Source organism: Ursus arctos, unplaced genomic scaffold (genome assembly GCF_023065955.2).
Source record: "Ursus arctos isolate Adak ecotype North America unplaced genomic scaffold, UrsArc2.0 scaffold_28, whole genome shotgun sequence".
In the NCBI taxonomy this organism is placed as follows: Eukaryota; Metazoa; Chordata; class Mammalia; order Carnivora; family Ursidae; genus Ursus; species Ursus arctos.
Window position 1 is genome coordinate 35,019,059 of NW_026622963.1, and position 128,728 is coordinate 35,147,786.

General features: G+C 49.7%; 3 protein-coding genes across 9 annotated transcripts in view; 1 reads left to right on the forward strand and 2 right to left on the reverse strand.

Moving 5' to 3' along the window:
• The window catches only part of FSD2 (fibronectin type III and SPRY domain containing 2), a 46,917-nt gene extending 37,591 nt beyond the window's left edge, over nt 1–9,326 (reverse strand). Inside the window, exons 1-3 of one of the 7 annotated variants that reach the window (XM_044388436.3) lie at nt 8,708–9,311; nt 7,988–8,184; nt 5,947–6,146 (exon numbers count right to left, since the gene is read on the reverse strand). In XM_044388436.3, coding sequence (XP_044244371.2) covers nt 5,947–6,049 — 103 coding nt within the window. In that variant the 5' untranslated portion in view covers nt 6,050–6,146; nt 7,988–8,184; nt 8,708–9,311. The other 6 variants (XM_044388435.3, XM_026510548.4, XM_044388438.3 and 3 more) reach the window with 6 other exon arrangements.
• On the forward strand, nt 8,794–26,681 carry WHAMM (WASP homolog associated with actin, golgi membranes and microtubules). Its single transcript, XM_026510547.4, has 10 exons — nt 8,794–9,493; nt 10,650–10,823; nt 13,017–13,167; nt 14,550–14,719; nt 15,567–15,732; nt 18,510–18,697; nt 19,729–19,815; nt 20,065–20,160; nt 24,060–24,492; nt 25,863–26,681. The coding sequence occupies exons 1-10, from the start codon at nt 8,894–8,896 to the stop codon at nt 26,159–26,161; spliced, it is 2,364 nt and encodes a 787-aa protein (XP_026366332.2). The 5' UTR covers nt 8,794–8,893; the 3' UTR covers nt 26,162–26,681.
• A 4,341-nt stretch (nt 26,682–31,022) lies between these two features.
• HOMER2 (homer scaffold protein 2) lies at nt 31,023–121,171 on the reverse strand. The gene is made up of 9 exons (XM_026510551.4): nt 120,998–121,171; nt 76,531–76,687; nt 62,509–62,640; nt 51,023–51,115; nt 46,603–46,709; nt 44,276–44,432; nt 42,250–42,360; nt 41,581–41,661; nt 31,023–40,491 (listed from the first exon to the last, which is right to left on the reverse strand). The coding sequence occupies exons 1-9, from the start codon at nt 121,000–121,002 to the stop codon at nt 40,303–40,305; spliced, it is 1,032 nt and encodes a 343-aa protein (XP_026366336.1). The 5' UTR covers nt 121,003–121,171; the 3' UTR covers nt 31,023–40,302.
• Nucleotides 121,172–128,728: the final 7,557 nt, after the last annotated feature.

The following is a 128,728-nucleotide window of genomic DNA, read 5'->3' on the forward strand; positions in this document are numbered from 1 at the left end:
ACGGAAGACAGTGAGCTTCAGTACTCTGTGCTGAGGCCGAGTACCATGACCACGCAGGACTGATGCACGAGGTACTAGCTCTGCCGTGTCCTGGACCACCAATGGGTCCACGGAGACCTGGTGTACCCCCTGGGTGGGGGAGGGGATGGATGAAGGCCGCTCCCAGAGGCAGCATCACAAAGCAAGAGGCTTTGGGGCCAGTGCTTTGCCTCCTTAGTGTTTGCAATTTATGAGGATCCCAGAGCCTGGGTGTTCTTTGGGGCTGCTCATAAGAACCCTGCCCACAATTAGACTCTGGCTGGGGCAGTCCTGGCATCTCCGCACAACAGAGCTTGCTTTAGGGATGGGGAAGTGTGGCTTCAGGTGAAGTAGGACACAGCTCCCTATGATGGGTCTGCATCCCCTCACAACTAGCATTGAGATGGACCAAGACACCTTCCCTCCATACCCCCACATACATGCCAGACCCAAAGGCCATTCCCGAGCACCACGTGCATCACCCCGAGTTTCCCTCACGTCTCTCCTCCGTGGTTCCCAAGGCCAAAGAGGCCATCAGCTATGGAGACGACACTTTGCCTTCTCCCCTGCTCTGATCCATCCTACGACCCCACATACCTTACTTGTCAACAAACCAGTCAGAGCCTTCCATCCTAAGGGGCTCTGAATGCTGCCTTTGCTCTCCTGCCTGTCTGGCCACCTAGCTAATCAGAATTACCCTGTGCTGGGAAAGGACAGTCTCTTCAGTAAATAGCACTGGGGAAACTGGGTAATCACATGCAAAAAAATAAAATCGGACCCCTATTTTATACCACTTACCAAAATTAACTCAAGATATAGATTAAAGGCTTATATGTAAGGCGTGAAACCATAAAACTCCTAGAAGAAAACAAGGGAAAAAGGTCCTCGACATCGGTCTTGGCAACAATTTTTTGGATGTGACACCAAAAGCACAAGCAAGAAGAGCAAAAATAAACAAGTGGGACGACATCGAACTAAAAATAACTTCCACTGCAATAGAAACAATCAACAAAATGAAAAGGCAACCTATGGAATAGGAGAAAATACCTGCAAACCACGTATATGACAGTTGCTATCCAAAATATGTAAGGAACTCATTCAGCTCAATAGCAAAAACGCCCTAATAACCTGATTAAAAAATGGACAGAGTACATAACTCAACATTTTTATGAAGAAGACATCCAGATGGCCAACAGACACATGAAAAGATGGCTAACATCACTCATCATCAGGGAAATGCAAATCAAAACCACAGTGACGGGGCGCCTGGGTCGCTCAGTTGGTCAAGAGACCAACTCTTGATCTCAGCTTAGGTTTCCATCTCAGGGTCCTCAGGGTTGTGAGTTCAAGCCCCATGTTGGGCTCCATGCTGGGCATGGAACCTACCTAAAAACAAACAAATGAACAAACAAACCAAAACAACCCCCCCCCCAAACTCACAATGAGATAGCATCTCACAACTGTTAAAATGGCAGTCCCAGAAAGACAAGAGATAACAAGTGTTGGCGAGGATGTGGGAAAAGGGAACTCTCGTTCACTGTTGGTGGGAATATAAATTGGTACTGCCATTATGGGAAATAGCACGGAAGTTCTTTAAAAAATTGAGACCAGAACTACCATATGCTCCAGCAATCCCACTTCTGGGTATACATCCAAAGGAAATGAAATCAGGATCTTAAAGAGAGATCTCTACTCCTATGTTCATTGCAGCATTATTCACAGTAGCCAAGACACAGAAACAACCGAAGTGTCCATCAACAAATGAATGGATAAAGAAGATAAACAATGGAATATTGCTCAGCCACAAAAAAGAAGGAAATCCTACCATTTCCAACAACCTGGATGGACTTTGAGGGCATTACGCTAAGTGAGATGAATCAGCAGAGAAAGACAGACTGTATGATCTCACTATGGACGTGGACTCCAAACAAGGTGAACTCAGATGCTGGAACGTGGTTGCAGGGGCTGGCGAGTGGGGGGCACGGGGAGATGCTGGTCAAAGAGAACAGACGTCCAGTTATGAGTCAGCGTGGTGACTGTGGTCAACAAGACCGCACTGTGTACTTCATGTTCTCACCGCACACCAAAAAGTAATTATGTGAGGTGAGGGACCCTCTGGTGAACACCCTCGTTGGGGTCACCATCTTACGGTGTAGACGTGTATCACCCCATCGCAGGGTAGATCCTACACCCGCCCAGTGTCGGATGTCAAGTGTATCTCAATAAAGCTGCGCAAACATAGGAAATGTCTGTCGCTCCAGGACACGGAGGTCTGGGGGTGTCGGATACGCAGCCTCACCAGGCAGAAACTGGACGAGTGAACGTCCAGCCCAGCTCCCGGCAGGGGAAGCGCTTCAAGGCGGGGACAGCTTTGCCAGAGGCAGCGTGGCGCAAAGAAGAGCACGGCTTCTGGGGCCAATGACGTGACCACTCTATGACCTTGACCACTCTATGACCTTGACCACGTGTCGTAGCAGCTCTGAGCCAGCTTTTTCCCATGTGAGCGGAGGGTATTTGTTGCGAGGATTAGCTAAGCTAACACGGCTACAGCGCTCGGGGCCACACCTGCGTGTCACCTTGCAGGCAGACATTTCTTAAAACCATCTTGTTTCTACAGTCTGCTGGCCGTGAGCCCCAGGAGCCCCTTGGAGTGTCCCTGATTCCGGTTCTATCAATTCAATCTCCAGATAACATCCCCCAGCCCAGCGTTCGCCCTTCTCTAAGGCCGCTGCCCTCTGGATTCAGAGAGCTCTACGCTTGCGTTCTGTTCCGGCTACTTCTTAGCGGTGTGGCCTTGGCAACATCACCTCTCTGGGCCTTACTTTCAGGAGCCCATGAGACGGGCTTTTTGCTAGTTCCCGCCTCATGAAGTTAGCATCTAGATGAAATAACATGACGTATGTAAAAATTTTTAGATGCAATAATACAATGTTGTGTAAAATGCTCAGCGCAGCACGTGGCTCGAAGTCGGTCCTCAGTCCATGTTGGCTGCTGTCATGAATGTGGGGTGGCTGCTAGTATCGTTATCTGGGCCTCGGCGTCTCCCACCGGGCCACTCATGAAGGGTGAGAACCAGGGTCAGAAAGTGAAGACGCACAGTGGCCATTGTGGGGTGGAGCCACCCATGGCTGCTGTGGGATCATTCTGTCCCTTGAAAGCAACTGAAGATGGGAGAAGGCCCCAGAGCAGAAGAGCCTCACATCCAGGCACAGACATTAGCTGTGAGGTCGCCAGTCCTCATGGCGAGCGCTCCCAGGGGGCCCAGGCAGAGGTGTGGAACTCTAGGGATGGAAGGGCCCTGGGACAGCATCTAATTTAACGTCCTGATTTTAGGATGGTGAAACTGAGTTTCTGTGCAGAGAAAGGACCTGCCACGCCCAATCTCATGTAACAAGGGGTGATCTGGGGCTACTCTGTGTGCGGCCCTGTGCTGCATGCTGGACACGCAGCCCCGCAGGTAAACACTTGCTGGATCCAGACCCAGTGTTCCACTAAACCGTATCACCTACAGACCCCGGAGCAGCCTGCTAAAAATAACACACTTCTGTGCTACCAAAAGGGAGAAAACCAGAATTGGGTATTACCAATAAATCATGCTGACAAGTTCTTTCAACCGGAAGCTGGAGAGTGAAACACCAAATTGAACTGTTACACAATCAAGGAGACTGGAAAACATTAAGAACAAATCTAACGAGCACAAATTCTTCCAGGCCTGCGTTTCCCCTTTGGACAGATAAACTGGTCTGGGAGGTCGGCCCCGAAGTAGGAGGTTTGCAACACACCCCACAGCTGCCACGCACTTTCCCCCTCAACGCCCGGACTCGACCAGTGTCTTAGCAAAGTATTCAGAATTGGGGGAGAAAGGAACATTAACAATAAACTGTCATTTTGTAAGTGATGCAACTGAACCTAAGAGAAATAAACAGGTTACAGCCTATAAAGAACACAGTAGCTAGATCGCTTCTACTCCAGGCCACAGGGCTGCAGTAAAAAAAAACAAAAAAACTTTTGCTTAAGTCTTACATGGGAGGTGTGTCCCAGTGCATTAATTAGAAAAGTCCCCCACAAAAATGATTTTTAGCCTTCTATGGGGCACAAGCACCTCTGGGAATCTACTGAAAGCTGTGAATTCTCTCCCTAAAAGTGAGCCCATAATGGCACAAACATAATTTTGCCTATAATTTCAGAAGCTCACCCATGTAGCCCTTGGCAATTCCTGAGCGGCAGCTAAAGACACTTGCTTTAAAGCACTGGCTATACAGTGACGCAAAATAGCTCAAATCAGCTTTTACAAACAGTCCAAACCTGAAAGCTTTCTGCGGGAGGAGGGGTTTGTATAACAGGTGAAAAATGATTGTAATCCAGTTTTTCCATATTTCAATCAAAACATGAAATCATGATTTGTCGGGAGGCACATGCAGATTAAAATAAAATGTATTTATCAGCCCAGCACCATAGCCAGAGGATAACACTATGTAGGGTTCCAAACTGTTCTAGCAATTGGGCCCCTGCACTAAAAATACTCTAAGGGCACATTGCGAGAATCACCAGCCTCCATCTGCACAGAGGCTTTCACACCCTGTACCAACACCACATTCCACCAAGGCGAGTCGGCGCTACAGGACGGCACAGAAAACATTCCCACTGTTGACTGCCATTTACACGTCTGCAGTTTAAGACCATACCTCTTTCCCTAAAGGAACGGTTTTGCATTAACACCGTGGCAGTAAGTAACTGAGTTTCTAGTAATACCCTTTGCATTAGAAGAATAGGATTATCCAAAAACTTGCCTGCTGATTTAAGGGTCCACAGGTTCTTCTTCTACTCCGAGGCCTCTGGAGAATGCTAGAGAACTGAGGATTTCCCTCCAGGTTACCTGTGCGAGCCCCGAAAGCTGCCCCTGCCTGACTTACAGCAGGGGCTCTGCCACTGGGGCGCGGAAGGTGACGGTAACATGAGCCGGCGCCCGCTGCAAATAGCAACAGGCCTGCCACATGTGAAAGTCCAAATATAGACCTGCCTAGGCTGTCTTGCACTTCTTACCGCTCAAGTGTCACCAGGAGGGGTCACATGCTGTCCCCCGAGTTTCTTCATTTACTGGGAGGATTTGAGGCCGGTAGCTCCACCGAGCTGCTCGGAAGGCCGGTTGTGTGCAGAGGGCAGGAGGGCAGCTGCAGGCCATGCAGAGAGAGAGGGCACGGAGAGTCCTCAAGCCAGGCAGTTTCCACCTGCGCTGACGGTCTTTTCCCAAAGTGTTTTGAACCAGCACAGCTCTGACGGTAATCAAATGCAACTTCATTTTTTTTCCTTCCACCACTCCTTTCATATGTACTCACAGTGGGAATCATTCCCCTCTCTGGATAAAAAACACAACCCAGCAGACCCATGACTTTCTGCTCCCTCTTAGGTGACCTTCAGTCCTAAGGTCATTTGAAGACGGTCTCCATTCAGTAACTGAAGGTACCCTCCAGAATATTAATGCAAAAGTCAAAGTTAGCTTAGCCAGTATCAAAATCTTCTCCCCTCCCCAGCCTGGGCCTCTTTAGCTAGAAGTCTGCCCTGGCAAAGGAGGAATGAGGTTGGCCTCTTCTCCCCACACCTCCTCCCTGAGCTGCTGGTGGAACGCCAGGGCAGGAGGCGCCAAGGTGATAAGACAGCTCGTAATGGAGTGGATGCCACAGTGGGTGCTAGCTTCAGGCTCTCTGGGCTGGCAGGTGCTTAGAGCCCTCTATTGTGCACCCTTCCTCTTTCTCTTCCTCCCTCTCTCATGGGAGTTTTTGTACAACTCTGGAGTTTCCCATTATGGAGACCTTTCCCCTGAGTTCCCACAACCAGGCTGAGAACCGCTCTGTTCCAGGGGGTCACTTGCATTCCCCTCATCGGCCCTGGTGGGCCACCTCCAAGATCTCTCAAATGAGGTCTCCTTACCCACACAGTTGGCTCTCGTAGGCAGGATCTGATGATTCCTTGCTGACTGTCTTCCTGCTGGCTCACATCTGGGTCTTAGGAGGCAGGCCCATCCTTGGTCCATGCAAACTCTGGGAGGTGGTCAGACCCAATGCAGCCACATCTCCTGGCTCTGCCATCGAAACAGCCAATCCGTTCACCTCAGGCCACCACTGGCCCACCTGCAGGAGATACAGCAAGCTCTCTGAAGGGTCTCTTTGAAGATCCCTCACTGGGGTTGGGGATAGAGGACAGGACTTCCAACTTCCCTCCCTGCAGCCCACCAACAGCGTTCTCCAGAGAAACTGCTCCACCAGTTTCCCTCCTGAGAGCATGAACCGGGTTCTGGGCCATTCCTTGAAAAGTCTGCTTATGGTGATTTGATCTCAGAATTTTACTCCTATTGCTTTTTAAATCTTAATCAAAATGTCATTTGAAAAATATCATTACTGCCAGGTATTTACAAAATAAAAATATTAGAAGCACAATAAAATATCAAAAGAAAAAAATTGAAAGAAAAAATTTATGCAAAGATGTATCTACAAGAATCTTGTTTACCACGGCATTACGTATGTTCACAGAAAATTGAGATTAATCTATGTCTGTCAATATAGAATTTGTTAAATCACAATACAGTCAGTTCAATATTGGCAAGTATTAAAAATAATCATGTAGATGCCTATTTTTCATGTGGAAAATACCCACAATATATCTGTAAGTAGAAGTGTAAAATATCAATACAGCATAATCATATATATTGGATGATATATAAATATACAATATAGATATATAAACATACTGCATATAACATAACATATAATGTAAGTATATAATATGTAGTATAACATATAATATAAATATATAAAAATATACAACATTATATATAATAGTACATATAAACTGAGAGCAGGGTTTAACTCTTTCAAGTTATTTTACTTTTTTCTTTATATCTTTGATGGTACCTATTTTAATAACAATTATATTTACACCTTTTATTAATTTTTAAAAATATTTTTCATTGAAAAATAATATATGGTATTTGGTTTAGAAAAAGGCAAGTATTACAAAAGAACCATAAAGTGAATATAAAGCAGGCATGTATGCTGGTAGCAGCAATTACTATGTTTGGTGGGTACTTGCCCTTATTTTTTTCTAAGAATGTACAAGCATCCATCCCTCACAAAAATAGAAATTACTTTTATAATTAGAAAGCCTGCTAGTGTCATTTTTTAAAAAAAGTTTTTAGTTATTTATTTGTCAGAGAGAGAGAGCACAAGCAGGGGAGGCGCTGAGGGAGAAGCAAACTCCCCACTGAGCAGGGACACCCCCCCCCCCCCGGCCAATGACCCTGGGATCATGACCTGAGCTGAAGGCAGACCCTTAACTGACTGAGCCACCTAGGCGCCCCTGCTAGTGTCATTTTGATAAAGCAAATAAATTAGGAAGACTACCAAAAATGATAAAATAGTATAAAACAAATAAAGTAAAAAGACATACTGTAAAGAATACACAAAAAAGATAGTAAAACAGACTTAAAGAATTACAACTAAATCATATTAGCTACGATAATATATTAAAAAATTGTTTCAGAAAAAATAAATCCCTTCAACTAACAGGTTCTCACCAAGAGGACTGCCAAGAGCAGCTGTTCTGAGTCGAAGGCCCCATAGCCCCACACAGGCATTAAAGGGGATGGGGGGAGCTGGAGAGCTCAGACAAGCAACTTTAGACCTTAAAGCTACATTCCATGGAGGTTTCTAGATACCCTGGGATCATCTTCAGGGGGACAGATGCCCTAACCATTGCTCCAGGCTGGCCCTGGTTTTTTGTTGTTTTCCCTGGGGCATAACAGCAACCCCAGCTGCAAACCTTTAAAAGCTCTTTCACTGGTTCCTGAATCTAATCCCAGGAGCCTAGTCTCGGAGAAGGGCTCTTTCTCTCGGCTTCTGGGGTATCTCCCCCCTCCTCCTTTTCCCGAACCCCCTTCCCCACCCCTCCCAGTGCGCTCAGGAAGGAAGCTGACCTGCACTTGTTTCTCGGTGCACGCTGTGCTTTTCCCGGACACAGACTAGGGCTGTCTTATTCCCTTCAAGTCACATCCCATGCCCAAGTTCAAATTAGATTTCCCCATCTCCTTCAACAGGTCTTGGGGATCCAGGTGGTCTTCTTAGCCTGCGTGTGTGTTAGGACAAGGTTCTTTGCAGGTCTCCGTCTCCTTGGCTGTAACATGAAGAGTAGGAACACACTGAATGTAAACATTCGGTCTAGGAGCTGGGATGCTTTGCAGACAGCGACACAGGTTTTGTGTCCGCCCCTCTTGCACCGCCCCGCCCCCAAACCTGCACACAGCAGACACTCCATGAAAGCTTGTGGGATCAGTAACAATAAATGTGTGACTTTTACCCACATATTTAACCCGCTTAGAGGCACTCAGCCAATAACTCCTACGTTTGATTTATCGTTTGGTCTCCAGAAACTTTGCACCGTCCCCGGGCGCAGGAACCCTCCGGTATTCACTGGCGCCCTGCTGAGCAAGGACCGAATCAGCCGGTCCCCGTCCTCGAGAGGTTCGCAGTTTAGCGCAGGAGGCTAAGACGATAACTCTTTCATGTAACGAACACTTTTCCTACGTCAGTAGGTACAAAGGTGGAAATGGTGAGGCAAGGGTGCAAGTTCTCGGGCTCCGGGACACGGTTGCGACAGGGACCACTTCCCAGGGCCCAGACGCCGACAGCCTTCTGACCTTCTCATTGGCTGCCGAGAACCCCCCACGCGCGGACAGCCAATCAGAGGCGCCGCGGGGGTGAGCCCGACGGGCGCTGACGCGAGCGCAGTCTGGCGAGAATGCCGCGATCCGAGGCCGGCCACTGCGGGTGCGGGGAGGCCGGGCGCGCGCGAGCCGGGTCCGCGGGCCGCTGAGCCGCCGGCCATGGAGGACGAGCAGCCCGACAGCTTGGAGGGCTGGGTGCCGGTCCGCGAGGACCTCTTCGCCGAGCCCAAGCAACACCAGTTGCGCTTCCTTGTGGCCTGGAACGACACGGAGGGCAAGTTCGCGGTGACCTGTCACGACCGCACGGCGCAGCGGCGGCGGCGCGAGGGGAGCCGGCCCGAGCCAGAGTCCGAGTCCGAGCCGGCCGCGTCACCCCCGAGCTGGGCGGGCCTGCTCTCGGCCGCCGGGCTCCGCGGCGCTCACCGGCAGCTGGCGGCGCTGTGGCCGCCGCTGGAACGCTGCTTCCCGCCGCTGCCGCCGGAGCTGGACGCGAGCGCCGGCGGGGCCTGGGGCCTGGGGCTCGGGCTGTGGGCGCTGGTGTGGCCGGCGCGCGCGGGCCCCGGGGACGCGGCGCTGCAGGAGCTGTGCTGGCGCCTGGAGCGCTACCTGGGCGAGGCAGCGAGCGGCTGCGGCGGCGCGGCGGTGCGCGACGCGCTCTTCCCGGCCGACGGCGGCGCGCCCGACTGCGAGAGCTTGCGCGACTTCCGGGAGCGGGCCCTGCGCGCGCAGTGGACCGCGGCGGACGCGCGGCTGCACCAGGTACGCGCCGGCCCTCTCCCGCCCGGTCTGCCCGGGCCGCCGCAGGGGTGCGGGCGCTGTGGGTGAGTGTGCGTGTGTAGCGTCCGCTAGAGCCGGGCTGCCGGCGGGCCAGGTGACGGTGGGCGTGGACAGGGCGCGCGCAGGTGCACAGGTGTGCAGGTGCCTGTCACCTGGAGGGGAGCGGGGGGGGGGGGGGGGTCGGTGGGAGGGCGTGCCCAGGCGGGTCAGCGTGCATTCGCCGTCTGGAGCCAGCCTCCGACCACTTTCTCTGAAGACGCTGGCAGAGCCGGCTGTCCTAACAGGATTTGCTAGAGAATAACGAAAGCAGAACCGGAAACAGCCGTAGTACATGTGGGAAACAACAACACGGACTGGATGTAAACACTTCCCGCTTCTGCGAATGGGGGGACAGGAACAATGGAGACCTCTGCTTTAGAAGATAAAGGGGCCTCTAGGAGAAAGGTTTGGAAAGTTACGCAGAGTCGGTCAGATGGAAAGCCGACGAGGAGTGAGCTTTATTTATCGATTTGGAATAGCGACAGGAGTGTAATTTTAAGCTCAAAAGAGGTCATTTGAGAAGCCGAACAATTTATTCTTTGAGTGATAAATTTATAGAATTTAAGGAGAGGGGGAACGCAAGTTCACAGAAGGGGTTGGGAGAAAAAATACGGCATGTGTATCCACAATTTACTACGGGTGGCCAAGATTTAGTGCTCTAACTCCCTGGACATGTCCTCTTGCTTGCTCGTTCTCATTATAGGCCGTTCTTAATCTGGATGGTTTTTCTGTGCCTTCTTTTGAGGAAGGGGGGTGTGGGAGAAGAATTCAGCCACGTTTCAAAATCTTAATTACATCTCCTTAAGCTGCATAAAAAATGAGCTTTTTAAATTAAAATGGCTTTATAAAAGGAGTTTGTTAGGCCTGTCACACCATTGAATGATTACAGCAATAACAGTCTACCATGGATATACCATGATTTAATTTGACCATTCTTGTTTTATTGGGCCTTTTGGTTGGAGGACAATAGCATTTTCATATTTAATCAGTATTTTTAATTTTAAAGTTTAGGGCATTAAAGTGTCTTTACTTTGGTTTGTTTGGTATGAGCTGATAAACACTGGCCTTACTTGAGCTCTGTTTACATTCTGTCGTCTAGGTTCTTCAGGGGCATGATAAAGCCCACACGATGGTAGCACTAATGAACGCTTATCGAGAGGAAGACGAAGCATACCAGGAATTAGTTACTGGGGCAACTATGTTCTTCCAGTATTTACTGAAGCCATTTAGGGATATGAGAGAAGTTGCAACTTTATGTAAGCTTGGTATTTTGGTATGTTTTCTTTACATTTTTTATTTTATCAAATTTACTATTTGTCACATATTTCTTTAGTCCCATTTAAGATTCGGTCTGTGTTTGCACCTTGGGTTCACCCTTATGTTAGATGGTAGTGTATATATGGGTGTGTGTGTGTGTGTGTGTGTGTGTGTGTGTATAAATTTATTTTTAAAAACTCATTTTAAAATGAAGGCACTTTACATCGGTCATCTGAATACCTTAAGATTTCTGCAGATTTTTAAGGGTTAAACATGTTCTTTGCTGATGACTTGGTTTTGATGTAATGCTTATTTACTTTAGCCTACTTTCAGCCTCTAAGGACACATGCAGATTTCCAAGAAACAGGATGAAAATATAAATAGCAGGCCTTGGATCATAAGTCAGTAATTGGCGCTTCAGCGACTGTTGCCATCGTTCTTATTTCCTTGAGCTCTGGAACAACCCAGTGACCCTAGTTAGAACAGGCATTCTTGTCAGTGTTGCAAAGGAACCTAGAGCCAGAGGGGTTAAATAGCTTTCCCTGGGTCTCAACTAGCTCGAGTCAGAAGACATCAGAGAGATCTCTTGATCTCTGCCCCCCGCTCCGGGCCAGCCTTCCACACACGTACTCACAGCCCCTGCTAAGCTGTCATACTGTAGAAATGGCATTCCGTTTAGATAAAACTCATGCCACTCGAATTTCCAGAGAAAGTTGTTCTGCTCATTATTCTGAAAGTTTATTATTTGGATAGTCTTTTCTTCCTGTATATATTTTTTTCTTTAACAGCTTCACGGAGATATAATTCACAGACTATACCATTCACCTGTTTAAGGTACCATTCAGTGGTTTTTAGTATATTCATTTGAGCAACTATCACCACTGTCTAGCTCCAGAACATTTTCATCACCCCCAAAAGAAACCCATGCCCATTAGCAGTCACTCTCTGTTCCCCCCCCACCTCTGACCCTAGGCAACCACCAGTCTACTTTCTGCTTCTAGGCATTTCATCTTGTATGGGACCATACAAGATGTGGTCCTTTGTGTCTGGCTCTTTTCTTGTTGCGTAATGTTTCCAAGGTCCATCCATGTTGATGTACCAGAAGTTCCTTTCCTCCTATGGCCCTATAGTATTCACTACGTGGATATAGCACATTTTACTTCTCCACTTAGCAGCTGATGGACATTTGGGTTGTTTGATGGACTTTTAGTTTGTTTCCACTTTTTGATATTAGGAACAGTGCTGCTGTCAACATCTGTGTACAAGTGTCTATGTGGACATATGTTTTCATTTCTCTTGGATATATACCTAGCAGTGGAACTGCTGGGTCATATGGTAACTATATTTAGCCTTTCCAAAGAACTGTCAGACTGTTTTCCAGTGCAAACATACCATTTTGCATTCCTACCCGCAGTAAATGAGGGTTCCAGTTTGTCTATATTATTGTCAACACTTGTTATTGTCTTTTTGGTTTTAGCCATCCTAGTGGATGTAAAGTCATTTCCTATGGTTTTGATTTACATTTCCCTGATGGCTAACCTGTATTTCTTATATTAATGGCTTTGTAGAATTGGATGCCGAATGACTACTAGTATATGTTGTAATTATGAATAGATTTTACTATCTTTTAGGTTATTGTATTATTTTTGCCCTTCAGAGAAGAGTTATTGTATTGAAAAAGCTTCCTGCCATATCCCTAAAAGAAACCGTAGCAACAGCTAACACTTGAATGTTGTGTACCAGGCCCTGTGCTGAATGTTTAACAACAGAGGTGTCATTTAAACAATTGCGGGGTTAAAAATTTTTTTAAAAATTTTTTATGTAATCTCTATACCCAATGTGGGGCTTGAACTCACAACCCAAGATCAAGAGTCGCACGCTCCACTGACTGAGGCAGCCTGAAGCCCCTACACAATTGTACATTAATAGAGAAACATAACTTGAGAGCATTCCTGTCTAGAAAATGTTATTCTAGTAATGCAGGGTGAAAGTAAGTTTTTATTTTTCTTCATGCCCCAGAGTATCTCTTTGTCTTCCAGGTGGTGCCTAGCTTAGAGCTTCATTCATACTCAGTAAGGAATTGCTGAATGAATGAAATGTAATTAACTAAGTAGTAGTAATAAAAGTAGTTGAAATAATCCGTGTACCCAGTTTCCTGTGGCTCTTGCATTACTATTTTCTCTTACTAATACAATTTTCCCTTTTGTAGAAATCCTTGGATGAGGATGATTTGGGTCCTAAGAGGATAGTTGCCTTGCAGAAGGAAGCCAAACAATGGACCAGACAGGCTGAAGAAGCTGTAGTCTCTATTCAGGACATTACAGTGAATTATTTTAAAGAAACAGTAAAAGCATTAGCAGGTAACAATTTAAAATTCTGTATTAAGATGTGTGTCATTTTCATTAATCAACAACTATTTGAGTGCCTCTTGAACACAAGGCACTGTGTCTCCTGGGAGCTGGGGATTCAGTATAAGAATAAGCATAACCGACACAGTGCAGTCCGGTGAGGGGAGAGATCTCATGTATTGCTTCAAACACATGCAAGATGGCAGTAGTAGCTGGCCACATGGAGAAGAGAAGCATGGGGCTCTGAGAGCCGCCGAGAGGCGTGAGGCTCCTTCACTAGGTCAGTGAAGGCCTCTGGGAAGTGGCGTCTGCCCCGATCTCGATCTCTGAAGGGTCAGAGGGAGTTGAGAGAGCATCAAAGTGAGGGAACAGGGTTCCAGGCAGAGGAAATGCCTCTCACCAAGCTCTCTGGCTGGAGGGAGCTTGGCCAGTGTGAGGAACTTAAGGAAAGCCTGGGGGCTGGAGCAGAGACGAAAGGGGTGTGAGAGAATGCCGCAGACAGGCCGGGGTGGGTGGGGCGGGCGAAGGACTTCTGTCTGATGGAGTAAGTAAGTCACCGTAGATGATGGCCCCAAACAGGAAACCCAACACCGACAAGTTTAAGTTCCGTTCATAAAGTGAAACGTCACGTGGCTCTGAAGTGTGATTCTCTGTATCTGTTTTTATAAATGGTGAGAGTTCCATGGTACATTAAGTGAAATAAACAAGCTACAGAGAAGAATGATGATCTTGTAGTGGTTTTTTTTTTCCTAAAGATTTTATTCACCTATTTGAGAGAGAGCAGAAGCAGGGAGAGGGGCAGTGGGAAGGAGAGAAGCAGACTCCCCGCTGAGCAGGGAGCCTGACATAGGGCTCGATCCCAGGACCCTGGGATCATGACCTGAGCCCAAGGCAGACGCTCAACAGACTGAGCCACCCAGGCGTCCCTGTGGGGTTTTTAATTTATTTTTTGTTTTTGGTGCAAACTGTCTAGTTTGACATAGAAACAGTCTGGATGTATATGTGCCAAAATGTAAGAAATGTTGCCTCAGGTGAGATTCATGATTTATTATTTTTATTTTTTAAATGAAGTATCTAAAATTTTTTTTAAGATTTTATTTTTAAGTAATCTCTACACGCAACGTGGGGCTCGAACTCACAACCCCTAGATCAAGAGTCCCATGCTCCACCGACTGAGCCAGCCAGGTGCCCCAAAGTATCTAAAATTTTTATACTGATGTCCATGTATTATTTTGCAACAATAAAAAAATCATTAAAATAAAACAATTTTTCTTTTAGAAAGGATGTTTTGCAAGTAACGTAAAAGGCAGTAAACAAAGAATTAGCTCGGGATATATTTTTCCTTTTTCATTGAGTTGTAATTATGTTTTATTTTATTAATTACAATCCAACAGGAATGCAGAAACAAATGGAACAGGACAAGAAGAGATTTGGCCAGGCTGCCTGGGCCACAGCAGCTCCCAGATTAGAAAAACTCAAGTTGATGTTAGCCCGAGAGTCTCTGCAGCTCATGAGAGCCAGAGAGTTGTGTTTAAATCACAAAAGAGCTGAAATTCAGAGAAAGGTAAGACAAAGATAAGTGAAACTTGGTTAAAAAAAAAAAACAACCCACATTTTTAGGGCACCTAGGTGGCTCAGTCCGTTGAACATCCAACTCTTGATTTCGGCTCAGGTCATGATCTCAGGGTTGCGAGATCGAGCCTACGTCAGGCTCCACACTGGTTGTGGAGCCTGCTTAAGAGTCCCTCTCCCTCTGTCCCCGTCACCCCCCTGCCTCACACACATGCATGCATGGAAGGAAGGAAGGAAGGAAAGAAAGGAGGAAGGAAAGAAAGCCAGCCAGCCTACACTTCTAGGTGGCACCTTTCTTTCCAAGCACTGTTAACAGACCTTCCTTGCTTCACTCGTTCCGACAGCCTCGACTAGTGAGAATTTAGACTGTGGAAGGTTGGCCACACAGCTTCCCTTTGGTCAAGATGCTTTTGAAATATTCTAGTGTAAGATGCTTCTGGTAATAACGCTGAGCTCAGTACTGAAGTGGGTAATACACTTAAATCAATCAAGCAGTGTTTCAGCACAACCCGAGAGTAATACAAATGTCCTTCATCCTAGGATCACAGCCACTTAAATTTCTCCCTGTAATGTTAAGAGTTTGAAGCAGGAAACACTGCAAATGCCTCACTGCCATTGATCTTTCTCTAAACTTAAATGTTTTTGTATGTTTCAAAGATTATTTGTTAACAAACATTGAATAAGGCATTTTTGTTTTGTTACTTGAAATGGAAAAATGTTTCTCTTCTGTTTTCTGTTTGGTCCTAAGCAGAGAATAGAAAATTGTTCAAATGCATCTAACATTAGCTTTCAATGTACTGATTATTTTTACTTGCTCTTACTTTTTTCATGAAAACAAGATGGAAGATCTTCCAGAACAAGAAAAAAATATAGATGTTGTAGATGAATTAGAAATACAATATTATGAAGTCCAATTAGAGCTGTATGAGGTTAAATTCGAGATACTAAAATATGAAGAAATACTGCTTATAACACAGTTGGACTCAATCAAAAGGCTTATCAAAGGTAAGATTTATATTTAAATGTAAACATTAAAATGTTTAAATCACACCTCCAAGGAGATAGAGGCCGTGTTATTACTTCCTATAAATTGACTAAAACATCTACTGAAATTTCCTAAAATTTTCTTTTAGCATTTTTGTTATTGCTGTGGTATATTCGCAGTTAAACAGGCAGCAAAACAAAGAAAGGAAAACCGTTATCTCCCAGGTCCATCACCTACAGATAGGGAGTGAGGATAGCGCGCTGGGGAGCCTTGTCTGTATTCTGATGTACACAAGTAAATACCGATTTTTAAACGAAAACTGTATATCCTGTTTAGTAAACTCTTCTCATTTAGTGCATGATAACCGCCTTTCCATTTCAGTAAGAAAAACATCAGACATTTTAATGGCTGCACAGTATTTGATTATATGGACTTAAAGTGATTTCCAGTCTTTCACTATTGCAAATGGCAGTGTGGCGAAGAACCTTCCTTTACCTGTCCTTGTGTGTAGGAGAGATTCATTTTTTTTTAATTAATTTATTTGAGAGAGAGACACAAGCAGGGGGAGCAACAGGCAGAGGGAGAGGGAGAGGCAGACTCCCCGCTGAGCAGGGAGCCCGTTGTGGGACTCGATCCCAGGACCCTGGGATCATGACCTGAGCGGAAGGCAGATGCTTAACCGACTGAGCCACTCAGGTGCCCCAGATTGTTTCCTTGGAATAAGTTTCCAGAGGCGGGATCGTTGGGTCAAGGACAGTGCAGACTTTGCATGCTGACACACACCTGCTAGCACTACAATCATCACCCGATGCACATATTTCCTCGCCTCTGTTATCTTCTGATTCCCAAATTCCGTGCTGCATAACGGCCTTCTAGATTGAGGTGGTGCAAAAAGACACGGCCAACGATGAAAATAGCTGTTGCCCCGCACTGACACCATTCTTTTACGTTCTTGCCTACTTGATTGAAGACAACGGCATCCTGTACTTTTCATGTTATTTAATTACAAGCTTGGCGGGCACGATTCTGCGTGTCGACTGGCCGTCTGTATTTCTTTTATTAACTGTCTATCCTTGGTCTTTGCCCATTTTTCTTTGGAACGTTCCCTTTCCATACTAAGGCTGTTACTCTATTATCTGTCCTGTGTTGCAAAGAATTTCTCCCCGCCATTCGCTTTTTCTTGCCTTGCAGAAATACTTCATGTTTAGGAAGTCCCGTCTGCTTTCAGTGACGTGTTCCTGCGTTTGTGGTGACACCTGGCAAAAGTGCTCCTCCTCCCCAAACTGTATCAATATTTTACCGATGTTTTCTTTTAGTATGTTTGTGACTTAAAAAAACAACATTCAGCTCTTTAATCCAGGTTAATTTTGATGTGAGGTAGGAATCTAACCTCCCCCCCAAATTGTGAGGTAGTTCCAGTCACTGATTTTGAAAACGTTTTCCCCAAGTGCTTTGACTGGCTTCCTGTCTCATGTCCAGAATTATCACATTTATTTTCGTCTAATTATGCATCATTCTTTCTCTAGTTTGTGAGTGGCTCCTGGGGCTGGTCCCACACGTTCCCGTTACTGTGCTTGGATGTACATCTTAGTGTCTGGTACGGCAAGCACCTCCCTCAGTGCTCTGCTTTTCCACAGGTTTTCTGACTCTTCTCACTCCTTTAATCTTCCAGAAGAACTTTAGAATCATTTTCCCAAGTTCTAAACCAAAAACAAAACCAAAAACAAAATCTTCCTGGAATTTTTCTTGGGATTGTGCTTAAAATTAGAGATTAATTAGGGGAGAATTATCATCTTCGCAATTTTGAATCTTCCCATCCAAGAACATGGTATGTCTCTCCTTTAACTTAAGGCTCCCCCCCCCCCAAGTTCCCCAAGCATAATGATTTTCTACATACTGAATCTAAATATCTAATTTAATCCTCGGTATTCAAAAAACTTTACGGTAATTTCAGGTTATAAGCATGTTACATATTTAGGGGAAAATCCTATTTAAAAAGTTAATCTGGAAAGAGGCATGCCAAATTGTTCATGTTTTCCTCCAGGAATGGGATTTCAAAGGTTTGGGAAAGGAAGGAGAAAATTTCACTTTCTATTTTACTTAGTTCTGTAGGGCTGGGATTTGTTACAAGTAGCATGTATTTTTTAACAATACATATGTAATCAAGATTAAATATCTTTAGAGCACCTTAATGCCACACCACGGGTAGAATGTAGTTGCCTTTCTGGAGGGCCACTGAACGCTATCAAGAGCCCTGACTATTCATCGTCTAAAGAAGTAATAAACATGTACAGAGAGATTTTATGTTCAGATGTTCGTCACCATGAAACTGGTAATAATGGGACCCTGGAATATTCTAACAATACAGACTGCTCAAATTAGAGAATACTGTGTTGCCATTAAAATTCTGCTTCCATCACATGAAAAATGTCCTCTTGGCACTGTGTTGTTGATATGTGTGGCTGTGTGTACGTGTGTGTAGCTGTGTGTACGTGTGTGTAGCTGTGTGTGTACATGTGTGTAGCTGTGTGTGTATATGTGTGTAGCTGTGTGGCTGTGTAGCTGTGTGTGTATGTGTGTAGCTGTGTACATGTGTGTAACTGTATGTGTATATGTGTGTAGCCGTGTGTGTGTGTGTGTGTGTGTGCGTAGCTGTGTACGTGTACACACGTTGATAGCAGCTCTTCCTGGGTGGTAGGGTTACAAGACATCTTTACTTTCTTACACTTAAAGTATTTTTGTGTTTTTTTTTTTCTATCCAACCATGTTTTAAAAAACGTCCTCAATATGTTTCTAGATAAAGAGGAGGAAGTTGTCTATTACGACCCGTGTGAAAGTCCAGAGGAGCTGGGAGCCCTGGATGGTGTGACGGGGCTGCCGGGGGACCGGAGCGTGGAGGTGAGAAGGCTGAGCCGGCAGTGCCAGCGCCTGGAGTCCCAGCGGGGCAGGATCTGCGCCCGGAGAGCCTGTCTCAGGAACAGACAGGTAGGTGTGCCGGGCAGGCTGCTGTCTTTTCCTTCTCCTTCCAGGGACTCCTCCTATGGAAAATTAGAGGTTTTGAAAGGAAGGCTTTCTACCAATACAGTGATTAATTTTTTGTCTGTTTACATAGCTATCAGTGGCTACAAATAAAATATATTTACATTTTTTAAAAAAGGATTCTGTTTCTTTTGGGATCTAACCATTTACCATAATCTCTAGATTTTGATTGATCCATTCAACAACTGTTTGTCAAATGCCTGTTACATACACAGGTATTCTAAAAATCATGGTAGGTAGAAACTTATCAGGTATAGTACATTCTAAAATTTATTTTATCATAAATTATTGATTATAGAATATTAGAAATAACAGGGCGTGGGCTGGCTCAGTCAGAGGAGCTTGCAACTCTTGATCTTGGGGTTGTGAGTTTGAGGCCCACGCTGGGTGTAGAAATGACTTTAAAAAATTTTTTTTTAATCTTAGAATATTCAGTTCATTTCAATCCTTATGTTTGGTGAGTGATTTTTTTCTTAATTTTTAAAAACTCCATGATTACATGAAAGGTAATATACTAAGAATGGTTATGCACAGTTAAAATACAGTTTTTAATACAATTTTCCAGGTATTTGTGGGTTGGATATGATCATATAGGTATGTTTGGAAATGTAATTACTATTGTAATATTGTGGGGAGATGTGTTTAAAACAAGTACATGGAAACAGATCCTTAGGACACATGCCATTTCAGCGTGGGGACTGCCTGTGTTCCCTCATTTCCACCTGGGGGTTTCCTTTTCCATCTTTCACGGCACGGAATCAGCCGTGGTCCTTACCACTGGGTCGATCCCCGTAAGTAGCCCGTCAGCACAGGCCCTATGCCCGAGGGGAGGCAGGACCACGGAGCCACGCCAGGAACTCCTGAGAATGAATGCCTCACACAACAGCACAAACACAGCACCGCCTTCTGCTGAGCTTCTCCGCTAGAGCCCGCGGTGACACTGACAACTGTGCAGGTGACTTGTGTTGTCCTCCCAGGATCAATGCAGACAGAATCATCGGCTCCGACTGCAGCTGGCTGAAGAAAGTGTGAAACGTTTTCATCAGCATCACAGTATCCAGGTGGTAAGTGGTTGAAGAGAAAATGCCTTCGGTTTGCATCATGTGACACACTGCCTTAAATCCTTGGAGAGTGGAGCTCCTGCCCAGACAGGCGGCTGGCGTGATCCTGGGGAGCCTGCAGTCCCGCCCTGCGGCTTGGGGAGGGGGCGCGGGAGGCGGGCTGGGGGAGGTGCCAGCATCGGGTCACCGACCCGTTCTTCCTCAAGACTTCTACTTTGAGAAATGTACAAACATACGTTTCTTTAAATATAGAAAAGAGACAAGATGAAAGAAGAAGAGCAAAAGAAAAAAGAATGGATAGACCAGGAGCGCAAAAAAACACTCCAGCGGTTGAGAGCATTTAAAGAGGTAAGTTCTAGAAATAGTCACCTCACCTGCATTCTCTGGAGACATAAATGAAGATCACCCGTGCTGGGAGCCAAGTGTCAAGTATCATGAACAGATCATTGGGAACACAAAATCTTCCCCAAACGCCATTATTTTTAGTGTAGAAATAAAAAACAAAAATATTAGAATATTTTTTAAAAGATTTTATTTATTTGAGAGAGAGAGTGAGCGCACACGAACGACTGGGGAGAGGGGCAGAGGGAGAGCGAGAAGCAGGCTCCCCGTTGAGCAGGGAGCCCAATGTGGGGCTTGAGCCCAGGACCCCGAGATTGTGACCTGAGCCGAAGGCAGACGCTTCAACCAACTGACCAACTGAGCCCCCCAGGAGCCCCGAAAATATGAGAATATTAAGTGGTTTTTGATATTGCTCTACACCAGGGCTCCTGCTCTCCCCCCCGACCCAGTGGTGCTGACTCTGTCCGCCGTGGTGCTGCCCAGCCAGTTAGATGGGCCTCAACTTTAGCTCGCTTTTTCCTCACCTGTAATAAAGAATTCCAGTCAAGGGAGCACAGTGACATAGTATATAGTTAAGGGCTCTGTGGAAAGTGAATAGGTTTATAAAGAAAGTAAATAGCTACTTATTTAGAAACAGTGTTAAACTAGTGGAATATAAAACATAAACCCATTTTCATCACACACCTACAGCACGCCTTCACAAAGACCCAAGTCTGTAGCTGCCCCCAAAAGGAGAGACCGCCCACGCCCAGACAAAATTCTCGAATAAAGTATTGAAGGTGTGCTGTGATGCCAACGAGAAAAGGGGCCACTGGAGACCACACCAGGACACAATGACTTCAGCTTGCTTTCTGATGTGCTTACTACTCTGATCATTAATGAGCACCTACTGTATACTAGCCTGGTGCTAGACACGTACATTCATTCTCATTTACTTCTTAACCCTGTGGCCCCAAGCGGTTACACAGCTTAGCTCAGGCTTATGTGCAGTCACTTGTCTCTAACTCCGGAGCCACAACAGGCCTTCTCCTGCCTGGGCAGCGTATCAGGATCAGCTGGGGAGCTTCTAAAAGTCACGAATCCCAGACCCTATGTCCGGAAGTGGGAAGACTTGTTGGAGGGATGTCGTGGGAAAACCAGATGAAGGCAGGCAAATGTGTGCAGGATGACCGGTCGGTCAGCTGTCGCCGGAGGGCACGGTGAATGGAGCAGTCAGGGTGGAGGAAGGGTCTGGGGGTGCAAGTCCGACTCTTTAGCCTCGAACCAGCTGATCAGGAATCAGTTTTTCAAATGTGGAGATGGGAGGCACAGACTGATGGAGGGTGACAGAACCAGGCCACCTACGCTCTCAACAGACTGGAACAGGGAGTTAAAAAATGTAGCCCACTGACTTCCCATTGGTTTAGAGTGCAGGTTTTTTGGTTGTTGGAGGTGTATCCTTCTCTAGAGGTTGGCAGGAAGGAACGTGGAGTGCTTGGGGTCTCAATGCAGGGGGAAGAACCTTGAGAATTTAGTTTCTTTCAGCCTCCCACCAGTCACTTGTGATGAAGCTCCAGAAAAGCCCGTGCATTTTTGAGATGCATGAACAGAAGCAGCCTCTGGTGACCAAGGGGATCCTGTGTTTGCCAAGAAGTGCCACCCTCCAAGGGGGCAAAGCCAGTTTGAGCACAGTTGGCAGGAAGGAAGTAGGAGCAGCAGAAGACAGGAAGTGAATCCCGTGCTGAGCCCAGACAGGTTGTTTTTAAACATCTGAGGGGCTGCTAGGAGGTTGAGGGTTTAATTTGTCTTGGGTGAGCCCTGGGGAGACACACTTCCCAGCAACGTAAGGCAGAACTCAACAGGCCAGAGTCACAGGGACATGCAGCCACAGGGATGCCGAGGGGGTCTCAGGGGGTTTGGCCTCCCTGCCATCAGGACGGTTGGACGACCCCTGGAGGCTGGTCCGGAGTTTCCGGGACTCCAGTTCTGTCTATGTGACTACGTCACATAGTCACTATGTGACTGGCAGCCGCATTGGTGAGGTCTGGGGCTTGCTGCTGTCGCTTTCCTGTTTGCTGTGGAAAGACTTAGAAAAACGTGGCAGGGAGACCGTGCAGGTGTGGTTCCAGACCACCCTAGTAAAGCAAGGCAAGTGAATTTTTTGGTGTCCCAGTGCATGTAAAAGCAATGTTTATACTATACTGTATGTAGTCTGTTAAGTGTGCAATAGCACGATGTCTACCGAAAACGTACATACCTTCATTTAAAAACACTTCATTGCTCAAAATGTGATCATCTGAGCTTTCAGCTAGTTGTAGTCTTTCTGCTGGTGGAGGGTCTTGCCTGCATGTCGCTGGCTGCTGGCGGGTCAGGGCGGCAGGTGCCGAAGGCGGGCTGGCTGTGGCAGTCTCCTAGAATAAGACAATGATGAAGTTGACTCTCTTACACGGGCACAGTTTGGGCACCCCAAAACGGTTGTTTTTAAAGATTTTATTTGAGAGAGAGTGTGTGAAAGAGCACGAGCAGGGGGAGCGGCAGGCAGAGGGAGAAGCAGGCTCCCCCGCTGAGCAGGAAGCCTGACTCAGGGCTTAATCCCAGGACCCCGGGATCATGACCTGAGCCCAAAGCAGATGTTTAACATCTGAGCCACCCAGACACCCCGCCCAAAACAACTATAACAGTAACATCACAGATCACCGATCACAGATCACCGTAACACACGTAATGATGAAAACATCTGAAATATTGCAAGATTTGCCAAAATGTGACACAGAGACACGAAATGAGCAAATCCTGTTGGAAAAATGGCCCCAACAGACTTGTCTGACACAGGGTTGCCACAACCTTCAATTTATAAAAAATGTCGTATTTGCAAAGCGAAATAAAGCAAAGTGCAATAAGATGAGGTATGCCTGTGCTCTTTATCATGGATTGTACTTTTGGTATATTACTAAGTTTACATCAGCATTATTACGTTACATACATCCTCTGCCAGTTTGGTTTTTTTCACTTAAATTACATTTTTGAGATGTGTTCATGTTCATATATATAGATCTAGTTCATTCTAATGGTTTCATAGTATTTACATTTTCTGTGTTTCATTGGCTGGTCAGAGCCTTCATCAGGGACCACCCTCCCACCACTCAAGATTCGTTTTCTTTATATGAGGTTGTGTTTTTCATTTATCTAAGTAATACCCGAGAGACCAGAATGTTTTAAATTTACATTTTTAGAAGGATCTGGGTGGCTCAGTCTATTAAGTGTCTGCCTTTGGCTCAGGTCATGATCTCAGGGTTTTGGGATTGAGCCCCGCATTGGGCTCCCTGCTCAATGGGGAAACTTCTTCTCCCTCTGCCCCTCCCCTGCTGTGCTCTCTCTAAATCTCTCAAATAAAAATAAAATAAATTTACATTTTTAAATTATAAAATTTACTCTAAACTTAAAAATTAGAGGAGAGACATGTTACACCTGTCACTCTGAGGTCCACTCTGGGGGAATTTTTCATACTGCTGTGTTTTACATGGTTATAAATTTAACACTGTTTCACCTATTTTTTTAGAATGTTTCACTGACTTTGTGTCCTGTTTGGTTTTTTGTCGCTGCCTAATATTTTAAATAGATTCACCATCATTTTCTCAGCTAACTTCCTATTATTTCAAGTCTTACTTTTTATACTAAAACTATTACGTTTTCATCTATGTGTATACTGTCATATATTTACTTTATTACAGAGAAAGTATTATATATCAAAGGAATACTTATTCCTTAGTTACAGATTTAGTAGCAAGGGCGGCTGTCCAGAGTGAGAAGGACAAATGAGAACCCCCCCAGGCAGAGGCCCGTCAGCGTTTACGTACTGCCCGCCCGTTTCAGCATCCTGACCGTGTGCGTGGCGGCAAGTTTCTCAGGCACCATTTCCTTTTCAGAGATGTCCCGGTGGGTCTGCACTAAAGACCCCTCGCTCAGCACCTGCAGCTCCTCGCCTGCCAGATGCGTCTTCTCCACAGACCTCCCCAACGGCCGCCGAGAGCCATCCGTCCTCCGCGCCCTTCTCTGAAGTCAGTAACACGCAGACCCCTGAGGAGCCGCAGGGCTCTGGAAATGCTGTCCAGAGCTCCGTTCTGGTTGGTGACCAAACACACTGCAGATCCAGCGCGGAACTGTCACCGCCGCCACCCCCGCCGCCGCCGCCACTGCCCCTCCCTGCTCGGCCCTTTGCTTATTCTCAGTCCACGAATGGCCAGAACTCACACTCTCAGACTTCGGTAACCGCCGATGGGCCACTCCCGCTGGTGTGCGAATCGCCCGAGTCATCGGCTGGAAGAGCGTGTTATGCCTCAGCCGGTTTCGGAGGCCCAGGTAATGGCTGGGGTCCTGTCCCCGCTCAGTTCTTGCGCGGCTGGCTGGAGCAATCGCCCTCAAACCAGATCTTTTGCAGAATTCTCTACGGTCCTAAAATTCTCCAGCATTTGCTGCCTTAAGTTATCGCTCTCACTGCAAAGTTAGCACAGCCCGAATCTGAGTTGGCTAAACGCTAACTCATCTTGAAGAAACGATCTCTACACGGTTAACGGTCCCATGACCTGGGGTCGCTGTTAAAGGATCCCGTTTCACGTTCTTAAGACTTGAGTGTGCGTTTGATTTCTGCCACTGGAATTTTTCTCAGTGTTGCTTTGAATTAAGCTGCTGGCGCCTCTTGAGTCATTTACAGAATTTAATTATTGCAACTTAAGCTGAATATTGGTGGGAATTATTGTAGAGGAACATTTGAATTCAGAAGGTTCTTACAGACTGGTGGACTGAGAAACCGTATTTTGGGAGATCTTTCTAAAATGAAGTGGTCAAAGAAAACCCAGCAGACCCCATTTTGCCTTTGCACGTACAGTACACTGAATACACATGAATGTTCTTTGTTGAGCGAGGGCTGTCGCTCTGACTTGTAGTTCTACTTATGGCTGATACGTTGACTGTTGAGGAGACTGGCTTATATCCCGTCTGCCCAGCCTCAGAGCCTGCTGCTTTGGGCGGGTGTGTGTGTGTGTGTGTGCGTGTGTGTTAGATAAATCCCAGAAGAATTCTGTGTACCTTTGTTACAAAGACTACGCCTGAGCCCCTCCAGCTGGAACGGGCAAGGGGGCGGCAGTAGGCAACCTGTAAACGGAACTGTTCCAAACTGCACCGCCTCCTCCAGGTTCACTGTCTCCGATGAGTCTCCTTTCAGCCTCTTCCTGTGTGCAAACCTCCTCCTGTCACCGTCACAGAACGAGTCACCACTGACACACCCCAGAGTGAAGTTAGAGAAAGACGGCAGGGACACGGTAGAACAAGATTTTCTTAGAGTGGGAGGCAAAATGGAGGAGATACAATTTCGTGATCCGGGCACCCCCGTCACACACACTGGGTCAGGATCTCCCAGGCTTCAGGATCACACACAAAGATAACCTGTGTCTTGAAAAACAGCCGTTGTGAGGACAGGTGCGCATGACCGTGCCTCAGAGCTGCCGTGGCTTCGAGGATGTCGTGGACGGGGAGTGGTCGGGGGAAACAGGAGTGCTTACCCTGCGCTCACACAGGGAGCCTGGGGTTGACCTTTCTAGTGCGAATCAAAGCATCTGAGATCCTGTTATTAAGCCGTGTGTGACCAATCACGTAAGCAGGACCCAAACACCCTGGCATCTTGGGGGAGAGCACGGTTTCCTGATCGTACCTGCTCTGTTTGCTTCTTTCAGGATCTATGGATGAAGTGCTGGCCTCCCTAAGGAGTGGCAACAGCCCCCTGCAGAGGGTGGACTTGGCCGCTCCAAGCCCTCCCCACACCTCCTTCAACGAGCAGCTTCTGGCTGCCATAAGGCGGGGGGTCACGCTGAAGAAAGTTCACTCTGGCGTCGGCCTGAGCCCCAGCAACAAGCCGACCAGCGACCTGGAGAGAAGCATCAAGGCGGCACTCCAAAGGATCAAGAGAGTGTCCGCGGACTCGGAGGAGGAGGACAGCGAGGAGCCGGGCCCGGGCGGTGAGTGGGACCGCTGAGCGCTCTGCCCTGCCACGGGCTCCCCGCACTTGAATGAGGTGACGCAGGCCCAGCACCCCTGCTCGAGAAGCCTGTGAGCAGGTCCATCAGCCAGGTGACAGCCTGAGAGCTGAGCAGGGCTTTGCGAGATGTTGGCAGCTTTTCTGGAATGCCGTGGCTCTTAAATTCAGGGCAGGAAGTCAAGGGGTGGTGACTTCCACACACCAAAGTGCAGTTGGGATCTAAGAACCCACAGTGTTACTGGTGTAAGAGAATAGTATTTATTTTTCACCAAGGATTACCTAGAATCATTCCCTTATTCCGAAAAGAAGTCGCAGCAGCATTCAACTACTGACCGTGTCTCCCTGTTCGTGTGGATTCGTGGTCTCCTCACAGCCAAGGGTTGGAATGTGAACACGATTTTAGCAAGAATCAGAATAAGCTGCTTATAGCCAGGAAATATTTTAAATATTTTAAATGAAATATATTTTATGTATCAAGTACTATATAAACTCATAATAAAGAACTATTTATGACGTATCAGTGTCACTCATGAGGACACAAAACGTAATATCTGAACACAGCTGTCCCTGCCTGGCGGGGGGCAGGGGTGGTTTAAAGTTTTTAACAAGATTTCGGATAATAATATTCCCCTCAGGAACTGAAGTCTCATGTGGGGATCTTTCCTCCTTGCTTTGAGGTGAATGCAGGACGGGGAAGGGGTCAACACAAGGCAGTCTGCTCATTTCTCAGACTGTCCACAGTATCCCCACTAACCTCAGAAGCCTCAAGCTTGCCGTGGCAATCCTGAGTTTCCACAGAACAGGATGCATCGACCTTCCTTTGTTTCTAAAGAAAAGTTATTTATCAAAACCCCTCCTACTTCCAGATTCTTCTTAACTCCATCCTCATAGACTCAGTCCTGAGGGGCCTCCGCTGGGAGGGGTCTGGGACCTTCCTCCGTGTGTGGCCACTGTCAGGTTGCCCATGGGTCTGTCCCGTGTCCTGCCTTCCCCGACCTCGAGATGCCAACCTGAACCCAGCTCCTGGGCATGAACATGCGTGCTCTGCATGCAGGCTCTGCTGCCCCGGCCCCACTGCTCCCGCACAGGTCCCCAGGGGCGCCACACAGGGGACACTCGCCCAGCCACCTGCTGGCCCTCAGTCCCAAACCCGAGGCAGGTCCGGTGCCTGTGCCTCAGGCCTCCTGCCCCAGCACACATGGACCGAGCTTATTAGCACGTTTCTCTGGAAGGAATCTGATATTTTAAAAAATGGCGAAGTCAGAGCTTTGTTGGACTTCCCTATGCTTACTTGCAGTTTGATATTGTTTTTATCTTAATTATTGTAATTTCAGTATTCTGAGACTTACTCAAGCTTGGATAATTCTCAGAATGTGCTTTGCAAGGGTTGCCAAAGACAAGAAGCCTTTGGAAATAGGATCCTTTACAAAAGAGAGTTCTCCCAGTTAAAACCCCTCACCCAACTGTGCTCTGTGCATCAAAACTTACCCTTCTCCGGAGCCTCCTCTCCCTCATTTCCCCCCTCACCCCTTTCTTCCAGCCAAACGTTGAATTCAGCCCAGACTCTGGTCCAAGGAGACGGACAAGTGTGCCCTCCGACTACCTAACTTCCAACCTCCCAAACTCCCACCCTGCTCTCCCAAGGACCCCGGTCACTCTCCAGCCGCCTTCCCAGCTCCCCAGCCCCTCAGCGGCCCATGGGGGACTGAGTCCTCGGGGACCTTGCTGCTGTCCCCTGGGCAGCCCCGCCCCTCCTGCAGTCTGTACTCGGCATCAAGTTGCCCCAGCTGAAGCCTAAGTGCCTGGGATGGCACCTGCTTCCACGTCCTGGCAAACCCACACCCATTGTTCAGCATCAGTCCCACATGTCTTTCTGCCCCCTCCCCCCTCTCCGACAACTGCACCTGTCCCCTGGCACCACTCATGCTGCCTCCCACAGCCCTAGCTCCACAGGCAGCCCCTCGAGGCCATGTTTTCTACCTGGGGTGGGCCCTCTGCCCAAAGCTGGTCCAGGAGAGCAGTCCATACTGGCAGCATCCTTGGGGTGTCCTGTGGTGAAAAAGGAGACGTTGAGCCAATCAGACTTCCCTGTTCGAGTGCTCATTCATTCCCTCTCCAGAATTTGAGTAGGGGAACCAAGCACGTGATAGCAGGTGCTAGAATCAAGGGGTTTTCCATTCATGAGCCCCCAGCACGGGAAACCATGAAGGCGAATGAATTCATACAGCAGAGCTTCGCGATTCTTAGGTATGTAAACTCACGGGAGGAGTGTACTGGTTTTCTGCTGCTGCCGTGACAAACCCCCACAAACCAGGGCCTTCACACACACTCCACATCTCACGGCTCTGTAAGTCCAAAGTCCGCCATGGGCCCCACGGGGCTGACCTCCAGGTGCAGGGCCGTGTTCCTTTCCGGAGGCTGTTTGCTTGCCTCTTCTGTTTCTAGAGGCCACCTGCGTTCACTGGCTGTGGCCTTCATGCCTCCTCAAAGCCAGCAGTCGCTCATCTCTCAGACTCTTCTTCCGCCATCATATCTCCTTCTGACCCCAGCTGGGAAAGTGCCCTGCGTTGAAGAACTCATTAGACTGGGCCCCCACCCAGGTAATCCAGGATCATGTCCCCACCTGGAGTTCTGTAACCTAAGTCACAGCTGCAAGTTTCCTGCTGCCACCAAAGATCACGTATTCCCAGGTTGCAGGGATTGGGACGTGGACATCTTTGGGGAGCCACCGTCTTGTCCAGCACGAGGAGCTTGCTGGGAGGCACACCGCCAGGCCCGGTCTGCAGACCACCCTCCGAAGACTGAGTGCACACACAGGCAGGCCGCCAACTCGGGGCTGTGGTGAGGGACTCGCGAGGCAGGCAGAGTCACTGCGGGCTCCTTCCCGGGGCGGGGGCCCTGAAACCTGATGTCTCACAGGTCTGAGGATCTTCAGAGTGGCCTGGGCTCCACCAGTTCTGGGGAAGCTGGCTGTGCTCTGGCCCCCGTTCGGGGCCTCACAGACCCCCCCCCCCATCAGCTGGGTTCCACTAGCACCTAAACATACCGTCTCACCTCACCCCTGGAGGTACATACCTGTGGAAACTGGGAACCTCACCTTTGCGTCCCCAGGCTGGCACAGCGGAAGGGTTCCAGGCAGCAGGAGGGGAGCAGGAGGAGCCCTGTGAGACTGGGCAGTGGGAGGTGCCCTGGGAGGCCTTGCGGGAGTGAGCAGGTGGGGCTAGAATCTGATGTCTCCAGCCTTGGGAAGAGGCCTCTGGGCAGCTTCACATAAGAGGAACCGGAGGCTGGAGGAGCCCTGGACAATGGAGGCCGGGAGCAGGCCGGGTGGTCCGTCTGCAGAGTGTGGCAGGGGTGAAGAGACCGGACAGCCCGAGGGAGGACCCAACATCACGAGTTGCCAAACAGGCAGCAAAGATGGGCCGGCGCAGAGGGCAGGATGGTGGCTCTGCAGGATGGGAGCTGGACTGTGTGGGGGCCGCTGGGACGCAAGCCAGGGGCATGGGCGGCTGCTGATGGAATCAACCATGGAGGTCCTGAGACGGCCGGGGTTGAGGGGAGAGTGTCAAGGGAAGTGGCCAAGGCTGGATCCTTGGAGACCCCAACACTCCAAAGCAGGAGGAGGAGTGGAAGGAGGAGGGACAGTCAGAAGTAAGACAGGATTGGGAAGGAAAACTTCAGCGTCTGGGGAGGATTATTTCAAGAGCCAGGTCAACGTGGCCCAATGCCCTGGAGAGGTAAAGCACAGGACCGGATGTGGTGTGAGGAGGCCCCTCGGGGAGGTGGCTCTCGCAGTGGGCAGGGTCACAGGCTAACCCACAAGGTGGCTGCGGGCCTGCGGATGGGAGCCGTCTGCAAACAAGCAGGCGTTGGTGGCCACAGAACCCACTTCCGCTCAGCAGTGAGCTCCTGCGCAAACGCATCTGGCCTACCCAGCAGTCCCTTCAAGTTAAATCACTCTCCACCCGAGACCTTGGCTGTCAAGCGGGACGGCCACAGAGAGAGCTCTGGAGCACGGGAACACCTGAGTAATTCTCGTACTCCCAAGCACGCAAGCAGGACACAGAGCGGGAGACAGAGCAGGGCAGGGGCAGGAACAGAGGACACCTCAGCAGGCACTAGACCCTTCCTCCCAAAACCTCGAAAGATATGTAACCCCCACCCCGAAACTCTGAAGACTCACACCGGAGAAAAGGGGGTCCCAGAACTGACCAAGATCAAATTGCACGGGGCTGGTAGAATGGGGACTCAAAACAGAAACTAACTTGAATGAGAGGAAAAGAGAGAAAGTCTTATTTCTTCCACTCCTGAGCTGTGGGTTGAGATTCACACTTCCTACGTGTGTTTGGGAAGAGTTGGTTCTCTGCCTGACGCAGATTTTGTCAAGTGAATATCTGTTCAAACAGCTCTGGAAAAGCTATCTTTTCTGGTAGAATGAGTCTCTGAGATTAACTTTCCCCCCAACAGCCAAGAACACAAGCATACACTCTGCTGCCTTCCGCTCAGAACGCTAGACTTGCAGAAGAAACAGGCCTCTTGGGTTGAGAACAGCTCTGGTACTGGCCCCATCAAGGCAAAATGTCACCACCTGAAGGGCAGGTGTCCCCTAAGCATACCCACGCATGGGGTTGCCCCAAAGAAGGAATTGGAATGTTGGCATACTCAAAAACTCTCGCTCCATTCCACCAAAAGCGTATGGACCTCAGCCCACACCGCCATCCTTGCTTCAGCTCAGGAAGTGACCCCAGAGAACATCAACCTATCCTTGGGGAGATCAAGAGCTTCCAAAATACCTTAAGACACAAAGGATTTTTGAAATCCTGAAAGATTTTTGTTGACTTAAAACCAGACACCAACATTTTACTGAACTATGTATTTCTACATAAACAACAACAAACATTTACAACAAAATCAGGTAAAATTCACAAAGGTTTACAAGTCTTCAAAGGGACATTATTTTTGCCTTAAATATAAAAAGATAATTTGCCAAATGACATCATACTGAAACACATAAAGCAAAAACCATTAGAAACACGAGAGAAACAAATTCAACAGTAGTGGAAGACTCGCACACTTTCCTTAGTATTTAACGGATCAAGTAAAAAATTAATGGTCCATAATATTATAATTAATAAAGTTAAATTAATACAGACTGAATTTTGTTCTCTTTAGAGAATATATGTTCTTTTCTAGTTTCCTGGGAATATTTACTAAAAGTGACAAGTTGTTAGGTTCCAAGACAACAGCAATAAACTCCAAAATCCAGAAACTGTACAGGCCAGACCCTCTTTGACAGCAATGCAGTTAAACTCAAAATGTGTAACAAATGTTGAAAACAACCACAAATGTCAAAATATCTGGAAATTTAAAAGCATAATTTCAAATAACTCTTCAGTGAAAAATGAAGTTAAATCTGAAATTACAAATTATTTATAGTTTAGAACACCCTACTTAAAAATTTGAGGGATATGGATAAAGCAGTATTCAGAAGTGAAGTCACAGCCTTACAATTGCTAGTAACCGCACCCATCATTAAATAAGACAAAGTTAAAATGGCATCCAACTTAAGAAGGTGAAAAAAATTAAGGAAATAACAAAAGCAAACAAAAAATCAAAAAACAGTGAAAGAGTAAATTAGGATTTAAGTTCTTTGAAAAGACTGATAAAATAGACTAATTCTGGGAAAACTAATCAGAATAAAGAGAAAGCACGGACACACAACATTATGAATGAGAAAGGAGAATACTCCACGCTGGCATATCTGAAAATCTTAACGGAAACTTTATTAACAAACTTAAATGGCTCAAAACTCACAGAATAGGAAAAAAGTTTGAAGAGACCAATGAGCCTGGAAAACATTTTAAAAAGGTGTCAAAGAATTATTTCCTAAAAAGGCACTGGACTTGGACAGTTTTAAACAGATTCTAAAAACTTGAAGGAGCAAAAAATTCTAAATATTATTTAAATTGTTCACAGGGTATAGAAAAAAGAGAGCAAGAGCTCCCCAAGTTCTTGTTCTTGTTCTTGTTTTTTTTTTCCCCAAGAGGTTAACATAAACCCAACACCAGTACCTGACAAAGCAGGACAAAAAAATTACACAACTATCCATCTTAACATACGAAAAATTCCAAGATACGAGCAAGCCAAATTCAAAATATTTTTCTTATTTTAAAGCTCTTATTTTTATTATACAAGTAATACACGAGACTTGTAGAAAAATCAGAAAATACAAATAAGAACACAAAATAAAGATCTACCATAAACTAACCCACCATGAATAACCACTGTTAACACTGAGTGGAGATCTATATTAAAAGAACGATATACTGTGACTAAACCAGGTTTTTCTAGAAATGCAAAGAGCACTTAGACATTAGCAAGTCTATGAAAATAATTCATCTTAGGGCATGATAAAAACCATTTGATCGTCTTGACAGATGTGAAAAAAAGGAATTTAATAAAATTCTAACATCCATTACTGATAAAGCTTTCAGCAAACTAGAAAGACATCATTTTAATATATAAATTCAAATATTAAGAATATCTTTCACTAAGAGTCAAATTTTTACTTTTAGAGAAACACTAGAAGTATTCTTGCTAAGTAAAAGAAAAAAATATATATATATAGAGAGAGAGAGAGAGAACGTACAAGACTGGCACAATTATATATGTTTTACTTTACGTTCTTCCAAAAGTGATCAACGTGATGAGATAAGGAAGTGAGATAAGCCGATTAAAAATATATGGAGGTAAAATTATCATCACCACCCAGAACCATTGTCTACCTGAGAGAGGCAAAAGAATTAGTGACAACAAAACCATTAGAAGAAAACTCAGTAATTGGCTAATTACAAAATAAGCCACCACCTGCCACGCTAAATAAACCAGTACACGCACACACTGCTGTCTATGCAGAGTTCAGGATGAGGTAGATTGACGCGCACTGACCCAGGAAGACGCCCAGGACCTGTTGCCAAGTACTGGAAGAGTAGCACATGGTCAAAAGGATAAAAGAGAAAAACATTTTTAGAAAAAAAAATTTTGAGGAATATGCACCAACCGTCGACTATCTTAGGGCAGAGGGATTTTCATTATGGGGCCACTTTCAGTCTCTATGTTTTCCCCTAATGTGTACATTTATACAACTCTTACATCATACTTTAAATAAAAGTCAGTGAGTCTAATTTTCATTAAAAAAAAAAAGGAGTGCTTTATATCAAGAAGCAGCGGTTGGAAAATACAATGGACAGCAGGGCTCATTTACAATAGGAAGCACAGCTACCAAATTACCCATGCTAGAAAAATATACCGAGGAGCATACTACTGTATAAATTTACTGAAATCAAAGTTTAAATATTATAAAGATGTTACTTCTCTCTGAAGAATTATAGGAGTAAGCTATAAATTTTTACATGATCCAATGTCCAATTCTTCTAAACATTACAAAATGATCCCAAATTTCTTTTAGAAATAGTAATATACAAAAAGTACTAAAATTTTTTTGAAGAAGTGTGATTAATGGAGACATCTAGTCTAAATATGTGATGGCAAACAGTGTGGTACCAGTAGCAGAACACGCCCCATAGAAAGCTCAGAGGCACACTTAATGATACAGAAGGATTGGGTATACAATAAAAATGGAATTTCGTATCTGCAAAGAAAGGACAGATTTCCCAATTTAGAAAAAAATTCCAGATGGATCATAGATTTAACATTTTTTTCATTTTATTTATTTATTGGCCTATTAATTTTTTAAATTCCAGTATAGTTAAGACAGTGTGGCATTAGTTTCCAGGGTACAACAAAATGATCAAGTGATTTGATATCTCACCCAGTGCTCACCACAATACACGTGCTCTTAATCCCCCCTGCCTCTTTCACCCACCCCCTACCCACCATAGATTTAACTGTTTAAAAACAATGAAAGGGTAAGTATAAAATCCTGGTGACTATACAATCTTGGAATTAGAATCTGAAAGATCTTCATAAGCCTGACAGCAAAGGTAGCAGGCATGGAGGAAAAAATAGGTTTGAATAAAAGGAAAAAAATGTTTAAATGTCTAAATATTTTAAAAAGCCATACGTACTTTTTTTTTTTAAGGTATTTATGGGGAAAGGAAGAACTTAGAAATCATTGAGACAGAGACACTAATCTTATGAGGAAAGTGGCCAGGGGAGATGATAGGTAAATTACAAAAGAATATTGTCCAATCAATATTTTTGCTAGTGAGGGTCACCCTTGAATCAAACAACGCATACCAAAACTAGACCCCTGGCCCCCACGGTAACACCACTGTTAAAGGGGTAGTATGACATTCTCACACATTGCTGGTGGGAGTATAATTTGGTATCATCTTTCTGGAAGGCAATTTGAGGTAATATATATTAAAAGTCCTAAAAATATGTGTACCTTTTTCTGTTAGTCAGAATAGGACATGTTACGCTGCCGTGACAAATTAACCCCGAAATCCCAGTGGCGTGATGCCGGAGGCTTACCGTTTACCCACACTCCATGTCTGTGCAGGTAGGTGGGTGGGTGCTGTGAGGGGAGAAGGGGATTCTTCTGCAGTCCCTCAAGGACCCAGGCTGACAGAGGCCCCAGGGCTGGGACATCACCCCATGAGAAGACAAGGGTGCAGAGCCTGGAGAATGGGTCAAGGCCATCTCACAGTCTTGGCATGGGAGTTTCACAGGTCTCTTCTGCTCAGGTCTCATTGGCCAGAATGTCATGGGACCTTGCATGACTTCAGATGAGGGGGCTGGAAAGTGGAGTCTCCTTTGTGCCCAGGAAGGACAGGAGGAGACACACAGCAGCATGCGTACTGCCCACACTTCTGAGCTAGCAAGTCCAATTTTAGAAATGATCCTAAGTAAATCTTCTGACAAGTTTACAAAGATGTTAGAACAAAGGATTTCATCATATCCTTGACTGTGACCATAAAAAATCGGGAACCACCCAAGTATCCACGGGACAACCTATACAGATATTAAAAATGGTGGAATTTACCTCCTGAGTGATAGTCATGATACAATTTCACAAAGGAAAAAAAGTTATAAAACAGTTATGTATAACAATTGTATTGTTTTTCATGAAAAAGTAATGAAACGGATACAGATGCATAGAAAAAAGTCTGAAAAGATATACACTAAAATGTTAACAGTGGTTATAATCAGATGGTCTAATAGCAGGCGATTTTTTTTCTTTTCACTCATCTGTAGTTTCTTTTGAAAAGTGTGTATACACACACACACACACACACACACACACACACTCGTACTCCTGGGAGAGTCCACTTGACCACCTCTTACTAATCATTAAACTCCTACATTTGATATAAGAAATGCCTAATGGGCTGCTGTATCACAAGACATTGCTACAACAATTCATTTAAAGTCAGGACTTAATACTGAAAGCGGTACAATAGGGTAAAAACAGTAACACATTCCCCACAGCTGCGTATCATCAGACCTGTCAATCATCTGCCAAGATGTCCCACAGTCTGGCCAGTGCACCAGGGGTCTGTGTGGCCTGGGGGACCACTTTCCACAAGGCTCTGCATCATCAAAGAGTGTAGGGCACTGTACAATTCCACAAACTCATCTCCTCAGAGACAAATTCTAGAACATATAGCATCAACACCAGGTTTATTAGACTGTTCTCAGGTATATACATTTCTTATTTAAAATCATTCCTTACAGTTTCTCCCACTCTTTCCAACACACACACACACACACACACACACACACACTCCTAAGTTCACTAGAACATTTCATCCAGCCGCCAAATTATTACCAAAGTCACCTTCTCGCCTGGCTGGTGTTTAAAGAGGAAAAACCCAGATCCTTGAGACAGGTGTATGGAAAAGACATGTAAAGAACATACATTTCCACACAGGATTCCCTCTCCGTGATGCCACCCCCCCGAATATATGATGTTTCTTTTACAGAAACCATGTACTCAGAATGAGGCTCCTTTCAAACCATGCGTATCATTTAAAAAATATATATATGGACAGTGGTTTGCAAGCTTCTAGTTTAAATTGTCAGCGCTTCAAAAATCCAGTGACGTCTCAAGGACACAAGAGTCATAACGTTGAGAAGGACCAATGGCACAAACAACACACTTTCAGTGATGAGCGAAGAGCACAGCTGTCTCCTAAAGAGCAGCCTCTTTCAAACGCCTATGCTGAAGTCCCATCACGGCTGCCCTCCTTCTAAGGGTGCCCCTGGCGACGCGGGAGGCGCCCCAGGACGGTCCCTGGCGTGCCCCATGGCTGGCTCTCGTCCAACACTGCCCCTGACTTCTAGAGAGCAGCAGTGCTTTAGAACGGGCAGATGGCAGTGTGTCCAGGGAGCACCCGAACTATGCTCTGTTCTACCTCTGACTCAAGGCTTCGCGCCAAACACAGGACCTACCCGTCGGGCACCACCGTCCTCAAGGCGGAGCTCGTGGGCTGCCCGAGTCTGGACACGTCCACGGGGAGCCTGCAGCCTGGAGACCAACTGCCCACCTGGACAGTCCTCCTGGGGGTCAAGTCAGGTCCCACTCAACCTGCTCTAACCACAGGGTGGGCCTGCTCCTCCCCCAGGGCTGGCTCCAGTCTGGGCAGGGGCTGCGCAGCAGTCAAACTCCCAGCCGGAACTCGGCTTACCACTCGGCCACCTCGGGGCTCCCCACCTGTTCTGGGCAAACCACTCTACCGCCACTAAAACAAGGCATCAACGAAGAACTTGCAACATCCGTGTTTCATAGCTCTGGCCTCCCGGAGCATGGACATCATTTAACCCAGCACGCTCTCAGAAAGATCCTGCAAAGCCAGAATCATTCAAAAGTGGAACTTACTGTCTGTAATGACCATAAATGTAACTCTACTTCTCTCATTTAGAAATCACCACTTGCTGTGGAGATCTATTAAAATAATGTAACTGCAATGTGCTCTCATCAGGATCCCAGAGAACTTTTTCCTTGGCACACAAAGGTCACAAAGGGAGAGCAGTGGCATGGCTCCCAGAAAGACCCCAGACCAAGGCCCGGCAGAGAAGGATGGGGAGCCTATGAAGCTGCTGGGTGACAGGCGTGTCGCTGACTCTGCTTCCCGTCTGCAAAATGGGGAGTGACTCTGCCCAACGCTCTCACCACCTGAGCTCTAACGTGACAGCACGTGAGACAGCGTGGGACTGATGGGGCACCCAAGCTCCAGGTCTCTGTGGGTGATGGCTCTCTCTCCTTCAAGCGTGACCACACTGTCCCAGCCTGTCACTTGGGGGGTTATATTCTCTGGCCACTAGGAAGACTTCTCCCCTCGTCCCTCTCGATTTTGTGATGCACCCATTTGGGTCTTTACTTAGAAGGAAAATTACTATTATTTTTCAAGATTTATTTATTTGAGAGAGAGAGCGTGTGACAGCGCCCGCCAGCAGGGTGAGAGGCAGAGGGAGAAGCAGACTCCCTGCTGAGCAGGCAGCCTGACGTGGGGCTCGATCCCGGACCCTGAGATCATGACCCGAGCGGAAATCAAGTCGGCCGCCTAAATGATGGAGCCACCTGGGCACCCCAGAAGGAAAATTATTTTTAAGGCCCATTATGGTGAAGGGGTTCCACGGTTCACCTCCCCTCCTTTAGGCCCCAGGTTGCACAGATGCAGGAACAAAGCTAATTCCTGTTCAGGCGGCCAGCCCGGGACATGTCAATATCAGGAGACATGACCTGGCAAGGAAACGCGGCCCTGGTTCTAGATGGCCTGGCTGGTGGGTGCACGAGTGCCAGGCGGACGTGCTGCCTGCACTCGGCTTCAGTGCGGGTAACCGAAGGACATGGGTGCAGCTAGATGTCCCCGTGAGCGAGGGCACCAATGTGGCTCAGGCGGAAAGCGGGGTGAATTCAGCAGATCATTTTCATTACGTGGAGCCCACCCTCACAGTGCCAGGGGCTGTCGGACAGGGCAGTCTCTCCATGGACCCTCCAGGGTGCCCCCGCGCCATCTTTTTTAAAATTAAGTCAACGAGGAAGCATTAAGATCTTCAGAGAAAAGCAGAAGGAAGTGAAAGGCCAGAGCTTTCCTACAGCTGTGGTGCTGTCCCTGCTGAACCCAACCTCCCTTAGGGGAGCCCCTCATGCTCTTGGCTCCTGGGCTGTAACACTTGAGACTGCACTGCGGATCCTACCACCTGGCAAGGTGCTGGCCAAAATCCCCAGGGAGGGGTGAGCAGGGATCACGGGTCTTGACCACAGAGGGACACAGGAGCCCGCCACAGTCACGGCACTAGCCCTGCCATGTTTCCCACCACTACTGCCGCAAAACCACAAAGACCTTTAGCAACTGTATCTTCCTATGAATACACCACCTGAGCATGCTGCAGCCAGTCAGGACGGTTCATTCCAGATCCGTAAGTCACCCAACAGACAGGGGTGGCAGGCATCAGAAGACCCAAGCTGAGGTTTTGGAATCCCAGCGTGCACTGCTCCCAGGCAGCCCCAGACCAAATCTGCTGACAGGTGGTCTGACCTGGCCTGAGAAGAACCCCCTTGAGCCACTGCTGGGCCCTGGGGCCGAGTCATGGCCAGCCCAGCTCTCCGGTCTCTGGACCAGTAGGGAGCTGCTCCCAACTGCCCTGAGAGCTATCTGGGGGGCTCTGGGGAAAGGACGGACCAGCAGCACCCTATCTCAAGTCACCAAGAGCACTGACCACGCTTTCCACTTTGTCTGCCATGTGCTCAAGCAGAGCTGTCCCCCTCAGCCTGCAGGTCCCCTCCGAGGTGCCCTCGTGCTCCAGATGACCGGACTTCCCGCCCTCATCCCAACAAGAGCTCTCTGCTCAGAGACATGGTTTCAATAGCAGGATTCATAGCCTCCTCAGGCAGTTTTTTGTTCATCCAAATTCACCAGAGGGAAATTCTAGAAACTCTTTCTAGAAAGAGACATTCTCTGGGTGGTTCCCAAAGCAGCAAAGAGGGGTAAGGAGGCACCAAAGCCTCTACCACCCCGAAAGGCATTTGGAAATGCCTGGGGCCAGGGATTCAAACCATCTTGCCACATGCAGGCGTCCAGACATTCCCTGGCCCTGCTGAGAAACTCAGTAAGAGAGAAGAGCTTTATGGCTCTGGTCCTTCCATTAGCAGGAACAGAGAGGGCAGAGGCAGAGCTCAACTGTCGCTAAGGCCACGGCTCAGTCAGTCTGAGCAGACTCTCCCTCGTGGGCTTGTATGATTTCTTTCTTAGTTGTCCTGTCCCAACATAGGGTCCTATCCTAGATCCCCACCCTAGAGAAGAAGGGTGGTTCCAGTTCAAAGGTACCCAGGGGCAGAGCACCAGGGATGAGCTAGTGAGTGGCCTCAGACCAGCTCCTGCTGCCTCCATTGCCACCAGCCCTGCCCCGGGGCCCCTGGAGTCCATCCAGAAGCTTGACCACACACAATCACTCGGATTCCTTTCCAGCGCAGCAGGATGAGGGACTGTTCAACAGGGTCCGACGGACTCTGCTGGGGGTTGATTAAAACACTAAGTGCTGTTTATATGTTTAATTGAACAAATATTTATTAAGCACCTACTTCGTGCCAGGCACTGTGCCAGGCACCCTCACTGCGCAGCAATCTGCTCAGAAATTAAAACCCAGGAAAGGAACGTTGTCGCAACCCTACAAACTGGAGGTGGGAGGAAGGGGTAGAGTGGATGCGGGCGATCCCCGTGCGCCCACCAGAGACCTGTTTTCTTTCTCAGGACGAGTCTCTACTAAGTAGCTGCTTGAAAGCATCTTGGTTCTGACCGAGGGGGCAGCTGTCCCCCCTCAACGCCCCATGCCCCCCGCACTGGTGCCTGGAGGACGTTCAAATACTCTCATCACTCTTCAGAAAAAGGAGGTGTAAAGGGTGTTCGTATTTGGATTAGAAAACACTGTGTCCAGTTGGTGTGGTTGCAACAGCCCTTGAGAAAGATACAAACACCCTGCCCTGACCGCGTAAACGTGTAAGGGGGGCCTGGCGCGGGGCTCCTGAGCCAGCGGCTTCCGGGTCCGCAGCCTGGCCAGGCCAGGGAGGCGAGAGTGACGGCCCCACCGGCGCGCCAACGCGACAACCTGCACCCGCGCGGACAGAGGTGACACCACCGGGAGGACGCCCCCGCCCCGTCCCCCCGCCGCCCCTAGTTGTCGGCCCCCAGCTTGGAGAGGCCCCGGCGGAGGTCGTGCAGGTCGTCGATCTTCCCGTCCAGCACGTCCAGGAAGCTCTTCAGCTCCACCTTCAGGTGGCGCTGGCGGTACTTACTCTCCTCAATGTCTGTCTTTAGGGACCGCACCTTGTCCTCCAGGTTCTGATTGTCTCTCTCCGCAGCCTGAAGCAAGACAAACGGGAGCAGGGCCTGGAGCAGAGCCAAGGGGCCCGCCCGCCAAGACCCGCGGCAGCCCAGCTGTCCCCTCTCCCGGGCCTGCGTCCTTAGGCCTGCGAAGCCCCCACAGGTCTGCAACGCGGGAAACATCAGCGCAGAACGTGGGGCGTCCTGGGGCGTCCCCCTCTCCTGCCTGTTCCCTGGCCCAGGTGCTAACAGGAAGAGCGCCTCACCCACCTCTGGCCTGATAAAGGATGGCCTAACAGAATGCAGAGCTCGGGTCCTGCCTGGGGGAGTCTAATTAAAGGGGCCCTTGCACAAAGTGCCCGGCAGAGAAAGTCTGCAGGCCCAGCCGAAGGGATTTTCGTCCCAGAAGGGCCCACAGAGGCCACACGGGAGTTCCATTCTCGGAGAGAGAAATGGGACAAACGGGGCAGTGACTTGTTTCCCTGGTTCTACGGAGAGGCTGAGGCCTCCCTGGCCTCAGGGAGGCAGGATGAGCCGCGCCACACCCAGGCGCGGCAGTCTGGGCTCCCGGATCAGGGGGCCAGTGGAGCTCCTCCCAAGGGCAGGGTGGCTGTGAGTCCGTAAACCAGGCGCAGGGCTGCGCTCCTCACATCGGTGTGATAAGCAGTGTCTAATCCTGGGGTCGTACACCTGAGCAAAGCGCTCCTGAAGTAGGGGGCGGTGAAAGGGGACGTGATCAGGAATCTGAGGCCAGTGAGGGGCGCTGCCCAAGGTCACGTCCAAGGTCACTGCCTGGGAAGTGGCAAGGCGGACTGGCTCTGGGTCTTATGCTCTGTGCCCTCCCCTCACCACCCTAAGGCTCCGTGGAGACCCTATGGGGGGACACAGTCCCTGCACTATGGCTATGCACAGAAACTGTCACAGAAGTGGAGGAACCACAGGCAAACACGGCTGAGTCTGACCCCAGGGGGCAGAGACGGCATCGGGCTCGCGGTTACTGCGGGCTTCTCATGACCAGAACGTCACTCTCCTTCACCAGGGGAGCTGTGAGGGGGAGGCCCCAGCGAAACGAGTAATACACGGACGCCGTCTGGTCGGAGCCAAGGCGGATGCAGCCCCCACCCTTACCTCTAACTTCTCAGAGACGTATTCACACTCCGACATGAGCTGAGGTATGATTTCACTTTGTTTGCGGAGATCTTTCAACTCCTACAGGGGACGGAAATTTGAAACTCAGATAAAACGCCTCCTTGAAAACCCAGGATCCGTGTGCACGTTTAGCAGAACAGCTCTTGGCGTCCGTACCGTCCTCGACAGTAACCAAGGTGGCGGAGTTAATATTCAGCACATGGGTCATTCTGAGGGCTGAGTGTGCTACGTGCATTATCACGTGACCACCACAAAGAGACAGGGATTCTTAGCATCCTCATCTTCTACATAGGGAAACTGAGGCTGGGAGGTTTGGTGCCTTGCCCGCGGTCTCCGGCATCTGTGCACTTAGCTGTCCTGCTCCCTCCCTCCCCCCAGAACACACATGCCTGCACGGCGGGGGCTCTCGCTGCATTAGCTGGGACAGCACAACTCCACTTGGGATGACAGATCACCTATAACCGTTTCCGACTGTTTCCTCAATGTCCAGCTCCCCCTCGGGTCCGAGCCTCGGTGTAGCTCTCAGTTAGCCCCGTGCTGACGTTCGGGCAGCTGCCCCCGGGGCCAGTCATGTGCCCCCCCCCCCCCGCCCCCTGACTATTGCCGCTGTGTCCTGGGCACACAAGGCCTGCGGACGCCTCTACTCACCGTCTCCTTCTCCCGCAGTTCCAACTCCAGCTCCTCGATTCTCCGCTTCAGCTGCGTGTTCCTCTCCTTCTCTCTGTCTATCTCACTGCACTGCTCTTCCAGCTCGTCAATCTATAACAGACACCGCGGGCCGATGCGGGGAGGCTCGTTTACTCGGACGTGAAGCAAAAGGTCACCACAGCTGTCTGTGCTGTCTTTTACAATGAACCGCGAGCTAACCCACTTACTTTGTTCCTTGTGGCTGCGAGCAGACCCCGTGGGGCTCTCCCAGGGGGCTATCCACCCTGCCTAACGCCAGCAGAGCCACGGCAGTCACGAAACCTGGCCACGGGTTGTGCCGGGCCTCCGGTTTGCCCTCACCGCTATGGGACAGGAACGGCAGGTTTGCTTTGAAGGATTTGTCTCAAGTAGGGGCCAGATGTCCCATGAATCTATCTGCTTTTCCCCATAATGATTTTTTACGTCAGTTGATCATGTCCTGAATTATTCCATTTCACCTCAAAGGTTTAAGACAGCAGGGAAGAGAAGCGATCAACGCTGTGGGACAGTGGCCACCAAATGAGACGCAATGACATTTCAAACATCTTAAACCAGGGTGACCTTTCCTTGCTGACGCACGCAGAAAGGGCCTGGCCTGTGAGCGAGCCTCCTCCGGGAGAGCTGAGAGGTGCAGACTGAACTGGCAAGTCCCCAGAGCTCATTCTTCTCCCCTTCCCAGGCCCGACCCCTCAGAAGGGGTTCAAAGCCCTCAGCCTTGGCCTTGCCTTCTGACGACGAGTGTTTCCCAGTGGCCAGAGTGTGTGTGCAGAGTGCACGGTGGAAGGGAACCACCAGTAACACGAAAGCACCACAATGATGGGGTCCCACAAGCAAGCGGCAGTCCTCGAGGGGAAGGGCCCTGGGCGGTCACGATGGCGACACTTTTAGAGGCGGCTGCACACCAGCCCCCGGAATTTGGACCCCCAGCCACAGGAGCCGCCGGGGACTCCACCGACTTCTACCCCGTGCCCTGGAAATCGAGTTCCCGGGGCTTCCCGTTCAGGGCGGCAAAGTCTACGGTGTGGACTTCCTCTCCTCCCCCCATTACACTCTCACAAAGGGAGAGACCAGCTCTCTCTCGGGAAGAGAAGGACGGGGCGATCGATCCCGCTGGCAGACAGATCAGCCAGGCCCCGGGAGGGAGCGCACAGAGTCAGCGCTTGGCCTGGTGCCCTCACGGTCAGCACTCAAGGCATTGAAATGAAAAAATGACACGAGGCCGTTTCATGCACCATCTGTAGCAGAGTAAGATGGGCAAACAGGGGAGTGGCCTCCGGCGGCTCTGTTCAGGCTGGCAGGCAGGTGACAAACGGGGGGCCAGGAAGAGTGAATACCGTCTCAGGGAGATGGGTCCCCCTGAAATCCTGCACTGGCACAGCAGCCGCTGTCCACGGCCTGCCGGATAAACGGGCTGAGCATCAAAGCACGGCCACACAGAGACCCCAGGGTCTCAACTGGGGATTTTCTGGCCACCCCACAACTACCTCATCAACTCAGCCCCAACCACAAATAGTATGAGTGACTCACTAGAGGGAAGGCTGCCGATGACCTGCTGGGAGGTCGAGGTCAGCCGTCAGCGGCCACTCAGCTCACATTTGCGGCGCCCATAGTCCTTTGCCCACTTCCCAATTCACATGCTTAGACAGAAGTAGGGTTTCTGAGTGAGCGCTCCTCACTGTTTCCTGAATCTATCTTCCTCGCTCACCCTCTGGACCCTTTACTCTACCAAAGGTCAACGAACCACAGAACATGCCAAGGGAGGGCCACCCACAGCCAGCGTCAGAGGGACAAGGCTGAAGTCTCCCGTGTGTCCGTCTTCTTTGCAACAGCAGCTGTGACACCCGGCTCACTCACGTGTGTTCCTACTCGGAAAAGTGGGGAGGTGGGGGGGGGTTCAAAGGGGAGCGACTGCACGTCTTCCTCCCGCCACGGGGAGGGGGGCGAGTGAGGGCAGCGGGGAGAGAAGCAGAACGGGACCATCCCGCACCTTGGTCCGGAGCCGGTCGTTCTCATCGCGGCAGATGGAGAACTGCCTCTTCCACTGCTCCACGCTGGCGGCCGACTCCTGCAGCGCCGCGGTCAGCCGGGCGTTGCTCTCGCGCAGGGTCTGCAGCTCCATCTCCCATTTCTTCACGTTGGCGGCACTGCGGGCGGGCCCAGGCGGTGACCGTGACGCCAGGGGCCACCCACCCCGCTCTACCCCACCCGCCACCCTCCCCGCCTCTGGGGGGCCAGCCAGGAGGATCAGGTGCCAAGAAGGGCGGGGGCCTCTCTTGTGCCAACAGGTCATCTTATCGGGCGATTTTCTTAAAGAATTGCTTTAGGAAAGAACAAAACTCCTGGGGAACGGGGAGCCGGAGCTAAGAAGGAAGCCGCAGGGTGTGCGGAGGACCCCCTCTCTCCCTACCAAGCCCCCGCCGCAGAACCCTCTGTCCCATCCCTTCCTGAAGCGAGCCCCAAGGACACAGGCTCTGACATGGGCCTCCGACAGTCTCACGGATGCTGCAGCCCTGTTCGGCCACCCCCGACACCCCAGGACCCCGGGTGTGACAAGTAGCCCAGCTTCAGGGGATAACCTGGGTCCCCTCCAAGCCTGCAGAGGAATCTAGAGCCGATGACCAGAAGGCAGAGGGGACAGCAACAGCGTGTGTGAAGGAGCCCTGGCTGACCCTGCATCACCTCTGGGGCAAGGGAGGACCCCAGGTCTGCAGGACCAAAACCACCTCGCGTTTGTCTTTCATCCTATGTACCCACGAAGAAGGAGTTTCAAGAAACAAACTGGAATCAGGCTCCCCTCAGGGGCTGTTGGCTTTCATGGTCCTTCTGTCTCCTGGCTTTGCAGTCCACACGGGCCCCGAAGCCAGGGCTGTGCAGGACACATGGGACCCACAGGACACGCAGGATGCGCCCCGCCGAACAAGTCCAGCTTCTAATCAACCCTGCCTGGCTCAAGTCACTTCTGTCTTGAAAGGCCTTTTTTTAGTGTGTGTGTGTGTGGGGGGGGGGTAAGTAAATAGGACTGTGTCTCAATAATCTGTGTTATCTTCCACCCCACAGCCTCAAGGACGTAAGAACCTGACTAGAAATACAAGCTTTCCGTTTCAAGCACCACAGGCAAAAAAAAAAAAAAAAGGTAAAACGGAATCTGATTAATCTCAGAGCTGATGGCTGAGAATTTAAGCTTATTTAGGGAAATGGCTCCACACCCATTCCTATAATTCATTTGTTCATTAAGTTGGGATTTAAAAACCTTTATGTTTAGGGGTGAAATGTTTTCATCCAAGCAACATCTTGTGTGTTAAACAACAAAAGAGTGAAAAGCAGGCAGGATGGTGGAGAAATTGACTAGCCATGTGACCTTAGGAAAGGACCCACTTTACCACCTGGGACTCAGTTTCCTCATCTGTAAAATGGAGTTAATGTGACCCAGGTTTTTAATGGGGCAAGTCTGGGGGGAGCAGCTTCTCAGCCACAGAAAGGCTGGGGGAAGCTGGCCAAACCCCTGCCTGGGGTGGGGAGAGGATGATTCCCAAGGACAACAGCTCCGGCATGTTCACGGGGCCAGCCCAGCCGTTGGGAAATGGGCCACACTCCCAAGACAGGAAACCATATGCACGGCCTGTGTAGTCATTAAAAATTAAAATCGTGTTGATATTATTATGGGGATTGTGTTAAATTTATACATCAATTTAGGGGAAATGAATTCTTTTTAAAATATGAAGGTATTTCTACCACCTCCCAATAGAATTTATCTATTTGTTAAATTATTCATTTATGGTCCTCAAAATAATTTTAAAACTTTCTTCACAGAGATACTGTGCCCTTAGGTTTTCTGTATTTTATATTTCTAGTCTATGTAATTGATGGTTCCAGGTCATACTGTAAGGAAATCTCTTCTTCAAATACATATTCTGTGTGTGATTTTTGTGAGAGGTTATATTAGTTTTAATAGTTAGGTTTTTACAGGTTTTCCTTGGATGCTTGAGACTCAATCTTATTCTATATGAATAAATGATACACTTGGTTCCTCAAAAAACCAAAACGGAACACAAGCACAGGGACACGTCTCTCTCTCTCACACATACACACCTCTTTCACGTGCTCTGTACTCTCGCACACACGCAGGCAGACACACACTCCTGGTCTGGTCAGCCAGAGAACAGCCATGAAGCCAGCTGGCCTTCCTTTGGCCGGGAGACAAGACCAGACACGCTGAGCAGGACCCAGTCTCCTCGTGAAACCCCGCCAGGCGGGAAAGGCCGCGGGAGGCCCTGACCTTGGAGAAAATGCCATCTGGATTTTAAACACCCTTACCTCTGTGTCAAGGCGATCTTCAGCTTGTCATTCTCAGACTTGAGGTGTGTGTCAGCAGGACCCACGTGAGAGGCCTTTTCATCGTCTGTCCCGTTCACGCTGGACGCCTGAGTGGAAGACAGGGTTTCACACCCAGATTCCGGGCCAAAGTGAGTTACCTTCACACATTATTGCTGATAGTAGCAGCAAGTCAGGCAGAATGAGAAAGTGTGTTCGTGAGCGGGGGAGAACCGGCTCATCAGGTCAGAGTGCGGCAAAGACCAGCACGAAAGGCTATTAGTCACTAAATTCTACCTCTGAAACTTAATTAAAAAAAAAAAAAAAAAAAGAACCAAGGAAAAGGCCCCGGGGAGTCCAGGGGAAGCTAAGTCTGTGAAGTTGACTGACTAGAGCGCATCCGGGGCCCTGGCTCCGTCCTGTTACTCGGCTTTACGGCTACGCCTGACAAGCCTGCATACCCGGCCTCCCTTACTCAGCACAGAAGCCACGGAGGAGAGGGGGAGCTGGGGCTTACAACAGGGAACGAGAAAGAGTGAATGGGGAGAAGAGAAAAAGTACTGGGAGCGGGGACAACTTACAGCCCCGGGGACCACAGACAGAGCAAGACTCACAAAACAGCCAGGAATCACACGTGGATGTGCGCCCGGCCTCCGCGGCTCGCTGGCAGTGTTAAATATTCTGAAATATTTTCTGTAATAAGTCATGCCACAGGCAGGTGAAGTCTCATCTGCTCTTGGGTAGGATCTTAAATCTTACTTAGCCTCCACTGAGCATAAAGGCAAAGGAGGGAACCGTGAAGGGAATGATGCATACATTTGACTAATGCTAAATTTCTGCACTGTAAAAAAAAAATGCCATAAACAAAATTAAAAATGCACAAAAACCTGGGGAAAGTATCTGCTGCTGAGCATTTGCATATACGAAAAACAGGATGTCAGTACCTTTTCTTTACTGAAAAACTCTTAAGAGGCCTTGTCGTTTAGAGCCACACGCGGACATATTTATGGACAAAATGATAAGATGTTTGAGATTTGCCTTAAAATGTAGGGGAAAGAGGACAGAGGCGTAGATGAAACAATCGATCATGAATTCCTAACTGTTAAAGCTGCTCTGTGTGCCCCGTGGAGGTTCATCACGCGCTTCTGCCTAGCTTTGAATATGTTAAAAAATACCCATCTTAAAAAATAAAATTCTTAGAAATCAACACGAAAGGGGGGCACCCGGGTGGCTCAGCCAGTTAAGCGTCCGCCTTCAGTTCAGGTCACGATTTCAGGGGGTCCTGGGATCCAGCCCTGCGACAGGCTCCCTGCTCAGCGGGGAGTCTGCCTCTCCCTCTCTCTCTGCCCCTCCGCCCACTCCTATCCCAGCTTGAGCTCACACTCTCTCTCTCAAATAAATAAAATCTTAAAAAAAAAAGAAAAGAAAAGAAATCAACACAAAAAGATGAACACTTTAATTTTTTGAAAAAAGGAAAAAATACACAATTGACATTTACGGAAGAAGAAATGGATAGAATCAACAGTCACAAAAAATATTTAATCTCACTGGTAAAGAAACACAAAATGAAAAAAGCCAACAGAATACATTTTTCTTCTGTCAACAAAGCTTAGTTGCTGAGTGTGGGAGGAAAAAATCGCTCTCAGTCACTGCTGGTGGGAGTTAAAATCATACATTTCTGTAGGCTAAGTCTGCAGTATTTATCAAAAGCTTTTAACACGTCCCTACCTACCTTTTAACCCAATACTTGCACTTCAAGAATTTATCCTGCAGAAATGACCAAATGCACAGAGATGTGCAAGGACGTTGATCACAGTGTCATTTATATTAATGAAAATTAGAAACCACATCAATATCACAATATGAAGGTTAATGGAATAAGTTGCAATATAGACAAATACTAGCCATTAAGATAGTTTTGAAAAGGGCTATTGGAAAACACAGGGGAATGATCGTGAAATATAAAGTAAAAAGATTAAAAAGAATGATATAAAAATATACTAGAAAAGTGTATCAGGAAGTTACACACCAAAACATGAACAATGTCTTCGTGTGCTGAGAAAGCAGGCCGTGCTTACTCTCTTCTTTAGAGCACGGCATTGCTTTGATTTCTGCAGTAAATACGTATTGCTTTTACATTCAGGATAAAACCCATATAAAATGTTTAAGATCTTCAAATATTTGGAAAACTTGGCCAAAGTGTTCATTCCCTAAGATATTCAGGGAAGCAAGCAACTGTATGATTTCTAATAAAAATGCAAAGAAAAATGTACAATGATCTCTACATCTGGGGAAATATCAGGAAGATAAATTAAAAACTTAAGCTTGGAGACAAAAAACCTGATATATAATAAATATATATATGTAAAACAGCACTTTATGGGTATAGTTGATTTTTTGGGGGGGTGCCTGGGTGGCTCAGTCAGTTAAGCGTCCGACTCTTGATTTTGGCTCAGGTCATGATCTCAGGGTCGTGAGATGGAGCCCCACGTCAGGCTCCACGCTCAGCAGGGAGCCTGCTTGAGATTCTCCCTCTTCCTCTGCCCCTCCCCACATGCCCATGCTCTTTCTCTCAAATGGCTAAGTAAATCTTTAAAAAAATAAAAATAAATAAAATACTTTTTTTGGGTAAAACAAACATTAAAACAGAAACCTTACATAAAGAATTTCTGATTATTGACGTTTAAAGATATTTCTATAATATGTGGTATTCAGAAAAAGACTGCATATTAGACACTCTTTAGGTTATGGACCATTTCCAGTGTCCAGTTTTATAGGTCCTCAGCGATTACTCAGTATGGTCATTAGTATATGAAATTAACAGTACCGCTTAGATTATATTAAAGATTCTTTAGAAAGATTCAGGAAAGTTCCTGTCCACCTGAAGTCTAATACACATCCATAAATTCACACAGGGCATCTTTTATGTGATGACCCAGGACAGGCGCTGGGAAACGCACGGTCCTCAGGGCCAGCCGTAGCGGCGCACAAACCCAGAGCCCTCTGCTCTGCAGCACTGACACGCAGAGCGTGCTCCCGCCTCGGGTTCAGAGATGGGGAGCATTCTCCTTCTCTGCGGTCTTCACTGGCTCCCTTCTCATAGCTGGGTGCATTTACCAAGACTCTAACTTTGCCCTCCTCTCCCCACTGCTGCTGCTGCTTTTTTTTTTTAAACATCTTATTTCTTTAAGAAGTAGGCTCCCTGCGGAACAGAGAGCCCAACACAGGACTCGATCCCAGGACCCTGAGATCATGACCTGAGCCAAAGGCAGACGCTTAACCAACTGAGCCAACCAGGCATCCCCCCACTGCTTCTTGGTACACCCAAGGCTTCCGCTATTATTTCTTCAAAGTGGATGGTCAAGTCGAAAATGTCAATCTTGACAGCTCAAGATGCCCAGTCTCCTGGTTGTCTTCCTCCAGGCTGTCCCCAGCATCCATCCCTTCCTCTTTACCCCTGTGGCTGCGTCCTCGCCAATCTACCTGCTGTCTGTGGCTCCCTGACTTCCTCACCACCTACGAGCAACCCTCATGTCAATTCCAGAGAAATAGTCATGCAACACCTCCAATGTCTGCCCAAACTACCCAACAACAATTAACTAAATAAAAATTAATAAACTAGTAATGAAGAATTCCAGGTCTTCTGCAGAATTTCCAGGGGCATCTTTAATTCCTCCCACAGCGCACCTCGCTCCCAGCCAGGCAAACTCCCGGCCATCTTGCTGCTACACTGTGCTTACTCCTAACCCCGAACCTTCTCCACGATGTCTCCTCTTCCCTGTCTCTGCCCAGAACCTTACCACTCGGTCAAGCCTTCCACCCACCACTACGTACACCAAACCCGACATCAAGAATCCAGGTGTTTTTCCTTTGGGTTAAAATTGATTCCTTTTGGTCGATCAGCACACTTTTAAGTAGAGAGAATACTCAATTTCTGGCAAAGCTGTATCTCCTTTGCTAAACCAGAGCTGCTGGATACCATCGCCCAGCCGACTTTGTTAAAACACGGAGACAGAGATGGGTTCTCTAGCACCAACCAAGTTTTCTGTCTTGTGGGCACGAGGTACCCATATTTGTCAATTCACATCCTTCCTGTAGACACCCTCCCAGCACAGAGGGAAACACACTGCTTTGTCTCTGGTATCGAAACATAGGGACAAAGAGCGCCTCTCAGCAGCCAGGGGCATGCAGCAATTCTAATCACATCCACTGCTTTCTGTCAAAAACACATCAGCACATCTGGAAAATTCAAGAGTCTCATACAGACATGTCATATCCACCTCAGTGGGGCAGGCTAACAGTCAGAAAAGCCTTCGAAATGCCCTCCTGCTAGAAGCCCCAAATTTCTCATCAAAAGCGACAATGAACAAAGAGCCCCAATTACCGACCATGCTCAGACTGACTTTGTGGACACATTACTTACTTGGGAATGATCGCTCGAGGTCTCGATTTTCTCCTGGGACTTGTCTCTGGCTAGTCTGGCAGCTTCTTTTACCTCCTGGAATTTCTCTGCAAACTGAACACATGTGAACGAGAATTACCGAGGCTGTTCTCAACCTCACACATGGCTGGTCTTGAGCATCCACCTTCATAAGTCCGTAAGCTCTGCATAAATCCAGAAAAACAATTTTATTTGAGATTAAAAAGAAATGAACATAAGGAATGCTTCTTCCAGTAAACTACCAGCCCAGGTCAGATCTGAATCTTTTTTTTTTAAAGATTTATATATTTATTTGAGTGAGAGAGAGAGAGAGAGAACGAGTGCACGTGCGCAAGGGGGAGAGGCAAAAGGAGAGAGAATCTTAAGCAGACTTCCCACTGAGCACAGAGCCTGACACGGGGATCGATCCCAGGACCCTGAGATCACGACCTGAGCTGAAACCAAGAGTGGGCTGCTTAACTGACTGAGCCACCCAGGAGCCCTTGATCTGAATCCTTTCTAAGCTGCTGAAGCTGGTTGAATGATGAAGGATGAAAAACAAACACGTTCAGTGAACAGTAACTCGTAGACATGCAAGAACATAAGTGTAGCTGTACCGCAGAAGGGATCCACGAGAAACTCCGTCGTCTCTATGGAAAGATCCAAGAACTCCTGCAATATGACGGAAACCAACAAGACCCCAAAAGTTGGAGAGAAGGAACTCTTCTAGGTTTTAAAAGCTGAAGATATAAAATAGCAAAACACAAAACAGCGAAGACAACACGCAGCCCACGACCATATCCTGTGCGGAACAGACCATCTGTAAAAGACTTCGGGGGGGGCAGTTGGGGCACCTGGGTGGCTTAGTCGGTTGAGCGTCTGGCTCTTGGTTTTGGCTCAGGTCAGGATCTCAGGGTCGTGGGATCGAGCCCTGCATCTGGCTCTGTGTTTAGTGCGGAGTCTGCTTCAGATGCTCTCTCCCTCTGCCCCTCCCTACGTAGACGTGCTTCCTCCTCCCCCCTCAAATGAATAAATAAAATCTTGAAAAACAGAAATGCCAATGATGTCATGGTCATGAGGGAAAATGTCATTATTTTTTTAGAGATAGATACTGAAATGTCTTGATGTCTGTGATGTACCTGAAAGTACTTCAACAACAATAAAACAGATGAAGAACGTAGTGCATGTTAACAAGCGTTAAATCTAGTGATATGCATCTGGGTGTTTATTATACGATGCTCTCCATTTTTAAAAAACTGTTTTTAATATTTTCATTATTTAAAAAAATTCATCAAATGCCAGGGCAATCAAATCCATCACTGGCTTATAGACACTGACAAGGCAACTGATTTTAATTAGCAAATACGTTGTTGGAGCAGAGAACATTCTGTGATGGATGATGCCGGCGTGACAAAGCAAGCGAGAGCTAAACGCACTTGCGGAGGAACAGACACACAGAGCTGGCAAGGTGCAAGGCTCCCGGCAATTCTATGGCTTTTCCTGAGAATGCATTAATGTCGGAGCGCGGGCTACCCTCTGGGTATCTTCACAACGCAGGCGACCATGGTCTGCTCTGGGAAACCTCGCCGGAAGACAGACACCGGTGAACAAAGCGCCCTGGCTGGAGCAGGAAAGGCCAGCCCTTCTGCTCCGGCCCGTGTTGCTCCTGCACGACCATAAATAAAGCCAGACCCACGGGGCTGGTATTTCACCATCCATCCCACAGCTGTCGGAGGACAATCACATTCCGTGTTAACACATGGGAGGTTCGGCAGGGATGGCCAGAGCCCCTCCCCACCCTGCTGCCTTTTAGGGGCCCTTAAAGTGAACATGTCACGTCAGAAACACCTCGATGGCAGGCTTTCCTCTCGGCATCCTCACCAACACCTGCGGGAAGCAGGCACAAATCAATTTGTTCGGTGAATGAAGGAACTCTGGGTTTCAGACCCACACCCCCCGCCCCCCATCATGTCAAAGGCCCAGGTCTAGTCTAAGAACGGTGCAGCTCTTCTTTTGCTAGACAAATGAGAAAGCGCTCGCTGAGGAGCTGTGGTTCGGTGTCTGGGAGCATTCTGCCCCATCTTTCTGCTTTCTAAGCTTACCTCTCCGGATTCCCCCAGGAACAAGGCAGGGCATCCCTCGGAACACGGACACTATGCCAGAAGAGGTTTTGTGCAGGCACCGTAATGGCCTTTCAATCTTAGGACATTAAAAGATTGGATTTTTAAAGGTCTTATTTCCAATGTTTTTGTGCCCAGTATCAATTAAAAGTCGAATGTGATTTGAAGAAAACTGTTAACAGACACCCTTGCTAACCGAGTCTCCGCCATGCTGTACTCAGTAAGGTGAGGGATGTCTCTCTCCCTGCGAGCATCTCAATGTCTTGCCAGGCTACCCAACCAAAAGTGCTCCCTTTCTCACAGATCCTTCTTGTCCCTGTCAGGGTCCCTTTCTCTCATGGGTCTTATTTGAAGTTGCTTTTAAACTAGATTGGAAACGTCATTAACCAGGGTCACACTCATTCAGTCAATAAACATGGTCCCAGCACCACTCGCTCCCCGAGCCGGGCCGTGCACAAAACCGGTGCCGAGGCGAGAACACCGTGCAACTATCAGATACTGCTCTGCCTCCCGGGAGGCCAAGAGCTGAGTAGCTGAAGAGCACTGGCAACCAAGTCAGTACGCACAACTCTGCCGGGCTTTGACAGAGCAAGTCACTCTGGACAGAGCTTGGGGCCTCCGTTCCCTGTCTCCTACCCGGTGAAGATCTTAGTGCTACTCTTGGAGACTCTCAGCCTAGGGCATAAACCTTCAGCTCTAATGGCCTCTTCCTTCTTTGCCCCCGGACACCCCTTCATGGCCCTACAGCTCCTGCCTTGGGTAGGCATACTTACCACCCTCCTCCCCTGGACCCTCAGGACCACCACATCTATATGTTAACAAGTTTAATGGCTTCTTAACACATGTTCTCTTGTCGGCTCCTCACCGCCGTTCTGTAGGATGGGGATTCTCACCTATGGCTTCCAGATGAGAAAGTGCAGCCTTAGAGACGTTGGTCAAGCCCACGGCCACACAGCTAATAACTGGTAAACCTGAACTTGGGCCCAGATCTGTCTTCCACACATCCGGTTACCTTCTTGTGCCAACAAGGATGCCAGGAGTCCTGCCCATAGCAGTTGCTAAGTATTCAGATTAGATTTTCCATTTGCAAAGAGAAGCCCCATTACCTTAAAATGTAAAAGAGAATTGTACTCGCTCCCTCATTAAAAGAAAATTACTTTTCAAAGCTTCAACTAAAAACAGGCCATGGGGACCTTTAAGGCCAAGACAAGGCCTGAGACATAGAATACCAGCTCTGGAGTGGGAGACCTGATTAGTTCCGATTCCTCTCCTCAGCTCCATCAGTAACTGTCCTTCTCAGTGACAAAAGGGAGACTGTGAACAGCTGTCACACGTACGTCTAAACACACATCCTCACAGGATTGCAAAGCGATGGTGTCATTACCAGTAATAACAGCCTGGAACACCTCAGCAAAGGGAAAAGGACACATATTCTTGGCTCACAGGGAAAAGAGCGGCCAGAATGTCTGGTCTCACTATGCACGCACACCCCCCCCCTCTGGTGCTCGGTCTACAAATGGGGAACAGGTGGGTCTCATAACCCCCCAACGTCACACGGGCCACCGGACACCCACCCTGGACACTAGAGTGTCCTAAGACTTGCCTGCTTCACGGCAAGCTTAGGTAGCTGCTCAACTCTGACCCTTATCAGCCTTTCAAATGCAGGCCAATGAGCCACGCTGAGCCTGGCCTCCTCATCTACACAATGGAGGCAATACTATACCTCCATGGATCACTGGAGAAGAGATGGGGCTTTCCTGGGCGGGTGGCACGGGTTCAACAAAGGGAACTGTGGCATCTCTGGCCTTCGTTTGATCCGCTTCCTCAAGTAAAAAAGCGAAAGCCCGGAAATCACAACCTTTAGTAAGAGAGAGCCATAAAAGGGTGAATTCATCCAGAAACAGGAACTAGTTGCGGCTATGTGCCAGGGGCTGTGCGCGGGGACACCGAAATCCTTAAGGAAGATTTGGTTTCTGTCCCCAGGGAAACTCTGAGTTTGCAGAGGAGTTGGTTTTACATTTAAATGGGTGGGAATCAAAAAGAAAATTTCAAAAACTAAGCTTAAAATGTAACGAAGTAGGATAAACCCTATCGGGTAGATTTCAAACAAATAATCATTCTAAAGGACGCGCTATCAGCAGACGTACAATGGAAACAGACCCCGCCATTTACATCAACGTCAGCTATGTTAGCAAACAGAGGGCAAGGGGTTGAAATACCACAAACGAGGAGCATGATACATTTTCAATGAGGTAAAGGGGTAAGGATGTTTTTTAAAAGTCTGGATGCAAACAGAATTGAACGTGTGTCAAACTTCTGCTTGAAGGGTGAGAGGTTAATTATCTAAACTTGGAAGAAATAAAAGAAAAATCACAGGAGTGACAGACTTGACGGCACAACCGTTTAAAGCTTTTGAACAGAAAAGGGAAAAAACACGAAATCAGAAGGGAAATGACCACCTGGGGTGGGGGGAGATCTCCATAGCTAGGCTGGTACCACAGAGAGAGGGCCATTATCTTTAGCAGAGAAAGAGTTTGCGCACGTGGAAAATGAACATATGAAAAACCCAACGGATAAATGGCAAAATCCATAAAAAAAAAAAAACACCACACAATAAGTAAGCAACTGATAAAAAGGATTGTTCAGTCCCGCTGGAAATGCAAATCAAAATAATGAGGTGCTATTCTTTGCTTGCTAAATTAGCAAACATTAAATACAATTAGAATACCCAGTGTGGGCAAGATATTTCCCGGCCGTTGTGTGGTGGCGTAGCCCCACCGAGAAGCAATTTGGAAACGTGGATCCTCAGTGAGAAAAGCATTCATACCCACTGACCTAGTGATATCACTTCTGGGAAACGAGTCTATGAAAAAAATTGAGAGCACGAAAAAAAAAAAGGCTTCAATACAAAGATGCTAATGCCAGCATTATCTGCAATAATGGAAGCCTAGCAGCAACCAAGGGGCATCAGATGATTGTCCTTAGGTGAAAAATCCCCTGACTCCAAGTCTTCAGTTTTCTAATCTTCCCCCTTATTCTAAGAAAGCACATATGCGTGCGAATTTAGAAAGGGTCGCTTAGAAAAAATTATTTTTTAAACCTATAGTCTTATCACCCAGCAATACGCACAGACCACATACACTTCCAATAGCTTCCTATCTGTGTATGTCCACCCATTACACATAGTTTTTTAAAGATTGTATTTATTCAGAGAGAGAGAGAACACGAGCGGGGGGAGGTGCAGAGGGAGAGAGAGAATCCCAAGCAGACTCTGCACTGAATGCGGAGCCCAACGTGGGCTCGATCTCACAACCCTGAGATTATGACTGAGACAAAATCAAGAGTCAGACGCTCAATGGACCGAGCCACCCAAGAGCCCATTACACATATTTCGTTTCAAAAATAGAATGATATGTTATACCTCATTTTATAGCTACTTCCGAAACCAACAGGATGACATTAATATTTCCACGCAATGACATGACCTTCTACTACAGGGTCTGAACTGCCGTGCACTAAACCACCCCGAAGGACATACTGGGGATCACTTCACCCGAATTCTTATTGCGGGACATGTGGATGGTGTTTTTTGTTTTTTTGTTTTTTTGGGTTTTTTTTTGCTTTTGTTAGTTACAAATGATGCTTCAGGGAAAATTCTTACAGCTAAATCTGTGCTCAATTATAATTATTTCCTTAGAATAGATGCCAATAAATGAAACCAACAGATCAAAGGATATTCAAAGCATACAGATTTCTGAAATGTATGCCAAATTCTCATGTCTTTACTTATTAGGATCATTTTCTGCAGTTTTTAAACCTGCAGTAAAAACCTGTAAAAAAAAAATTAGAATCATCATCATTTTCATCATTATCATGCTAGAAAATGAAAGACTCTTGTTTTATATGTGGCTGTTTTTTGGCCTTGGCCGTTGAAGAACCTGTGGCAGACGCTGCTCGCTTATCCAGAAACCATTTCTTGTTTTCTCTCGGCTTAACAAAATCTCAAGTTTGACTGGAGCAGGAAATTTCCTAGGTGGGAGAGAATGAGAACCAGTCTAAGCTGGTCACGGCAACCTAATTCTCACTCTCTTCTCCTCCTCCACCCCTCAGCCCCCCATGGGAAGGTGGCCCAGGGACCCAAGACTGACTGTTGGACCCAAGGAGAAGTCTGCCAAGAGAGCTCAGAGGGAAGTTGTTGTGGTACCACCCTTCTGCCTTCTCCCTCTTGCCGTGAATGCAGATGTGATGGACAGAGCTTGAGAAGCCATCCTGGCACCATGAGGAAAAGGCCATCAAAAGAAACAAACGTGCAGAGCCCTCACACACAACATCATGGGGCCACCGTATCAATGCTGGCAATGGCCTGCCTCAGGACTTCTGTTTTGTATGAAAAGAATAACCATTTGTTTCAGTGCTGTGATTCTTGCAGCACAAAGCATTCTCACTACAACATATCAAAAGAATGATTACTATCCCCCACTTTAAAACAATGGCCCTTAAATCAGAAAGGTAGAAGACAGAGCAATGTTCTCACAACTACACGGACTTGATGAGGTGAACTTAAGGATGCAAATTTGAATTACAGATGAAATCATTAAAATGGGTCAAGAGCAAAGACCGTGTGTGTGTGTGTGTGTGTGTGTGTGTGTGTGTGTGTGAACGAGGGTTTAGACGGATCAATCACAGAGCACAAGCAACCCCATCCGGGGCAGGATGTGCCTCCTTCTGTCTGTGATAAGTGACATGGAGCCAAACTCGGGACAGGGACATCGCAAGGTCAGCTGCCAGAAAGAACCTTTACTCTAACCCCTGGCTCTACTCCTACATTCGGTTGTCTTTCCTTTTGTCTCTTTTCAGCAGCTCTTCCTTTCAGCAGCCTATGTAAGCGCCTTTCAGGGGTTTTCAGGAGGCCGAGGTACCCCGTCCTCTCCAGTGGGGGGACAGACAAGTCCCAGTTTACCTCTGGGAACACACAGCTGCTATTATTTTGGGAAAGCCTGTCTCAAGAGCAGAAAGTGTCCCTGCAGTACTTTTGAGGCTGTGGTGTGAAGGGGCCCTTATAACGGGAACGGCGGAGACCAAGGTATCTATTTTCCTTGTGGGGGTAGAGACAGACGTGTGTATGAAGTGTTCTTAAATGAAAATAGCCCCACTGGCGTTCTTCTAGCCTAGTTACAGGGTGTCATTACCGAACCCTCTTTCAGGACCGTGGGTGGCTGCTCTGTGGAGTCAGGAATATGCAGCCACGGCTGTCCCCGGCTGTCCCCTCAGCCACACGCCTCGGGAGCCCTCGGCCGGGTTCCTAATTGCCACTTGTCGAGACTGCCAGCCTGGCTTGACGGTAATTTATCAGTGTGTGGCTAACCGCTCCCTTCACAGGGAAGCGGAAAAAGTTGACTCGAAGCGTTTAGAACAAAGGAGACATCTGACAAGCCTTTGTGACGATGGCAGGTCACAGCCACAGCGCGGAGCCGAGCCGCCAGAGGCGACAGAGGGACTTGGGAAGACGGCGCCCCTCCTCCTTAATGACAGGACATTTTCTCCTGCCTGGGAAAAATGAGGAGTGGCCGCGCGGGGAGGCAGGCACAGCTTGAGGTCTCCCCGGGTCTCAGAGGCACAAGGAAGTGAACTTTAACAATTTGTTCTGATTTTTGTTTTGAGTCCTCCCTTCTTTCGAGTCTTTTCATTAAAAATGTTCCCCGTTTATGTTTCCTAGGTCCTCTGATTCCTCCAAAGACTGAAGAAATTCTTCCAGGTCGCTGAGAGTGATTCTGTCAGAGCACCTGGGCTTTGGGAAGGCCTGGAGCCCCGGGCGGGGTCAGGGGCAGGTGACCTCACAGCCCGCTGGGGCCCTGCCTCCGATGGGAGACTCTACATTTCCACAGGCTTCCCCAGAGGTGTGAGGACACCAGCTGGTGTGGGGAGGGGACATGGGGGGGGAGGGCAGTGGGGCTGCTCCCAAGTCCCCCCCCCCCCCGAATCCTCCAGGACCTCCTTCAGAGGGAAAAGGCACCCGATCCCTGCTGCCCACTTGAGACAGGGGTGCTGGTATCATTTGTTCAACAAATCACCATTATACTTGCTTCCATGTCACATAAATTCCCTGATACTCACAGCCCTTGTCCTTCCTCATTTCAGAAAATGGCAGCTCCATCTGTGCATCCATCAGTCCGTCCTCATCCCAGAACCCCTACCTCCCACGTCCACTCACCAAGTCCCGCCAGTTCAGCTCCTCGGTAGTTCCCAAGACCCTCCAGCTCCTACTCAGGCCCTCGTCATCCCTGCTCTGGACCAGAACAACCTGGTCTGCCAGAAAAATCTACCTACAATGCCAAGCTGATCAAGCTGATTGTTTTCCTTCTTGGCGTGAAATCCCTCACAGGCCACAGTCTCAAGTCCAGGGCTGGCCTCTGGCCACAAACCCCAAAACCCGCACACCCTGTTCATAGCCCCCTTCCCAGGGGTCATGGGTTTGCTCGTGCTGCTGCTGATACGTGGAAGATGGTAGAAAAGGGAAGTCCTCCCCCAAGTGCGTGACTTGGAATGTCTCCCTGTCCAGTGTGCACGGGGCAGGCGGCCTGGGCTCAGGGTCTACACTGAACCCCGGGGAAATGGCTGGGGGCCTCACTGCCTGGGCAGGGACTGGGAAGAAATGAAGCTGGAAGGTTAGTGACAGATGTGGGAGTACCAGCATCGGTGGAACCCAGGGGGCCCAACGGAACCAGAGTCTGAAAATACCCACATTCCACGTGAATGCTTGCAACTGGCTGAAAGTCTGTGTCCCCCTCAAATGCCCCAGTGTGATGGGTTAGGAGGTGGGGCCCCTGAGAGGTGATGAGGTCACAAGGGTGGAGCCCTCATAAATGGGATTGGCGCCCTTATAGGAGACTACACAGAGCTCGCCTGCTCTTCTTCCAGCACAAGAGGGCACCGCGAGAAGTTGCCAGCAAACAACGGGGAAGCGGGCCTTGACGGTGCCGGCACCCTGATCTCAACCTTCCAGCCTCCAGAACTCCGAAAAACCAACTCTTGCTCTGTATAAGCTATGGTACGTGGCATTTTGTTGTAACAGCCCGGACGGACGAAGGCAACGAAATCCCCACCTTCGCACCAAAGGGAATCCTTAAAACTAGGGGGCAGGAAGGGCCGATCTATGGACACCCAGTCCTTCTCCTCCTGCAGGCAGCCCAGTGCCTGCCCAAAAGGCTTACAGACACACTGGCCTGGGGGCCCACATGACCTTGACAACTCCTACTCCTGCTCTCCAGGCCGCCCTGACCTCTGACCTGCTGAGTGCCCACTGCCAAGCACAGCGATCCAGCTTGAGCCCCCAATTCTGCCTGGCACCCCTAAATGACCAGCCAGCTGCTCGGTGAAAAGCTGACTGCGTTGGGCCCCTGCATCCAGAGCAAACAGTGACTCGTCCTCACTTGACAGACTATGCTGGCCCCACTGTGCAGAGAGACCTGCTTAAGGTCGTCTATACCACACAGCACTGCCTCAAACCAGCAAACTCACTTGTCGGCAAACGAAACAAAGCAAAGTATTCTTGGTCCTCCCACCTTACAGAACTCTGCAGGGCCTCCTGCTGAAACACACGCTTTCCAGAGTCGTGGGACATGGTGCTTCTCCTCAGAGGCACAGCACATGAGTCTGGGGACCAAGCACCATCGTTTCCCACAATTATACCCAATCACCTAGACTCAAGAATTCTGCTTCCTTCCCTGTGTGTCAGGGCCCTGATGAATTGGAAGGGATGTTTTATTTGTTATTATTTTTTAAAGATTTTATTTATTTATTTGAGAGGCAGTGAGAGCGCACAAACAGGGAGAGGGGCAGAGGGAGAAGCAGGTTCCCCGCTGAGCAGGGAGCCTGATGCAGGACTCGATCCCAGGACCCTGGGATCATGACCTGAGCCGAAGGCAGACACTTAACTATCTGAGCCACGCAAGGCGTTCCTGGAGGGGAGGTTTTGGTACCCAGGAAAGCACGCTTCTGTGAGCAGGTGGCACAAGAGGGATGCTCAGAGTGCCCCCAGGCCATTTTGGGTTTCTGGGGCTCCTTCAGGAGCGGCATTCCCATGAAGCACGTGCAAATGCAGGAGAGGACCTTCTGCGGTCCTCCACCAGGGGCTCATTTCTGGCTGGAGGTGTGATGGCTGCATCTGCGGCGTGGGGCCTCCTTAGAGACGTGCGTGTGTGTGTGCGTACGTGCATGTGTGCACTATGGGCTGGGGCCTCCTTAGCAACATGTGTGTGTGTGTAAGTGTGTACGTGCGTGTGTGTGCACAGCACATGCTCACATGCTGGACAGATGCGAAGTGCAAATCCACAGCCCTGCATGGTGGCTTCCTGACTTGTCTTCATTTCCCTTCTCTGAAAGCTGTCTTCAGTATACACAGGGAACCCAAGCAGCCAGGTCCATACTAAGTGACCCCGTCAAGCCCCCTGGATTCTGGAATTTTGTAAACGCCTCTAGGGATGGACCACAGCTCTGCATCCCCAGCACGTGGCCCCATGTTGGCCCAACCAGAGCTCAGTAAATATGTTCATGGCAACGGTCTAGAGAGAAACAAGTCCTAAAGCCGAGCTTCCTGAAGCCAGCCCGTCTCCGGCCCTTCCATTTCCACTCTCCCTCGGATTCTCTGAGCCCTCTGACATCTTTTCCATAAGTTCCTGTGTCCTAGAGACTAGCCAATCTTGCTCTCAAGCAATGCCTTCCCCACACCCACACGGGGCTCTTCCAGGAGCCTACAAGGAAGCCCACTCGCTCAGACAAGCTCTGGCCCATCAGTAAGAGGTGGTCAGTCTATTTCCACAGACTTTGGGGTTCTCCAAGCCTGTGGTTGGTTACGATCTGCTCCTCAACACCCTTCTGACTGTCCACAGACTACGTCCCAAGCCCGTCAGAGAATCGAGTCAAAGCTATGGATCCTTTCCTCAGGGGGGAAAAAAAAAAGCAACCCACACCCCAAATGCTGTGGGACATTTTAAGGGGTGCAGGGACTCCAGGGTGGGAGCTGCTCTAAGTACTCAGCAGCACCTCTCTCTGCTAAAGGGTCACCAATGCTGACAGCTGTTAGGTGCAGGCTGGCCACAGGGACCCGGGGGACCCCTCCGTGGGAAAGGAACCACGGGCAGAGCGGTCTGCTGGGGCTGCGACGTCGGGCTCTGCAGGAACAGGCGTCACATGAGCTTCCTTCCCCCACGATGCCTCCATTGCAAGGGACCCAGGGTCTCTAAAAGGTCATCTGGTTGGGCAGCCCTGCGGCGCCGGAAGGACTAAAATCAACGGCTGGCAGGGGCGCCGCTCTGGCCCTCGGCATCCGGGGACTGAGCGACGGAGCGGCCGACGGGACGACCGCGTTACCTTTGTCAGCTGCTGCTCCGAGGAGAACCCCAGGCCAAACACCGTGTTGGCTCTGCTGTCAGCCCACTGCCCGAACTTCTGCGACGTCTTGGTGAAGGTCATATTGGGTGTGATGGTGCTGTTTATAATCACCTGCAGGAAAGAGCCAGAGGAACAGGTGGTGAACGCTTGATCTGATGTGGGCGGCGCATCCCCGCTCTGCCGCACCTGCGCCCGGTCCTCCCGGCCCGTCCATGCTGAGGCAGACACGCAGCCACGGGAAGGGCCACTTCAGACTCTTAAAATCAGACAGTCGCTCCGAAATAAGATCTTACAGTTAGCGGGACAAAGTCTCCCCTAAGGAGAGAAGAGCTTCCCAAACTGCTGTTTATTTCCTCAAAGCTCCAGCACATCAGCGGCCCCGAATGGCGAGCCGGCCACGCCGCACGCGCTCGGGGGACCCGCGCTGTGCTCTGCTTTAAGCGCGTGGAGCCACCATGTCCTGCCTGAACAACTTGGAATCTCCATCAGCGACCGGGGCTCGCTGTTTCCCGACTAGAAGAGAAGGTATGCTCCAATCGGGATAATCTGCGGAGGCTTAATTTACAAAGAAAGTAACGGTAGAGGTCTGCTGCTCAGCCCCTCGGGGACCACAGCAGGCAGGAAGGGCACTGCGCGAAGCTGGAGCGGGGAAACGGGGGTACCCGGCCCGCGGCGCGGTCGTGGTTCAACGTCTACTGAGCCTCTCTACTTGTCAGGCGTTCTGTTAACCAAAGACAAGAGACGGATGAGTCAGGATTTCCGATCTTCCGTCGCAGGAAGTCAGGCAGAGGGGAGAGACGTGTAAGTAATCGCGGAACCACTGGTAAGTGTTAGTAAGTAATTGATGAGAGGCTCACTCTGGCAGAAACCCTTCCAAGCCCTACGACTCGACGGAACTCTCAAGAGACATGCCCCTGGAGAAAAGGGGTGTTTGCTGGCAGGCAGGAGAGGCGGATCCGCGCTTACGTCCCCGTCAAGTACTGGGTGATCTGAGCAGAAACAGGAGCGGTCCAGGGTGGGCGCACTCACTCTGTTGCGCTTCGCTCCGTCCCGCGCCACCGATAAGGGCGGTTTTTACAAACGGAAGGTTTGTGGCAACCCTGCGTCAAGCACGTCTGCTGGCACCACTGTCCCAACAGCATTCGCTCAGTTCGCGTCTCAGCGTCACGCCTGGATTATTCTTGTAATGTCTCAGGCATTTTCAGTTACTGTACTTGGGCTGGTGCTCTGGGATCGCTGTCTGCAACTCACCGAGAGCTCGGCGGAAGTTAGCATTTTTGGCAATAAAGCATTTTTTAATTATGGTCTGTACTTCTGTCAAACGTCAGCTACTGCACGCTGAGCAGACTGCAGCATGGTGGGAACGTAACGATTACACGTACTTGGGAAACCAAAACGCTCACTTGACGCGCTTTACTGTGACGTTTACTGGAACCAAAGCCACAGCACCTCCGAGGTGTGCCTGTAAATATTCTGAAGGATCAATTACCGGCAGTTTTACTTAGTAAGGAAACGTGCGTTCTCAACAGTCAACTCCAAACACCTTTAACTGACAGAACAGGGAAGAGAAAACGCTGACTAGCATGGCCTCGCTTTCCTTGGTAGGAACTTCAGTTATTTTGCTGAAGGTCACAGACCTTCTGGGCACAGATTCTTACCTTAACTAATAAAGACACCCAGGCAAGGAGTTAGAGTCACCTCTAGAAACAGACGTATCATTGCTATGTGTATATGAAAATGCCTACTGAGTTTTTAAAGATCTTATTTATTTATTTGAGAGACAGAGAGAGAGTGCGCGCACGCCAGAGTAGGGGGAGAGGCAGATGGAGGGGAGAGATGGGCTCCCCGCTGAGCAGGGAGCCAGATGCGAGACTCGATCCCAGGATCCTAGGATCACGACCTGAGCCAAAGGCAGATAATTAACCGACTGAGCCACCCAGGTGCCCCCCTACTGAGTTTTCTAAGGAGGCATTAGCTCAAGTATAAACCTTGTTTATTTGGCAAAATAACTTCTGGAAGTTAATACGAAGAGAAGGAATTACTATTTATTGAGAATGTCTTGAGTGTTTTACCCCTATCGGCCCACATAAACCTTCGAGTGGGACTATCCCCTCCAACTCACAGAAGGAGAAAATGACCTGGTAAGGAGCAGAGCCTAGAGATAAAACTCAGAAACCTGCATTCGGAACTTCTATGTGACGTGCTTCTCCTTTTGTACCAGATGACCTCCCTTCCTCCCCATCTGGGAGGTACTGAGGCCTCCACTGCACTCCGGGTTCTTTCCCTTTGACCGTGACGACTCCTAGAATACCAAAGTCCACGTGAGTGGAGACACGTGATCAAGCATTTTTCAGATAACTGGCTGCAAGCACAGCGCTCCAGAGCTCTGGCTGCTGTCGCCTAACACTATCAGAGATGGGGGCAGGGGAGTGGGGCGTGGAAAATGCAGACTTAAACCTGGGGCAAGCATAAAGGAATGCTTCTGGGACCTCTGAGGTTGGCTGGGGTCTGGCTCAGCCCCAAGCCAGACGGATATAGTGGAATGAAAGCAGGTTTAGGGCAGGTGTGTGGTTGGGTGCTGGCTAAGAGTAGATTATGTGATCCCAGAAAGCCAAGCCCAGTCACCTGGTCACCTCCGAATTACCAGAATCCTGGGAGGGTGAAGCAATCACCAGACTCATTCAGAAACGTGATTCTTTCTAGATCTCCTTTGTGTTCCTTCACAGCAGACCTCTGCCTCTGAGTCAGTCTCCACATCCCCTCCTCAAAGCCCTCTTGGAAGGCAGAGGACTGAGGCTGAATCAGGTACAGGACACATCTCTGAAGCCCTCCCCAAACATGGTCCCAGGGTCATCAGGCTCGAATAATAAAGGTGAGGGCCCCTGGTATTTCTTTACAATGGAATAGTTCCTAAAGCACTTTTTCATATAGTCTTCTATCTCATCCCCATTTTTACAGATGGGAAAACGGAGGCTCAACAAAGTCAAATGACATGTTCAAGGTCATGCAACTAATAAGTGGTTAAAAGGAATATAATGTATGTACTACTTACAAAGCAACAATTAATTGGTTTCAAGAGCTGAATCTGTATCTCTCCTGCTTGGGGGTTCATTCAGCTTCTCAGATCCATAGACTCAATTTTCTTTGTTTTTGTTTTTTGGAAAGTTCTCAACCATTCTATGAATATCGCTTTTGCTCCATCTTCTCTCCTCTCCTCTGGGACTCCAAGTACACATATGCTAGACCTCCTGAGTGCATCCAACACAGCTTATGTTCTTACCAGCTTTTCACCCCTTGATTCTTGGTTCTGTTTCAATCTGGATATGTTCTATTGGTCTGTCCTCCAGTTCACTAATCCTGGCTATTGATATATCCCATCTGCTGCTAAACCTAGTCGTTGAACTCTTAATTTTAGACTTTGCTTTTTTTTTTTTTTTTTTTTTTTTTAGTTCTAGAATGTCCATTTGATTCTTTTTAAAAAAATTCTAAGTCTTTGGGGGATATCCTCCTTCCTGTCCTCTATTTTGTCTATTTTCCGCTCTATTTCCTTGACTATATTAATCATAGTTCTTTAGAAATCCTTGATGCTGACTCTTAACGTCTGGATTATGTTGGAACTTGCTTCTACTATCTGGGTTTTGCTTCTCTGGATTCTAGGCATACGGTCTTGCCTTTCTGGGTGTCTAGTCGTTCTGCACTGAATGGTGGGAAATAGCTATGAAAGAATTTGTTAGGATTCCGTGTGACATTATTGCCTACAAAAGAAAGCTTCCCCCTCTGTCTGCACGGCAAGTAGGGAATATAGGAAATCCCTATTTCACTCGGGGACAGAGCTGGGTCAGGGCCTGGTTTCCGTTCTGGTGAGCCTCAGTCCGCCTCTGCCTCACACCTGTTTTCAGGGCAGGCCCTCTAGGGCTTTCAACTGGGAGCCTGGCAGGTCTTTATCTCCTCTTCCCCGAAGGACTTTAGGAGATTCAGTTGTTTGTCAGAGGTCCTCAGCTTTGCTCTGTAGCCTTCCAAATTTTAACCTCCAAATTTGGCAAACCTTTGAAGGACAACCTGGCCATATGTCTGGGACCGCTCATCCCCAATTCTGTCACTCAAGCTCCATAATCTCAGCTGGTCTGTCTTTTCCCAGGGACCAAGCCTGGATTTTCAGCTTCCAGCTCTTCCCAGCATGAGGAGTGCCCCCCCCCCACCCAGCGAAGAAGGGTACAGAGATGCCCAGTGTCCATTCCCCACTCTCTCTGGGGGCTTTCATGCCTTTGCTGCTCTCTCCCAGGCCCTTGGCAAGTCTTCGCTTTCTAAGCACTGTGAATATGAGGGAACTTTTACTCGGCCTTTCAGAAACATTCAGCCTGTTTCTTCAGACCGGCATGCACTCGCCATTCAGCCACTGTCTTGCTGGGGAGCCAGCCGGGGTCTGAAGCCCCTCCAGCCCCCACTGCTGCCTGCTCTGGGGGCATCTCTCCTCCCCCAGCAGTGCCTGCTGGCAGCCAGGCCTGGCAAATGCTCCCACAGAAAAAAGCTGCCAACCGCCATCATCATTGTCCTTTCTGTGCGGTCCTCACCTCTCTGGAATTTTAGTCCCTCGTGTCCATAGTGTTTCTACAGTTTTCTGATGCCTTCCTGCCTGCCTTCCTCTCTCTCTCTTTCAAGATTTTATTTATTTGAGAGAGAGAGAGAGAAATAGCATGAGTGATGGGAGCAGAGGGAGAAGCAAACTCCCCATCTAGCAGGGAGCCCGACACAGGGCTCGGTCCCGACCCTGAGATCATGACCTGAACTGTAGGAAGACATTTAACTGACTGAGCCACCCAGGTGCCCCTCTCCAATGCCTTTCAACTGTCATTATCTGGGGTCTGCTCTGGGCCGCCAGAAGGACCGCTGCATGCCGGAATGTATATAATTTACTCAACAGTGGAAGTGCTGACTCTGGGAAAAGTTCGAAGAGATGCAATTTACGACGTGTCTCAAGTGACATTTTCTGCTGTGGGACGCACGTAACCTCGCGTAGGTTGCTGTTCATATCAAGAAGCAAAACTGTACTGCGAGGCACCAGTCTGGCTTGTCAGTATGACGTCCAGCGGGTGGCTCCAATCAGCTGCGCACATTCCTCAGGTCCCCCAGCGCCCACTCCGAGCAAAGACCCCAGACCTCTAGTCAACTGCCCAACTCATCCCTCCCCTTCTGTCCCCCATGCACAAGTGTGTCAGTGGGGAGGTGTCAGAACACCCAGCCTGTAATTTAGTTCCTGACACCCCCCAAACCTTATTCTCTTGTCCTATAAGAGAACGGTCCATTCACCTGCCCAGATTCAGCCACCCCAGTGCCCTAGGTCTCTTCCTCATCCTCCCACCTCCAGATGCCCCTCCTACCCACACACCGGCACTGGGCACTCACCACCACAGACCAAGGGCAGACAGAGATGTATTCACTCTTAGAACACAAACTTCCGCTACCCCAGAAGCCTTCGTCAGAATACTGCGGTGGGAGCACAACGTCCCCTCATTCCCTACTGAGAGGCCCGCTCTGCTGTAGGATTGCTTTAACTGTGGTTCAGCATGGTTGCCCTAACTGTGTCACCAGCATCGAGGGTCCGGGAATTTACCCAACACGGCCTACAGCATCCCCCAAGCTGGGGGCCAAGCCCGCTTCCCCTCACTGTGTTGTTCTTGCAATTCCTCAGGCAGGTTCCCTTCACTGTGCAATGCCCTGGCTATCTCCTGAGAGCTTACCAAAGGCTCTGGGGCTTCTAGAACTTTCTAGATTCAGGATAGAGGAAGAAAGGGGAAGGAAAGCCATCATGCACTTCTACATTACCCATTATGTTGCCACAGCTCAGCGGAGGTAGCTAGTTTAAACCATCCCCAGGCTGCAGTGGCGAGCCTATCTCTATAATTAGAGAGATAACCAACCGGTTACTCTCCCACGACATCCAGTGCACTGACCTTCTCGAAAGCTGCAAGACTGACAGTGGGAGCAATCACGCTGTCAAACTTGAGCAAGCCCAGAGCCTCCTGTCTTCATTTCCCATTAACATGGGAACCTCATCCTGTGCTGACCAGTCTCTGGGGCAGACGGAGGCTTCCAAGGATACACTCCTTCTGGGTGTGTTCCTCCCAGGTGCCCAGATCCTTTCTGGCTACCTGCTCTTGTACCTGAAACCCACCTAATGCTTCTGTTTCTCCTGAGACTCTTTCGTGCTCCTCAGCCTGCATGAGGGAGTGAAAGGAAGCGGACACCCATGAAAAGATCTGTCTGCTCAGGTCTGCAGTGGGAGTGCCTGCAGCTGTGGGGTAGGAGGGACAGCCTGGGTGCTGCAGGGAGGACATGGCTTCCGAGGGAGGCTAAGCTCTGGGCTGATGCATGGAGCCGTCCTTTGTGAGCCTGGAGACAATGAGGTAGGGTGAGTCTGACGGACATAAGTTTCAACTCAATTTTACTGGTAATATGGAAACTGCATTTCCATTAGCATTCTATACTCACCAAACTCACAATAGGTCTGATGATACCAAGGCTGGGGCAAGGGTATGGGGCAATGGGAGCTCTCAGAGACTGGTGAAGTCACTTTGAAAAAACAACGTGGCTTTCTCTGATAAAGTCAGAAATGAACATTCCCTACCACCCAGCCACCTGACTAGTCAGTACACACGTGAGGGCAATCTTCGCACAGGCGTATCAAGAGAAGCAAACCAGAATGTTCTCAGACCAAGGCAGCAGCCACCAACAAGCAGGAACCACAAAACACTGTTTTGGTAGGTGGGCGAAGGTACAAACTTCCTGCTGAAAGATAAATAAATACTAGGGATGGAAGGTACAACATGAGGACGACAGCTAACACGGCCCTGTGCTAGATGGGAAGGTTGTCCAGGGCAGATCCTAGGAGTGCTCCCCACAAGGAGAAACTCTCTTTTTATTGTCTCTAGATGAGACGATGGCTGTTAGCTGAACCCACTGCGGAACTCATTTCACAATATATGTAAACCATCACACCGTACGCCTGAAGCTTAGACAGTGATGTAGATCAATGATTTCTCAAAACTGGGGGGGGGGGGTGGAACCAACATTAAGCGAAAAATAAATAAAAAGGAAGTCACAAAAGGAGAAGCACAGTATGGGTCACCAGTGGGATGTATTTAGGTAAAGGTCAAAAACAGGCAAAACTAAATAATATATTATTTAGGGCAAGAGTCAACAAACTGTAGGCCACAGGCCAAAGCCAGCCTGTCCTCTATCTTTGTAAATAAAGTTTTATTGGCACGCAGCCACATCCGTTCATTTCCATATTGGTCTACGGCTGTTTTCTTGCCATGAGCAAAAAGTCGAATAGCTAGACGGAGACTGTGCAGTTCATTAAAAAAATTACTCTAAAGCCCTTTACAGAAAATGTTGCCAACCTCTGGTTTAGGGATACACAGAGGTGGCAAAACCGTAAAGAAAATGAAAGGACCACTTAATACAAATTTCAAGGGTGGGAACATTTTGAGATGCGTATAATTAGGGAAAGGCCCATAAAGGGACTTCTGAAGGAGTCGTAAAGGCCTGACTTGCTCAACGGGGCAGGCGGGTACAAGAGCACGCACTTTACTATCAGACATTAAACGATACAGGTAAACGGTAATAAGTATGACAAAGTTGTCAGGGAGGCTAATCTTCACTGGGGGCAGAGGTTTCTGAAAAGAGGAGGTGGGGAGCCCTGCATTCAGGGATACTGTGGAATTGTGTTCGGGGATAAAGGAGGGGGCTGGGCCTATGGGTTCCGGCTTCAGGGCAGGGGGGCTTAGCCGACTGTGGGACTGCAGGAGTGGAGAGTGTCCCCTCCAGGCCTGGGCAGCACCAAGGAAGAGCTGGGGAAGGAGTCAGGAGGCAGTGGGGATGATCCAGAGGGAACAAGACTAATGAGGTCCTGGGTGATGAGAAGGAGGGTGCTCTGTGGGTGGTAATGAGTCAGCCCTGCCTCCATGGTGGGGGGAGGTGATGGCGAGTCTGCGGGGGAGGGGGGTGCGGGAAGGTGAAGGCCAGAAGGATGGTTCCTGTAAACATCCTGGGGAAAGGCTTCAGTGTGAGCTCCTGTCTCCTATGCACACCCCCTGCCTCTGAACCTCTGAAACCTGCATAGAGAAAAAGAAAAAAGTCGAAGCCCCAGCTCCTGCAGCCGGCTGGAACGGAGTTCCCTGAAAATGCACACGTGTGTCAGTGAGGGCTACGGGCAAGAAGTGAGAGCTCGGCCCCTCCAGTCTCCAGCCCGGCTCTGGACTTCAGAGGAAGCCGCTCGGCACCCCTGGATTCCTCTCCACGGAAAGTCGCTCCCAAATCCAGGGGGGCTGGAAGGGAGGTGGAAGAACCTACACATCTTCTACAAGGGGCTGGACTGAGTGACAGCAGCCGAGAGACACACTGCCGGCTTCCAGCGATTAACAGATGCTTTTTCTTTTTCTTTGAAACCACAATCAGGGAAGAAAAGAAACCAACATCCATTGAAAACCTACTGTGTGCCGGGACCCTTCCATATGTTGGCTCCCTTAACAGAAGGTGCTCTGCTTGATCTGAAAGAGCAACTATAATGACGGGGAGAGGGGGGGGGCTGGCTGTGCTCTTGAAAGCAATTTCACACGCTCAGAAGAAAATACCGAGTCAGGGTTCCAGATGCTTCCATCAGCCAAATAGTCACCAGGAGGCGGTCCTGGCTCCACAGTGGCTTCGGCTAAACATGTGCAGAATGGATGAGCTCGGAGGGCTCTTCCCAGAGGGGTCTCTGTGACCCTATAAATAACAGACCCAAGGGCAGCAGAGCCATCCAGAGCCCCGGGGAGAAACAGCTGCTCCGGGCGACGCACTATCCCCCAAGGAGGGCCGGGCTGAGCTCGGGCTGCAGAGTGCCAACAGCGCCATGATACCGAGGACCCCGGTGGCTCGGTTAACAAATGCTCTGGGAAGGGAGTGTTCCTTTATGGTGGGGTTGGCTGTTCTGCCCAAAAACTCGCCACAAATCATCCGGCTATTGGCGATGGAACGGCTCCCGCTGCTGCTCTGGGAAGCTGGCAGGTGCCCTCACGTGCCTCCCACCTGTCCACGCACGGGCAACATTCTGAGGTTTTGATCCTGGTTCCCTCTTGGCACAGACCCCATCCGTGTCCACTGTCCTGGGGCCTTGGCACGGCTGCCGCAGGGCTGGAGAGGACGTGGCCGGGTCTGGCCTCATCACCCACTGACTATGCCACCTGCCTCTCTGACGCGGCCCAGGCTGGCACAGGGCTGCAGCTGCAAAGATGAGCCGGGCCTGGCCCCAGTCCTCAGGGAGTGCAGGGCCCTGGCACCCCACGCGCAGAAATGGAGCCACATAACCCCCGAGTTGGAGCAATGCCGAGACGATGCACCACAGGATTCCCGTCAGCCCTGCCTTTCGCAGCCGGCGGGACTGACACCTGAAGTCTTTTCCTTGACAAGAAGAACATGCCTAGTGTTTCCGGAAGAACGAAGAACAGGTCTGCACACAGGTTTCTCCTCTGATGAATGGCAACAACTGCTCTTATGGGAAGGACAGGCCTTCGCATCTTTCCCCAAGTAAAGCGTGACAAATGCTTGGCTGGGGCCTGGGAACTTGCCGTGCCCTGGTGTGGGGCGACAGCTGCCGGAGCTGCGGGCTGTGTCTCCTCCCTGATGGCGGGCCTGTGCACTGCAGGCTGCCCGCGGCGGACTCAGTGGCTGAGGCTGCTGTGGGCTCTGCTCACACTGACCCCCAAGTCCCTTCCACACCAGCAGCTTATGCCCGAAGCATGTCTACTTCTTCATCTGGGAGGGACAGAGTGCGGCTTCCCCTCTCAGCCCACAGCGGCCTCCTGCCCTGGGACAGACAGCTGGCTGAGGAGCACTAAGAAGAGGCTCAAGGCCGTGACCTTGATTTGGCCAGACCAACGGACAGAGGCAGGACCCAGGCCAGAGGTACAGCCCCCGTGCCAAGACAGCTCTAAGGCTACAGACATCTGACCATCGCCCACCTCAGGCCGGATCGACATTTGGGACCAAAGGCCTAAAACAAAGTGGTGACCACCATCTGGTGTTCTGTGCTCCGGTTCTCATGGCAGCAAACTCCCTGCCCGCCGCTGCCCTGAGCGTCAGTCTCAGTAAGTCAGGGACTAAGGCCCCTACATCCCCACCACGCTGGACCTCTGGCTCCCTCACAGGCACCTCCTTTTGCAGAACTAGGCCCTGTCACAGCCCCGGTGCTGCGGCAGTAAGGTGGGAACCTGGGGCCGGGTTCCCACTCTGCAAGTGACTCCACAACTTGACAGGCCCCCCACACCGAGCCTGAACTGGCTCTATTCTGCAGCTCGGGGGCCAGCCCCCCTACACGCACACCCCCATCTGATTTCCCTCGGCTGGCTCATTTGGCTCACACCCCACCACACTGTCACAGCCTTCAGAAGCTGCAGAGGGGGACGATAGAGCGGCTGACACTTTGACAAATTACTAAAAGCCCAGCTAATAGGACTAAAGCACTTTCTCGAAGAAAGTCATTTTATCTGTATTTAAGCCCAATATATCCTTGGGTAACTCAAGTGACGAAAGTGCAAACCCAGCTCAAGGACCGTAGATGAACTGACAGCATCGGCGGATAAAAGAAAGCAGGTCAGCTTGATTCACCACCCCTATCAGAACAGCCTGGCAAGAGGCAAGGCGATTCCAGCCGAGAAGCAGAGAGCAGGGAAGAGGTAATTCAACTGCAGTAGCCCCATGTGTCCCAGAAAAAAAAATTATTCTAATAAAGGCACCTTTCAGATATTCACTCATCAAACCCGAGCTGCCTACCTACTAGATGCCAGGTGCTTTCACACTTGCTCAGCACTCACCAGAACCCTGCCACGGGTCATCCTGCCTGCTTAGAGGAGAAAACCAGCCCCTGCCTCTCCTTAGACATACTTGCCAGACCAGCTACTGCTATCTGAACACGAAGAAGATGACACACTTCTTGCGTGATGTCGCGTCAGGACGCGCTCCTCTACCAGCCAGGGGGCGGCCTGCTCCAACGTAAGCGCTAGGAAGCTGCGTCCTAGGAACTGGACACCGGCACCGGCCTGCCAAGCCTCACTGGCCGCGGGAATTGTCCAGGTGGCTGCCTGTCCTTGGCCTCAACTGTGAAATGAGGACTTCTGGGCCCAGCCACTGTATCTGGAGTTTTTGCCATGCTGAGAGAACACAGCCGAAAGGTGGAATTTTGTCTTAAGACAAGGAGCCTCGTCAGGAGGTCAGGAGGCACCAGTAGGCTCTCACAACTTTCCTAGAGGACATTCCAGTGGAAGCTTCTCTGGCCTTCTGCTTTGGGGCTCCAGGGGAGCAAGAAGCCTCCTACCAGGCCCCATCCTACTGCCCAACCCCCCCACGCCCTGCTTCTGACCAACTAGGGATGCTGGCCTACAGGCCGAGGGTGGGACAGACCACAGGCAGGAGGAGTAGGCCGGTCAGAAGGCTACTGAAAGCTCTGAGCAAATGAAAAGATGCTCAACATCCCTCCTCATTAGCAAAATGCAAATTAAAACCACAGTGAGATAGCACGTCACACCTGTCAGAATGGCTAGCATTAAAAAGACAAGAGGGGCGCCAGGGTGGCTCAGTCCGTTAAGCATCTGACTCTTGGTTTCAGCTCAGGTCATGATCCCAGGGTTGTGGGATGGAGCGCCGTGTCAGGCTCCACACTCAGCGGGGAATCTGCTTGGGATTCTCTCTCCCTCTGCACCCCCTACCCTGCTCACGTGCGTGCGCGCTCTCTCTCGAATAAATAAATCTTAAAAAAAAGAAAAAAAAAGACAAATAACAGGTGTTGGTGAGGATGTGGAGAAAAGGGGATCCTCGTGCACTATTGGTGGGAATGTAAATTGGTGCAGGCTGCTGTGGAAAACAGTATGGAAGTGCCTCGAAAAATTAAAAATAAAATTACCATGCAATCTGGTCATCCACTACTGGGTATTTACCCAAAGAAAACAAAAACACTAATTCAAAAAGATATGCACCCCTCTGTTTCCCGAGCATTTACAGTAGCCACAGTATGTATGGGAAGCAACCCACGTGTTCATCCACAGATGAATGGATAAAGAGCCTGGAGCATGTGTGCACCACGGAGTATTACTCGGCCATAAAAAAGAACGAGATCTCACCATCCGTGACAACGTGGATGGACCTAGAGGGTACTGTGCTGAGTGAAACAAGTCAGAGAGACAAATGCCATAGGATTTCCCTCATTTGTGAAATCTGAAAAACAAATGAACAAACGAAAAAACAGAGAAAAACTGGTGGTTGTCAGAGGGCAGGCAGGCGGGAGGGATGGACGAAACATATACGGGCCATGAAGAGGTACAAACTTCCGGCTATAAAGTAAGTAAGTCATGGGGATGAAGAACACAGCACAGGGAACGGGGCCAATACTACTGTACAAACGTTTGTCGGGGGACGGCCGGTGACTGCACTTCCCGTGGTGAGCGCTGGGTGAAGCAGGGGATCGCTGAAGACACTGAGCACCTGAAACTAACGTAACACTGTCTGTTAATTATACTTCAATTTAAAAAAAGGACTTTCAGGACAAGTTATGGCCTTAAAACAAAACATCAGGCATAAATGTGAGACACTTCAAAAGCAGACTCACTGACCAACTAAAAAGGGAATGAATGAATTTGTGCTTTTCCTTTATTTAGTCATTTATTTTTAGCCCAAATTGATTGGGAAAGAACATGGGGAGGTGGTGTAGAGGGCAATTGGGGAATTCAGCTCTGGTACACTGAATTTCATTTTCTTTTTTTATATGTGACTGTTTATTTATCTAATTATTTTAAGTAAACTACCTCCAAAATGGGGCTTGAACTCACGATCCCAAGATCAAGAGTCTCATCCTGCACCGACTGAGCCAGCCAAGCGCCCCAGACACACTGAATTTCGGGTGATAGCAGATAATGCAAATCGTAAAATCGTCCAGCGGGATGCACACAGATTAAAGACAGGAAAGAAATTATAAAGCATCTAATCTACTTTTATTGCTGTTGTTGCTAACTTGGTGATACTTCTGTTGCTATCCCTTCTTTATTCTGCTCCCGTAGCAACGTGGCAAAAATATCAAGGAAGACAGCAGAATACTACTAGTACCTGGAAAAAATGTATTTCAAGAAATTCTCCAAAATCTTTTCATCAGATTTGATTTCCAGGGAATAACACCGAAACCAGACTAGCTACAATACCCAGTGCTGGTAAGAGCGTAATACACGGGCATTCTCAGGCACGCTGGAAGAATGGACTCTTTGGAAAGCAGCTTGGACACGTCCATCCATATGCCATGAATAAACAGTTACCATCTCGGCCTATAGTACTCCTTCCAGGAACTGGTCCTAAGGAAATACCCAAAGAAAGCAATAGATGTGTGATGAATGAGTGGGAGTATCTGTCGTATCAACATGCGTATTATCCAGCACAGGAAAGAACTGGGGGCCATCGACAGATGCAACCGTGAGGGGAGCGATTAAGAGCGTCATAGGCCCTCCGTGGAACTATTACACGGGCATTGAAATGCTAGTTACGAAGGCAATGTGGTAACAGGGAAATCTTTTTTTTTTTTTTTCATTTGCCATAATTTTAAATGAAAAAAAAAAAAGCAGGGTGTGTGATTATATCAACGTCATGATTATAACAGTCATATCTGTGTTAAGGCAGCAGGATTTGGGTGCATCCTTTCCCCTCCACTTTGAAATATACTGTACTGACTTTTTTTTTTTTAAGATTTTATTTATTTGAGAGAGAGAGTGAGCAGGAGGCAGAGGGAGAGAGAATGTGAAGCAGACTCTGCACTGAGCACAGAGCCCGAAGCGGGACTCGATCCCAGGACCCTGAGATCATGACCTGAGCGGAAACCAAGAGTCAGACACTTAGCGGACTGAGGCAACGGGCGCCTCCCCCCATCACGTCTCTTGAGGAGAAGGAAGTGACTGGGAATGGTAACATCAGCCACTGGGGTGGTACCTTGGCTCCATCCACGCTGATGATTCGGTAGCTATTCCTGGTGACATCGTAGAAGTAGGAAACGGTGACCGCCTGCTTGCTGGCGGGCACCCAGTTCTTCTTGGTGCTGGGGTCGATCTGGAAGACGTGCGCCCGCGTGGTGAAGATGGGCTGTTCTCTGCGGGAGGAGAGAAGGGTGCGTGAGCTGACAGAATAGGACTTCATGTATCATTTATGACTTCTCGCCCCCCTGCCGTCCCCAAAGATCTTAATAGCTTATTGGGAGAGATACATATGCATGAGGACAATTAAAATAAGAGAAGGGGAAAAAGAGACACCAGCACCGGAGTTACAGACAGCCAACCCACGCGGGCTGTGAGCAACTGGCCTAATGAGCGATTTGCTTTAAACGCCGCTCCTCGCCCAGGGTCCTCACTTCCCGTCGAGCGTCCTGCTGTTCCCACACCCTGCTGGCAGTCTCGGGGTTTTGCGATACATTTATCTTGCAGGATTCTGCCACAATCTTAGGATTTTGCGATCTATTTGCAATTTCGCATTATATCTCTAGTAAGTACTTCTCACGTTTGCAGCATTTTACCGATGACATGTTCATTTGTAATTGACTGAGCCTTCAAGTTTTATGTTTCCAACTTAATAAACATTCTGAGGTTTAGGAGCCGAATTCAGGAAATCCATCTCTTTTAGCTATTCTTGCCTTTGTATGTTGTTGCTCTGGCTCCACGCTCCTGTAAATTCTTAATGAGACTGGGAACAAAATGGGCACACTATCCAGGTTTCTTTCCGGAAGGCGGGGAATTATTTCGATCTTGACAATAAGGCAGATGGGTAAAAACTGAAAGGGATTACAGTGCATTTCATATTTTAAAGTATCTACCTCACAAAGTAACATAAAATGAAACACAAACTCATTACAAAATAGACTTAATTTTAAAGAAAGCGTCTTCAGGCAAACTGGCTCAAAAATCCTTTAAGTGTTCCAAATACGGTAACGTGAGGAGGGAAAAAAGCCCCCAGGATGTAAAAGTAGCCCCATCATTCATGAAATGCTACAGATTTAATAAGCATTTATTAGAGATAAAAACAAAACCAAAAGGTAACTCAGACAAATTGTTTTAAAATCCTGACCATGTCAAAAGCGGTGACAGAAAAGAACAGGACACCCAAGTGGATACCAAAAAAAAACACAGGGAGCAAGTGAATTTTAAGTGTTCTGGTCTCCAGATGGAGTGGTTTGAGGCAAAGCAGTCTTTGAACCTGTTCTGCCTACGGAAGGCTCATTACTGGAAAGAAAGCTCTTTCTTAGGAGAGAAACTTCTTCCTAGAAAAGCAATTTACTACTTGAGCCTCACACAAAGAATACTGAGTATCGCCACGAACATCAGCATCAACCATCAATTGTGGCTGCAGACAAAGGTCATGACTGCTCTTCCAGGAGAGTAAAAGCCAAGGGCATGCTATTCGTGCTAACTCAATGCAGCGGGTTCAAGAGGCCAGGTTTCCAGAAGAATCAACGGAAGCATTCCTTGCCTCCCAAAACTTCCCTTCTAGATCCCAGAGCAGGACAAGTGCCTCTGGGGGTGTGGGTTAGTAGGACGTCTGTCTTCTCTCCACCGTGAGTAGGTTCACCACCCACCCGACCCTGAACTGACACCCTTCCAGCCGCAGGGTGACAGGGCATAGAAACAAAAGGAACATTCTCACTGCGATTTCCTGCCTCTGTGGTCACGGGGGGGGGGGGGGGGGGGGGCAGCCTGTGGGGGAGGGTGTGTGCACATGCCCGCGAGCGCTCCTAATCAGGTCCGCATGGGGAAGTCTGGCATCTGGATCCCCCAGCTGCGCTCCTGCCAGCCCAGGCACCACAGTTTGCTAATCACGTAAGCACAGCACCGTAAAGGAAAACACTCACTCACATGGATTCTCCTGCAGATGCAAGAGGAGGGGCTGACTGAGAGGACAGTAATGCAGAAAAGATTTTTAGAGAAATTCTGCAATGTGTATAAATATTGAATCACGCCGTGTACCTAAAACTAACATAATGTCATATGCCAATTTTACCTCAATAAAAAAAAAAATTAATTGCATCGTGCTAAAGTCTCTCTGCCTCCCTCGCATAGAACGTTAACAAGCGGGGCCCATGGGTCAGGCAGAAGCCCTCACTGGGGAAGGGGCCCGGCTTTCACACTTGCCCTCACGTCGTCCACACTGAACAAGAGGGACTGGGTCTGGGGTTTAGTGCCCTTAGACCAGTGTTTCCTAAACCTCTGACAGAAATTAGCTGGGGCACTTCATAAACATACAAGTTCCTGGGCCCCAACCTACTCTCCTCCCCACCCAGGAACTTGGCTCTCCAGGGACGGGCCTGGGGAGCTCTGTTTTTAACAAGAGCTCCAGGTGATTTTGATCCTCAAAGAAGCTGGGGAGATACCCACATGAGACATTATCAGATGACCTAGAAAAAAGATGGAAGAAGTGAACCTACAGCCAGCATCTCTCCTCCAGAAAGACACAGCTAACTTTGAATGACTCCACCACTTCCTCCCACAGCCTGAAGGGGACTACGGTGAAACCAAGAACAGGATTTTGGGGTGCAAAGAGTGGGGAGGCAGAAGTGCTCTGGGTAGAGACCGGCGGCAGGAAGCCTGTGTGGCCAAGCAGTGACCGATTTCAAGCACTCTGTCCCTGAGCCCTGCAAGAGAGAGGAAGTGAGGGAAAGACAGACCAGAGACAGGGTGGGATGAACAGGGAGATGAGAGACGGTAGAGCTTCCCAACCAGGGATAAAGCAAAGGCCAAGAGCCATCTGCGTGGCATGATTCGGGTCAAGGTGAATGCAGAGACATGAAGACGCCCCATCTCCAAATCTGCCTGCTGGGCTCTGGGGAGGGACCAAAGCTATTATGGGTTGCTCTGGGGGGCCCTAGCCAGGAACGCAAGGATGTTGTGGGCCCAGCTGGCCACACCTTCAGTGGCTGCAGCCCGGGTCGCCACGGTCAGGCCTCTGCAGGGGGAGTGGCTGCTCCAGCACAGGGAGAGGCACGGAGCCCTGGGAGGGGAGCTGCGGGGAGTCCCACCACGCCTTGTGAGGACGAGCACCACGGGAGACCAAAGACCTGCATTCCTCAGTCCTGGGCAAGCCAGGGCCAGACTGATGGCAGCTTTGTGCCCAGGACACTGTTCACAGTACTGAGATTTCCACATGAATAACCACATCTGAGGCCAGTGGGGAGTTCTAATTAATTCTTCCAAAATTCAAAAATCTAATGGTATTTAAAGAAAAGGGGGGAAAAAAGGATTAAAAAAAAGCCAGTAGTTAACATTTACTGACTACTTACCATCTGCCAGGTTTTACACGTGACCTCTCCTTTAGATCATAAAGATCCTTTGGGGGAGGGGCCCAGGTGGGGAAACAGGGGCTCAGAGAGGCCAAGGACCTGCCTTGGGTTACACAGTAAGTGGCAGATCTGGGATGTGAAATCGATTCTAAGTGACATGGTCACCCTCCCTCTTAATCATTATGCTACACTCTCTTTCTGAAATAATAGCTGTCTGTAAAAGTCAGCTTTTGGTGTGGTTCCCAATGATCCCCACCTCCTGGTAATTATGCCCTTATGTAATTCCCTCCCCTTGAGCATGGTGGTGGTGGTGGAGGGACCTGTGACTTGCTTTTAACCAAAAGAATACGGCAAAGGTGATGGGATGTCATTGTGCAAGTAAGTTACATGGGATTGTAATGTCTGTCTTGCTAGCAGATTCTCTTGACCCTCCTGATGGCTTTGGTGAGGCATGTTGCCATGCTGCAGAGACCCACATTTGCAGGAACTGAGAGCGGCCTCCAGCCAACAGCCAGAGGGAAACTGAGGCCCTCCACCCAACATCCTCTGGGGAACTGAAATTCTTCCAACAATCACTTGGAAACTTGGGGGTCAGACCTCTCCACGGCTGAGACCTCAGATGAGATCCCACCCCTCGCTGACACCTTCATGACACTTCATAAGAGACCCAGAAGCAGAGAATCCAGGTAAGCCATGGGCAGACTCTTGATCCAGAGGAAGTGTTTTGTTTGAAGCTGTAAGTTTGTGGCCACTACCCAGCAAAAGAGAAGAAATACCTCGACCTTCATAGAGAGTTTACTATAGACCACAAATCGTTACATCGTGATGGGCAAACTCAGAGAAGTCTATCAACCTCACCACAAAATTCAGAAACGCAGACCCCAGCTCTGAGAGATCATCTTGCCTCACCTGAAAAAGCAAAAACGCTGGAACTAGGACACAGGAGTCACTTCCTATAAGTGTGCAAATCAGTATAAATAGAAAAATTCAAGAGAAGCAGAACTTTCCAACCCAGGAGGCTGCCTTTCCCTCCCAGCAGGGAAAAGCTGAAGAGAGTGTGTATCAGAGAACAGAAACTACCTTCATACCCAATTTTATTCTCCTTTCTTTGGTGTTCGATGCTTAGGGAGTGTATTTCAAAAATACTCCTATTCCTTCTCCAGTTCTTTAAATAGAAAGCAGATGTTTCCGGATGGCAAAATGTTTCTTTAGGCAGACAATGTAACCTACTGTTCCCTCGCATAGTCTTTTTAGAGCTGAATAAACACCAATTGCTGCTCATTGAACACATTTTGGAACCTGACAGTAATTGTCCCCAAGAATAATTAGACACTCTGTGCAACATATGTATGTTTGGAATATGAAACCCACTCAGCAGACACACCACTCCTGCTCTGAACGATTTCTGGCTCCGTGTAAGAGAATTCTGCAAAGAACTGGCATGACTATTTTTTGCAAGAAAAAAAAAGAGAAAAATGATGTTTTAATTTCTCATAATCCTTCACTTGCAATGGCAATGCTCAGCTCCAGGCTTTTTCTGATATGAATCTGTGAAACCTCACGATTCTTATTATTCCGACTTCTGTTTGACTTGAATGAAAACAAACCATCCAGACATTATTTTACAGCTATTTAAACAGTGTTTCAGAATCTCATAGGATGTCCTCACTAGTTTATCTACCTGGGGTCTTGAACCCCTCCAAACACTGATCACACAGCACCAAGAGAAACGCTTGCCCCAAGCTCGATAGATGGTAAGGCACAGTCCACCCGTCGCAAAGGCCTTCCCTGGCTCTGTCCCCTATCGGATGCACCCCAGGTGCCTTCGAATATTCCACCAGCCCCGACCACCTGGCCCTGCTCCTTGCCAGAGGGCCCTGTTGTTTTCCTGTCAGCACTTCCAAATCACCAGCATTCCCACACGCCCGTGCACGTGCCCTGCCTTGAGCCTAAACATTTCCCCCGTCGCTGGCCGGAAGGGCTCCTGCACGTCCTTCAAGTGCTGTCACAGTATCCTGAGATGTCTAATCTGCGCCCCGGGACATGGACCCTGGACTGAGTGTCACAGGGACCAGCAATGTGGGCTCACCTGGCTCTGAGCCCTTACCTTAGATGGTTAATAAGGCCCTCAGCTGGCAGGGTCAGAGCTGCAAAGCCTAGGACACAGAGCGGGGAAAGAGGAGATAATGGACAAAAGGTCCCTCTAGTACATTCGTCAAGCAAAGAATCTAACTCATGGCTGTACTGTGGTTCTCCTTTCATACCAACCCCCATAATAAATAGAACATAGTAAAGTCATTGTTATTTGCAGATATGATGGCACACCTACAATGCCCAGGAAAATCAACTGAAAAAGTGAACATGAATAATAAAATTCAGTGAGATGACTAGTTATAACGTTAACAAAAAATAAAATCAACAGCCTTCCTATATATGCAAACAACCTCACAGGTGATAGAATGGATTTTTAAAGATCCCACTGACAGCAGCAACCAAAAAGATAACATTTCTAGAAATCTATTGAAGAAGTGTGCAAGATCTATATTAAAAACAGTAAGATAAGAATTTCTAAAGGCACAGAAAAGCAAACTTTAATAAGTAAGACACATTCTGCTCTTAAATAGGAAAAGTCAATATAAAGATGTCGAATACCACTGGGGCGCCTGGGTGGCTCAGTTAAGTGTCTGCCTTTGGCTCAGGTCATGATCTCCGGGGTCCTGGGATCGAGTCCCACACTGGGCTCCCTGCTCAGTGGGGAGTCTGCTTCTCCCTCTCGCTTTCCCTGTGTGCGTGTTTTCTTTCTTTCAAATCAATAAATAAAATCTTTAAAAAAAATGTAGAGTACTCTTAAATTAATACATACATTTGTCACAATATCAACAGGAGTATCTTTAGAACTAGATAGGGTTATTCATGCGGAAAACTCACCCTATGAAGATAGCCAAGAAAATTATGAAAATGAAGAGCAGTGAGATTCAGCCCTATCATAGAATGAAATACTCAATTGTAGAGTTACAGCACATGAAACGAGGGGGTATTGAGCAAAGAAGTAAATTAATGGAAGAGAACAACAGAGTTAGAAACAGAAGCCTGAGGAATTAGGTGCATGGTGCAGGTGGTACAGCTCATCTGTGGGGCGGGCGGGGGGGGGCGGTGCTCGGGAGTCGCCCCACACACCTGTTACAGCAAGGGGTTAGCAACTCTCCGGGGAAAGCCTGCACCTGCTGGACCCTAGCCAGAAGTCCGTCTCCTCACCTGGTCTGAGCGCTGCCAAGTGGGTCACGGCAGACCCATTCTGTTAAAGTTAATCCCGCCTGCTCCCAAACTGCCCAGATTAATACAGCCAACTGTGCAAGTTGTATCCGTCGCAAACCCTCCACGGGCTGGGAACTCCCTTTTTGGGTCACATTTACATCAGAGAACGGAATGAGGCAAGTGACCCTGATGAATGGTGACGGGCTTTCTTAATGACACTGCCGAACGTCCCAGAGGGCTTGGCAGTTTCGCAGGAGCTCTCCGCACACGTTCTCTGTGGGTCCTCCTGTGACGTGGGGTTGACCAAGTTCTGGGACTGGGTTACAGGCTGCAGCTGCCCCCGGGGGGCCATCAGATCCACTCCCATGTGCTTTGGGAAAGGGTCAGGTGGCTCCAGGAGGGGTGGCGGTCCCCAGCAGTGGGTGGGGATCCCGACAGTGAGGAGGGGAAGAGGCAGAGTTTCAGAAAAGCCAAGCTGATATGGAAGGCAAATACTTGCAGGGGGTAGGGTGGGGGGCTTCTGTGAGGACAGATTATGGGAGGACAAGACCAAGGGCAGGATCAAGAGACAAAATAAAACAAAACTCACCATGGTGACAACTGAAAGGGACACAAGGGAAGCTTCTGGAGTGACGTTCTGCATCTTCATCCGGGCGATGCTCACACGGTTGTGTTCCCTTTGTGAAAACTCACTGAGCCGTACACTTAAAATTAACATTTGCACTTTCCTGTATATATGTCATAACTAAAAAAATTTTCTTTAAAAATATTTTTTATGCAAAACTGACAAAAATGATGATACACCAGAAATAAATCTGGTTAAAGAATTGTTAAAAAAAAAACCCCACCTTTCTGAAAATCATAAAACACTGATGAAAGAAATCGAAGATATCACAGAGAAATGGGAAAACATTCTATGCTCATGGACTGGAAGAATTTTGTTAAAACGTCTATGTTGTCCAAAGCAATCTACACAGTTAATGCAATCCCTATCAAAATATCAACAGCATTTTTCACAGAGCTGGAACAAATGATCCTAAAATGTGTACAGAACCACAAAAGACCTGGAATAGCCAAAGCAATCTTGAAAAAGAAAAGCAAAGCTGGAGGCACCACGATCCCTGACTTCACGCTCTGTTACAAAGCTGCAGTCATCAAAACAGCATGGTACTGGCATAAAAACAGACACATAAATCAATGGAAGAGAATAGAGAAGCCAGATATGGACCCTCAACTCTATGGTCAACTGATCTTTGACAAAGCAGGAAAAAATACCCAATGGGAACAAGACAGCGTTTTCAACAGATGGTGTCAGGAAAACTGGACTACATCATGCAAAAGAATGAAACCGGACATTCTCTTTTACCATACACAAACATAAACTGAAAATAGATTAAAGACCTAAACGTGAGACTTGAAACCATAAAAATCCTAGAAGAGAGCACAGACAGTAACTTCTCTGACATCGGCTGTAGCAACATTTCTCCTGCGGCAAGGGAAACAAAAGCAAAAATAAACTACTGGGACTACATCAAAATAAAAAGCTTCTGCACAGCAAAGGAAACAATCAACAAAACTAAAAGGTAACCCACTGAATGGGAGAAGATATTTGCACATGACATATCCAATAAAGGGTTAGTATCCAAACTCTATAATAAAGAACTTAAAAAAACTCACCACCCTAAAAATGAATAATCCAATTAACAAATAGGCAGAAGACATGAACAGACATTTCTTCAAAGAAGACATCCAGATGGCCAACAGACTCCTGAAAAGATCTCAACATCACTCATCATCAGGGAAATGGAAATCAAACTACAATGAGATCCCACCTCACACCTGTCAGAATGGCTAAAATCAACAACACAAGAAACTAAAGGTGTTGGCGAGGATGTGGAGAAAGGAGAACCTTCTTGCACTGTTGGTGGGAATGCAAACTGGTGCAGCCACTCTGGAAACAGTATGGAAGTTCCTCAAAAAATTAAAAATAGAACTACCCTATGATCCAGCAATCACACTACTGGGTATTTACTCGAACAAAAAAACACTAATTTATAGATGCACCCTGATGTTTATAGCAGCACTATTTACAATAGCCAAATTATGGAACCAGCCTAAGTGTCCACTGATTGATGAATGGGTGAAGAAGATGGGGTGTATATATACAATGGAATATTATTCAGCTATACAAGAAAAAGAATGAAATCTTGCCATTTGCAATGACATGGCTTGAGCTAGACAGTATTATGCTAAGTGAACTAAGTCAGAGACAAATACCATATGATTTCACTCATACGTGGAATTTAAGAAAACGAACTAACAAAAAAAGAGACAAACCAAGAAACAGACTCTTAACTCCAGAGAACACACCCCTGGTCACTGGCAGGGAGGCGGGCGGGGGATGGGGAAACAGGTGACAGGGATGAAGGAGGGCACTTATGATGAGCACCGGGTGATGTGTGGAAGTGTCAAATCACCATATTGTACACCTGAAACCAATACTACACTGTATGTGAACTAGAATTTAAATAAAAACCTAAAAAACCCCACCTCACCAGCAATATTGCAACGTCACCCCACCTTCACATGGCCCCCTCTATCCCTGTCCAGCCCCTCTATCCCTCCTCTACGCATACATCCTCAGCTGCCCCCGCCACTGTTCTGGATTTGGCAGGTGAGGGGGCCGTGGCTCTCCGGGTGCAGCAGGTGTGCTCGAGACAAGCCAGCACCACTGTGCATGTGGCTATGGGAGAAGGGACAAGAGACGAGGCGGGGGGGGGGGGGGGCACGCTGCATACCCACGGACTCTGGATGCCACACTGAGGAAATCAGTCTCTACCTTGGAGGCTACTGTCTCCCAACGGTGCTCCACGGAAAGTTTAAGTCAAAGCTATTTTCCCTTCACATACATTCCAAGAAACATGTGTGTAAGAAAAACGTTAAATGCATCTGGATAGTTGTTTTCTTCATCATGTGATATCACCTTTAAGAAACGGTATTCTCCGGGGGCGCCTGGGTGGCTCAGTCGGTTAAACGTCTGACTTCGGCTCCGGTCATGATCTCGGGGTCCTGGGATGGAGCCCCATGTCAGGCTCTGTGCACCCTGGGAAGTCTGCTTTCCCTCTCCCTCAGCCCCCTCCCTCTGACGTGCTTATTCTCTCTCTCAAATAAATAAATAAATAAAAACTTAAAAAAAAAAAAAGACAAGGAAAACAAGAAATGGTGTTCTCTATCCCAGACTGCTGGAAATCACCGGAGCTGTTTGGAGCCGCACACAGCGTGTGATCTCCACCCGCAAACTGGCCATCACCTCAACGGGCACCTCTGTCCATGCTGCGTCTGTGGGAGGTCCACCGTCTTGGGATTTTAACACGCGTTCATGATTTTATTCCATATGTGGCATATTGAGCATTTATGCTATCAAAACTCATTCCATCTGAATCGACGATGGGAAAAAAATGGGAGTTTTAAACAAAAAAGCGGAGTTTTATGACTCATGTACTGTGACTCCAAGCCAAGAATCGGAATACATCCAAGGGATGATTTCTACAACGCCAGGTGGCGAGCTGCCCAAGTCATAACGATTGATGAGTCCTGGGACAGTTAATTCAGGAGAGCACAAAATATTGCTGGAGGAGCAGTCTGTGCTCTTCTTTTTGCTGTAATATGTCTGGGCACAGGCTTTCATATTACACTGCAATGGAAAACAAAATGTAGAAGACTGTATGCCACACCTGAGATGAGAATATGACTTGGCGATATTATGCTCAATCACAGCAGATGTGACGGTCCTAAAGGACTGGAAAGATAATGCTCTCCATTTTAAATGCTGAGGGCTTCTGTATTCGTCTGTAGTAAAAATGGGGAGAATGCGGAGTGACTGCTAATGGGTTCTGGGTTTCTTGGAGGAGGGACCAAAATGTGCTAAAATTCGATTGTGTTGATGGTTGCACAGGTTCTGAATATAAAAAAAAAATCAATGAAGTGTATGTGTTATAAAACTGCGTTGTACCGTACCTGAGTCACATAGCAATAAAATGACTTTGGTGTTTGTTTAAAGGTCAAACGTGGACGAGGATAGGGAGAAAAAAGACACAGTGACTGAGTTTTCGGGCTGCATCGTGCTGAGTGTGCCTTGCGGTAGACCATCTAGCAGAGATGCTGGAAGGCAGACGGGATCCCTTTTCAGGGAGACTACCTTGGGGAGCCCACTGGGTCGATGACACCACTCAGCCCACAGGGAGAAAGGGGGAGACGGACCACCAAAGCAGGGAGGTGCCCAGCACAGGGGCGGGAAGGGGAGCAAGGAACAGGTCCTGAAACTCAAGAAAGTCCTCAGGGTCACTCAGACTGAAAACCATGTGGCTTCCTATGCTATTGAGGGCCGCCATGTTGCTCTACCTTTTCTGGGAAAGGAAAACAAAGTGACAGACCCCTGAATGATGGACTAACAAGATTTAACAGTCCTCCTTTGTCTCAGGGGCATAACAGGGTGCTTTCTCCCTGTCAGGGACAAAGTTGAAGAAGTGGAGGGACTTCTTGACAAGTCAGGAAGGTACCAGGTCAGGGCCCTGGAGTAGGAGGTGCTTGCCCTTACCTGTGTGACCTGGGGCAAGTCACCCCACTCTGAATATCACCAGCCCAAGCGACGGTGAAGAGTCAACGTGGTACTGTGTGCAAAATGCTTGTTACTAACAGCAACCTGTTGTGGCAACGTTATAATACGCTAGTTCTAGCAGAGCTGCCCCTGCAGGGAAGACCAGCCCTTTCCCACCTTAGACAGCTCAACTCGCCCAGACAGAATAGAGCCATCTCTCCTATAATCATCAAATTAAACAAAAAATCTTCAAAAAGAGTAACTGCGTGCATTTGTAACTTAAAATTTTTTTTCAAAGTTTAAAAGACCCAGTAGTCTGAGACTTGTTTTCTCCTTTACTGACCGAGTACTAGTTGTGGCAAACTGGTTTCGTGGTTCATTCTTGCCTTTTAGGTTCCTGGGTGGCCACCGGGGGATTCTAGGACCAGTTGGAGAGGCCAATCCTCGTTAGGCGTATGGCTACGGCTCTGAATTCAGATTTTGGAGGAGAAAAGCTATTTTTGTTTTCCTAGGACTTACTCTTGTTCAAAATGAAAAATGTACGGTGTGAAGAGGCTGGTAACTTGCCAAGTCAATTGCAAAAGGTGTAAAACACAAAACCAGAGGTGCAGACATACGTCCAAAGAGCACCTGTGATGTTTTCATTTACACTATCGATTGGTGTCTTGGGCTGATTTTTTTTTGTATTACAAAAAACTTTATTTACAAAAATAGGTGGTGATTATAGAGTTGCCAGATTTGCATGCATACACACACACACACTACAGGATTTCTGGCTAAACTTCAATTTCATATAAACCATGGATAGTTTTTACATTATTGAATTATAATTCAGGCACCACAGAACTCCCCCTTGTGAAGTATTCAAGTCCGTGAGTTTTAGTTTTCACGGAATTGTGCAGCATCACCACTATCTAATCTCAGAGCATTTTCATCACCACCCCCTCCATAGCGCTCACTCCCACCTCCCCTCCGCCCGCTCCAGGTGACCACTGTACCCGTTCGCTCCCCGGATCTGCCTGCTCTGGACATTTCACATAAACGCACTCACTGTATGTGACGTGCTGTGTCTGGCTGTCTTCACTGAGCACAGCGTCATCAAGGTTCATCTGTGCTGTGGCATGTCTCGATGTTCCACTGGGTTTTGTGGTTGAATGTGAGTCCACTGTACGGACACACTACGTGTTGTTTCCCCATCCATCAGGAGATGGACATCGGTACGGTTGTCACCTTTCGGCTATTATAAAGAATGCTGCTGTGAATTATGTGTGCCCTACCTTTACATGGACATGTGTTCTCTTGGCTCTTGGGTACATATGTAGGAGTGGATTTGCTGGGCCACAGGGCAGCTCTGCTGAGAGGCTGCCACGCTGATTTCCCAGAGGCCGCACCACTCTGCGTTCCCACCAGCAGTGCTGGAAGGCTCGGATTTGGCCACATCCTCCCCAACACTTGTTATTGCCTTTTTGATTACAGCCTTCCTATGGGTGCGGCGTGGACGCTAACAGATACTTAGCACACTCCAGAGGGATGCTCGTGGACCCAAGTGAAGGCGACCCACACCCCAAGTAGACAGAACGTGTGCCTCTTCTGTGTTTCCACTACCTTCCTTGGTGGCTGCTGCCAAAAGAAGGAACCAGACCGCTTATTTCAAAATCTGTTATTAACAGGAGAATTTTTTCCATGCTTTTAGAAATATAGAAAACACAGAGAGGTGGGGTTTAGAGAGAGGCAAGAAAGTAATTCGGTAAATAGTGCAGCCAATGGTTTTTATGTAAGGCAACCCTAAAAGACACAAGCAAGCCTGTAGACTGAGGGTGGGCCACATTGCAAGGCTAGGAAGATGTCCTTCTGGGTTCTGCCCTTCTCTGCTTGTCTGGAGCGGCCTGGACAGTTACAGCCCCACATCCCTGTACCCAGGGCAGGGTAGTTATAGAAACCCCCAATGCCCAGAGAGCACCTCCACTGTTCTTATTTTGCCTCTAAATTACTTTGACCATCCTGCAGAGGCTTGAACTGCAAGGAGAGGAGAGCTCCAGATCCTTCTAGAACCTCTTTTATGCATCTGGAAATGCCCTGGCTGCTCCTGGCCGCTCCTGGCCAGTGGTGCCTGCCAGCAGGAGCCCAACTGTGTGACCTGGTACCCCCGGCCCAGAGCATATGGCCCTCCTGTCCCCAGATCTCAGCCACTGTCCTCACTTCTGATATCTCATCCCAACAAGGAGCATGTGGGGCCACCTTTCTTACAGCCGCAGAAGCCACGCTCAAAAGAGTCATCTACAGACAGGCAGACTGTCAATCACACAATCAAGCTTTGCAAGCCTTAGGAAACAGTTTTTGCCCCAGCCCCCTGCCCGACCCTCTGTCCAGACTCCCAGGTGCAGGGTCCCCAAACAGCACAGGCCATGGGAGGCCTCAGGCACCATCTCTTTTTTGTCATTTACTCAGAAAGCATGTAGGGCTTGTGGGGAAAAAGTTTGTTGGTCCCCCCAAAAGTTAAACATAGAATTATCCTAAGACCCAGCAACTCCATGTCTAGGTACACACACAAAAGAACTGAAAGCAGGGACACACACAGAAACTCGTACACTAACGTCCAAAGCAGCACGGTTCACAACAGCCAGAAGGCTGAAACAACCCAAGTGTCCACCGACAGGCGAGCAGAGAGACATATAATGGAACACTATTTAGACATAAAAGGGATGAAAGTTTGATACACATTACAACACAGGTGAACCCTAAAAATATTACACTATGTGAGATAAGTCAGACACAAAAGGATAAAAACTGTATGATTTCTTGGGGCGCCTGGGTGGCTCAGTCGTTAAGCGTCTGCCTTTGGCTCAGGGCGTGATCCCGACGTTCTGGATCGAGCCCCACATCAGGCTCCTCCACTGGGAGCCTGCTTCTTCCTCTCCACTCCCCCTGCTTATGTTCCCTCTCTTGCTGTCTGTCCCTCTGTCAAATAAATAAATAAAATCTTAAAAAAAAAAACTGTATGATTTCACTTCTGTGATTCAAACAGTAAAATTAATAGAGACAGAAAATAGAAGGGTGATTATCCAGGGTGCTAGGCGGAGTGGGGAATGGGTTGTTACTGCTTAGTGGGGACAGAGTTCCTGTTTGGGAAGATGAAAAGGATCTGGAGGTGGATAGTGGTGACAGGTGCACAGCATTGTGAATGTTCTTGATGCCGCTGAATTGCGAATACATTTAGAAAACGTTAACATGGAGAACTTTATGTTGAGAACATTTTGCCATGACAGCAGAGTGCTAGGCGCAGCTCCTGGGGGGTGGGGGGGTGATGGCATCCTTGGGAGGATGAGGCAGGAAGAGTAACTCTGAAGAACAGCTTGAAGACACAGAGGAAATTGCAAAGGGTGTGCATGGAGCAGGCGGGTGAAGTGTGGGAGGCGGGGAAGCCGGGCAAGCAGACAAGGAAGGCAGAGAGGGATGGCACGTAAGCAGCGAAGAAGGCTCACACTGAAGTCTGGAAGCACAGAGTTTCCAGGCGGGACGGTCCATGGCATCAAATGGTGCCACGGAACCACAGAACCACCAAAGACCACCCAAAGAAGGGTCCATAGCATATGATGATAAGTCACACCTTCTCAGTAAAAAGGATGCTGTGAACTGAAACAATGAGAGCCTTTCAGCGATGGAAACAAATCAATGCCCACCACGGGCAGTGGTGATGGCCACGCAACAACGTGAACACACTGGATGCCCGTGAGCTACACACCTGAAAATGCTGACGATGGTGCGTCTCATGTACATTTTACCACAACGAAAAAAAAATTTTTTAATCCAGTCTGCTAGAGTGGGACACATCGGTCTCTTTTATGCTACAAATGGGTAAAACTTGATGGAATTCTCTGGGAAGCAATTTATCATCATGCAGCCAAAGCCTTAAAACTGTCCACTCCCGAAGCCAACAGCTCCGCCTCTGAGAATCTACTCGGACGACAGACGAGGGTAGGCAAAGATACTGAGGAACAGAACAGCCACTGAAGAGTGGTTTTTGGAAAATTGAAAGAAACACACATACACACAAAGAACTTGTAAATAAATCTGAAGGCTCCAGAGTGAGGCATTCGCTAAATAAAGCCTTATATATCCGTGCAATAAATACCGTTCCGCCTTTAAAACTGTAAACGCATACTTACGAACATGGAAGGATTTTTTTTTATCTATTATGATTTATTCTCTACTTCATTACAGTTCAATGATTCACACCCAGAAGTTATGAAATAAGGAGGCCACCAAGAATGGCAGAGTCCCAGACCCTCCGAACAGAACTAGCTAGACCCTGGAGAACTTGAATGTCCCTCGAAATCTCTTGCTTCAGAGAAAACAAAACAAACAACAACAAAAAGAGAAAGGAAAGGGGGGAAAAAACCTTATAGGTTCCAGAATTCCCACAAAAGTTAGCCAACGCTAGGGCTGCAGGTGTTAAGGACATAGTATTAAGAGAAAAGATAAGGTTACAAAATAGCGTCCTGCTATGCTCCCATTCTTAAAAATGTGTATACTAACATAGATACATACATACATAACATTTACTAGCAGCTACGTAAGAGGGCTGAGCTGGGCACTAAAAACAGCCCAGGAAACAAGCCATAGGCACTGCCTCAGGATCCAGGGAGCTCCCTACCCGTTTGTGTTGGGGCACGTGTGTGTGCGCAGGGGAATGAGTGTGGAATGGGGACCGTGCAGCTGCGGTGTTCTCTGGCAGGAGAGAGAGCAGGTTTATCAAATGCATGCAATGTGGAGTGGTATCTGGGCAAGGGAGGGGCCCCCGTCTCTTGCTTCCCAAGCTAAAGGTCAAGTGCACAACCACGTGAATAAGACAGGTGTGAGAGGGCCCCAACACCACAGCGGACAGAGGGAGGGAGGCAGGTGCTTTCTGTAGCCTGGTGCCTCTAGTTAGCAATACAACACCGTATACTCAGAAACTTGCAAAAGGGTAAATCTTATGGTAAGTGTTCTTAGCGCGCACACACACACACACACACACACACTCACACGCAAATGATAATAATGATTAAAAGGGCGGGTGGAAGCTTTTAGGGGGAATGGAAATGTTTATGGCATAGATTGTGGTGACGGTTTCATGGGTGCGTACATATCTTCAAACTCATTAAGTTGTATGCATTAAATATGTACAGTTTCTTGTAGGTCAATTATTCCTCAATAAAGTGGTTTAAAAAAAAGTTTAGATAGCAAGGGAACAGAGATGACAGAAGCTGGATGGGGATTTGGCACCAAGAGACCTGAGCCCACGAGGTGCCCTCTGAGCTCCCACGTGCTTGGCTGGAGATCTCCAAACCAGGGGCTGCTCTAGAAAAAGCCAGAGCCCTCATTTTGGGTTATTACTTGGGTTTGATTCTACCTCACAGTTAACCCACTGGTTTCCAACCTTGTGACCAGGAAGTTATTATTTGTGTCTTCCCTGTGGACCCCATTTATTGGAAGATTTGGGCCTTCCGGGTGGCATTTATGAAAGAATAATTTGTTTTCTCTTTTCTTTATTGATCAAAGTCACACTGAACTGCCAAATAGCTTTCTAATCAGCAGGATTTCACCAAGGTGGCCTTAAGAACTGATAGGGTTCCAGCCAAAGATGAAGGTACATTAGTTGCCAGCTCGAGCCATCTGGAAGCCAAACAACTGCCCTTTGTCTCGTGGAAAGAATGAAACAGCGTGGACACCTGTCCCTGCTCTCCCACGCTCCTGGGTGGGAACAGCCAGATGGCCATTTCCCTTTGTGCCCAAGGGCACCACACGTGACATCAAAGGCCGATGCAGGAGGTGGGAGCACTGGGGGGTCTGCTCCTCGGGGCAGCAATGAGGCCCAGCACACACAGAGGCGAGAAGTGCCGTTCAGAATTTAACATTATGAGGCCGAAGCACTGGATGTCTCGAGGGAAGGAAACCTAGTAAATAAAAATAAGCCCACTGCTCTAGAGCTGCCCAAGTTTATTCGGACACATGGAAACAGGGCACCTCCCACCAGCCCTTTATTTGGTGCAGGCCCATGCACACAGTAGGTCCAAAATATTTGCTAAACTAAATTATTTGGCTTTGATGTCACATGGAAATTCTATCACTTGTGCCCAGCAAGGCAAAACAATTGTTATTTCCCATAACTGTCAAGGGCAAAAGGGTAAACAAGCTCGTCTGGTTCAAAAGGACAGGGGTGGGGCCCCAAAACAGGCGTTCTTCAGTCCCTGGGGGCAGCCCTGGGACAGCTGCTAAGGCCTGAGCCCTGCAGGACGGGGCCAGCCTGGTCCTAGGTGGACCATACACTCTGTGGGGCAGCTCAGAGTGGGGGATCCTGGAGAGCCCCCACAGGAAACCTGGGGCCGGGAGCTGGTGGGGCTGCTGGAACCCCGTGTCACCCAAACATCCAACTCCGGCCCTCTGTCCGCACTCATAAGAGCCCTTCAAAATCCGACACTTGGCCCCAGGGGCAGAGCGATGGGGTACCAGCCTCGCTGAGTGCACTCACTGGCAGGAACAGAGAGTGCGGGCACGTGAGGGTGCAGGCTGGGGCTCAGGTAAGGCAGCCAGAGGTCTCTGCTGGGGACGCTCCAGGGCAGTGCGATCCTGCTGGGACAGGACACCACAGTGCACAGAGTCCCCTCCAACGGGGCCTCCTTTCCGTCCAACTTGAGTACCAGGCCCTGTCTAGCAGGGGGCTCCCTCATTCCCAGTTCTCCAGGAACTCCTTCTACGCGCTCACTTCCACAGCGTCAAGAACCATCTGTCCCTAAGGACCCCAGATGTGTACCTGCAGCCCAGCTCAGCGCCTGAACCTCGCCCCCTGCAGGCTCTCCTGACAGCCCTAGCTCAGCAACTCCCGCCATCAGCTCCATCCCGAGCCAGCACCCAGGGGAGCTCATGCACCTCGCCGCCGGCTCTCAGCCTCCTTGCACACAGCGTCCTCCAATGGGCCACAGGCGTGTAGAGCCAACCCACAAATGGCTGCACAACAGACCATCTGAGGATGTTCATCTCAGGGTGCTCACAAGAGATCTGCAGACTTCTGTCCAATATCTGGCATACGGCAGATATCCAGAAGGTATCTGGAGAAAGGAGTACCTTTTTCTCAATTGCACAGATGTCTTTGGGCTCGGAGCAAATAGCCTGTTGACAAAAGGATCTCCTCAAGCTTCTGGGTGCAGAGCTGAGGGTGGGGGGGCGGGGGTGTCACTTCTGACCACAAGTGGTCTTGTCCATTTACCCATGTGCCATACAAAAATGTGCTCTGTGTCCAAGACATTGAAAAAGATGGGGAAACACAGAACTTGATTATAATAACCTCTTTCTGCGTCTGGATCCTTTCTCTCAGTATGTAAACACGTTTGGGTTTCTCCCATTTGTACCTGACCTGCAAGTCAGCCTGCCCGCCCCACCCAGCATGCCCTCCTGCCTCCAGGCACCTGCTCAGGGAAGCAGCACCAGGCTGCTCGGCGGTACAGGAGCAGGGAGGCCCACGGCCAGGCTGGCCTGGTGCCCGGCACCATAACGGGGTTGGTCTAGATCAGCACCTCCCTTCAGAACTGGGTCACCACTCCTGCACATGAGGCCCCGGCCCCTCCACACAAAATTACACACGACTAGATTCAGTTCTCCAGCTCTTCCAACAAAGAGGCTTCACAGATCAGATGGACCTCAGGTTCTGGCATGACTTACGGAAAGATCAACCAGAAATTAAACAGAATGTCCAGTACCAGGAAGAGTTAAAGCAGTAAGTTAACACAAGAGTACTGTGTAACCACCTAAGAAAGAGAACATTATTATGACTATACAAATATTGTTCCCTGCAGAGCCAAGGAATGTGCTGGGATCCTATTTCTTTCTGGACCTTTCCAATGTCTGGAGCCAAGTGCTCCTCAAAGAAAAAAGCTCCTGACATCAAGGTCAGAGAGAAGCTTCTCCTGAGTGCTCTCTCAACTGTTCAAAAAGCAGGCAGTATAGGGGCACCTGGCCATGAGTTCGAGCCCCATGTTGGACACAGAGTTTACTTTAAAAAAATTAAAAAATAGAAGCAGGTGGTATCTTAGTGTGCCTCATATTTGGAATTTGATGTGCTTGTGATTATTTTTTTGTAGAGTTTTTCTGTTGCCTTCTTTTTCCAACTGAGAAAAAGAAACACAGCCCATCCCTCCATCACCTTAGTGTCTTCCAGCGTCTTGTTCATTCTGTCCATCGTCTGGAATCCATTCCAGTTTCTGTCCTGAAGATATTATTCTTGGAACCAGTGACTCTCAGTTCTAATTGGCACCAGGTGGCCCGCTCACAGCCATCTGTCTGGGAGTTCTTTTCTTTGGACTCCTGGAAGGCACCAGTTCTCTCTTTGCCCCCAACTGTCTCCTTCAGAGTTTTCACCCTTGTCTTACTGGTGTGGACCCTCAAAATGAGTGGGAGGTAACCCTTAGGGACCCACATATCTGTAACCGCCTTTTCGCCTGATCGGTTTGGCGAGGTGTGCGTTTCCTACGGCTACCGCAGTGAATCCGCGCTGACCTGGTGGCTTTAAACAACAGGACCGTATTCCCTCTCAGTGCAGAGGCCAGAAGCACGCCGTCGGTGCCCCAGGCTGAAACCTCGGTGCCAGGAGCGCCGCGCTCCCTCCAGAGGCGCTGGGGAAGAATCTGTCCCCCGCCTCCTCGTCTTCAAAGCCAGCACCTTAGCTTCTTCAAACCACTCTTTCTGCTGAGGTTGCGACATTCCCTTCTGCCTTCTCTCTCCGTCCCGTCAGGACACCTGTAATTGCATGTAGGGCCCACGGGGATCATTCAGGAGATTCTCCCCATCTCAAGACCCTTACTTGAATTGCATCTGCAAAGACCCTTTTACTATGTACGGTCACATTTGCAGGTTGCAGAAATTTGGGACTGAATATCTAAGGGGACATTTTTCACTGGATATGAATTTTTTTTTCAATGGTTAACAATTTTCCCTCTGAGCCTTGCTTTATTACTGTCCTGCACCCATCGAATCTGATGAGAAGTTCGTTTTGCTGGTCCTTCCTCTTCCTGACTCCTCGATGCTCCAAGCACTCCATGTTCTCGCCTAGCCAACCACACCTAGTACCAATGGCTTCAAACACCTCCCCCCCACGCCAGGTCCCTGCCAGACCAGTGCATTATTCTACAATGCCAACACCCGCCCCCCACTCCCAGCCTTGCCTTTGCCAGTAAGTTCACGTGCCCTCAGTTTCTCCTAATAAACACAGTGTCCCTAGGAGCTTCAATCAAAGTTCCAGCTTTTAGCCTCACTTCTCAGGCCTGCCCTGGGCTGGACCTGTGGGCTGGGTCAGGAGGCTCTCCGGAGGGCTGCAGGGCAGACTGGCCCCCACTGCCAGCCTCTCAGCCCTCCAATGCACGCTGGGCTCCTCTGACACGTTGCTGGCCTCACCATTTCCCTGCCTGCTTTCTATCATCTGGAAATTTGCTGCAATCTCTCAGCTGCTAATTCCCTCCTGTTCACTGTTCACCTTGCTGTCGTAGGATTATGCTCTTAGTAATCGAGTTATTATCATTTTAGTGGGTTCTGGGGAGGGAAAGCATAAATAAGTACATGCTGAATCTTCCGTCTTGGACTCTCAGTTACTCTCATTAATTTTTCAGTTACAACTTGCATATGCTGAAGAGACAACAGACATTCTACTCTAAGCCCCTTGTTCAAGGCTCCTCTTGGTGGGAGCTGGGGCGGGTAAGTTAGCAGGGTTCAGACTTACAGCCCACCTCGTCCCACCTCCGACACACGCGGACCCTCCTTGTCTGGGCACCGCTGCTCGGGACACAGATCTGCCCGTACATGCCAAGGAAGCGGCAAACCGTGTGTGGGTTTCCTCTTTCCAGGATTTTGTTTAAAAAGCAAAAGACTTCTGTGGTCTTCCCCATAATGCCGAATACATGCGCTGTGGCATTAAATGAAAAGCATGGACAACTTTACATCGAGAACATCTTCTGCCGGTTCCATCAGTCCGAGAGAACCTTTTTACTCAAAAGCAAAGCCTGCATGATACATCCCTGCTCTACAGAGGCTCCAGTCTAAAAATAAACACCGGCATTTGAAGGAGCACAAAACTAGTCTACGCCCGCAGTGCCACAGAGCCTTACAACACGGGGCATATGCTGGCTCGGAAGGAGCAAGAGGCCACGGTCCATGGAAAGTGAGCCCCTGTCGACCTCAAACTGGTGACGCGAGTTGAAGGGAGCCTTTTGTGTGCTTGATCCCCTTGTACTACACCGTGTCAGCCGCACCCCATTCAAACCAACCACAGGCGTCCACCCTGTCCGGCTGTTCACAAACAGGCTCTAAGGCGGCCTGGCCCCCGGAGCTGAAATTCGAGTCCCTCACCCAGCCTTTGTTTCCACCTGACTTTGAGGTCTCCTCCCCGTCAATCCTTGTACCCAGAAGTCCCTGCTCACCCCATACCTGTGCTTTCAGGAAAGCCGGGCCTTCCTCCTGGAATGCCTCTCGCTCAGGCCCACCTCCCGCTGGTCAGAATCCTATATCCCTCCAGGCAAAGTGCAGACTAGTGGCCTCCTCCATCGGAAGCACCTGGTTCCACCACCAGACGGCATTCTTTCCCTGGAGGCCGGCTCTCCGTACCTTCTTTGTGGCTCTCATCTTCTGCCTCGTCTTTGGGTACCTATGAGCGTGCTGTCACCCCCAAACTGGGGGATAAGCCCCCTGGGGCAGGAATCAGTCTTTGTGTCCAGAGCTCCCACAGGGCCTTGATGGAGGAGGCGCTCCAAGCTGAAGCCAGAAGCTCTGCGTGAACTCGAGTAGCAGGCAGCCCAGGGTGACAAGCTGCCAGCTGGTGGGATCCTCGCAGCTCCACAGGGCGAGCGAGCAGACCCTCACAGGACAGCCGTGGAGGCTGTCTCTATAGGGAGCTGCCGGGTGATGCTTTCTTCCTGGGCGCTGCTGAGACATACTGACCTCCCAGCTCCAGGCTACACCGGGACAGCTGGAAGCTTGGCTTACGGCCTCCCCACTAGCCTCCTCCTCCCTCTACCCTGCTGTGCTGCACAAATGACCTTTCCCCCACGTGCCCTGCCTGGCCTGAGAGCACGACTCTGCCACGGCGAGCTCAAGGGCCACGGACTCGATCTTCTGGGCTGTGTCACAGCCAGAGTCTGGCACCTGGTAAACATGTCTCAACAAAGGAGTGAGAGAGCGGGGTGCACAGAGAGGTAACGAGAGGGGATGGGAGCACACACCGTCCTCAGCTTTGGGAGGGAAATGTACAGAGTACTGGTAGGTCTGCAACAGAGAGAAATAAAAGCCTTATGGAAGAGTGACGTGTTCTCCCGTCATTCCATGGAAGGCTCTGGTGGCTGTGTGGGCTGCAGGCTATATTGCATCAAATGTGGGACTACAGTACTGGGTCTTCTATGGTTCCTTCTTTCAGAAAAGGTCTGGCGCTGGGCTTTGCGCAGAACAAGGCAGCCGGCAGGTGCCAGACAGCTGGGCCTGTGTGTGCGGCCCAGAGTCTGGCCCCAGAACAGCCCATGCTGGCTCCCCTGAACCAAGGACACATTGCCCATCTCCTCCAAAGGGCCAGATGGCCGTGTGTAGACTTCTCCCCACTTCGTTTTTATCATCTCCAAGATTTGCGGGTTTCTGCACACATTTCCATCGCGAGTGACATTCACGCTCCCCTCCTGTATCTGTTTTCTCACTAGGAAATGCCTTTCCGTGGTCCTTCTCTTCCATCCCCCCACCCCCCGTCTCAGCAGTCCCTCCGTAAAGGTCCTTCCTGGAGGTTTTGGCATGTGTGGGCCGGCAGCTGTGTGCTGCCATCCTGCTGGGCACTGACATCCGTCTCTCACCTGATTTCCCCACCAACCTTGAGAAATCAGCATCCAAGCCTCCGTTTCACAGAGGAAAACAGAAAGGGGAAAAAAGATGAAGTCACGTGCCCAAGGTCACAGCCATTAAGTGACAGTCACCGAAGCCGCCTGAGCCCAACACACAGAGCTTCAGGCGCCCTTCACATGGTCCATGCCGTGTGCCCCAGAGATGTCCCACACCTGTGCTCTGCAGACCCCCTCCCTAGACCACCTCAGCTGCTCTCCCCTCTCCCATCACGACAGTCAGGCCAAGGCTCTCTTGAGGAGCATGGCGGGTCTCTGAGCAAACCGGCTCATCCTTACCCATCTCTCCGTAGGCTGTCTTCCTGCAGCACCCCCATAGCTCTTCCCAAAGTCCCAACAATCAGCAGAGAGTCCAGAAAATTCTACCTGAGTTCCCCAAATCTTCAAGTTCCTGTCCAAGGACTCATGGCCCTGAAAGGTACTTCTCAGGCCTGTCTGCACCATGTTGATCAACCAACCACTAGGTCAGTAAGATGGGGCTCCCCTGGCATTTCAACAGCCCGCCTCCTGGGTAGCCACAGAAAACCTCCCTCTGGCCCCCCAGGATCTCTCTGCAGCCTCCAACTACCAAAATAGGTCTCTTCCTCCCGCAGCACTGAACAAATACCCTGGGAAACTCCTCTTCTCCCAGCTCTATGCCCCCTACGCCCCCCAGCCACATGAAGCAGGCCTCCTCTTGAGTGTAGCCCTAGAAAGTTCCTGTTCACTCCTGGCCGCCTCTGGACCACACCCACCCACCTGCCACCCTCTCCAATGGCAGCTCCTCAGGGAAGCTAAGATGTTGCCCCCAATTCTAATGTGTGGTTCCCCCGTCACACCACCCAGCGATTCTCTGAGACAACCAGCTGGGTGTCCTACCATTCAGCGCAGTCCTCACACCATCTACCCGGAGCCAGAGTCAGATCCCGCAGGTGAGGGGCTCCGTCCCACAAGACGACCCCCTCGCTCCTACATCTGACACGAGCTGCAAGTCCAGGTTGTCCCCTGTGCTTCTGACTTCCCAGCTAGACATCCGAGGCTCCCTCCTTGGGTTCTGTAGTCTGCCAGAGCGGCTCACAGAACTCAGAGAAACACTGTATTTCTTAGAATCCCCAGTTTATTATGAAAGGACCTAACTCAGGAACAGCCGGATGGAAGGAATGCACAGGGCGGGGTATGGGGATGGAAGGTAGAGCTTCCACACCCTCTGAGTGCGCCACACTCCCCAAACCCCCACGTGGTCACTGACCCAGAAGCTCTTCTAACCCTGTCCTTTTGGAGTTTTATGGAGGCTTCATTATGTAGGCATAACTGATTAAATCATTGGCTATTGGCAACTGATTCAAACTGCAGCCCCTCTCCCCTCCATGGAGGGGAGTGAAAGTTCCAACCCTCTAACCACAGGGCTGGCATCCCAGGCAACCAGCCCCCTTCCTCAGGTGCCTTCCAAAAGCCACCTCATTAACATAACAAAAGGCACCTTTCTGGCTCAGGATATTCCAAAGGTTTCAGGAGCTCTGTGCCAGGAATGGCATGAAGGCCAAATACATATGGATTATAAAATACGGTATCCCAGCAGCCATCCCGAGCCTGTCCAACCCAGGCCGATACCCCTACTACCTGCGCCGTTAACTCCCCTTCTGAGCACTTCACTTCGCACCCCTGGACCACAGGTTCCTCACTGCCCCTCCAGACAACTCCCTTCCCTCCCCCCTAAAACTCCCCAGCTTTCAGTCTCTTGTCATCAGACCGTCATCCACTACCCCTCGCTGCTTCCATCAACCAGCAACCCCCGTGTCACTCCCCCTCATTTCTCGATGATTTTAGCTCCCGGGCCACGGTCCCTCCCTCCTACACGATTCCTGTCTTGATTCTCAATCATTTCAATACACAACACAGTTGATCCTCCCCCCACCCCCAGGTGCTCAGACTTCTCTTCTCTCTCCCCTCAGCCCTCCAACCCTCTGCCCTAAACTGTCATTGATTTGTAATTCCAACCTATCCCTAATCTTCATGTCATGCGCCCCCTCTGCCACTGACTCCCCGCCCCTGCCCATACTTCCAATCACCTTTACCTGCCTGTTTCCCACAGCACTTACCACCTTCCATCATGCCATGGGGCGGGGAGCACAATACGTCACCCCCAAAATACAACACTTTGGCATACTGATTATTTTGAATTAAAGTTACTTTAGAAACAGCAGGTCCAAGAATGATAACCTGACTCTCCTCTGTCCCCCTGAAAGCAGGAGGTAAATCATTCCATGAGAAGGTATCCTCCCTGGACCAGGAGGGCAGAGGGCATCCTTATCACCAGAGATCGGGAATTCAAGGCTGAGAAGGTTGTATAACCAAATCCTGTTACTTCCTCACTAATTGAGCATACCAACCCCAAACCTATCTCTCCAATTCCTCACAAATTTATTGTTTCTTTGTCTAAAAGGTGAAAAAGCTGCCTGCTTTGGTCACTTCCTTGAGCCTCCTATCTTCGGGGCTCCCTTAGAAATTAAATTTTTCTCTTGTTAATCTGTTCTGTGTACATTTAATTATTAGACTGGCCAAAGAACCAAAAAGGGAGGAGAGGAAAAGTTTTCCTCCCCTGCCCTCTAAAATTTACTTATTTGTTATATTTTGATTTGTTATGTGTGTCATTTGAATGTAAGCATCGTGAAGGCTGGGATTCTTGTCTGTGTGGTTACTGATATCCCCAGTACATGAACAGCTCCGGGTGCAAATACAGACACTAAACGAATACTTGTTGAATGAATGAGTGAATTAGAATCAACATCCATTTTCCCTGCTGTACCATAAGCTCTACAAGGACAGGGCCAAATCTGTCTTAGTCCTCCCTGGAGGTACTCAGTAAATACGGCTTAAGTGGGCAGAGGCAGGTTTAAGACGTGCACTGCTGGGCTGACTCTGCTGCAGGCAAGGTAACCTCCACCTGGAATTCAGCTCTTCCCCCCTTCCCCAGCCTGCTGGCCGCCACCTCGACACACGTGTTGACTCTGATAAGTCCAAGCACACAACACCGGAAGCCCCTGGACATGGAGACAGGAGGACAGACGTGGTTTCTGCCTCTGCCATGCAAACGTGTGATTCTACGGATGAGGGGAGACTGATGTTACCTGTTACCAACCACTCGAAAATTTTAATTCCCAAAACGGATGACCTAGAAGACCCTCAACCATGAACTTCTTCCAGCAAAAAACACGTAACAAGGTCCCATCCAGGTTTCAGATCATCATGCCAGCCTGTGACTTCCTTTTCAAGGTGCATTCATCATTCACCAGGTTAGTTTAACCATTAGTGGGTATGAGATTTGCTCCGGGGAAAGGGACATATAAATAAACCAAACAATTTTTATAAGATGCAAGGAGAGCACCAAATTTCACTACTTCAGACTCAGTCTGACCCCTTTCCTAGGATGAAGGGACTTGAAACCTTCAACTTCTACGGAGATAAAGTGCGGTTTGATTGGCAAAGCTCTCCTGAAAACCACATCGCTAAGGTGCCTTCCCACCTTTCCACTCAGGTTCCTCATGAGCAAGTCCTCTGTTACAGCCAGGAGAGCCCAGCCACAACAATGCAGCTAGAACATGGAAAGGAAAGGAAGGGGAAGGCGGAAGGGGGAAAGGGGAGGGGAAAGGGAAGGGGGAAGGGAAAGGGAAGGGGGAAGGGAAAGGGAAGAGGAAAGGGAAAGGAAAGGAAAAAAGAGGTCTCATGCATCTTTGAGGCAAACAACGCAGGCAACCACCTAAAGTGTGAACCCCTGACAGATACGTGGGATTCTGAGTCATTGCCAAGAAGAGGGTGAGCAACCTGGGCTTTGGAGAGCTTACAGCCCTGCTCCTGTCAAGATTAATATTGCTATCACTGATCAGATGTAGACCCAGACTAACAGGTTTACTTATCGGAGATTTAGATTCCTATTGCGTGATCTGAATAATGTCCCGGTAGATGTGATCACAGCGTACAGTCCAACGAGACTGAGGAATTTAGTCATCCTGAGAACCTCTGCTGGAACCTGAGACAGAAGGATGAGGAAGGAAACACAGCAGAATGGCTCAGGAGATTCTGGGCGGAAGAAATCTGTGGACCGCTCAGACAGATGTGGGAACAGCCGTGAGCACATCTGTGCAGATCCCTGCTTTGAACTCCTTCCGTTTAAAGGCCTGCTGACAGAACTTCCCTGAGGCACATCTTTCTCAATGACAGTTTAGACTACAAGTCGTACTTTTGAAACACACATCGTTTTTGTCAAGGAACCGTAGAAGTCTTGCTGAGTGTGACCCTCAGAGCTGGACAACATATATAACGGCTGCCAGCCCCTCTTGTCCTGGAGGCATTACCCTAACCCAGTGACTCACCCTCTCCGAACGCCCTTTTCCTCAGCCGTAAATCACACAGCTTAAATGAAATGATATGTATCAGTAATCAATGCACAGTAGTTCCCTTCCCCCTGGCTGAACTCACTTGTCTACAGAGACACAGGACGACAGCATAACGACCGTCTGGCATGACCCTATGTCTGTCCAGCACCTACCAAGCTGCGCCTCAGTGGTACGCCTCCTCTGTCACCACAGAACGGGCAGGTGGGCAGGCGGCTGGGAAATGGTCGGCCAGTTCTGAGATACCACCAGTGCTCCTGGCGGGAGGTAGCCTTCTCTTCCCTACGCACATTCTCCAGAAATTTCCACCAAGGACATATAGAAATCAGTGCCAATACTATAGCGGTTGCGAGGATACGGACTTGGCCTGAGGCCACTGTCATCACTCTCGGGCAGTCACGTGGCAGGGAGGGGACAAATAAGGCCAACTGCAAGTTTGCAGGGCTAATGCAAACAACCGATGGAGGCAGCTTCCCAGAGGAAGCACATGCCATCTTCCTCCTCTTTCATGACATTTCCGGGGTTGCACCAATTTCACCAAACGCTTGAAAGGAAGCTGTCTGAAGCCTCATCGATTTTCCTGAGGAGAACCTCCTCCGGCACCCACCCAAGCTCTCCCCTTGAGGAAGAGGCCCCTGGAGGCTACAGTGTGACCAGACCTGGGTGATACCCGGCTCTCAGTATACTCTACTTAATTATTTAAGGAATGAGACATTGTTTCCTTTGTGGGCAACATTTTCAGAACATTTAAAATTCATGGGCAAAGCCAAGGAGTGGCTTTTTTTAGCTCTCTTCCTTAAAGCAAGTGATACGGCTTTCAATCAGACTGTGGGATTCCAATTCCAGTCTTCCAGAATATTCCAACCTTGGTGAGGCATGCCTGTTTTTAGAAAAAAGACTGAGAGAAAACAAAACATTAAAAAAAAAAAAAAAAAAAAAAAAGGAAGTCCTGACAGAGCCAAACTTGATTAATCATCACTTTTCTCTCATGGGAGTCACTTTTAAATTTAGCGGATCTGATTCTGTTGGTGCCAAAGTAAGGTAGGAGCCCAACCATCCCTCGAACACACTGGGTGCGGGGGCATATGGGGGCCCCCCTAAGACAGAAAGCTGTGCTCAACCCAGGCCCACGAGCCCCAACCAGCTCCACAGGGAACCCAGTGCCAGAGACCATGTAGGGGGACCATGGGGGGCCCATGAGGCAGGCTCACCACCCTGAATGAGGCGTGGGGAGGAGCTAAGGCAATGCCGTAAGGAACAACCCTCCCCATCATGGAGGAGTCAACTGAGGCCCCCAGACAAGTGGATGGCCCACTCCCCGAGATGGTAGTTAATTCTCAGTCTCCGGAAAGGCAGGCAGGTTTCCCAGGGCCCCTGGAGCCCAGAGCTGTGCACCTGAGCACCTGCGTGGGGCTTCGTCTCAGAGACACTCTCCCTGAGGATGGAGAAAATCCGACAACACCCCAAGTTGTTTACTCCTCAAAACAAGAACTGCTGGACAAAGTTCCTGCTGGCATCACAGGCCTCGCCGTTCTGTTACCTGCCCGTGCAGACCCCACCTGTGACAGGTGTTTGCAGGTTCCCTGAGACGCCCACAGAGCCAAACGCAGGCTCGATGTGCCTCCCTCTCCCTGACTCAGGTTCCAGCACTTGAGTCCACACAGAGCGAGCCCCTTCCCCCAAGTGATAGCTGGTCGCCTGCACGGAAACTGCTCTCCCCTCCCCCACCCGCATCTCCCGACCCCAGCTCTCCCTCTCCAGCTAAATGCACCCCCAAGTCTTTTCAACAGTGGTTCTAATCTCTTTTGGGTCAAAGACCCTTTGAAAACCTGACAAAAACAATGGCTATCGCCCCTGAAAAGCATATTCACAGACCCCTGAACTGAACGGAGAGACCACTCTTTAAGACATCCTTCAACCCACCCTCACAGAGCTGGGGAGGGGGCAGGGAGGCACCTGGCTGGCTCCATCGGTGGAGCATGCGACTCTTGATCTCAGGGTTGTGGGTTCGAGCCCCACGTTGGGAGTAACAAATAAATATTAAAAAACAAAAGCGAACAAAAGCCACCCTCACAGAACGTGTCCAGCCCCTCCCGCTCTGCCGCCCCTCCTCCAGATAGCCTTCCGCACATCTAAATTTGGATGAACTCTGTGCCAGAATCAAATGTTGTGGCTGCGCCGCGAGGCAGACCCATCACCTTCCTTATTATAGCTATTCCGTGCTTCGACGAAGGTGTACGACATTTCTGTGGGCATTTGGGATGGACCAATCCCAGGGCTGACTCACACCGAGCTCACCTTCAACTAGAAGGCCCCGCGTCTCTCACACGCTCTGAAAGATCTGCCCCATCACCACACCCCAAGACATGAACGCTCCCCACCCCTTCTTGGGAGAGCCGGGAGACCACACCTTCCTGGCCTCAGGCTTCACTCAGGCTCCAGGCCCTTCCCTAGGCTGTCCACTCCTCCACAGACTTGCTGATATCTGTCCAGAGATCCGCAGACACCAGCAGTCCAGCCGGGGTGTTCCCTTCACCTTCACGCCTTCCCTGAAACCAGGCTGGTACTCGAGGACTGCACACAGCTCTGCTCCTCTCCCCTCGCACGTGGGCACAATACCCGGGGAGAGAGATGATGGTGTCCTTGTGGCCCTAGCCGGAGAATTTCTCCACGCCCTTGGAGGCTAGGCCATCCCAGCCACCTGCCTCCCACCGTGCTCACCAGCCTCCAAGTCATTTCCTGCCGCTGACCGGGGGCTTCGGCTCCGGGCCAAGCTTCGCTCACTGCCTACCACGTGTCACGGTCGCCACGCACCTGGATAACCCCCAACACCCTGGACTCAGTTCCCCATCCTCCGCTGCAATGCCTTCTTCCCTGAACCCTTCGGTGGTGCTCTCCCACAGCCAGGCGTGGGACCCCTCGTCTCCAGGAAAGCACCCCCTCAGAAGGTGACTTTCGGGTCCCTGGCTTCTTGCCCACACGACCCATCGTTCCAGCTTGCTTGCGTATGTACTTCCCATCTCACAGACACCCCCAATCCACTAACATACTCGCTCTCCGCCAGCCCCTTCCTGGCTTCCCTCTGGAGGACACTCCACAGCCCCGACCCAGCCCCGTCACTGCTGGGTCCGTCACTGCTGCCAATCCCGTGTGAGGACCCGACCTCCCCAGCCAGGTGCACCCTGCCATCCGCCCCCTCCAGGCCCACACCCAAGCCACTGGGCAACATCGCAAAACTGGGTGGACAAGTTTCACTCTAAATTCATGTTCTCTGACCTCAAACAGTCACTCTGCAGTGGCCCGCAAGCTTGGGGTTCTCTAGTAGGCTTGCCACACACTCCCAGATAATCCACACCTTCTTCTGCTCAAACTTCCCACACCCTGCCCTCCACCCCAGCTCCAGGCTCGTGACCCTGCCCCACACTTCTCGGAGAAAACAGGAGCCACAATCAGAGCTCCTGCACCTTCCTCCATACCCAAACCTGCCTGTATCTGCCCCTGCCGGGGTCTCCCTCCCCACTCCAAGGGCCAGCCCTTCCCCTGGGGCTGAACCCCACCCCTGTCCTCCCCTGTGAGCCTTGGCTCCTCCATCACCCGCCTTCTCTCTGGCATTCCGCATCCATGTGCGCTGGGGTCCTCCTATCTTAAACACATCTTCCCTTCACCAGCGGCTTCTCGTGTTCTTGTCCTGCTCTCCACTCCCTCTCTGCTTCCCAGCCTCCCTTCACGGTCAACCACGTGGCCTGTGGTTCTACCTCACCACTGACCCAGCTCACGTGAGGGCCACCTGCAGGTACCACTGCCTCCCGGTCAGAGGCCACTTCTCAGCAGCGCAACACGAATGCCCAAGCCCTCCTCCTGGGACACTTCTCCATCGGCCACCCCGATGCCATCAGCCCAGTTCCTCTTCCATCCCCGGCACTCCTGCCCCTCTTCCTGGCGGGCTCCTCATCCTGGACCACCGTGGACACAGGGGTGCTCCAGGCTTGACCCCCAGCCCTCTCCTCCCCTGCCCACCCTCTCTCCATCATGATCTTGCCCTATCTCCAGTCTGACTTCCACTGAGCCCCACACACATATAGTTAACCGCCTTCTCCCCCACTCCACTCACTGCCTCAAGCTCGACATGTGGATTCTTGACCTTGACTCCCCAGCCCCACTCCTGACCTGCTCCTCCTCCACGTTTCCCCACATCTACTGGGTGCTTAAACCAGAAAACAAAGGAGTCCTCCTATTTCCCCCCCTCCCTCATCCCTTACTCCACATCTAGTCCCTCTGAAAGTCCTGGCAAACCCATCTCCAAGCTCCAAGGAATCTGCCCACTCCTCTCCCTCCCCTCTGCAACCTTCTTAGCCTCAGACAGCATCCTCGGTCACCTGGAGCCCAGGAACCTTGACCCTGCTCCAATTCTTGTCCCCTTCTTCTCCAGTCTCCGCAGAGCACAGGTGTAATCTTCCTAAAACTGAAGGAGGAGTGTATCACCCTTCAATCTTACTGATTTCAATTTCTCAAACATTCCGGGCAGCTCCTTCCCATTCTCAGGCTGTACTCCTGCCCCTCCTTTGACCTGGAGTGCTCCGTTCCCGTTCTTTGCACAAGGCGGCAGCTTAAATGTCACGTCTAGAGAGGCGTCTCCGAGCCTTGCATTCTAAAGTCTGTCTCAGCCCTTGCTTCGTTCCCTCACGGCGCTGAGCACAACCTGCAGGTCATCTTGTTTGCACATCCATTTATGACCAGATGTAGGGAGACATGCAGAATCCCTCTCCTTCACTAAAATGTAAATTCCATGGTAAGAGGGACCGTGTCTGATTTGCTCGTTATTGATTACATGTTGAAACCATGATATTTTGGAATATACTGGCTTCAAACAAATTACAACTTATTTCACCTGTTTCTTTTTGCTTTTTTAATGTGGATATTAGAACATGAAAAATTCCATATGTGGCACTGATAGTTCCATTGGACCGGCTGGTCTGGTGGTCAAGGATGGGGGAGGGGCAGGGAATGATACGCTGACATAACATTGCATCAGAATGAAATGTTTTAGGTGATAAGCAATATACAGGGGCATGGGCCACATGCTCAGGGCACGCAGAAGACAGGCCGGTCAGGCTAGGTTACAGCAGGCTTGAAATGCCAAACAAATGAGGCTGAAGTCACAGATCACTGCTACTGCGCTGGGGCCGAGCAAGTAGTTTCCGTCAAGTGTTCAACACATGTGCGCATGTGAAGACCAGCACTGGGATGGGATGACAGAGGACGTGTTTCAACACGGCCAGAGAGCAAGTATCCTAATGTCCATGCCAACTCTAGTGGGTTCCCAGGCCTCTGCAAATGAACACACAGTCTAGATATTCTTGTCTGCACGAGACTCAACGCTTCCATCTCCTTCTCTCCCCTTCTTAAAGAATTAGGCTCATCTAGAGAGACAGGTTTTGTTAGAACTCGGGCTCTCTGGCCAGCTCGACTTTGGGCCACCGTGAGACTCCCTGAGTGGGGCGGGGGGAGGGGTGAAGTGCAGCAGCAACCAGCCCACCTTCCACGACACACCTGTGAAGCCCCATGGGGGTGGGGGCACCGACAATCTGCCACCACCCTGCTTCTGCCCTCAGGCGTGGAGCTTACCCTCCAGGTCAGCACATTAACGTTCATCCCTCCAAGAGATTATCTGCTCCCGTGGACAAGGAAGTCTGCTTCTCACAGAGGTTAATAAACTTACAGATCTCATTACTCAGAGAGGTCATGCTGGCAAGAATTTTAATGCATTTTTGAGAAAGGGTCTGGGAGAGTTATTAAAACAGAACACTGGCCATGCGGAGGAGCGAGGGCGGAAAGGTGACTGATGGGGATGGAGCAGGCTCCCCCTCCTCCCGCATGGCGTCCCCCAGCTGCGGATGGCACAGCACTCAAGTCCAGCCCACCCCGTCTCTGTATGCCCACATCCGGGTCCGGGACCCTTTGACTCTGCTCCTGCTCCCAGGTCGCTGGGCATGTTGGCGAGTTTTCTAGTTGTGGCGACTGGCACTTTCACAAGCTCCTGCTCTTGGAGCTCCAGCTGGGCCCTCAAGGTTACTCACAAGTGTGTACCTGCCCCCAGCTAACTCCCTGCCCCAACCTCCACAACCAGATGCAGGAAAGCATTTATTTCCTCCTCTTCTACCCTGGTCCTCAGATCAGTTCATTAGCTCACGCTGAGTAGGAAAGCCAGCCCACCCAGCTCCTCGTTCCCCATCCCGCCACAGCCTCAGAATGCCTCCATTCCTGCACCGCATCTCGTCTCAGAGGATGACCCTCTGGGCACTCTGGAGGCTCACTCCGCCCCAGAGGCTCTGGCTCTAGTTTCCTCCTGCCTCACTGTCTCTAGTATCTCTGGTCTCCTCCTTTCCTTTGCCCTCAGCTCCCAACACACTCAATTTATGAGACAAAGTCAACCTTCCTTCCACCTGACTCAGCCGCCAGCTCACCTCCATCTTTGGCCAGACTGTCTACTCCTCACCATGTACCCACTCCCTGACAGGACTTAAATGGGTTGGAGCTTTACACTGGCCTAGACCTCCCCTTAACATCCATCCATGCCTTAACACCCGCCCCACACTGCGGGACTTGGGGTACACCTTGGGTCCCCACCTTTCTCCAAGTTTTCTGAGGCCATGGCCCCAAGAGCAGCCACCCGCTTGGCCTCCTCTCCTCTGGCTCCCAAGACATCTCTCACCTCTGCTTTCCTCAGACGCTTCTGGCCTCTGTCTCATCCACTGGCTTCTTCTCAATCCCTTCAGCTGACCCAGAGCTGCACTGTCATCTTCCTGACCTGTCCTCTCCTTGGGAGACCAAATCCAGAGATGATGGCTCCCAAATCCATACCTCTGGCTCTCTTCTGACTGCTGAGTGCTGGAGCCGAATTTCCCCCTACAGAGGCCACCCCATGAAAGATCCACCACCAATGGAAATTCATCATATCCACCCAAACTAAGCTCTAACTGCCCCCCCCCAAACTGAACTTCCCCTTGTGATCCCAACCTCAGCCAATGGCACCCACCATGCCATCGAGAAACATCTGAGCGGCTGGCAACCCAGCCTCTTCCTTTCCCTCATCCCAGCAATCAAGAGCTGTGGGTCCATGGGCCATATGACTTGCATGGGGGATGTGGCCCCCAGGAAGTTCATCTGAAGAACATGGGTTTTGCTCCCAGACTCAAGCCAGATTCCCAAACTCTGCCCCTTCCTGTGGGAACCTGCTCGGATCACTGAATCAGTCCAGGCCAGTTTCCCAACCACAAAAGTGGGGACTGTGAGAGTTAGGTGAGATATTGACACAGTAACCCCACTGCCAATGTCTCATGAAGTGATGGCCTCATTTGTGTCCCAATTTAGTGACGCTATAGGAAAGACTCTCCAGCCTTCCCAGCAGGGTGCCGGACATATATTGTCCATTTTCTTGTATTTCGAGTATTCCCAGAAGCTGCCTCGGATCCCTTACTGAACAGGGCGAGGTTGACACCATATACGCCTGTGCTGGTCTTCTCTCTCCCCTCCTCCCCTCTGTTCCCGACATGGTCCACTAACTCTCCACACTCCCTCTCCGCGACAGCCTCTGGAATAACTATCTTGCTCCCAGTATTGCTCTCGTCTTCAAGCCCAAAGATGTCCTCTCCTGGCCTGTAGACTGAAGTCCAAACTCCCAGGTAGACAGCACGCTTCCGCCTCCCACCCTGTCTTCTCCTGCTCCCCAAGCTCACTGCCTGCCACCACCTCGGCCAGGTCTCATTCTTTGGTCCCAGGACCGCCTGCTCCCCTCCCTGCGGCCTCATCTCTGGCTGGCTCCCTGCGACCCACAGGACTAAGTCCCAGCACCGTGGCGCAGCAGGCTTACCCCCCACCAACCTTCTGTGCTCCTGAGCTGGCCGTACACCTCACGCTCTCCCTCACCTCCCTGCCCACTACTCACAGCTGAGGCACATCAAAATGTGCACTTCCTCGACTCTTCACAATGACCCTATGATGTCAGTACTATTATTGTTCCATTTCACAGATGAGGACATTGACGTTCAAAGGAGGTCAGTGCCTAGCCCCAGGTCACGCAGCCAGATGAGTGGTAAGCCAGGACTGAGCTCAGGGTCTCTGTGCTCAGGCCCCATGCTCACCACTTCCCATGGGCATGGGCAGTGCTCTGTGTCTACATGTCTCCCGCTACCCCACCCAAACTCCACCTCATCTGCCTGGGAAACTCCTACACATCCTTCAAGACCCAGTTCAAAGGTCACGTCCTGCAAGAAGCCTTCTCACCCCCTCACAGAAGAAAACACTTTATCCATGTTCCTATTTCAACAACAGGGCCTGTCTCAGTGCCCTCATGACCTGTCACCATCCTTCTCCCTCAGGAGGGGAAGGACCCTGTTCTACACCCTGTCTTCCTGGTGCCTGGCCCAGAGATGGCGCTCGACGGGCAGGCGGTGGTCACTGGTTAGAGGCTCAAGAAATACAGGAACTGAGGAAGAGATGGGGGTGATGAGAAAAGAGTCTGGCGGAGCAGGTGAGGGCCACAAACCAAAAGGCCCTGAAACCTACTGGTACACAGTCCACACGGCCCCCGGCCCCATATTCCCTGCGCTGATCCCTGAGGTAATGTCTGATGTCCTCCTTCCCCACTGGACTGCAAGCCTCAGGGGGCCACAAACGTGGATGGTCTCTTGAATTTCTTGAATGAATGAATGAATATATGAATAATCAAATGGAGGGTTCTCTGACCGGCAACATGAATCCTTGGTCTGATGCCCAGAACGGGGAGAAACCCCTCATTCTGTCATCCACATTTACACCTCCCCGTGAAAACAACTGGTCGGCAGACTGGCTTTCCTGTTGGCATCCGTGGGTCGGCTCTGCTGACCCTCACCATCCTCTGGCCAGTGACCCTCCTGCACCCACACCACGGGAGAGGTTTCGTGCTACGAGCAAGGCTGCAGAGGGCAGGCTTCATGTTGTCAGGGCCGCCCGGTGACAGGGAGCCGACTCTGGCAGGGCTCGGGACTGGGAGCAAGCAGCTGAGGACTGAAGCGGGGGGAGGGGGGGCCGGGAGCCCAATCCAAGATGAGGAATGGGATATCCCTGACCACATATTCCAGAAGGTTCCTCAGGGGTCACCCGCCAAACCCCACCCAACGCAGACACGATGGCGAGGACAATGACAAGGATGATAAACCCGGCCACCGGGGCATTGAGCACTTCGGTGCTGGGCACTGTGCTAAGTGCTTTAGACTCATCCCCTCGCTCAGTCCCCTCGTTGTGCGTGTAACAGATGAAGACAGTGACATCTGAGAGAGAAAATGCCTGGTTCAAGCACACAGCCCGGGGAGCTGGGTCTGTACTTCACTTCACCATCCTCCTGGCCCCCCTGACAAGTGGCCGCAGTGACCCTGAGGTGAGCCACTGGGCGAGAGTTCTCTCTTCGGTCACTCGGAGGCGTCAGAGAGCTCTTCCTCAAACTGCAGCAGCTGAAAGCAGCCTGGAAGCCAGCTCTAGGGGAGCTCCTCTTCCAGCCCTTCGGAGCCTCCCAGAACAGGCTCCATTCCTTTCCACCATGAGGACCTTCCCCATCCCCTCCTCCCCTGGGGCAAAGAAGTCAAAGCAATTCTCCTTCTCTCCATGTATCCGAACAACTCCATTAAAAGCCTTCCCAATTAGAGATCCCAGAAGGAATCCAGTGCCCAGGCAGCAGGGTCTGTGATATTCCTCACTAATTGGGTCCCTGTGGATACCCCCGACCCAATAATCCACAGACGAGAGTACCCCCCAGAGCCAACGGACAAAGAGCCTCAGCCGCCCTAACTTGTGACCTCCCCAGGGCAAGGCAAAAAGAAAGGGTCCCTCCCTCAACTGGGACCCAGCTTCAATTCCGCTGGGAGACACCTGTATACCAGCCTAGGTTCTTAACGCACCCCTCTCAGGCTAACTGCTTTGCCTGGTGGCGATGCCATGGTCCCCAATTCCCCAGAGCCATAATAACAGGACCATCAACCAGGCTTGTGAATAAAAAATTTTTTCCCCTTAAATCTCTCTAGTCGTTGACAAATGTCTAAATGTGTTCCCCACAAGCATATTTTTATTCTAACAAGCTAATTTGAAATATAATTTAAATAAATTCTACCAGAACGATACCATATGACGAACAGCGCACGGTGGCAGAAATGCTGGAGACTTCCTCGTGGTTTAGCGAGGCTCCCAACCTGCCACTGCCCCCGCAAGCGCACCCCACTAGGAAACTGTGCCACGATTCCAGTGCTCACCTCCAGACCCAGAAACACTGCACCACATCTAGAAACATGGACACACTGGGGAAGGAAACAAAGCCTAACTCTCAAGATCTAGAAGGTCAGGACTTGGCACCTGAGATTTCTAATATTCTGAAAAATGCTTTTTCTCTATTGTAAATCTGTTTTTGGACTGGTGTTCACCTTTTTCTTTTCATTGTTAAAAAAAATTATTGAAGCCTAACTGACGTACAATGTCACAGGAGTTTCGTGCTTACTGCATTTTTGAGAAAGGTGGAGTCAAGTTTTTCTTTTCAAGTGCTTCCCATCCCCACCCCATGGACCAAAGGGAAGTCTATTTCCACAGGTTTGAGATGCCTGTGCTGGCTGAGCTGAACAGGATTTATCCAGGTTTTGTGTGTGTTTTAGTTGCCTTACAACGGAAGCAGGGAATATAATCAATCCTTCCCATATATACGTCCCTACCAACCTTCTTGCCAAGGGAATTCTCTGAAGGAGGGACTGCGGTGCCCACCAGTCAAAGGGCTTTAAAGCAGAAGAGGCACTGGGGGGGGGAGGGGGGACATGGGTGCTTTCTGCTTGCAGAGAACCTTCTCTTCCAGGTTTGAAAGGAGAATCACTCTGCTCTGATACTTCCAAACAGGCAGAAACAATCTGAGCAGCTGGGTCCTAGTCCACCAACCACCCTTAGCAACAACGATGGATCCTTGATGTTCTTACCAAGATTCACTAAGGAGCCGTGACTCACCCAAAATTACACAGTCACCGCAAATTACCCAATGTTAATTGTGATGCTGGTTTCTCTAGCATTTCTTTCCTTCGGTAATTCATTTAGAGCAACCGACTGCTTTAAGGAATTGTCAAAACGTCTTTTTTTTTTTTTTTTTCCAAATACCCTGCCTTGTTCTAGAAGGCCTTCAAACAAGTTTACAAAGCTGTATGAACTTTAGCAAAACGACAACCTAGGACTAGGTGTGGATTTGTGTGCTGGTGTATATTTATAGTTCCTGGCATGAAAAGATGTCCACTCAAGGTATTTCAAGTTGCAAAACTTATGTTACAAAACAGATGTAGGATATGATTCCATTTTGTTAAAAATACATTTGTTCCAGGTAGACCTACATGTAGACACAGAGACACAGATACACGGGAAGAAGTCTGCAAAGACAGCGGACTGCTGATGGAGGTCATCCCTGAGACGTGGGATAACAAGTAATTTTCACTTCCTTCTTTATGCTGTTATGTTTTAGTATGAACGTGTAGCATTTTTATAATTAGAAAAAAGCTATTTTCATTTTGTTAAAAAAAAAAGAAGAAGCGGTAGATGAGCAAGAGTGAAGGTAAACAAGGGTAGGGCTGCAAGAGGAAATGGGGAATAAGGGCAATGGATGAGGTCTGAGAAATTTGCTACGAGTGACCACATATTTAACTCTAAGTTCCCCAGGAGCCACTATACAAAAGAGAGCTAATGATTTACACAAATCACCACGTCCACCTGACAAACCACCTGCCCAGCTCTGAGTCCTCCTTCAAGGGATTGTGCAGGCACCGCAAATGCGCCCTTGTCAAACTCCATCGTCAAACCCTCAGGGATAAGGGGTTTCAGGGCTGCTTCCAACAAGAAGGATGGCGTCTCCCCAGAGTAAGAGTCAACCCGAAGAGTGTTCACTCATTCCTATTCCTTCACTCATTCATGCCATACATAGCTATTTAGTGCCTGCCCTATTCCAAATACTGTAGTTCTTCCCAACTCTGGCACAGAAGGTGACACTAAGGGCCCCCAACATAATGAGGGTGATCCTAAATGCTAACAGCCCCCTGGCACTCCCTATAGCATACTGGGGCATCTGTCCTAAGTGCCCCAAATAGGCTGGCACCGCCTCCAACACCCTATGGATGACAACATTTTGTTTCAACTCACATGTAAAGCTGGTACTTCTCTATGTGGCTTACCTCCAATTCTAAAATACAAACTCCTTAAGGGCAGGAGTGACCTAGTAGGTCTGCTCATCCTGCATCTCTAACAGACCTTCCAAATGCCTTACAGATGAACAGATAGAACGAACCTTAGGAAGTGAAGCTTAGAAAACCCAAGACAGGACCAAGAAAGACAAGTTCCCTCAATGTATCTGAGAGGCGATATCTGTTTTAGTCAACATGAACCTCAGAGCAAAGCCCCTACTTTGCAGGAGGAATGGAAAATTAGAGGGGAAGGAATGAACAGCAACAGAAAGTAACCAGTCTAGATTACTGAAAGAAGGCCCAAGGTGTCAGATAACCACGATTGTGCCCGCCGCACACTGCAGTGTAATCTTGGCTGGACAGAATAAATGAGTGTAAACTGAAGCCAAACAGAACTACAGTAGATCTTGTTTGTAAACAATGGCAAAATCAGCTAAAAGACACAACAGTGGGCAAGCTGGCTTCTCTGTTACCTTTTGCAGGCGGGTAAAAAGATAATTTACAACCCCAATACTCGGATGACAGCTGACAGCCCGAAAATTAACCCAAGTCATAATAAGAGCTAAATGGCTTGCTTTAGCATTAAAAGAAAATTGCATCCAAATGTGGTTTCTTTCTCTCTTGGCCCTTGCAACCCTCAATTAAGCAAGCCATATGAAAGGTAATCCAAAAATTATCACAACTTCCAGGCCAGCATCCAAGCAAGGCACCACAATCAAGCATTAACTCCATCAAAAAATCCTGGGGGCCTATTAGGTGCCAGTCACTGTGCTAGGTGTTGAGAGATACTGGTGACAAAGCTAAGACTCAATCCTTGTGGGATGCTACAGGGGAAGACAGATTATAAATACGTAAACAAAGCCCAAATGACTGCAGGTGTATGTGGTGAGCACTTGCAGACGAAAAGGTGTGGCTACGTTAGCAAGTAATGGCGGTGCTCAGCAAAGACTCTGCAGGTGACCCTGGTGGTGTAATCAGAAGCATGAGGAAGAGGAAAGTATTTGCAGAGCCAGGGCAGGAACAGCCCAGGCAGAGGGAAGAGCAAGCTCAAGGATCCCCAGGCAGAGCAAGAACAGAAACAAGGCTCACGTTAGCAGAAGGCCAGAGTGACGGGGGAAGCTGGGGATGAGGCACTGACCAGCCCCCTGTGGCTGAAGGGTGTTCAAGGAAGAGCGTGACATGATCTGATCTGCGATTTTAAAAGCCAGTCACTCGGGCTCCCAGGTGGAGAACGGACTGGAGATATCCAGGCTGGATGCTGGGGGACCTGTTAGGACGTCGGTCCAGGAAAGAGGCAAGGGTGGCCAGGACCAGAGTGGGAGCTATGATGATGAGGACAGGTGGACACCAGATAATATCCTGGAGGTGGAACGGTGGGACTCACTGATTGCATCGATGTGGAGGGTGAGGGAGAGGAGAAGCAAGGACCACTATCAGCAAGAGGCTGGGTGGTGGGGTCATTGACTGGGACGGAGAAGATGAAGGAGAAGCTGGAAAGGGTATCAAGAGCTCCATTCATGGACAAGAATTGGAAGCCCCAAGAAGGGCTGTGTTGGAAATAAAAATATGGGAGTCACCAGCAGGGGTGGGGTGGGGGCTGGATAACATTATAGGAAGAGAGTATCGACAGCACAAAGGAAGCTGGTCCAGTCCCTAAGCAGCCCCACCATTCGGAGGTCAGAAGAGCAACAGCAGGGAGAACGAAGAGGAACAACCAGGAAGGTGAGCAGAAAACCAGGAGAGTGTGGTGGCCAGAAGCTGGAGGGTGGTGGGAGAATAGGGAATGAGGGAGTTGTTCCAGGGAGGAGGGAGTGGCCACTGGTGAGGAACATGCCCAAGGGACTAACACAAGGACAGAGATCTGACAGCACGCAGGTTACCAGGGACCCCGCAGTTGGGGGTGGGACTGCAGAGCGTGGAGGGTAACGAATGGTAGGAGAAGAAAACCAATGGAGAGAGTGGGTTTGGGACATATCATCTGAGATGTGTTCAGGTGAAGGGGAGCAAAGAAGCAAGAGAGAGAAGACGACAGAAGCTAAAGCTAAGCTCTCCAATATGGCAGCAACTACCCACATGTGGCTATTTCAATTAAATTAAAAATTCAGATCCTCGGTCACACTAGACACATTTCAAGTGCCCCACAGCCACATGTGGCTGGTGGCAGCTGTACTGGGCCATGCAGACACAGCACATTCCCATCAGTGTGGAAAGGTCACCTGGACAGCACTGAACCAAAACCCATGTGTATACGGAAGGGAAAGGACAGGAAAGGCCCTGGAGGGAGGGAGGTGGCCTGACGAGGCAAGAGGGGACAGGATGGACAGTCCTGAGTGGGGGACAACAGGAAGGCCTGGCCAGCCACTGAGACAGGTGGCAAGAAAGCCCCCAGGGCAGCTGCATGCAGGACGACCGGCAGCAGGGACATGAGGCTTTCCTCCGTCTGTGGCTCCTGGTTTGTCAGTGAAGGGAGGCAAGGTGTGTGTGGGGAGAAAGAGGTCTAAGGAGAGAAGGTAGGAAACGGCAGCCTCGGGGACAGAAAACACAAACTTATTGGGGAAACCACACGCTTAATGCAAAACACTTCACAGAAGAGAAGCGGAAAACAGTGAATGTCCGAAAGAGGAAAAGCATCTTAAGTGGGGAAGAAGTAAACTCAGATTTTGTTTTTCCTTAAGTCCTGGCCACGGCTGCGCTGTCGAGCCGTAACAGGGCTGTAGGACCACAGGGAGGTTCTCCACTGGCTGCCCTTCTGTTCTTCCCCCTCACCCTACTCCACTCTCGGAAAGGATGACATTGGTTCTATTTTAGGTGAAAATGGCTCCCTCCACCCTCCTCTGTCTGAACTGCTCATCCAGCCTTAGCTCCATCTCAATTTACAGCCATGGGATGTATGTTCACATAAATTACAGAAGGGGATATATCGAAACTGGTAGAAGTAGGCAGGAGTTACGAAGCAGCCCTCACCTACAAGAAGTGAGTAACAGACGTGTACCGAATGGCGCCACGTTCCATTCAAGCAAGATCCCCAAGCTACTCCTCCCTGATGCTCCACAAACAAAAATTACCTTCTGACATTTTCTTTAAGCTTTTGAGTAAACATTTTCATTTCCACAGAACTGTTTGATCTCAACGACAGAGTTACAGTATCTGGTTTTGATCACGCAAGTGTGTTGAGTTGGTTTTGTGCTGTCAGTGGTGGGGGGGGGGTGGCAGAGAGTTAAAATTACCAGATCCCTTTTATCTTCCATCTTGAGACCTACATTTGCCAACTCCTCCCCCCCCCGTACATTTTTTTTTTTTAAGTATGAAATCTGAGAACCTCAAAGGTTCCCACTGCACAAAGAGCAATCCTTTCATAGTCTACCAAGAGGTCACTGGAAATGTGACAGAAAACCTGCTTCCCCACCAGTGTGCCTCTGGTATAATCACCCACAGTTTCTCTATGTGTGAAATCTCCCGGATTGGCACCAAAGTCTTAAGCAAATCTCTTGGCCCCTTTCTCTCCCCTCTGTCCTGTTCACGGAGGTCTGGAGCCCTCACACTTCCCTTCATTCAAATTCCTCTCAGCCTGCCTGTGGTTCCTCCTGACACCTTGCAGACCCCACAGATAACGTTCACAGGGTAAGATGACTCCAGAAACTTACCTGGAGTGAGGTGCCATAGAGCCACTGACCGGTGGGAGCTAGATCAGGCTACCAGGACAATCTCAGCCCTTTCCACTCCTCCCCAACTCCATACAGAAAAGCACGATCTCTAAACCCACCCAGCACCCAGCAGAAGTCTTAGGGTCATGAGAAGAACTGTCTGAACGGCGCTAAGCACAGCAGCAGGGGACACAGAGATCCAGGAACTCAGGTTCACTGACCCCCCCCACCCACCCCTGTGGCCGCTGTCAGGCTGTGGCTTCCCCTCAGCGGATGCACGAAATGTCCTACAAACACTCATTGGCTGCCCAACCTGGGGAGAGTCACCGAACCACTTAAGGCATCAGTTTTCTCATCTGTAAAATGGGCATAATAACTGTTCCCGGAATAAGGAGGAAGCACCTCACCACGTGCTCCCATCGGCTGAGCAGATGTAAGGAGTTAATCGTGTTAGCACAGTGGCTCCCTGACTCACGGCGCCTACTGTTCAGAGACGCCAAGGAGAAATTAATCCTGTTTTTTAAATTACTTTATATACTCCCAAGCATTAGTCACTTGGACAGAGTATTTCAACTTCTCCCCTGAGCATCTTACTCCGTATGTCGAAGACTGGAGCCTCACCCCGGCTCCTTCCATACTTCCATCACCCTGGTCCGTCTCAAAGCGGAGTCAAAGTCCACTATTCCTACGCTCCGGGAGGGGAGTTGGGGAGGGGGGGTCATGATTATTTCGGCTGTTCCCTTTGCACGAAACTTCTATTTCCATTTTGCTGGTCATAAACCCAGTCGTGGAGGACGACAAACTGCTTCTCACACTCGCAAACCCAGGCCCGGGAGTTGATCGCGCCCTGGACCGCCGTCCCCGCCGCTGCCGCGCGCCGGGGCCGGCTCGGAGGCGGAGGGCCACGGGCGCGGGGCCGAAAGTCCGCGCCAAGGCCAGGCTGCCCCTGCCGGGGACCTGCGCGCCCAAGCGGAGGGCGCAGGGCGCGGGGTCGGCAGCCCCTCGGGCTGGCAGGCGCCGGCCGCGCGCTCGCCCCCGGCCCCCGGCGCAGGGAGGGGGCGCGCGGGCAGAGGGCGCCGGCCCCCGGGGGGCTCCGAGCCGGGGACGCGTCGCGGCCGCTCCGGCGCGAGCCGGCTCACTCACCCCATCTCCGGCGCTGCTCCGCCGGCCGCTCCGACGGGCCCTCTGGCGCTCGTTCCCCGCGCGCTCCGCAGCCGCTCCCCGCGCTGCACATGCGGCGGCCCGTGCGCGCCCGGCTCAGCCCCGGCGCCGCTCCATTCCGCGGGGCTGCGCGGCTGCCGCTGTTGCCGCCGCCGCCGCCAGGCGCGGGCGGGCGGGGGCTGGGCCGGCGGGGGCTGGGCGGCCGCGCTCGGGCCCCGCCCCGCCCCGCCCCGCTCCCCGCGCCGGCTCCTTACGTAACCTCGGGGCCCCCGGCCGCGGCGCCCGGCCAGGGGCGGGGGGCGCGGCCGCGCGCTCTCCGCCAGCCTTCCCGGAGGCCCCCTTCCCGCGGCGGGCGGCGTGGGGGCGCCCCGCCCCCGGCCGGCCCGTGGGGGCTTGGCGCAGGGCCTCCGGGAGGGCATCCCGCCTGCTGGATCGAGAGTCGCACTCGCAGCTGAAGGGACTTTGGGGCCATCCTACGATTGCATATGAGGGAACTGAGGACCCGGCGGGGGAAGTGAGTGGCCCAAGGTCACATTTTCAGACCCGAGCTCAGGTTCCCAGAACCTGAGATGGGCACGGTCATGCCCCTCCGTGAAGCCCACCTTCATTTCTCTGTCCATTGCTAGGCTCGATGGCTCAGGGTACCCGCCGCCATGAAATTTCGGGAAGCCAACGTGGCAGGAAGAATACTGCACCTGCAGCAGGTGTTCTGGGCTCTTCCCGGGGTAATGATGGGACTGGGCTCCCAATTAGAGCGTAATAGCTTTTAAGGAGGCTTAATTAAGCTTGGTTTTATTCTTAGAGCAAGGGAAATTGAGATAGCAAGAAGAAGAACTTAAAGAAGCGCAGTCCCTGAATCCCCTGTCCACACAGCATGTTCTGATTCCCTACCAGAGGCTGGCACTGGGACTAAGCTAACCTTCCGCCCCTGAGGGCCTCACCAGATGATCTTCTGCTGAGAACACACTGCCCACATAGACCTGCCATTTCAGGAGAGTTAAAAAAAAAAAAAAAAAAAAAAAAAGTAAAGAAACAAGCATATGAAGTAGGGCCACCATCTCAAACCTACCCTCATCTCTTTTGGGACCACAAGTTTACCTGCTAACCACCAAGGCCTCCTCAGGGGAGGAGGGGGGAGGCACCCACCCCCTGTACTTCACACTGTGGTAATTTTCTCAATTACAAATCTGATGTCACAGTGGCTTCCTTCCCACTGTCCTTAGGATACAGACCAAGATACTAAACATGCCTCAAGACTCTGCCCCATGGTGTCTCCACTGTCCTCTCCAGCCTTTTCTCTCTTCTTCTCCTCTGCCTGCCCTTAGCCAACCGACCATCCCTCTTTCAGCCCCAGGAACTTTGCACATGCTATTCTCTCCCTCTGGGAAGATTTTCTCCTCTCCTGTCTGTGTCACCCCTAGTCAATTCCTACTCACTCTTCAGATCTCAGTTAAACTGTCACTTCCTTGTGGAAACTTTACTTAATGCCCTAGACAAACTGTGAACTCCTATACTCCCATTCTGCACTTATTATTTGCAATAGATATTTGTGAAATTACTAGTTTAATATCTATCTCCCAGGCACATTTGCAGACTCTGTGAAGCCGTATCTTTTTGTTCATCATTGTATCTCCAGTGCCTAAAGTTGTGCCTGAACGTCCTCCATAAACACCTGTTGAATGAATGAATTAGCATCAGCCAAGCCACAGACACACACAACTGGCCAGGGTCTGTAAGCACAAGGGAGTCTGTTCAGAGCCAGGACAGGTATCTGGTCCCGGAGGAGACGGATCTATCACCAGCTGCATTCCAAAGACCAGGGGTGGGGGTGAGGGCTGTCCTCAGCAGTGTCGAAGGCAGAAGTCAGCACAGGGAATAGTGGCAGAGGCAGTGGCTGGCAGAGGCCAGCTTGGCTGGAGTGGGGTATCAGATTCACTGTGCGGTGGGGCCAAGCAGTCTCCCAAATGCCGAACAAGAATTTCTTTTTGTTCCACTGATGGGAAGGGCACACCCACTTACCTTGGGAGGATGCAGTGAGGCAAAACAGGTGGAGCTGGTGAATCACCTGGGCTGCTTCCCAGTCAGTGGGAAGCAGGGCGATGCTGCAGGTGTGAGCCCACAGAAGGCTCGACATTCCAAGAACAAAGTGGCTGTTCCTCTGGACAAAGGCCCTCCCTACAAGGTGAGGGTAAAAAGGAAAAGCATTGACCAGACAAGATTTGGAAACAGAAACCCCTCGTTTGCAGCAACTTTGGAAGACCTGTGGGGAGTGGCTTCCCACCTCTCCTTCAACCCCAACTCCAGGCCTGGATTGGGTGCTGCCTCTCGGGAGCCTTCCCAGACAAGCCAGAGCCTGGGGTGGCCCCTACCAGCAGCACTTAGTCAACATGGGATCTGCCTGAGAGTGGGGCCACTCAAGGTCCCTGTCAGTGCCTCCTGTTCCATCAAAACCAATTGTCACCCCTTTTCTGTGAAAAATCTCCCAGCGACAGGCTCTGTGTGGCCCAGTTGTCAAGAAAAAGGATGGGCCAAGTCTCTTTGTTCAACTGCTAACTGTGGTGAAGGGGAGAGAGGTTCTGTGCTGACTGGAGGCTGAGGCAGGGCCAGGAGACTTGAATATCCTTTTGAGACTTGAGTATCCTTTTAGGCTGAGCAAGAGGTGCCAGTGGGGGGCACCAGACTAAAGATGGGGGTGGGGAGAGGGAGGTCCTGCAGACAGCGGGAGAGCACAGGGTCCAGTCCTAGGCAGAGGCCTGAGCCTTGGAGGGGAGAGGAGGGTCTAGAGGAGAAACCTGACAGAGGGGGTGGGGTTACATTCTTCTCCAGGAAGCAAGGATGCCTACTGAACCTGCACGAGCAAGGGCAGGTGGAGTGAAAGACAACTTTGAAACATCAGCCTCAGGAAGGTCAAAGGGGATGTTTGGATAGACCCAGAGTTGGGAGTGGGCGGGGTAGAGACACCCCCATGAGTCTGGGAAGCCAGAACTTGACCGGCACAAACTCAGAATTCCTGCTATTCTGTGTGGGCAGCAGAGGCTTCCAGAATCGGATCTCCGGGAATGGACAGTCAGCCTGAGGAATGTTTTGCACTCTGACCAGGGCAGATCAGACGACCGTGGGGGCCCACCAGAGAGCTGCAGGTGCAGGGAGCTGAGGAACCAAGGAAACAGGGAGCAGCTTCACACGCGCCCCCTCCTCTGTACGGCCTGCGAACTCCCCGGAGCTGCCTCGGCAGAGAAGCACTGTGCGCTCTGTGCCTGAGACAGCGGCACTCCGCCACTCTGACTTCCCGCCTCTCAAGACCCAGCTCCTGGAGAAATGGCCGAGTTCAGTCCAGGGCAGGGTAGGTACAAGACGAGCTAGAGCAGACTGCTGTACCAGAAAGTAAGGAAGGGCGGCGACACAAAGAGCCACTGAAAGAGCTCCCAGTGGCCAAAGCGGATACTTGGAGCATGAAGAGAAATGACACTGATTAGGATTGTGATGCGAAATAAGAAACAAAGATACATCAGTCCATACTTAAATTATTAAGGGGGCGCCTGGGTGGCTCAGTCGGGTAAGCGTCTGCCTTCAGCTCAGGTCATGATCCCAGGGTCCTGGGACCGAGTCCCCATTAGGCTCCCTGCTCAGTGGGGAGTCTGCTTCTCCCTCTCCCTCTGTGCTCTCTCTCTCTTTCTCAAATAAATAAATAAAATTTTTTAAAAAGTCAACTAAGTAAGTGGAGAAGAGGCAAATCTTCCCTACAGAAGACTTCCAAAAGAGAGGTGTAGCTACTCCCCCTCCAGGAGGTAGAGTGTGAGACGCTCCACTCCCCCACTCCCTTCAGAGTAGGTCTTTGTGTCTTCGTGATTTGCCTTGAAAGCACAGTGTACGGACAGGGAAAAATGGTAACTTCACAGTGGAGGAACCCAGCAGACCATTCTTTGACCAAGTGATCAAGGTTAACATCATCAGTGATGAGCCACGTTGGTGTCCCGCCTCCTCTGATAGGGTGGGACGAGACGTGTACTTCGCCTGCATGGTGTCTTTTTTCCCCTAAACCCATAACCTCAGTCAAATCTTGAGAAACACACCAGACAAATCCACATTCAGGAACATCCTACAAAATACCTGATCAGTACTCCTCCGTCGAGGTCATGAAAAAGAAGGAAAGACCAAGAAACTCTCACAGACCAGAGGAGAACCAGCAGACGTGATGACTGAATGCATCTGAGATCCTGAACTCGGTCCTGGAAGAGAAAGAAGGAAACCCGGTGAGATCCGAAGAAAGTCTGGAGTTCAGTGACTAGCAACGGGCTATGCTGGCTCCTTGTGCTACACGTCCCCGTGGTAACGTAAGACGCTGACAGTGGGGGTGCTCAGTGAGGGGTGTGCAAGAGCTCTAGGCATTATCTTTACCACTTCTCTGTAAATCGAAAATTGGTATGAAATAAAAAGTTTATAGAAAAAGAAAGTAGCCCTGGGAGTCTCCTGTATACCAAATCCTGCATGCCGTCTCGTCATTGGCCACAGCGGGAAGGTGAGCGTGCAGAGCTCTGAGCAAGTACCCCATCTGGTGATAGCGGGGGCTTGACGTGGTATGCAAGACTCCCAAAGCCAGCCGCCAGTATCCGTGGTTTTCCATGCAACTCGCAGTGAGAAGTACATCTGACCCTACAACCCAGGCCCGGCTTCAACGTTCTCCACAGATACCTATCTATATAAAATGGAAACAAAAGTTTTATATATATTTCATATATATCAAAGTTATACAGAACAATTCTTATCCTCTCAACCGCAAAGCATTCAACGTTGTCCCTTCTGTTCTATTTTTAAAAGCAGTGCTGCCCACAACGCACTCCATTGATTTTGAAACCTGTAATCTCTATATATTTTTTCTCTCAACAGCACAATTAGGCTTACCATGTACATGGATGATGTTATTATTAGTGTGTTCAGATTTCTGATACTGCAGATCCAGGGACTTCGAATATTTTTTCCTTCTGACCCTACAAGGTCATTTCTCGACATAGGAAACAAATGTCTCAGGAAAGCCCTTAATTAAATGGAGAACTATCAGGGGTTATCAGCTACTAGATGATATCTGTGAAGACCATATAGTAACATAGAAAAATACTTATTCTTTTGGCAAATATCGATCACCTACTGTGTGTCTGATGTGTGCTAGGCATAGAGGGATAGAGTGCTCAGCAAGAGAGACACAATCCTTCCATCACAGAATTATAAATTTGGGTGGAAAATATGAGTCATATAATCACACAATATATAAACTGTGATCTGTGTGAATAGAAGAGTTCTAATTTAGGTTGAGAAGGGTGGGCAGGAACGGCCTCTGAAGAGGCACTGGCAGGGATGGCATGGAGCCCGAGGTCCCAGGCGGAGGGGACATCAGAGGCTCTGAGCTGGGCAAGAAGCGGGAAGTTGGGAGGAACTGGAAGGTCAGGGTGGTTCGAACATGGTGAGTTTCAAGAGTCACAAGACAAGGTGGGAGAAGGATACGGGGGCCCGAGTCCTGGCTCAGGCTCTGGATTTGTCCAAGTGCACTGGCAGGCGGGGAATGCTAGGATCTCGTTTACCCTTTTCAAAGATCAGCCTGGTTGCTGGGAGGAGAGGTAAGAAGGGGGCAGGAGTAAAGACATGGAGACCGGTTAAGAGGCTCAGCAGAAGCTCAGGCAAAAAATAAGGCAGAGCTGAAGGAAGGTGGATTACCGATCAGGCACGTATTTGGGGGTTGATTCCACAGGACTTGGTGAGGAACCGGGTGTGTGTTTTGCTATGAAGTTCAGTTCGGACAGTAATCCAGGTTACCATTCTCATTGTGTCGGGACTCTGGTTAGGCAAAAACTATCAGTGCGTGTGGCCAAGGCCTGGACGTAAAGAACATGAAAAGTCTGGTTCAGGAACAGCAGACGGAGTATGGGGGGAAGCACCAACACCAGAGTCAGACAGAGCTGGGCCTCGCGCCGGCTGTGCCGCGGACCATCTCGGGACTGTGGGCAAGCTTTCCGGCCTCTGTGCACTCACCTGCAAGGCGAGGAGACCTCACTGGACTGTTAGCTTGGTCACTGGACCACCCCGTGGTCCTCCCAATCAAGTCTTCCAAAAGCTTAAATGAGATAATACACGGAAAGTGCTCAGCTCAGTCCCTGGAGCAGTACCTTCTTAATACGTTATAGGTGCCATTATCATTACTGGCTTTCATGGTGGGACCAGCGTGATATTTTCATGGTTTATTGTAACTGAATGAATAGTGTTGCTATGCTATTTATGTAGTCCACATACTACAATTTAGTAGAGTCGGCCGAGGATTCTGAGAATGTCTGAAACAGCTCACACACTTCCCACCTGGGAATGCTTTGCAAACCTATGTCCCAAACTCTCCATAGTGTCAGGATTCCTCTGCAAGGCACCCGAGGGTTCAAGAAGACGAGGGGCCAGCTCCTTAAGATGACACCAGGGTGATATGGGACCACCAGCGCCAGGCCCTTCTGTTCCCAATCTAGCCGAGGACCTGCCCTAGGAAGGTGAGCTATCACCAGTTTCCAGCAGTTTCCACAGTTTCCTATGACCCTCTACTCTCCCATCCAGGGCTCTCCTAAGTCCGTCTGTCCTAGCTGCTGCTGGCGATTCTGAAAGCATTCATTCATTCATTTTACCTTCACTGAGCACCCATTCCAAACAACCTAACATGCAAAGTGTAACTGAGGTACAAAGTTCCATGAGATACTGACCTTGCCTGGCTTAGGCTCCAAAAGTGGAACATCCCAGCTGGATCGTAAAGGATGTTTGGGGGAGAAAGCCAATTCCTGCAAACAGACCAGCACCAGGGCGTGACTCACACCCAGAACAATAGCCATGTCCACATGGTTGGCTCAATAGTGTATGCAGTGGCCAGGCAGGAGAGGTAAGGCGGGACCGCACCGAACGATCTTGGGGACACATGACTCTCAGGGCCACAGGGAGTAAGTACAAGTTTTGAAGCATGATCAGATTAGCATCTTAGATCCTCTGGCAGCAGCAGGGAGAATGGCCTAGAGAGGCAGAAACTGTGGGCAGGATTTTGTTAGGACAGGTTTCAGCCAAGGCTGGGAAGGGAGAGGAGGTACCTTGGTTAGCCTCCAGAAAGGGGCGGGAGCCTGAAATAAGAGGGGGACTACGGAGTTCTTGTGGCACTGGAAAGCTACAGCTTCTGGGCGGAGGGGTCAGTCATCCAACAGTCCAAGAAACTTGAGGAGAGGACGGACCTCCCTGGCTGTTTCCCAGCAGAGTTCAGCTACGAGGGGCAAAACTGGAAATGAGCAGACGGGCAGCCCAGCCAACCGCAGGCACCCCAGGGCTGTCTGGGTTCTGCTGCTGCGCTGCCCTGGCTAGCACCCCATCACCTTTACTGTGCCTTTGGGATGATTTGGCGGGTGAGTCTCCCTGTAAGACAGTGATCTTTGAGGGCCGGGTCCCTCTCTTGGTCTTCCTTGCTGCGTTCTGTTCCTAGGTCGGCTCTCTTCCCAGGGCTGGTCCCGCAGTCATATGTAGCAAGAAATGAGTAAATTTCCCAATGATTCAAACTGCACTCCTAGAATTGAGCTGCACCGTGTCTGACCGGCCTGCCTGGGGCCTCGGGCCTGTCCCTGAGCCCGTCCCTGTGGCCAGGGGGATGACATGCCCCGGTGGGCTTAGTCAGGGTCAGATGCAGCCCTGAGTGAGGTGTGGAGGCAG

What these genes read in the sequence shown, in the direction of transcription:
- WHAMM (XM_026510547.4), top strand. Translation starts at nt 8,894, where the DNA reads ATGGAGGACGAGCAGCCCGACAGCTTGGAGGGCTGGGTGCCGGTCCGC. An exon ending in AACAGTAAAAGCATTAGCAG is followed by an intron (nt 13,168 to 14,549) that starts GTAACAATTTAA and finishes ACAATCCAACAG; the next exon opens with GAATGCAGAAACAAATGGAA. An exon ending in AGCCGGTTTCGGAGGCCCAG is followed by an intron (nt 24,493 to 25,862) that starts GTAATGGCTGGG and finishes TGCTTCTTTCAG; the next exon opens with GATCTATGGATGAAGTGCTG.
- HOMER2 (XM_026510551.4), bottom strand. An exon ending in ACGACCGGCTCCGGACCAAG is followed by an intron (nt 42,361 to 44,275) that starts GTGCGGGATGGT and finishes TGTCTGTTATAG; the next exon opens with ATTGACGAGCTGGAAGAGCA. An exon ending in ACGTCTCTGAGAAGTTAGAG is followed by an intron (nt 40,492 to 41,580) that starts GTAAGGGTGGGG and finishes GTCTTGCTTCAG; the next exon opens with GCTGCGGAGAGAGACAATCA.